A 121896-nucleotide genomic window follows, 5' to 3' on the forward strand; every position below is an offset into this window, starting at 1 on the left:
TAAGGTCCAAGGTGTTCTGGTGGGCTCTTGGCACCCCAGTCCAACACTGGATACAGGGTGTAAGGCAATTTGTGTGGGCAATTTGGTTACCAGGTGGCCACATGCTGCTAGTGCTGTGGTTGTTAAGTGTTTGGGACAACTCAAGGAGATCCAGCGAACAGCGCCGGATTTCAAATCTGGCCGCCCCCCATTCTGGTGAGTGGTGAGTTCTGCTATCTGGCAAAGATTGCCCACGGTGGTTGTGCCCAGCTCCATACAGGCCCAGGGAGAGGGGTCTCAGGGGAAACTCAGCCATTATCACAGCAATTGGAGTCAGAATAGAGAACGTAAATGTAGTTAAATCATAAGGATTGAGACAACAAAAACACGGGAAAGTAAAGGATGGAGTAAACACAAGAAACAAAAAAATAATAATAGGGAACCACAAATGTCAGATAAAGGTAGCAAAGAAAATAGGGTATGTTGTTATCATACAGACTTAAAAAATAAATCAAGTACATACCTTTAAAAGAAGAGGGGCCATGCATTCAGCTATAGGAAGAATTCGTAAGATATAAAAGATCTTGAGTTAAAACAGAAATCCATTAAAGATATTTTGGATAAAGGAGAGAGAGAAGCTTTGAATAACTTAAAGTAAAATGAAAATATAACTGTTAAACCTGTTGATAAGGGTGGAGGGATAGTAATAATGGATACAAGTAAATATTTGGAGATGTGTCATCAATTACCAACAATCCTCACCACCTTCTATAGAGGAACTATTGAGAGCAATCTGTGCAGCTGCATCACTGTCTGGTTTGGGAATTATGCCATATCAGACCGAAAGACTTTACAGCGGATAGTGAGGACAGCTGAGAAGATTATCGGGGTCTCTCTCCTCTCTATCTAAGACATCTACACTGCTCTTGCAATTATTTGCACAATATTTTTAATTTATGTCATTAAATTTATGTTGTATTGTTAATTCATGTGTTGCATGTATGTAGCATCTTGGTCCTGGAGGAACGCTGTTTTGTTTCACTGTGTACTGTACTGTATATGGTTGGAATGACAATAAAAACCTACTTGACTTGACTAGTAGAGAGGGCCTATGATGAGGGTATATTGAATAAAAAAGAGAGGCTAGTATTTAATTCAAGATGATCCAATAATTCCAGTATTCTATGTGAAAAAGTTAAGCAAGGTGGGGGCAAGGGGGCCCACATCACCCTGGCCTCAGACAGCCAGGACCCGTGAGGCGGCGCTGGCCACTCAGTTATTGGGTACTGTACCTTACAATTAGGGCAGCTTAGCGAATGTATACTGTGTATAGCGCTACAGGTCTTTTTGCACTTTGGGCCATTCAACAGTTGTGAACTGTGCATATCACTGCCTGCTCTTTACATCATAGACATTTAGTAAAAAAACTGGGCATAACTTGGCTGGCTTTAAGAGTGGGTTGGTCTTGCTGGATCTAAAGCCAATAGAGCATACTGATACCAGTACCAGGGCAGCTGGCTATGAGTGATCCTTGATGTTTTATTCAATTCAGTGTACCACTGCATATGGTCAATGTCAGCCTTTTTGTAGGCCATTTGATATGTTAAAGCTGGATTTTCAGTGTTAGTCTTTTAGTTCTAATGCTATTAGTAAAGGTGGCCATACATGGGCCGATTCTAGCTGCCGATATCGGTCCATTAGACCAATTCGGCAGCTTATCGACCCATGTGTGGGCACTAATGGCGGGCCTATCTGACTGTCAGCTGGCCTGAAATCGGGCAGGTCTGACTTTTCACCAGATCAGGGACCACATTGGCTCGTTGATGCAGCCCCCGAACTGACGGGTGCCTATACAATGCCGTCCTAATTCGCCCGAATAACCAAAATAGCCTGATATCGCCCACCCGTAGGTAGGGATATTGGGAGAAGATATGCTCACTTGGCAACCTCACCAAGTGAGCGGATCTTACCGTGTATGGCCACCTTAATTTATGTGCATTGTTAAGGTATTTACAGTTAGGTTACCATTTAGCTTACTAAATTCTGTGCCTTAGGCAAATCCCCCCCGTCTATTAGGCCATTTATTATAATGTGAGTACCACTGCAATGGGCATCATTCACCCATTTAGCTTTCAGGCTAATAAGTAAACACATTTGAGAGGGTTCTGGGCAGACCTTTTGGGTCTAATATCATTTAGCATTCTGTATGTATAATTTAGCACTGGGGTTTCAAGGCTCCTTTTGGTTTTAGGCCATTCACTATTTTAAGATGTTTTTATTACTACAAGGCTCAAACCATTCACTGTAGTGCTTTGTGTATTTTTGGAGGGAATACTGGTCCTTTGTGTTGTAGATCAGTTTTTATTCTAGGCTGTATAAAAGGGGAGGTTCATGTTAAGTTAACTTTTAGTATGTTATAGACAAGCCAAATTCTAAACAATTTTTCATTTAGTCTTCATTATTTGTTTTTCATAGTTTTTGAATTATTTGCCTTCCTCTTCTAACTCTTTACAGTTTTCAAATTGGGGCCACTGACCCCTAAGCCAAAATCCTCTCCTATTCATATATCAGTCTTTCATTCAAACCACACCCTGGTTGTTAAAGTAATTTGGATCCTACCAACCACATAGCAGCTGAAACCTCAAGCTGGAGAGCAGCCAAACAAAAAGTGAAGTAATTAAAAAATTCAAAATAAAAAATGAATGTGAAAAAAGAGAATGGTTGCACCTCCCACACAGAAATATTAGGTCCAATGAGGATACATGGGTAATGTGCACATGGAGTTTTCAACACATATATACAAAAAGATAATAAGATCACAACTAATGTGACAATAACAGATATCGGCACCATTCCCACAAACATCAAATAGGTGAATAAGTGCCTGGATATAATTAAGACTTAATTTATTAATAAAACTGAATCCAATATAAATATAAAAGATTATTAATCCATTAGGGGAACTCAAAGGAGATCACAAAGTGAGAAAATAATTTTATCCCTGCCTATCCTGCACTCAGTGTGCTACTTTCTCTTGAAAATAGCACATATAAATAAAAAAAAAAGACCAATTGCAAATTATCTCAGAATATTACTCTTTACATCATACTAAAGGTTAACTCAAAGGTGGACAACCACATTAAGGCTGCTGCTTATTCTGGTTATAATTAATTATAACAAGAAAAATGTGAATGTGGAACATTTATATGAGGTTGTGCTGTTTAGTATAATACTGGTTGTACCGCAAGCACTGATATGTCAATATGTCTATTACATTTTTCTGTACTCAGATACAGGTAATTCAGTCCAGTTTTAGTGCTGGGTTTGTTCTGATCTAGATCAGTATTACGGCAGTTGGTCAGTGGTATGGTATTGCAGATTAGTATTTTGGTATTATATCAGTACAGGTATGGGATCCCTTATCCGGAAACCCATTATCCAGAAAGCTCCGAATTACGGAAAGCCTGTCTCCCACAGACTCCATTTTAATCAAATAATTACGATTTTTAAAATTGATTTCCTTTTTCTCTGTAATAAGTACCTTGTAATTGATCCCAACTAACATATAATTGATCCTTATTGGAGGCAAAACAATCCTATTGGGTTTAATTAATGTTTTATTGATTTTTTAGTAGACTTAAGGTATGAAGATCTAAATTACGGAAAGACCCCTTATCCGGAAAACCCTTGGTCCCGAGCATTCTGGATAACGGGTCCTATACCTGTATTACTGCATCAGGACCATTTTATCTTTGGTTTATGGCTGTTTGGAGTATTTATACTGTGACAGTGCAGTATATTCATAAGGGGTTTATTCTGCAATTGATTATAAGTAGGATACTGCAGGCTGCAATTCTCTTCAGTGATTCTGGTGTGTTTCTACAACTAATCATTGGTATGATGCTTCTTAACTACACTGACATTGGTGACTGTTTCAGCAGTTCTGCACAATGGATATACTCCCTATTACACATTTGGTGTAGATGGCTGTTGTTGAACTGCTCAGCACTACATTATTTCATTCGGGGTTGGACTGGGGGGTGCAGGGCCCATCGGGGCTTCTGCCTCAGGGGCCCCTGCACCCCCCAATGGCCTGCCGCGGCCTTCACACACCTCCTCACAGAACCCCTGCCCACACCCGTCTGACCCCGGGAGACAGGAGGATAGGTGGAGGGCCCTGCGGGGACCGAGTCTGGGCTGCCGGGGCCCACTGGGTTTTTTCCGGGGGTACCGGCGGCCCAGTCCGACCCTGCTTTCACTGGGTTTTTAATCCAGGGCATGTCACTATCACAGTTGGTGTTACTATGACTTTGTGCCTCTCAGTTTTATACCTATTGATACAGATGATGGACATCTACTGCTTCTGGGAGCACTAAGATTGCTGGGATGCAGATTTCTATAAGATATGTTCAAAACATAGGGTAGAATAAATATTTACACAGTCCTTTCTTGCTGCGTTTCTAAAATACTAGGTTACAGTAGACATTTCCAATGTAGGACTATTCTGAATATTTTAGATATGACTTCCTTGCAGCAGTGATTCACTATTTCGGTACTAGGCTACAACGGGGTCCTGTATCCTAAGGATAAATGTGTGGTTTTTACAGTTCATCCGGCCCGGATTTGTGGCAAGGCCACTAAGGATCAGGCCTAGGGCAGCACAAATTTAGGGACGGCATGCCGCCCCGCTGCAACAAAATTTTGACATTTTGCTCCCATACGGAGCAATGGGGACTTCTCCCCACTGTCCGTATGGGAGTTTAAATGCCCACGCATGCACGCTTGTGGCAGCAGGGAAAGATGTTTGTCCAGCTTTAGATATATGTAGTTAGCAAAGTGCATTGATAAACTGTCTGATAAACTGTGATCAGCTAATTACAGTTTATCTGTACATCAACCAGTCAGGGTTGGTCTGGAGTGTGGAAGCCCCACCGGGGCTGCTACCCAGGGGCCCCTTCCTGCTCACCCACCGCCAACCTCTTCCCCCCGTGTGCATACATGCACAGTGGGGGAGCGATGGCAGTGGGGAGTAACAGATGGGCCTGGGTCAGCGGGACCCACCAGGTTTTTACCGGGTGTCCCTCCAGCCCAGTGGAAAAGTTAAATAAATTATATTGTTTTGTTATTCATTTTAGTGTGTAGTGGCTATTAAACCTTTTACTGCTCAGTTCTCAGGCTGGTTTGTAACAATTAATTGCAAATTGAACTGGATTTGCAATTCACAGGAGCCAGAACATTAACATGTAAATTGGTCTCCCAGTCATCAGTCGTTTGGAAAATTCTTTCTCACAGGTACATCTGTGTTACTGACATATACATCTTTGGCTCTTTGTGTAACTTGCTAACACACAGGTGTCATATAGACACCAATAATGGCAACACAACAGGAATACATTAGACCAACCCACAATAGTTATGTGATACTGATGTTCCAGGTCAGTGACAATGACACAATGACAATTTACGTTCCTCATAAATACCAGCCTTTAGCCACTTACCATTGATGAGAATAGAATTTTTTTCAGAACTGTCAGTCTTCACACTTTAAGCTAGCTAATTGTGTTCTTTAAGCAGGCAATTTGATCACATTTTGTCTCAGAGAAACTAGAGGCTTCTTGGAGAAACTAGGGGCCATCGAAAGCTATGGTCTGGACCAACACTAGTCTGGATAATGAAAATCTGAAAATCTAATCTTTAAATGTTCCCCTCAAATCAGGCACTTTGGATAACAGCAAACATTTTACAACAGATAAGAATAGATACAGTGACTGCTACCTGAGTGAGGTATTGGGCAGTGTCTGTGAAAACTTTATCAGTATATTTTACCAGCATGGCCTGATCTTGGTATACTCCAAATAGCACAGTTCTCCTACTACAGCAGTTCTTAAAGGGGACCTCTCACCCACACATAAAAAGCTGGATAATAAAAGTACTTTAAAAATTAAACATGAAAACCAAAAACATTTTTTTAAATTAAATCATTCAATCTGTTATAAATAAATTTAAAAATCTGAGCTGTCAATCATATATTGCCTGCCTCGAGCATAGAGGTGGGGCAAGCATTATATGATTGACAGCTCAGATTACAATTACTTTAACTTTCCTTTCAGCATTTCCTAGATATCACCTAGATGGCAAATGCACAAGATTTTGGGGTGATAAAAAGCTTGAATTAATAACAGTGTTCACAAAATGGCAGCTGCCTGCTTGCTGTGACTGTCAAATCCAAGACTTATGCGGCAAAAAATTAAATAATTAATATAATGTAAGTAAAGTTTATTTTGCTAAACTAACATGATAGAAAAGGATTTGGAATTATTTCTTAGGGTGACAAGTCCCCTTTAAGAAAATGCAGTGGGAAACATAAACTGTTGCGTTAAAAAAATGTCAGCATCCCAGCTTTCTTGTCTTACTTTAGCAGATAAAAGATTGTTATGGTATATTCTTAGGCAGAAACCTGAAAAGTTGTAAATTAATTAACCATATTGACCTTTTTTTTTTTTTACTTTAAAGGGTTTTAATAAACTGCCATTAAATTTGATGCACGCACTGCATTCCACAATTCTCTTGTAGGTTAGCAATACCTAAAAAAATAAACTGTATTTAATAAACTGTATAAAATGTCTGTACGTGGACATTCCTCTGCTAAAATCTTCTGCTCACATCTTCTCTCTTTTTCCTACAATTGTTGGCTGCAGGGGATGTCTCTCCAAACCTTGGGCCCTGCTCCATACCTACTTCTACTCATTCTCGTCCTTCTGCACCGATGATTAAAGCCTTTCGTTCCTCTGCCGTTTCTAACCTTATTCAGGTTCCCACACTTCCCTCCTCTTGTCTTCCATTTTCTTGTGCCCTTCTTACTGTCCGTTCCTTAACTAACAAAGCTATGTTTATACATGGTCTGTTCTGCTCTAAATCATTTCATCTCCTCACACTAACAGAAACCTGGCTTTTGCAGAAAGATACCGCCACTGAAGCTGCGCTCTCTCATGCATCACTATAGGGCCAACACATACTTGAATAAATCACACTGCAAAGTCCATATTGTGTTGCCAAAAGCTCATGAACTGTACTTTTCTATAATTACCGCCTGCCCCAAGTAGGTGTTAATGTTCGCAAAGACTAATGCGATATTTAGCGCGTCCGAGTGTTTGTGAATCATGCGTATTATTTCTGCGCGAGAATTAACGCATTCGGTTGCACGCTATTTAACGCACGCAATATGCGACTTAACGCATGTGATACTTTAGCGAATCGCGCCTTTTTTGCGTCAATTTTAAAGCAAAAAGCATGCAATAACGCTTATCGACCTTTAGTGAATCAACCCTTTTGTATTTGTACACAAATAGTGACTAACTGGGTTCTCAGAAGCAAACAATTCTAAGGCTGCAGGACTACTCTTGCACATCCATTTTTTGCAATTAAATATTATTGCTCTAAAATAAAACAGATGATTTATCACTGAGATTAACCTTTTTAAGATGACCATACATTAGATTACATTCTGGCCAATCCTGACCAAATCGGCAGTTGCTAACCTACATAACAATATAGCCCTTTACAAAAGATGGAGGAAAGCTGAGGCATCACATTGCATGGAGGAGGGGCCAGGGATTACGTTACATTGAGGCGGAACGAATGATGACATCACATGGAGGAGGCGGAATGGGGAATGTTGTGACCTCTCAGGAAAAAGTAAGAATAGTTAGCATAACTGACATAGCGAAGAGAGGGGAAAGGGGTGAATAGGTAAACTGGGACCTGTTAGCACAAAGTAAGAGGAGTTTGCAGAATTGTTACCAGCACGGGGAAAGTGCTTTAAGGAGTTATTAAAGAGACAAAGATCTTAGAGGGGAGAGAGAGCAGGACACACTTTAGATTTTCAGACAGATGAAAAATGGACACTGTACACTTGCCCCCCGTGCTAGAAGATGCTGCGCATGTGCTCTGCAAGAGAATTCCTCTAGGGACATCATTTTCCCGGAGCTGCCAATAATACGTCAAGAAAAGAAACTTGGGAAATGCCAGCGGAGTTCAGGGCAAACTGATACCTTCGACTGTTGCACCCTGAGCCAGTCCTTTCACACAAAGTGATACTTTTGCAGAACCAGGGATGCTGAAATCAATGCGTTGGGAATCGATGGAGTGCACCATTCCTGCTCAGTGCCAGTTGCTCTTCCGAGCCTGTGAGGACGGAGATTATGAGAGTGCCAAGAGGCTGCTGGAACCTAGCTCCGAGACCTTCGGGGGTTCCGTTTCTTCCCAGTTAGCTATTGGTGCCCGCAGCAGCTTGTCTTGTGTTGGGGTCCGGCAGGGGGATGGCCCGGGAACTGTGGATTTGCCGGGGAGCGGAGGAGGGGGGCCCGAGCCGCCCCAGGTGCCAGTAGACTGTACGGACGAGGATGGAAACACCGCACTACAGCTGGCGGCCGGGGGAGGCCACGAACCTATCGTCAGATTTTTACTTAGAAAAGGAGCCTCTGTGGACAGCAGGAACCACTATGGCTGGACCCCACTCATGCAGGCTGCCAGGTATATTACCAGCTGGGGTGCAAATGACAGACATTTGGTTCTATGGGAACACTGGTTAGGGCAAGAGGGAAAATATGAAATTACATTAATTTTTAAAAATATAATTAACTGGAGGGTAGCAGTTACAAAATTATTTCCAAATCTATCTATTTTTTTTAGGACAGGGCCAGGGCCATGGTCAGAAACTTTGGGGCCCTGTACAAGTTATTCACATGAACACAAGCACGCACTGCCAAAATTTTGGCCACTATGATGTTGCTCCGCAATAAGCAGTTTAAATAAAAAAAACAGTTAATTAATGTGCTAATAAGTACTTCCTACTAGTCAGTAATAGTTCATAAAAATCATAAAAAGTTTGTGCTAATAAGTTAGTCTTTTAATTGAGGGTCAGTGGAGCTTATACATAAAGCTGGCCACACACACGCCGATTTTCAAACCATGTGGGGTCAGAATTATAAACCCCGATAATTTTCATACCATAGAGATCGGTCATTTACTCGATCGGACAGGTTGGACAATTTTGGTCAGATAACCATAAAATCTATGCATGTATTGCATATCTGGCGATACATAATGCATCCTTGGGGTATCTACGATGCATTTCCAGGAAGTCACTTTCATACGACTGTGTCTGCCAACTATTTCATGTTCAGAACATCCTCCGATTTGTTATTTTTAGGGCTTTATCCTACAATTTCAGTCTGAATGTTAGTTTTAGTTTTACATTGTTGCATTTAATTATGATAATTAATTATGATAATTATGATCAATATTCAAATGTTCGTCAGAAGAAGACTAAAATTTGAACGTGGATGGCCACCTTAAGTTTTTTTTTCAAATAATTTGTCTTTTGTGTATGTTCTGAGGGGGGGTAGACTCTCAGCAGGCCTACTACCTCCTGCTGTTTTATGTTTTTTTCTGCAAGCAGTCCTTCAGAGGTTGCCCCAGCAACCACTGTAAATAAAAATTGTGTTTACACATTTAGTGGTTTCTGGGGCAGTTGCCTTTTAGAAAGAGCCAGCGCTACACATTAGAACTGCTTTCAAGTAAACTATTGTTTCTCTTACTCCCATGTAACTGGAGGAGTCTCAAGCCAGACTTGGATTTCTTACTATTGAGTGCTATTCTTCTATTCTGGGAGCTGCTATCTTGCTACCTTCCCATTGTTCAGCTGATCAGTTGCTGTGAGGGGGTGATATTACTCCAACTTGCAGCTGAGCAATAAAGTGTGACTAAAGTTTATCAGAGCACAGGGTCACATGGTTGTGGCACCCTGGGAAATGAAGAATATGGCTAGCCCCATGTGAAATTTCAAAATTTAAAAACAGATTTCAATGCAGAATTATGCTGGCGAAGCTCTGTTAACTGATGCATTCTGAAAAACAGATGTTGCCCCATGACAAGTATTCCTTTAAGTCAGTGCTGTCCAACTTCTGTTGTGCCGAGGGCCGGAATTCCTCTAGCATACATAGTGGAGGGCAGCTAATGGAAGCCGGTTTTGACCACTCCCCTTTTTTAAACTGCACCCACTTCAAACCACACCCACACAAGCTTTTAAGACCATGCCCACATTAATGTAGCGCAGCTAAAACCCAAATGCTTGGTGCTCATTGCGGGGATATCAACCATCATTCATATGTGAAAGAATTATATTATGTCATATTAAGACACACTCTTAAATCTATATGCCCCCTCCTCCTCCCCTGTGGATAGCACAGCAACCCACAGTACATAATTACACACCTTAGGGACCATTTAATGGCTATTTCCAACTGCTAACAAACCCCTGCCAGGTTCACCTCAGGCAGCATAGGGCAGGCAGAGTATGGCACACACAGGCAGAATAGGGCAGGCAGTGTATGGCACATACAGGCAGCATAGGGCAGGCAGCATATGGCACATACAGGCAGTATTCTGCCTGCCCTATGCTGCTTGTGTGTGCCATACTCTGCCTCCCCTACCCTGCCTGTGTGTGCCATACTCTGCCTGCCCTACCCTGCCTGTGTGTGCCATACTCTGCCTGCCCCACCCTGCCTGTGTGTGCCATACTTTACCTGACCCACCCTGCCTGTGTGCCAGTGCACACTGTACTGTGCAGGCAGTACATGCAGTGGAACAGTGCTGGTGTGACTGGTCTGAGGTGTAAAGAGGTGAACAATGTGGATTCTTACAGTCTGAGCCTGAGGTTTGAACGCTGCAGGGGGTGAACAATGCAGAGATTAAAAGGTGTGAACACTACAGGGGATTTCATGTTTTAACAATACAGGGTCTTACAGCCTGAATCTGAAGTGTGAACCATGCAGGGGGCCAGTAAATCTCAGTACTGATGCCATTTAAAGCTTGCACAAAAGCAGCCAGACAGGTGGGGGGCCACCCAGAAGGGGGTCGCGGGCCGTATGTTTCCATTGCTTTAAGTGTTTGGGGCAACTCAGAGAGATCCAGTGAAGCGCTATCTGTGGGTCAGAAAGCCTGGGTGCATTCAGGCTGGTTTTAAGTTGTGTCTGTGGCAGATATAAGGTTAAATTAGGCTTCTGTGGAATAGCTTGGAATTATAGGAAAAGTAAAACCTAAGTAATTTTTATCAGAAAGGCCTATGTAAATACAGCCATAAGCACTCACAGAAAAGCTGCACTGGGTCATCTATCAAAAGAAAAACAGGATTTCTTGTCTCCTTTTTTGTTAACATGTTCTTTGATATCTGACTTCCTCTCAGAAAAATCCCTCATTCCCGGGGCCAGAACCTGCACAGCTTTCTTCTCTCTCCCTTCTCCTTCTCTCCCCCCAAACTCACTTTCCCCTCCCTTAGAAATGTGTAATTTTAGCTACCATTCGCTAGAGCTGCAGCAGCAAGCTAGGAAGACTAAACTTAAATGGCAGCTGCAATCTTGAACAAATGGAGGGAGCTTCTAGGGCTCGGGTATAGTAAAGCTTTCAGCAGAATAAATATAGCATTCTATGTGGCACTAATGTGGCAAATCTGTTGGCAGTAAAATGCCTTCCTTCTCCTTTACTTTAACTGGTGGACCAAACCATCTCACAGTTTTGTCACAGATAGGTTGTGACAAATATATTTTATTCAAATCACCACATTCATGATGTTGCATAGTATACTGATTTATAAAGGATAACCCAGCACAACATTTGTACTAATATTTTAATCCTTCGAATAGCCAGTTTGTCATAAGATAATCTTTCTATTTACTATGTTTGCAAAAACAGTTGGTTCTGTATAATCAACTCCAGATAGATTTATACGAAATTGCTTGCTTGCTTGTCCAGAATGGTGACTTTCATTAATTGCTGTTTTTGATCCAATATACGCCAGTGTAATAATAATGCTGCCATCACATGGGCAAAAGTCAGGATATGCATTAATAATCTGCTGCAATTACAAATTTGTCCACATATCTTGATGGCCATATTGCACTGATCCAATATGTTCAATCACTCTTATCACTAAGCAGAACTGCCTAGGTACAATGAGGCTAGGAACTTTTAATACAGTTACACCAGTTTGGTCCTTCATTATTAAAGCTCATTGAAAGCCAGATTCATTGGGGGTTCCAACATGTTAGGTACCCCCAGTGGATACATCTACTACATGTTTTCCTCAGCCACATTCTCCTTTTAAGAAAAAATGCACCAGCACTGGGAAAAATTTAGTGCCACGCTGCCATTTTACTTACCTTTCCCAGGCATCCTTAGCACTGACTTACACTCATAGTAACATAGTAAGTTAGGTTGAAAAAAGACGTACGTCCATCACCCTCAACCATAATGCCTATGTATAACCTGCCTAACTTCTAGTTGATCCAGAGGAAGGCAAAAAACCCCATCTGAAGCCTCACTAATTTGCCGCAGAGGGGAAAAAAATTCCTTCCTGACTCCAAGATGGCAATGGGACCAGTCCCTGGATCAACTAGTACCAAGAGCTATCTCCCATAACCCTCATGCATGTGCAGTTGAAAAATGTTATTCTACTGTGGGTGCACAAGACCAGGGATGCCTGGGTGGTAAGTTAAATGAAAAGAGCACAGGCCTCAGGAAAAAAAAATAATGATTTTAAATTAGTTGCTGTAAATTACTACCCAGTGCAAGCTGGAGCATATATTAATAAATTAATGGATGACAGTAAGAATCAGAGCTGATTGGCAAGTGCCACGAGGCCATTACCAAGGGGCCCGTACCTGTTCACCAGTTGCCAGCCCCTTCCCTCTTTTGTGAATACCTTGACCACAATCAGGGGAGGGGAGTGGTAGGTGGGGATCGGGCTTGGGGCAGACCCTTTAACCAGTCAAGTTAACATTTTAGTGCTTAGTGACTTCTTAACCTTTTACTGCTCAGTTCTCAGGCTAGTTTGTTCTCATATATTGTGTTTTTAACCAGCTGTAACAATTAATTGCAAATTGAACTGGATTTGCAATTCACAGGAGCCAGAACATTAACATGTAAATTGGCCCCCAGGTCATCAGTCGTTTGGAAAATTCTCTCTCACTTGTTCAGTACCTAAGGCTAATGCCACACCATCCGTATGGTGTATATTTACAGCAAGCTGAAAAACGCCGAAAATATGTGCCATATGCTCCTACCTGTGTCTGCACCCGAATGAATTGAATACACTCGGGTGCAGGCACATGTAGCCGGTATCCGCCAAAAAACTTTATATTTTCGGCGGATATCGCTACATGTGCCTGCACCGAGCGTATTCCATTCATTCGGGTGCAGGCACAAAGTAGGCCGAATTGACAGTAGCGGGACATATCCTCGGCAAGCATTTTTCAGCTTGCTGAGAATACGCCTGTGTGCCATTAGCCTAAGGCTAATGTTCATGGTGCGGCATTAGCCTTAGAGTTCCAAACAGCTGATATTAATCTATAAAAAGTAATTTATATAAATAGTTAAAATAAATAATGTACTAATAAGTCAGTCAGTTTATTAGGGGTAGTAAAACTTACCTTAAGTTTTATAATTTATTGGTGGTCAGTGAAGTTTTCCCTTTTTGCCCCTGTCATCTCTGCATTGCCTTGTGCTTGATCCACAAGTTAAAGGGGAATTATCATGAATGGGAATCTGCTTAAAGGAAAAGTAACACTAAAATTTTATAAGTAAAAAATCTATTTGATTGATCGATCCTAGCCTGACTCCTTCCTATACAGAAGGAAGGCTAGGATCGATTAATCGAATAGATTTTTTACTTATAAAATGCTTCCCCTGCATCGCCGTATCGCCTTTGTTCAAATGACTGAAAGCCAAGTTTTAACAGGTATTTTGTAATAAAGCATTCAAAATACTAAATGGTTTGCAGGATAGGGCAATTATTGGGGCAGGGTAGAATAGATTTTTTACTTAAAAATTATTAGTGTTACTTTTTCTTTAATCTGGCTCAGTACTGACAGGCAGCTTGTGTTCTGAGCAGAGAGGAGTGGGAGTGGTCCAACCATTCTTGACTGACATCTAAAATTCAACCCCCACCTGCCCATGTTTCCTATCTGTTAGAAAACCTGAAAAAATTAACCCAATTCACCTTTGCATTGTTTAACACTTTCCCTCTCACTCAACAACAAACACATAGAACTTTATTTCTTGGTTTATAAGAAAACATGAAAGAGGCCACACATCTCTTTCTTTTTCTTTTCTGAGCAGCAGCAATAGAATTATTTGGCACGAAGGCCCAGCAAATTGAAACATACATGTCAAGTGAGCTGGCAAGTGGTGCTGAGAGTTGTAGTTAAACAATAAATGCTGATTGCTATATCTGTAGCAAAGTAATGGCAGACGCTTTTCCGCTTGCCGTAAATATCCGCCCTACGCCTCGTCTGCCATCAGCCTAAATGTTACAGACTGACCAGGTGGGCCTGATGAGCCTCAGCTGGCTAATCAAGAACTCTGAAAGCCTGGCTAGTCAGTCTATAAACTATAGTCAGGATATAAACAATAAGCTGCTCTACTGTTAAATGTACAAATGCAGCTTCACCAGCCTGGCTCCATTTCTTTACTTTCCCTTTGCACATGTATGCTGTTGAGGGGGTGTGGCCTCATAACATGGCACAGCAAATCAGCTTTCACTCTGCTCTGTCACAAATTTCTGCATCACTGACGCAGACTAGGGATCCAGAGATTCTGGAGGGGGTGGGGGGATGGGAGCTTGCTTCAGTAATTAGCCATAACTTTGTAACAGTTCAAAAAATTTTAAAGCTATACATTTTCTAAAGGTTTGTCTAGACTTTATATTTTCAGTCATATAAAAACATTTTTTCATGATTATTCCCCTTTAAGTAGGCTTCTAGGCAGTTTTTGTGGAATTTAGGTAAATTGCGTAGGTTGGGCCCCTTTTCTGAAGAAAATTTCACGGAATCCGGCACAACAGTAACGCCCACCCCCCGATTGCAACCCTGGGTGTATTTTGTATAATTTACCACAATGATGATACTGGATAGCTCATTGAATTATAAAGGATAACACTACACATCTGTGCTAATGTTCTGATCCTTTGACTGTATTTGCAAAACAGTTCTGTATAATTGACTATTTACTGGACAGCTTTGTATGAAATTGGCAACTTTCATTTTATGTTCTGTCTTTGATCCAATATATGTCAGTGTAATAATGCTGTCACACCTGGGCAAAAGTTAGGAACTTTAGTAATAACCTCACACATCAATCAGCTGCTGCAAGTACAATTTGACCACGCATGTGGAAAGTCATAATCCACTTATATAATATGGCCAGTCACTGTGATCACTAAGTAGAACTGCCTGTGCCATTCCAGGCCAGCTAATGGCCCTGTGCATGTGACAAATTAGGTCCTTGGTTAGCCCATTTAGCACCTTAACATTTGCACGGTTGCACTAATTTGATCCTCAATTATTTATGGACATGGAAAGCTGGATTCATTTGAGGGTTCCAACATGTTGGGTACCCCTAAGTGGATTCAGTTTCCCTCAGTTCCATGCTCCTTTTAGGACAAAACTCATCAGCCATGGGGAAAAAACAGAGAGCCATGCTGCCATGTTACTTGCCTTTACCAGGCATCTTTAAAGTGATACTGACAGCCACTTAAACATTTATATACCTGCTGTTGTGTTGTATCAGCTTTAAATTCCTTATAAAATAAATCTGCAAAGTTTTTTTGCTTCATAATTATGGTAGCACGACTTACAGACCCATGGAGCAGCCATGCTTGTTTCCCTCTTCTGGGTTTTAATTTAAATGCCTCCCAAGTGAATAAATATGCCCAATCACAAAACTGCAACGCCCCTTCTGCTTTCAGCCGGTGTGTGACATAAGCTCAGCTCCGTTGTCTATGTGTAATGGGGAGGGGGGAGGGCGAGCCCTTAGAAGCAGGCAGGCAGGCATGGGAAAGCTTAAGCTGGCTTGCTATTTAATTCTTCATGGGAAGAGCAGAGAGGGGGCACAGCCCTTTGAAGTAGACAGGCAATGGAAAGATCAAGCCTGCCTGCTATGTAGTTCACAACGCCATGCGATGCTATGCGAGAGAGGGAGGGAGGGGGAGGTCCTTGAAGCAAACGGCTGAATCCTCCCAGTTTATGACATAGTCCTTTTGACAGATTGAGAAGCTACAGACGGGTTGCCAGACAGTCGGGTTCAGGATCTTCAGTAGGATTTATGTAAAGAAACAAGACTTTTAGGAAAAAACAGTCAACATGACCTATAGGTAGGTTTGGAAGTAGGTTCATATTTTTATAAGAATTTTTTTGGTGCCAGTATCACTTTAAAGGAGACATATTGGATAAATGGGAAAACCCCTAATTTTGTAGGCAATTATGAATAATATATGGTGCTGGTTTCACTTTGTGCTAAAAATTAATCCTATCTGTAAAAATAGCCACTTAATTGGAGCTCCCTATAGATCCCATCAGTTCTCTGGCTGTATTTGAAATGAGGGGTGAGTGTGTCATAAAGGTCCCAGCCACAAGCACAGTAGGAGGGGGAGAGCCAATCACAGCCTTGCACTCACACAAGCAAAGACAGGCTTCTGTTCCCTATGAAGACAATCTAGCTGCTGATTGTACAATGTAGTGTACGGAGACCCGCCGGTTCCTCTTCACATCCAGAGAATTCAGCCAGCAGGAAGTGGAACAGGTGGGAGGGACTAGTGGGGTTTTGGTGGAATTTCTCAATAAATCAGTCTGAAACACAACCTTTTAAAGCACAATCCTTCTATATCTAGAGGAGTATAATTCACTGGTACATTCATAATTTTTATAGGTTATGTCTCCTTTAACACTAACTTGGCTAATTTTTGGTTGCTGTGAATTACTGCCTCCCAGTTATCAATTGTTTGGAAAAATCTATTCACACATGTTGGGTATCTTAGGGTTCTAAAGTGTTATCACACATCTGTGTTACTGACATATACATACTTGTCTCTTTGTGTAACATGCTAACACACAGGCGTCATATGGGCACTAATATAGACATCACAACAATTTGGGATGTAACAGGAACACATTAAATTAACCTACAATACTGATGTAAAATTGATGTTCCAGGTAACTGGCAAATGCCATTAAAGTTAGAGCTGGGCGGTATGAGCAAAAATTTATATCACGGTATTTTTCAAAATTATATCGGTATCACGGTATTTGACGGTATATAAATAAAAAATAAATAATAAATATTGGTGGCCCCCCCCAACCCCCCCCCCCCACACCCCCACACCCCCAATTCAATTTCTGGTTTTCCAATGACACCGAAAGGAATAAATGGCACTTGAACTGCACACGCGTGATAGCTTTTCCTTACTTGTGAAATAGATTGGGCATAGCGGGAGCTTGCAGTAATACAACATTTGCGCAACTGAAGATTAAATGAAAATAGATTCATGTTCTGTTCCCTGATGCTTTATGGCAGGTTAGTGATAGGCGTGGGTGCATTATGCAGGATGCACTGGTTTCTAAGCAGCCATTCAGCATGCAAATGCCCAGATGACCAAGAGGCATAAAGATTTAAAACCAGCCAGCTCAATCCTTTTAAATAGGGAACCATGATGTGAATGCTGCAGTACTTCTACTACCACTGTGGCCCCCCCCAAACACAACCCCCCCCCCACACAACCCCAACCCCCCCCCAAAACCCCCCCACAACCCCAACCCCCCAGCAGAACTTACCCAACTTGTGGTTCCTCCAGCGATGCGTCCTAGCGACGTCGCGTGCGCGCTGACGTCACATGCGCGCTGACGTCACGTACGCACAGGCGCAACCCGAATATAATTGGAAAAAAATAGCAGGAGGCGCGCATACCGGTACAGCGGTATGTTGAAAATTCATATAGTTTTTTTTAAAAAAACCGGTATACCGGTTAAACCGGTATACCGCCCAGCACTAATTAAAGTTTACATTGCGTATAAACTTGTAAGAATACACCAAAGGTACTTCCAATTTGCAAGAGGTGTAAACAGAAAATAATGTCAATTATATATGTTCTTAGCACTGTTTCTATATATTTTCTGTTTTAGGACTAGCCGTTTTATACTGCTTAATGGGAACTACACATAGTTGGTCTCTCTGAAGGCTGCTGGGCTATTTGTCAGAGGGTAAATGGCATGTGTTATCTCCAATGAGATATTGCTTTGGTTGTTGCAGAGCCCAGCACTGTCTGAGGGCCAGATTGGATTCATAAGATACCAAATTACAAAACTGATATGCCAGGAGAGTTCTGCTTCTGGAACTTATTCTAACAATAAGGCCAAACAGTATGAATTCTTGGTGTGCAGATAAACATGGGCTGAGTCTGCACCCAGAGCCATTGCGTAAAAGATAACCTATACCACAGCAACATATACCAATAACATTTCAATGAAGGCCACTGGGTGCATATCATATCACTGACAGGATTCAATAGCAGTGCTGAAATGCACCACTTGGAACGGTGGGTCTGGGTGCACATGCCCCAGACCTTTAGCTAAGGGGAATAATCACAACTTCTTCTTGACAAATGGGTAGGCAACAAAACCGGACTGACATAGATATGCTAATTCAAAATATGCTATTTATTTAAGATTTTAATACAGCATAGTACATCATAATACATCATAAGTAGCTTTTAAATGAGGTGTTTACCCCTGGTTTTACCCAGCATCTTTTGGTGTCTGCCCAGCTCTGTGCACCTTGAAGCTTTTCCAGTCTCGCTGGCCACAACAGAAAACTTTTCAGAAGTGCCAGTGGGACTGCACTTGTGCATATACACTGTGCACTGTATTTGCAGAATCTTAGAATCCGCCTGGGTGCAGGCCGGTGGATTAAATGCTTCCAGGTGCAGGCATAACTTAAAGAAATCTTCACACAGACTAATGCGATATTTAGTGCGTTTAACGCTTCATATGTGTTTGCAAATAATGCGTTAGTATTATCAATATTAGTAGTTAGTTATTAGTATTATTAGTATTTATTGCATGCGTTAAAATTAACGCATTGCAGTAGCGCGCGATTTAACGCATGCAAACTTACTTTGACTAATTGGTCGTTGTTTACCGCGTCAAATTTGAAAGCAAAAAACCATGCGATAACGCTTATCAACCTTTAGTGAATCAACCCCTATGGGCGATAGCCTTCCCGTAATTTGGAACTTTCTGGATAACAGGTTTCTGGATAACAGATCACACGCCTGTATCTGCCTTAAATTGTTCTTGATTGAAGCAGGAGACAAGCTTGAGGCATTTTTACAATAAAATGAAGCTGTAATTTAAGAAAAAAGAATCAAAACAAACACAAAAAAAACAGGGAACAGCTTTGCTGCATGCAGCCTTTGTCCCCATTCTTTTAGTTAAAACTTATATCAAATGAGACTAATTTATACATGTAGTACCATGTAGTGCAATTGAAGAACTAAACCCTAAAAATGAATATGACTAAAAATGCCGTATTTTCTATACAGGTATGGGACCTGTTATCCAGAATGCTTGGGACCTGGGGTTTTAAGGATAAGGGATCTTTCTGTAGTTTGGATCTCCATACCTTACGTCTACTAAAAAATCATTTAAACATCATTGAAACGCAGTAAGATTGTTTTGCCTCCAATAAGGATTAATTATATCTTAGTTGGGATCAAGTACAAAGTACTGTTTTATTATTACAGAGAAAAAGGAAATCATTTTCTAAAATTTAAATTTTTTGGTTATAATGGAGTTTATGGGAGATGGCCTTTCCGTAATTTGGAACTTTATGGATAAAGGATTTCCGGATAAGGGATCCCATGCCTGTACTGAACTTATTGCACCAGTCTAAAGTTTCAGCAGCACTATAAGTTGCAATGATCCAGGCCTTCAAACTTGTCATGGGAGCTCCCTCTCTTGGATTTTGTTAGAAGTGTCTGCAATACTCACATGCTCAGTGTGCTCTAGGCAGCTGTGGAGAAGCTAAACTTAGGGGTGGACGCAAATTATCAGAAAAGGCTGTCTTGTAATATAAGCTGATGCTACAGGGCTGAGTTTTACATTTTGATGCTGGGTGAACCTTATTCTGTCTATATAGTAGTTCAGTAACTTAAAAAAAAAAAATTAATAAGATGGGGCTACTGCAAAGATCTAAAGAGGGATAGATTTTCTCTGCTAAAGGGCTGCGGTTGCTTTGGGCTGATACAAAATCATAAAAAATTATATTCAACATTTCAGCTATATGTATGGAATTCTACAGGTTCTGTAATTCATAATATATCAACTTTCTTGATAACAAATGCAGTACAGGTACTATATTTATGTTGCTTTTGTTTGTATTTTTAGGACAGGTCACCTAAATGTTGCAATGATACTTTTAGAAAATGGTGCAGATGTGAATGCACAGAACCGTCTGGGAGCCAGCGTCCTCACAGTAGCTTCAAGAGGAGGTCATGTGAATGTTGTCAAGGAACTTCTAGACCATGGAGCTTTTGTAGATAACTATGACCATTTTGATGTTAATATGGTTAGTAGAAATGGAGAAATTGAGGATATGCCTGATATAACAGCACTGATGACTGCCACACAACATGCCCATGAAGCTGTGGTACGTCTACTGCTGGACTGGGGAGCAGATGTAAACTATCGAGTGAAGACCACAGGCTGGAATCCACTGATGCTGGCAGCACTTCATGGACGTGTGAGTGTGGCACAGCAGCTTGTAGATAGGGGAGCTGATCCTGACCAAGTAAACATTTTGGACAAAACACCGTTTGAAATTGCACTTAACTTTAAGCATAAAGATATGAAGGATTATTTGGATTCTATCACAAAGATTAGGCCAAAAACTGGTAAGTATTTTTTAGACAAAACTCACCTCCATTAATAGCAGTTTATGCAATTACTCAGCTCACTATATCCATATATTGAAATAATGAAGAAGTTGGGGTGTCTGTGGAAAATTTCAACTAAAATTGTTAATTTACTTTCTACTTTTTATCGTATACATGCTGTTCATTCCACAATATCAAGTTATTATTTAAAAAAATATGAAAATATGTGCAAGTGAGTCTAATGCAAACCATATATGAGGTTGATCCGATAAAGAGGATATGCATAACTGGGGAAAAAACACTGACAGATATACAAATACAGTGGTGTGAAAAACTATTTGCCCCCTTCCTGATTTCTTATTCTTTTGCATAACACAAGTAAACACAAAATGCAGTTTTTAAATGAGGGTTTTTATTATTTAGGGAGAAAAAAAATCCAAACCTACATGGCCCTGTGTGAAAAAGTAATTGCCCCCTGAACCTAATAACTGGTTGGGCCACCCTTAGCAGCAATAACTGCAATCAAGCGTTTGCGATAACTTGCAACAAGTCTTTTACAGCGCTCTGGAGGAATTTTGGCCCACTCATCTTTGCAGAATTGTTGTAATTCAGCTTTATTTGAGGGTTTTCTAGCATGAACCGCCTTTTTAAGGTCATGCCACAACATCTCAATAGGATTCAGGTCAGGACTTTGACTAGGCCACTCCAAAGTCTTCATTTTGTTTTTCTTCAGCCATTCAGAGGTGGATTTGCTGGTGTGTTTTGGGTCATTGTCCTGCTGCAGCACCCAAGATCGCTTCAGCTTGAGTTGACGAACAGATGGCCGGACATTCTCCTTCAGGATTTTTTGGTAGACAGTAGAATTCATGGTTCCATCTATCACAGCAAGCCTTCCAGGTCCTGAAGCAGCAAAACAACCCCAGCCCATCACACTACCACCACCATATTTTACTGTTGGTATGATGTTTTTTTTCTGAAATGCTGTGTTACTTTTACGCCAGATGTAACGGGACACGCACCTTCCAAAAAGTTCAACTTTTGTCTCGTTGGTCCACAAGGTATTTTCCCAAAAGTCTTGCCAATCATTGAGATGTTTTTTAGCAAAATTGAGACGAGCCTTAATGTTCTTTTTGCTTAAAAGTGGTTTGCGCCTTGGAAATCTGCCATGCAGGCCGTTTTTGCCCAGTCTCTTTCTTATGGTGGAGTCGTGAAAACTGACCTTAATTGAGGCAAGTGAGGCCTGCAGTTCTTTAGATGTTGTCCTGGGGTCTTTTGTGGCCTCTCGGATGAGTTGTCTCTGCGCTCTTGGGGTAATTTTGGTCGGCCGGCCACTCCTGGGAAGGTTCACCACTGTTCCATGTTTTTGCCATTTGTGGATAATGGCTCTCACTGTGGTTCGCTGGAGTCCCAAAGCTTTAGAAATGGCTTTATAACCTTTACCAGACTGATAGATCTCAATTACTTTTGTTCTCATTTGTTACTGAATTTCTTTGGCTCTTGGCATGATGTCTAGCTTTTGAGGTGCTTTTGGTCTACTTCTCTGTGTCAGGTAGCTCCTATTTAAGTGATTTCTTGATTGAAACAGGTGTGGCAGTAATCAGGCCTGGGGGTGACTACAGAAATTGAACTCAGGTGTGATAAACCACAGTTAAGTTATTTTTTAACGAGGGGGGCAATCACTTTTTCACACAGGGCCATGTAGATTTGGAGTTTTTTTCCTCCCTTAATAACGTAAACCTTCATTTAAAAACTGCATTTTGTGTTCAATTATGTTATCTTTGACTAATAGTTAATGGTTTTTGATGAGCAGAAACATTTAAGTGTGACAAACATGCAAAAGAATAAGAAATCAGGAAGGGGGAAAATAGTTTTTCACACCACTGTAGTACTCACCCCCTAACATCTCGCACAGACATAGTAAAGTCTTAAGTTGAGCAGATTTATTTAACTACCAAACAGCAGACCTTTGCTGTAAGATTTTAGCATAGATCATTAAATCACAGGGGATTTATTTTTTGGCACTGATCAGCAGAAACTCTTTCATGACAAAGTAAAAACAGATCAAAGTGAAATTGCACACCAGTTTACACCACATGCATGTGCATAATAAGCTAGCTGGGGAACTTTCTCATTATGTGCATTTGTGTGCCCCAACATGGTCACCAGCAGATCACCCATCCACTGCTGGCAGCAAAGTGCTCATGAGAGCCTTTTCATGTAACAATAGCATTGTTTTCCTTCAATGTATATTACTACAGTCATTGTACCCTCAAAAGCCTCCCAAGGCCTGCTGTATAGTGGCATGCCATCTTTGCTTTGCAATGGTTATGGTGTGTATGGTGACGTACAGTGTTTGGTAATGGTTTAAGCTAAGAATGTTGCTTATTCTAATCAAACTATAGTCTTGTCCAACTATTGCAGCTATCTGGTTGATTGGGTCCAAATTACCTAGCAGCCAGGGAGTGGTTTGAATCAGAGACAGGAATATGAATAGGAGAGAACCTGAAAAGAATAATAAGTCATAAATAGTAACAAGAAAACTGAAGCCTTCCAAGCCTGCCAAGGTCGGTGACCCCCTGTTCAAAAGCTACAAGGAGTTAGAAGAAGATGGCAAATTATTAAAAAAAAACTATACAATGAAAACTGGTTGAAAAGTTGCTTATAATTGGCCATTCTATAATATACTAAAAGTTAACTTAAAGGTGAACTACCCCTTTAACAGTGACTATTTTTTTTTTTTTTGCATCTCTCCAGTTGCATGTATAGTCTCTATATCAGTCGCTGGGAGTTGTCATAAGTCTCTTGGTGGCCTTTCGCACTAGTATGCTTTTGCAAATTTTTCTTAAAGGTGTTGCAGAGCTTGATATTTTGAGAAAATTCCAGTTTCTCATTAAACCACTGCTTGGTTGATAGGATAATTTGAACCCCAGCAACTAGATAGTAAGAAATTCCAAACTGGAGAGCTGCTGAACAAAAGGCTAAAAAAAAATCAAAAACCACAGAAAATAAAAGGTGAAGACCAATAGCAAATTTTCTCAAAATATCAAGCAGAGCTTGGTATGGGATCCGTTATCCAGAAAGTTCAGAATTACGGAAAGGCCGACTCCAATAGACTCCTTTATAAGCAAATAATTAATAATATAATAATAAACAAATAATAAATAACAGTACCTTGTACTTGATCCCAACTAAGATACAGTCATGGCCGAAATTGTTGGCACCCCAGAAATTTTTCCAGAAAATCAAGTATTTCTCACAGAAAAGTATTGCAGTAACACATGTTTTGCGATACACATGTTTATTCCCTTTGTGTGTATTGGAACAGAACAAAAAAAGGGAGGGAAAAAAGCAAATTGGACATAATGTCACACAAAACTCCAAAAATGGGCTGGACAAAATTATTGGCACCCTTAACTTAATATTTGGTTGCACACACTTTGGAAAAAATAACTGAAATCAGTCGCTTCCTATAACCATCAATAAGCTTCTTATACCTCTCACTGGGAATTTTGGACCTCTCTTCCTTTGCAAACTGCTCCAGGTCTCCCTTATTGGAAGGGTGCCTTTTCGCAACAGCAATTTTAAGATCTCTCCACAGATGTTCAATGGGATTTAGATCTGGACTCATTGCTGGCCACTTCAGAACTCTCCAGCACTTTGTTGCCATCCATTTCTGGGTGCTTTTTGATGTATGTTTGGGATCGTTGTCCTGTTGGAAGACCCAAGATCTTGGACGCAGACCCAGCTTTCTGACACTGGGCTCTACGGTGCGACCCAAAATCCTTTGGTAATCCTCAGATTTCATGATGCCTTGCACACATTCAAGGCCCCCAGTGCCAGAGGCAGCAAAACAACCCCAAAACATCATCGAACCTCCACCATAATTCACTGTAGGTACTGTGTCCTTTTCTTTGTAGGCCACATTCCGTTTTCGGTAAATGGTAGAATGATGTGCTTTACCAAAAAGCTCTATCTTGGTCTCATCTGTCCACAAGACGTTTTCCCAGAAGAATTGTGGCTTACTCAAGTACATTTTGGCAAACTGTAGTCTTGCTTTTTTATGTCTCTGTGTCAGCAGTGGGGTCTTCCTGGGTCTCCTGCCATAGCGTTTCATTTCATTTAAATGTCAACAGATAGTTGGCGCTGACACTGATGCTCCCTGAGCCTGCAGGACAGCTTGAATTTCTTTGGAACTTGTTTGGGGCTGCTTATCCACTATCCGGACTATCCTGCGTTTCAATCTTTCATCAATTTCTCTCTTCCGTCTAGACCAGGAAGATTAGCTACAGTGCCATGGGTTGCAAACTTCTTAATAATGTTGCGCACTGTGGACAAAGGCAAATCTAGATCTCTGGAGATGGACTTGTAACCTTGAGATTGTTGATATTTTTCCACAATTTTGGTTGACAGTTCTCTTCTCCTCTTTCTGTTGCCCATGCTTAGTGTGGCACACACAGACACACAATGCAAAGACTAAGTGAACTTCTCTCCTTTTTATCTGCTTTCAGGTGTGATTTTTATAATTGCCCACACCTGTTACTTGCCCCAGGTGAGTTTAAAGGAGCATCACATGTTTGAAACAATATTATTTATCCACAATTTTGATAGGGTGCCAATAATTTTGTCCAGCCCATTTTTGAAGTTTTGTTTTGTTCCAATACACAGAAAGGGAATAAACATGTGTATAGCAAAACATGTGTTACTGTACTACTTTTTTGTGAGAAATACTTGATTTTCTGGAAAAATTTCTGGGGTGCCAACAATTTTGGCCATGACTGTATAATTAATCCTTATTGCAGGCAAAAAAATCCTATTGGGTTTATTCAGTATTTAAATGATTTTTAGCAGACTTAAGATAGGAAGATCCAAAGCTACAAAGTAGCAATTACAATGACGTAGCCTTACAGAACAATAGTTTTTCACTGATGGGGTCAGTGACCCCCTTTTCAAAGCTAGAAAGAGTCAGAAGAAAAAGGCAAATATTTCCACTAAAAGTAATACAAATGAAAGAAAAAAAAAGAATTGACCATTCTACTACTAACATACTAAGAATTAACTTAAAGGTGTTGGTTTGTCTTCATAATATAGGTTATAGCACTATTCCCATAGTGTCCTTTTTACAAATGTTTAAAAATAGTTAATTTTTTTTCTCTGTAATAAGACAATAACTTGTACTTGATCCTAACTAAGCTGCATAAATCCTTATTAGCAGCACAACAATCCTATTCAGTTTAATGATTGTTTAAATTCTTTTTAGCAGACTTAGGGGCACATTTACTAACCCACGAATCCAAATCCGAATTGGAAAAATTCCGATTGGAAAACGAACATTTTGCGACTTTTTCGTATTTTTTGCGATTTTTTCGTCGCCTTTACGACTTTTTGGAAATTGTCGCGACTTTTTCGTAACCATTACGACTTGCGCGAAAAAACGTGAGTTTTTCATAGCCATTACGATTCGCTCGTATATTGTTGCGACTTTTTCGCATTGAGCGCTCGTAAGCGGCGACCGAAACTTTCAGACTTAGCATGATTTTGGAAGCCTCCCATAGGACTCAATGGCACCCTGCAGCTCCAACCTGGCCCAAGAAAAGTCACCATACTGAAGCTTGAATGAATCCGAATCTTTCGTACCAGGTGTGAAAGCTGCGAAAAAGTCGCGACTTTTCGCGCAAGTTTTAACACTACGAAAAAATCGCGACATTTTGCACAACTTTCGGAATGGCTACGAAAAAGTCGCGTCAATTTTCCAAAAAAAATCGCAAAATACCGATCATTACGAAAAAACGCAATCGGACGTATTCGGCCCGTTCGTGGGTTAGTAAATGGGCCCCTTAGGGTTATATTTATCATGCTGTGTAAAAAGTGGAGAAAACATCACCGGTGATGTTGCTCATAGCAGCCAATCAGATGCGTTGCTTTTGCTGATTGGTTGCCCTGGGCAACATCACCGGTAATGCTTCACTCACTTTACACAGCATGATAACTATAGCCCTTAAGGTACAGATATCTAAATTATGGAAAGATCACTTATAGATAAAACCCCAAGTCCCAAGAATTCTGGAGAAAAGCTTCTATACCTGTATTCGCTTAAGGGTTTTCATTCAGGTGACAACCATAATCTTGTATGCCCTTTGGCTGGGCCAATGGCTGTATTGCATTGATCTGATATTTAGTTTGCAGGATGAACAATCAATCTGAAATGGAAGCATTGGGTTTTGCACGCTCAGGTTGTCTAATACAGCTTTCTTCTAGTGATGGAGTTTATCGGTCAAGTGGATTCAATGAAGGAGATGAAATGCCACGTGTTTCCTTTCTTTTAAGACCTAAGCCTTTCTTTTATTTGAGATCTTTAAATTTTTTTTACAGATGAAGAAAAGAGAAGACCTGACATATTTCATGCTGTGAAGATGGGTATGTTGTTTCTTAATTCTCACTTGCTCTGCTTTGAAAAGAAAAAGGTGTGCATAGTAACATAGTAAAAAGATTTTTTACTTCTGGGGGGTTTTGATTAAATATTGTAGGAATGTTTAAAAACGTCTTTTTTAGGATTTTACATCAGCTGAAAGTGCCTATGTTCTTATATTGCCAAGGAAATGTACAGTTGGTTAAATTGATTATTGATGAAGATCCCAGCCAAGTGAATGCTGTAAATGCAGATGGAGCATCTCCTCTGATGATAGCTGCAGTGACTGGAAAACTGGAACTGGTACAACTTCTGGTTGACAAAAATGCAGATATCAACAAGCAGGACAGTGTTCATGCTTGGACAGCACTAATGCAGGCCACATACCATGGGTAAGTGCACGTGTACTGCAAGAGACCATACAAATATATCACTGATATTTTGCATTGTATAGATTTTTTCACTGAAAACTACCAAAGAAAGTTAAAAGTTTATAAACAGTTTATTTTTTGTTTTAGAAACAAAGAAGTGGTGATATTTTTGTTAAATCAAGGTGCGGATGTCACTCTACGTGCAAAAAATGGATACACTGCGTTCGACCTAGTGATGCTGCTAAATGATCCAGGTTTGGATAGATTAATATTATATATAATATATTAGATTTATTTTTCCCTCTTTATATATAGTTTGAAAATAAATACTTGTATTTATACTTTTTATATATTAAAACAAAAAGTTCTGAATAATACCAGGTTTGTGGGATTTCCTTATATATTAGATTTGTTGACTGTAAATGTCAAAGAGGCAGAAGGCACAGTGCAGAGAGGCCTGTGATCTACACATGCTATACACCAGTTTTGCAAATGAGGGTTGTGGAGCTATATAACACATTCTGGAAGGAGCACTATACACTTGAATTAAATATTTTGCGTACCCAAATTGCCTATCTGCATTTACAGTGGAATTCCTAGAAAATGTGCAGCCTGATGAGGTTGCTGAAACTGCACATGTATTATAAGTACATTAAAGTTAAAAATGGATTCTGAGTGACCAATATATAAATCTGTTAATTTGGCACCAAATTTGACCTGTTTGATTAATATTTGCCATTTCAAGGGCTCTGTTTTTCATGCTGTGTAAAAAAACAGCCGAATACACATACACATGTATACATTTTTGGTGGAAAAGTTTTGTGAGTAAAAAAACAGCATCTGCTTGAAAATGAAGTGATTTAGTGACAAAAAATTGCAGTTTTTATTGCGAAAATTTACTTGCTAAAATGTTCCCCATTGACTTGAATGGGTTATTCTATAAATATAACACCATTAAAGAACTGTGTAAAATATGGCCTATTGCTGGAAAAAAAAATACATAGCTTTATAAATTCTCCATTCACCCACTTAGATTGTAAGCTTTACATGGCAGTGACCTTCTTCTTCTTGTCTCTTAGGCACTTAGCTGTTAATATTTACTGCAAATGTGCTTTGTATTTATTATTGTTATAATCCCTGTTCTAGTAGTTTATTGTTCTGCTGTACAGTGCTGTGTACATATGTAGAGCTTTTTAGATAAATAAATACATACATTATTTTACACGCTGTTTTTCCGGTGTAAATAATCACAGCACGATAAATAGGCCCCTAAGTTTAGATAGTGGTCAGGTAATACTAAATTCTTAAATAAAAAAGATTGCTGGTTATGTTATCCATATTTTAAGTAATGACACACTGAAATTTAATGGTGGGTGCACTGCTGAACAGCTGTGCTCAGTCACCACCATACGCCCTGCATTAGAATTGTTCTTTCAAAAGCTGGTAGGACTGCATGCTTTCTTTGCAGAACTGCACATTTCTACCAGCTTCTGCAAAAACAATTCCATTAGTGCAGGAGAGGTGGGGGAAGCACGTAAATGTTTTTTTTCTCCATGGCTCACTTTTCCCCACACATGCCACTTTATTTTTCTGCGGAGAACGATGCTTGTGTTCCATTATATTTATATAAATACTTTTTACTTTTATTTTTATGGCTCTTTTGGAATCCTTGAGTGCTTGAGTTATTTTACCCTTAGTAAAAGAATACACATACTTTTAGAAATTACTTACAAGTAAAATGTTATATTTAAAGGTGAAAGAAAGGTAAAAACTAAGTAAGCTTAGAAAGGTCTATGTAAATACAGCCAAAAGCACAGAACTGCTTTTCTCAGTCCTCAGTGAAAAGAAATGCCACATTTATTTCATTTTATTCTGTATACATGATCTTCTGTGTCAGACTTCCTGCTCTCAGAAAAATCCTTCAGGGCAAGGCACGAGTCTGCTCAATTTGCTTCTCTCCCCTCTCTCCCCCTGCCATTTTCTCCTCCCCCTCCCACCTCTGCTGTGTGATCTGAGCTGAGAGCTGTTCCAGGAGCAGTGTGCAGGCAGGGAAGTAAACTGAGACCGAGCTATCTTAAACAAAACAGAGGGGGCTTCTGTGACTGTTTACTCGGGTATGATAATACCATAAAGGGTGACCTGTCAAAAGTTAGTACCTACATTTATGCAGATATACAAGGGAAAATCATGTAACTTAAAAAAAACGAAAATCCTTAAATGGTAAAGACTTTCAGCATATCGACGAACACCTTCTTAAATAAATGTCAGCCACCTTTTGACAACAAAGTGGCAGTAATGAGCAGTAATTTTCCTGACATCATCATCCATGACATCATGATATCTTTGCTAATAGACTATCCTGTTAGGGCTCTGGCACACGGGGAGATTAGTCGCCCGCAACAAATCTCCCTTGTCACGGGCGACTAATCTCCCCGAACTACCATCCCACCGGCGAAAATGTAAGTCGCCGGTGGGATGGCACACGCTGCGCAGGTGATTTCGGCAAATCGCCGAAGTTGCCTCGTGAGGCGACTAATCTCCCTGTGTGCCAGAGCCCTTTAATGGAAAAACTTTTTATCATGGTAATCAATCAGCTCAATGATTAAATCACAATGAAAAGTGATGGACTTATTGATTTTACTGATACCTTCTGAACTTTGACCTTTCAGCAACTGAAATATCCTTGTTTAACTTAATGGGGGAAAAGCCCTGCAAAATGTGTATTGTTTTCTACGTATACAACTGGGAATCATAGCTTTCCCTCATGGTATAACTTGCTTATCATTTTACTGATTTCTGCTCTCTGATGTTCCTTCCAGACACTGAACTTGTGCGACTGCTGGCATCTTTTTGTTTGCAGATGGACAAGGAAAAGTCCAAGCAGAAGAGTAAATCTCAGTTGCTCAGCACTATGAGCAAACAATCTTTTACCATTCCACCACCAACTGAAGACAAGGCTGGATTAAAGGTTATATATATATATATATATCATATTTTTAAAATTATGAAAAATAAGCAGTCTGATCTATTGCTTGCAAATCAGTCCAGCTCACTGGAAAGCTTTGGGTAGATTCTATACAAAAAGTGATTATATGACAAAAATGAAGGGTCCCTGCTTGAATTCCCAACCCACCAAACATGCGGGCCCCATAGGTTTCAGTTCAACCTGCTTATCTCTACTATGAACTTGCTCAAAGATCAGCTGACAGATATAAAGATAAAAAAATGGGTTCTAACTGTAACAAGCAGTGAAAGACATGCCTCATTCTATTTACTAACTGATATAAGCTAGCAGAATTTAATTCTGGGATAACCCAATGGCATGTTATTAGAAAACGATAAATCTCACAGAAAGTACGCATAGGCTATTTATTATATATGGACATGAAGAAAACTAAGGCCTTATTTATCAATTCTTGTAATGTAATTAAAAAAAAATAAAATAATGCAGCCTTAAATTATAGCGTGATCATTACAACCTTAGGGATAAAAGTACCACTTTTTCATTAAATATCTTTACATTTTACTTAAAGGATGACTACATATTGCTACATATTTGTGTATTGTGGTTCTGTACCATTCAAGGCAAATCTACCCTTTAGCACTTAAAATTTGTGCCTCTGAAAATACCCCATCTTCTTTTTCCCTGATTTACAATTTATAATCTAGGCTGCTGTCAGGTTACCTAAGCTTAGAGACCGACTCACAATATACTACATACAGTTGCAAGAAAAAGTATGTGAACCCTTTGAAATAATATGGATTTCTGCACAAATTGGCCTAGTCAGAGTCCTGACCTCAACCCGATTGAGATGCTGTGGCATGACCTCAAGAAAGTGATTTACACCAGACATCCAAAGAATATTGCTGAACTGAAACAGTTCTGTAAAGAGGAATGGTCAAGAATTACTCCTGACCGTTGTGCACGTCTGATCTGCAACTACAGGAAACGTTTGGTTGAATTTATTGCTACTAAAGGAGGTTCAACCAGTTATTAAATCCAAGGGGTCACATACTTTTTCCACCTGCACTGTGAATGTTTACATGGTGTGTTCAATAAAAACATTTAATTATTTGTGTGGTATTAGTTTAAGCAGACTGCGATTGTCTATTGTTGTGACTTAGATGAAGATCAGATCACATTTTATTTTGTGCAGTAATCCATATAATTCCAAAGGGTTCACATACTTTTTCTTGCAACTGTATGTAGAATATAAAAGTCATGATAGTAGCATAGTAAGTTAGGTTGAAAAAAGACATACGTCCATCACGTTCAACCATAATGCCTATATATAACCTGCTCCAAAACCAGTGCAATTAGCATCAAAATGTAATCAGCCTTGTAACATCAGCTTCTATGACAGGTGCTCCTCATTTTTTTGCTTGATGACAATTGATGACCCCTAAACTTAGCTTCGCAATGGCTGTCCAGAGCACACTGAGCATGTTCAATGTCACTAACACTCTTAACAAAATAAAAGATTGTGAGCTCCTGTGTACAAATCTGACAGCTTGGATTATAACTGTTATAGACATTCTGAGCTTTTAGGGCTGATGCAGTAATTTTTTTTTATATATAAAATATAGCACCATATTCATTTTAATTTCCTCATCTGTGTTCCCTACAGTCATGGTGGAACAGAATGTCTAATCGTTTTAGAAAGCTGAAACTTACACAAACTCTGAGACATGGATTCTCAACGAACCGTCTAGTGCCTTTAACAGAAAATGCAAGTGCATCTTTAGACTCCATGCTAAGATTCACTTCACAGCCAGATGCATCTAGCCCCAGAAGACCTGACTCAACTACAGCGTGGACTGCTACCAGAAAGGACAGTGGTAAGCAGTCTTACTATAATTATAATAATGGAATTGTAAGTTTTTGTGACAATGTTCTAATGGTTTGTGTAATTGTATTATTGTAGATTATTCAAGTCAAAGAAGAGAATACTTTTATTGTAGATTGTAAACTTTTTTGGGCATGACCCTCTTTACCTCTTGTATCGGTTATTGGTTGCTTTATTTGTTACTCTGCATGTCTATTGTATGAAACCCACTTATTGTACAGCTCTGGGGAATATGTTGGCGCTTTCTAAATAAATGTTAATAATAATAGTAATAATAATAATGTTCAAGTTTGAGGAACCTCAATGTAACAATCAACCGGGGGGGAGGTTGTCTGGGTGTGAATTGAGAAACCTAGTGAAAATTCTCTAGATCATTAAAGGGATGGTTCACCTTTACATTAAGTTTTAGTATATTATAAAATGTCCTATTCCTAGCAGCTTTGCAATTGGTCTTCATTATTTATTTTTTATAGTTTAATAATTTTATTATTGTTGATACTATTTTATTACTTGTCTTTCTATTCAGTCTCTCATTTAACCCATTGCCTGGTTGCTAAGGTAAACAAGACCATAGCAACCAGATAGCTGCAAATCCAAATTGATAAGCACATAAAAAAAAACTTATTAACTGAATAAAAATGAAAAACAATTGCAAATTGTCTCTGAACATCAGTGTCTACATACTAAAAGTTCATTTTACGGCGAACAACCCCTTTTAACCAATAGCTAGCAGCAGTTACTATTGCTGAGTAAAATTTAAACATCTTTTGTGAATTTCTCTGTGGTTCTTATGTTTACATGCATCAGTAGGAATAGCAGAGCCAGCAGGAGCTGTCTACAGTACAAGTTGAGTATAATTATAAAACTGACATTACTAATATAGTTAGTCAGAAGCCCACCACTGAGCTATTATTGCATATACTTTTTCTACTTATTCGTCCACTCCCACATTTTTTAATGAATTCTTATAACTTTTATAGTATCGCTTGCCTTGGCTTTATCCTGAAAAAAATCCTCAAAAAACAAAAAGAACACCATAGTTGACAACAGTCTCTAGTTTCCAGGTCTAACTTTCTATTGCTAGAATTGTTTTTCCCATCAGATTTCCCTGTTTTCTAAAATTGTCAAACTTCAGTATTTCAGTCATCCTGAGCAAGTTTACTTGTTTTTTTTCGCTTACAGTCAATTTTAATAGCTTCTAAATGTATACTTTGTATGAGATACTTTGTAACCTTGTGGTTACGCAAACTGTCTGTGCTAGATAGCCTACCTGGCTCTCGTTCCTTAATTGAGCTAGTCAAACTCCTACCCTCTCTGTCTACCCTAGCAGTGGTTGGGTGGCTTCCCTGATCTTATTCAGAACCTTAAAAGAGGAATTGCACAGCTCATGCACAGCTCATGCATGTCTTATATAGACTTTCAGGTGACTTTGGTGCCACCTACTGGCTGGCCCTGCAAACAAATGTTTTGTTTTACCACTTTACAAGTTAATTAATTCAAATGTTTATTCATGTTACAGGGCTGGGTAGTACAAAGATTGAGAATGATGACATACTGTTAACTACTATGGTAAGTATTTGTGAGATCTGTAAGAGAATAAAAATAGTTTTTCATTTTATGTGTACATTTATTTTAACAATACTTGCCTGACAAGTGCCTGTAGGGGTAGGTACCCAGGCCTTCAATGGATTGAAGACTAGAGGCTTAAAATGGCATGTTGGAATTTGGGTGAGAAGCACCAATGTAAGTAATACAGTTGGCAGGCTAAGTAGTAAAAGTAGAAGTGAGGGAGGGCTAGTCCCCCTTGGGTAATGGCAGAGGACAGTCTAACCAAGGGGATATGGGGGGTCTTGTTTGCCCATATAAATGGGATTATAAATTTCTTAAAGAAGGAACGGAAGATGGTGAATTGGGTGTTGTGAAAGATGTCAAGAAGTTTGGGTAAGTACATCATCTTCATAATGTTCGTCTGCCCCCATCAGGACAGTGGTAGTTTAGCCCAGTTCTTAAAACTTCTTGGGACATTAGCCCAAGAGTCAGAGAGAGAGTTAATTATTGGGTCTAAATTGAGCTGCATGAAGGAGTGTGGGTATGGGTGGACACCCAAGTATTTTAATGATGTGACCCACTTCAGCTGTAGGCCTTGTGGAAGCTGTATGGCAGGTTTGATGTCAATTAATTTTAAGTCGGGAGTACCTGTCCTGTCAAAATTCTGGATGGTATTCAGGAGGATGGAGAGGGAGTCAGCTGGGTCTACAAGGTATATCATTATGTCATCGAAGAAAAGGGACACCTTCTTTGTGATGTTAGCATATTGAAGCCCTTTTATATCTGGGTAGTCCCATATCATGATAGCCAGGGGTTCAGTTGTTAATGCGAAAAGGACTGGGGAAAGGGGACATCCATGCCTGGTTTCCTTATGTAAACTAAAGGGGGAAAAATAGTGTTGTTTACCCTGACCTTGGCCACCGGGAACTTGTTAAGTAATTTGACCCATTGAATAAATCGGTCACCTAAGCCAAATCTCGGAAGCACTTCCCAGAGATAGTCCCATTCCGCAGTGTCAAAGGCCTTCACCAAATAGAGAGAGACCACCACTCTGGCACAACTATTAGGGTGGAAAATTTGAAGGTTGGTGATTGAAGTCTGTTGCTCTACCTGGCATGAAGCCTGATTGGTCTGGGTGTACTAAGTTTTCCACCACCCAGGTAAGCCTAGTGGCTAGTGCTTTTGCCAATATTTTGGTGTCTGTGTTCTTGAGGGATATTTGGCGGTATGAGCTGCAGAGAGTAGGGTCATACCAGCCTTAGGGATAACTGCAGTAAGTGCTTCAGCAAACGAGGGCAATGCCAGGCTGCCTCAAATGTGTTTAGGATAGGTAAAGGATAACCAACTCATCCAGGGATTTTTACTATTCTAGGGGAAGCCCATCCAGCTTAATGGAAAACTCACCAGCACTCCTTGGTCCTTTCAAAGTGTATTCCACCTAGTGCACAGTGTCCACTGAAGGACAGCACCCTCCAATCTTAACTGAAATGTACATAAACACTGGCACAGCAAAGCGATTAAAAGCAGGGTAAAACCTGCATGTTTATTAAGTGCAAGACTTGTAATGTATAGGTGCAAGACATGTAATGTATAGGTGCAAGCCCCTTTGTCAGACATACTGGATAGTGAGGCTAAACAACATTTAAAAGGTTACAGGTGTGACATCACCAAGTTAATTTGCATAATAAATTGCTAATGATCTGGTACAAAAAGTCCAGTACAAAGTCCATTGTGTGAAAAAGCCTGTAACCAAAATGTTACTGAAGCAAGACTGTACAATGATAGAATCTTTCAACTTTTATAGAAACAAATTAATATATGCATATACAGTTTTAGAACCATTGCAATACAAAAAGCATACTACATTACCCTACTAAACCTGAAGTGCAGAATCTGAGGTTTGCCAGTCATAGAAGCTAAAAGTCTAGAAGTCTAAAAATGTATATTATGTTGGGGTGTTGTGCTGGGAGTAGTGGAGCTATATAGGTTTTCACAGTATGTGGCAAATATCTCAGCTATCAAGTGTGGGTCGTGTACCATAGTGCCACCCTCAGTTTGAATTTGTGGCACTGTTGTAGAGGCCTGTTGTTGTTTGGCTAATACAGGTAGTATTTTGCTGTTTTTATCCCCTTGGTTTAAGATATGCTGTGAGGTATATAGCTGGGCTTTTTTAACAATGGACGTGGATTCCCTGGCAAGAACTGCTTCAGCCCTCCAGACCTCTTTATATGTATCTACAGATGGATCGTTGAAATGGTGCTGTTGGGCCTCCAGTACATGTGCCTCTGCTTTTGTGACAGATTCTTTAGCAACATTCCTAACTTGGGCAATAAGAGTAATCATAGAGCTCCGAATATTCACTTTTGAGGTGGAATTAAGCTCACAGTATTCCTGGTATGCTTTCCTATATGACTCTTGCTATCTCAGGGTGTTGAGCCAGAGAGGACTTGTCTGAGGGTGAGGGGAGCCATCGAATTGACATAAGAAAGGGGGGAGTCGTCTGATAGGGGGTAAGTAAGATATTCCACCAATGGGAGTATATCAGGTGTGGCTAGGGCCATGTCTATTCTGGAGAAGATTTTGTGTGGTAGGGAGTGGCAAGAGTATGTTCTGACCTCAGGGTGGCTCCAGTGCCACACATCTGAGAGGCCCAAGGAATTTGCACAGTGTGTAAGGCTGGTGGGACTAGTAGAAGTAGGGTTTAACCTGTTCTAATACAGAAGTGGCAAACGGGGGGTGGAACATAAACATTAGCCATTAGCCATAAACAAACCACAGTGGTTTGTTAGCAACAAAACAGGCTAGTATTACATACCTGCCGTAGTGATCTGTGACTAGTTTGAGTAGCTCAAAGGGAAGATTCTTCCTGACTTATTTAGAAACACCCCTTGAGTGAGAGGAGAATGAGGCGTGGAAGGTCCAGCCTACCCATGGTTTTCTGAGTGCAAGATTTTTTTGCTCCACCGAGTGGGTCTCCTGTTGAAGCAGAATTGAGGGGGAGTACTTCTCGAAATAGGCCCACGTGAGGCTCTGCTTATACTTGGAATTTAGTCCCCAAATGTTCCAGGACATAATACTATAGGAAGTGACATGCTGTCTGTCTGTACACATAAGTTTTGGTGGAAATTAGCTATTGTAGGCAGGTAAGCAGAGGATCTGGAGCATAGAGACAGGGACACCACTTCTTCAGGCAAAAACACTGGTTTATTTAGGGCAAATTCTTTGCAACAGAAAGCTCACAGGAACATAGTTCATCAAACTTGTTCAAAACTTGTCCCCCTCTGGGACTTCCAGGGTAACTTCCAGACTCTGGAACCTTTTCGGGGTTTCTCACCATCCCCAATGACTTTCCCACATCAATGGTGACTCTCACAGTCGGGCTTCACCTTAAGTGTTGCTGGCTCTTCTCAGCTCTCATACACCTGGACACACGCTCCTGTTCAGCGCAGTGACAGGTGGAACCCCCAGCCCCTCTGGGAGTTCCTAACACAGACAGGCCACCTTCCTGCCCTGTGAGTGAACCCATTGCTGTGTATTCCCACAGCTCTTTTATTTGCCACTTCACCTGCAGCCTAAACAGGCAGCTTAACAGAGAAAAGAGACCAAAACATAGTATGCCTACTAGAGCAGATTGCACAAGGTGTTTGCCACCCTTATTCAGTCCTAAGCCAGTAACATTAAAACAGCATTACCTGCTGCAAAAACAGACATTGGTGCCTGGTGCTAACAGTATACCACCTTTAACACAGACCTTAGTTTAGTGGCACTCTATCAAAAGCTTTGGCTGAAACCAAATAGATCACATCTACTGCAACCCCACTGTGGAAGTTTCTTTTTACCTCATCATAAAACACAATCAAATTTGTCTGACATGATTAGTCCTTCATAAAGCCTTGCTGATTACTACTTGTAGTACTGTTCTTCAGAACACAATCTTAAAGGAGAAGGAAAGGTAAAAACTAAGTAAGCTTTATCAGAAAGGTCTATGTAAATACAGCCATAAGCACTTACAAAACTGCTGCTCTGATAGTCTGCTCCTCTCTCCCCCTCCCATCTCAATTCTCTCCCCATGCTGTTTAATCAGAGCTTAGAGCTGTTCCAGGAGCATTGTGCAGGCACAGAAGTGAAGTAAGAACAAGCTAAAATGTCAGCTGCTATCTTAAACCAACAGATTGTATCTTTTGCAAATGTGTGATACTCTGTCTCTACTGTGTATGCGTCATTTGCAAAATATAATTAAAATATATATTAAAGAACCAAAATATAATAAAATAAATAAAAAAAACTCACAGCATACTAAAAAATGTAAGCGAAGAGGAGGAGGCCCAGCTCCTGTTGCAAATAGAAAAGGCTGCTAGTTTGGGGCAAGTGATGATAATGGGGGATTTTAATTATCCTGATATTGACTGGAGCCATAGTACTGCCAGGACAGTAAATGGAAACAAGTTTATAAACTTGCTGCATGACAACTTTATGTCACAGGTTGTTGAGGAGCCAACCAGGAACCATGCTATATTGGATCTAGTGATGTCTAATGACCCAGAAGATATAGCAAATGTGCAAGTGGTTGAACCCCTGGGTAATAGTGAGCATAGTGTTATTTCATTTGATGTTTGGTGCAGGAAACAAATTTACACTGGGGCAACAAAGACACTGAATTTTAGAAAAGCAAATTTTAGCTCCTTAAAGGAGAAGGAAAGGCTAATAAAGAGTTAATCTCAAGGTGCAGGCATACCTTCAGTTGTCTCAATAGTGCCCTTAAGTCTCCCCATACTTCACCCGTTCAGAAGATCAGAAGCCAAACAGAGAGAAAAAAATGCTGAGCTGGGTAGAGAAGATTCCCATAATGTCTCGCTTTTTCCAGGACTTGAGGACTCGTTTCTACAGGCAGCGCATGGGCAGAGAGCAGAAGCGTCCGGTTGCCATGGCAACGCAGCGGTGCCGAGTTCTCTCACAAGCAGGAGGGAAGGGGGGGTTCCGGCTGGTGCTGTGAGCGCCCGATTGTTTATGGCAGGAGCGGGGGTTTGTGGAGCTTGAGGGGGGGGTTTGTGGCGGGGGGGGGGGGGTTTGTGGAGCTGCAGAAACTTTGTGACAGGAGCAGGGAGCCGGCTTATGCTTTTCAGCCCATAGAGACACGCTGGATAAGATGGCGGCGCCGTTCACTGAAACAAGCATGTAAGTTCTAGTATGTGTATCTCTGTAAATCTTTCATTAGGCAAGCCAGGAATATAGCGATTTTACACAGCAATAGTAGTACTATTTAATAGTGTGCCTAATAGATTTTGCCTTTCCTTCTCCTTTAAGGGCAAGTGCTTCAGGGCATAGATTGGGGCATTATGTTTTCAGATAAAAACAGAGCAGAAATGGTTGTCATTTAAAATTATATTAAATCATTACTGTTCTCAGTTTATTCCATTAATAAGAAAAAGTAGAAGTGTTAAGAATCACCCTATGTGGCTTAACAGTAGCTGCGCTTAATGAATTTAAACACTATAACAAGTGTTGTAAAACAGCAATCCGGAAGGCAAAGATAGAAAATGAGGAGCGCATTGCGGCAGAGGCCAAGACTAACCCCAAAAAGTTTTTTAAGTACTGTATATTAATAGTAAAAAGATGCAGGTTGAGGGTGTGGCCCCATTGAGTTATAGTAAAAATATGGTTACAGCGGATACAGAAAAGGCAGATGTGCTTAACCAATTCTTTTCTTCTGTGTATACAGTAGAGGAGCCAGTGGGCCAAGTCCCACCCAATAGCTGCACTGTTGCCTCAGCTCCAACTACACAGTGGTTGACACAGGATATGGTGCTTAAAGGGTAACACAAGATAAATGTAAACAAGGCACCTGGGCCAGATGGAATACACCCTCGGGTACTGAGAGAGCTAGGGTCAGAATTACAGTGGCCCTTGTTTCTGATATTCTCAGACTCGCTTTCATCAGGTATGGTACCTAGGGATTGGAAGAAGGCGAATGTCATTCCTATATTTAAAAAGGGAGTAAGATCTCAGCCTGGCAATTATAGGCCTGAAAGTTTGACATCCGTGGTGGGCAAGTTATTTGAAGGCTTGTTAAGGAGCCACTTATACCCTTAATGGGACTGCACTAGGCAAATCCATAATGGAGAAGGACCTTGGAGTCCTTGTAGATAATAAACTTGGCTGTAGCAAGCAATGCCAGGCAGCAGCTGCAAGGGCAAACAAGGTTTTGAGCTGTATTAAAAGGGGTATAGATTCACGGGAGGAGGGGGTTATTCTTCCCCTTTACAGAGCGCTAAGGCCCCATCTAGAATATGCTGTTCAGTTTTGGTCTCCAGTGCTCAAACGGGACATTATTGAGTTAGAGAGGGTCCAGAGAAGGGCAACTAAGCTGGTAAAGGGTATGGAAAGGCTCAATTATGAAGAAAGACTGGCCAAGTTGGGTCTGTTTACACTGGAGAGGCGCTTAAGAGGTGACATGATAACTATGTATAAATATATAAGGGGAACATATAATAACCTTTCTAATGTTTTATTTACTAGTAGGTCCTTCCAACGGACACGAGGGCACCCACTCCGTTTAGAAGAAGGGAGGTTCTATTTAAATATTCAGAAAGGATTTTTTACTGTGAGAGCTGTGAAGTTGGGGAATTCCCTCCTCGAATCAGTCGTGCTGGCTGATACATTATATAACTTTAAGAAGGGGCTGGATGGATTCTTAGCAAGTGAAGGAATACAGGGTTATGGGAGATAGCTCTTAGTACAAGTTGATCCAGGGACTGGTCCGATTGCCATCTTGGAGTCAGGAAGGAATTTTTTCCCCTCTGCGGCAAATTAGAGAGGCTTCGGATGGGGTTTTTTGCCTTCCTCTGGATCAACTAGAAGTTAGGCAGGTTGTATATAGCCCAACTTACTATGTTACTATGTAAAAGGAGAACTAAATCTTAACAAAGAAGTAGGGTAGAAATGATGCACAATATGTTTTAAAGTTCTTGATTATCAGAATGTAATAATCAGCCCTGCAGCATCAGCTTCTATGACTGGCAAACCTCATTTTCTGCTTGAGGTTTTATGACAACCTAAGTTGTGTTTAGCTACTCAACAGCTGCCCAAATATCCAATGAGCTTGTGCAGTGTTACTGACACTCATAATATTATCCATTATGTCGAGATTCTGTGCACAACTTTGAAATCCTGTTTCATTATTGATTATAGAGATGCTGAACCTTTTGTCTGATGCAATAAGTTCAGTATTTAAAATACAGAATATATACCTTTTTAAGGTTTAGTTCTTATTTAAATCATAAAATCATCCTAACATTAAATCAATAGGTAGAAATAAAGATTTTGTTGTTGGTGCACAGTGCAGAGTAATGGAAATGTGATTAGAACTAGTATTAATTGCTTCATGTAAATATGATTCTACGATTGTGATTTTGCTGTTTATTAAGTACAGTACAGTATAATGTATATATTATATTATTTGTTCTATAGTTATAGTATATTTTACTTGCTAGATTAATGTCACATAATGTAAATAAGAGATTTGTTACATACGTGTGGAGACCACATGAGCATAAATGAATTTTCTAATGGAAACCAGTTAAATGAATTGAGAAATGTGACAATTACTTTCTAGATAAAGCAGATAAACATTGCAGTGAAATATGTATAGTATAGAAAGGGAATTTTACATCCTCATATATATATATATATATATGCTATTGCTCTAAATATGTAATTAAAAATTTGTTTTATGAAAATGTTCAAATTAGTTTTTGGAACTTTGTCCTTATAGCTAAATAATGGGGCTCCGTTTGCCAAACTTCCCAATGACAAGCTGAAAGCTGTGATTCCACCATTCTTGCCTCCTTCAAATTTTGATCTCTGGAATTCTGATCGGTCTAGGATCAGCAGGGATGGGAAAATGGAACAGACCAGAGCTTCTATGACACCAAGACACTCAAAACCTAGTTTTAATAGCAGTGGGAACTCTGATATTGTAAGTTATTATCCTGCTGCAAAAGACTGCAATTGAATCGTAATTACTATGTAACTATAAATTAACTGTGCCTAGCTCGAAATAGTAATTGTCAGTAAAGATTATTCTGGTTACCTGTGGGCAGAGCTGCTATCAGAGAGGCAGCCAGATTTCCTGTCAGGCTCCCAATCTCAGTAGGTGCCCACACTGCTGTAAAGGGGAAGGGACTTGCCCATAAGTGCTGTAGCATTCATGGTTAAGTATCAGGGGCTGAAGTCACTGCACAAACTAAGCTTTATTATGGAGAGATGGTGAGAAAAGGAGTAGAGATAAAGAAGCAAAAAAACAGGCCGAGGAGTATACACTTTATCAGAGCTTTAAAGTTGACATGTCATAACCACCCAGTGCTTGCAAATTAGAACAAAAACAGTTTACTTACTGAGCTACCAGATACCACAAATTATTTGGAAGTCTACAATTCAAGAATTTATTAGTAACAACACTCTTAAATATAAATCACTTCCACAGGGTTTGAAAGGTTTTTTTCTCTTTTATTAAATCATTTTTTCATTCACTTGATTTTACATACAATTTCAGCAGTGCATAAAAGACATTCTTCTAATGAATAAATGGTAACATATAAATTCAGCAATAAAAGGCATTTTCTGCAAAATAAAGGATAACATCTTACAGAGTTTTCACTTAATCTTTATAAAAAAAGTGATAGTATATCCAATGGTTTAAAGTAGATCTCCATATATAAAAATTATAACATGGTATAAGCCCCAAACATTTAAAAACACTTTGATATAACACTTAGGGGCACATTTACTTACCCACGAACGGGCCGAATGCGTCCGATTGCGGTTTTTTCGTAATGATCGGTATTTGTCGATTTTTCGGAAAATTATCGCGACTTTTTCGTTGCCATTCCGAATGTTGCGCAAAATCTGGCGATTTTTTCGTAGCGTTAAAACTTGCGCGAAAAGTCGCGCCTTTTTCGTAGCCATTCCGAAAGTTGCGCAAAATGTTGCAATTTTTTCGTAGCGTTCAGATTCATTCAAGCTTCAGTATAGTGACTTTTCTTGGGCCAGGTTGGAGCTGCAGGGTGCCATTGAGTCCTATGGGAGGCTTCCAAAATCATGCTAAGTCTGAAAGTTTCGCCCGCCGCTTACGAGCGCTCAATACGAAAAAGTCGCGACAAGATACGAGCGAATCGTAATGTCTACGAAAAACTCACGTTTTTTCGCGAAAATCGTATTGGTAACGAAAAAGTCGCGACAATTTCCGAAAAGTCGTAAAGGCGCCGAAAAAATCGCAAAAAATATGAAAAAGTCGCAAAATGTTCGTTTTCCAATCGGAATTTTTCCAATTCGGATTCGAATTTGTGTCTTAGTAAATCAGCCCCTTAGTATATGCATATTAGGGGATTAAGTTCCCCTTTGAATCTGAGTAAAACTGAAAACAATGAGGGGATTAAGTTCCCCGTTGAAGCTGAGTGAAACTTTGAGTTCTCGTGAAAACCCACTTGTAAATATCGACATTTTCTAGAAGTAAGAAAAAATCCAACTTTATCTCATAATTGCTTAGTAAATGTGCCCCTAAGTGTAAACTCTGGAATATGTTATCCTTTATTCTGTAGAAAAATACCTTTTATATATTGCTGAATTTGTATGTTATCCTTTATTCTGTAGAACAGGGCTCCCCAACCTTTCTTACTCATGAGCTACAGTCAAATGTAAAAAGACTTGGGGAGCAACAAAAGCATCATAAAGGTTCATGGAGGAGCCAAATAAGGGCTGTGATTGGCTATTAGGCAGCCTCTATGCACACTATCAGCTTACAGGGGCTTTATTTGGTAGGAAATCTTGTTTTTATTCAACCAAAACTTGCCCCCAAGTCAGGAATTCAAAAATAACTACCTGGTTTGGGGCCACTGGGAGCAACATCCAAAGGGTTGGGGAGCAACATGTTGCCCCTGAGCCACTGGTTGGGGATCATTGCTGTAGAAGAATGTCTTATACACTGCTGAATTTGTATGTATAATCAAGTGAGTTCATACAAGGTGAGCAGTTTTTATTGTAAAAAAAAAAATTAATAAAATTCAGAAACTGACTGTTAGCAGTGTTGCATTTATTCTTTTAATAGTAAAATAGAATTACACTTTGGATATATATGTGCTTTAAACAAAACCTCAGAAGGAGCATTCCGAAAACACCCTCCTCTCTAACCATGGATTAGTGGCTCAATCTGTTTTTATGTGATAAGACATATATCCACATGTTGTCCAGCTGAGGGTACCCTTGCCTGTTTAATTAGAGTTGGACAGCATGGCAGTAACCATGATTAGCATTCAGAGGAGCTGTGTGGGAGACTGTAAATCATTCCATACTTTCATATTCATATCCATTTGTGATCCTTGTATTTTGTGAGAATTAAAAATTTAATTAAAATTAAATATAGCTGGATGACCTGTTCATCAACCTACATAATTTCTCTTCTCTTGTTCAGATGGAATGGCTTGTTAATCTCTTTTCACCTTCCTTTACTATTTCCACACTGAGAATGGAACTTCTTATTTATTACTGACTTATTCGTATTTCATTTTTAAGATTAGATATGTTTTGGGCTACTGGGCTACTCCATATTCTGGAGGATACATGAATATGCATGTTTAATTTTTTAACTTACAGAATATTTGTTTTTTAATAGTAAGGCTTGAAAACATTATTGTAGTGCTGCTTGGAAAAAGTTTTATTCCATTTGCTCTTTTTCCTGATAAAATATTAGTTAGTTTTCTCCAATAATGTTTGTATGTCTTTTCTTAATATGACCAGACTTCTGTCAGCCGGACACCAAGAAATGTTAAATTTCCAAGCTTGTCAAGAAGCCCCACTTCTCCTTCAAACTCTGGAAGTTTTAACCATTCTCCTCATTCTTCTGGTGGAGCCAATAGTGTTTCAGGTATTTATTAATACTGATCATCCATGACTGGATGCCTCAGTCCAGATATAAACTAGATCAGTGATCAGTGTAAACTAAGGACCAGTGTTTGCTGGGAACAAGCACAGAAATGCAGTAGCTAAAAAAATATCATGGGTGTAGTTTAGCACCTATATTAAAAAAAAAAATAGCCCCCTATTTTTTTCACTTGACCATGTACACTAGCAGAAAACACAATATGAGTCAAGTACAAAGGTAAAAAACTTCTAAAAACTGCTCTGATGTTGCAGTGTTGCCTGGATTGCCAAAGATATTTTAGCATGCTAATAGTGTGAGCATGATATAGGTAGGCCACAAGTTTAGCATGTGCTATCTGCCTCTCCTGTCCTAAGTGACATTCAGTGTGGAAAAAAGGTGCTCCAAAGAAAGTTCTGAGATGCATAAAAAATACTAATATTATGTATAGTTTAACACTGGGACACAAGCCAGAATACATCACAAAAAGTTCCTGTGTGGGACTTAAACGTTGGTCAAAATTAACCTCTTATTATTTTTTCTGCAAAAACCTTGCGACTGAGTGTGAAAATCCTGTGTGTGCCGTCATATATATAAAAATTGCGAAAAAGGCCAGCACTCACAGGGCTTTTAGTAAACCAAACAAGAAAATAAAGGTTTTAAAGCAAAAATTAAAGCATGGTTTTTTATTTGTCCGACGTTTCAGTTCAAACAGGAACTTTCATCTCCCTGATGAAAGTTCCTGTTTGAACTGAAACGTCGGACAAATAAAAAACCATGCTTTAATTTTTGCTTTAAAACCTTTATTTTCTTGTTTGGTTTACTAAAAGCCCTGTGAGTGCTGGCCTTTTTCGCAATTTTTGTATTTACTTTTTGCAGTAGCACCCAGGCATTCAACCCTCTGTAAGTGGTGTGCTACCTTTTGTCTGGACTTTATATATATATATATACATTATACATACACAGTATATAAATCTCAACCCAGGGGTGGCACTCAACTTCAATCCTTATCTCAGGTACAAGGTAAATAGTTTAAATATCAAAAAAAGGCCAAAAGGCAAAAAAATCTATTTTTTTTATTTCTTTAAAAAAATGAAACATACTCAATGTATCTAATTTCTTGGTTCTTGCTGGGTAGCATTGCACCCCTTAATAATAGACTTTTGTAAGCCAAAACAGGCACATCAAAGGGATGTTTCATCAAGAAAATATGATTTTTTTAAAAGAAAAGAATACTCAAATTCATATTCAGCAAAAGTTCCAATTATTGTGCTAATGTTGAGTAAAAGTGTTTATAGGTTTATACTGCCTCAATGAACAGTACCTCTCTATTAGAGCCTGTCTATTTTGAGTTCAGTGTGCCTTCTTGTATAATTAACTTGCTGTAACATAATAAATATCTTTTGTATTTTTCTGAGTAGGAAGTGCAGAAAATGTCCTGTCACAAATAGCAGCTCAAAGGAAGAAAGCAGCCAATTTGTCTGAACAGAAAAAAGCTCAACTACACAGTCCAAATATTACAGCTGCTGCTACCATTGTGCTTGATCAACAAAGTTCTAACCCAATCATCAATGGACATTTACCAAAGGTAATGTACATGTTGTTAAAGTTGACCATGGCAATGTCCAGATAACAAAACTCACGTATAAAATTCATTCCAGTCTATTCACTCCAGCATCAAAGACGAAGTAGGACATGAAGCACTCCGGACTGCCAGGGTCTGCTAAAACATGGTCTTTATTAGCATATTGTGATAAAGTTCATTATTTTCTGTAATGTACTGATAAACATTAGACTTTCATATATTTTAGAAGTAGTTCAAGCCTTTTATTGTTTTAATATTGATGATTGTGGCATACAGCTCATGAAAACCCAAAATTCCTATCTCAAAAAATTAGCATATCATGAAAAGGTTCTCTAAACGAGCTATTAACCTAATCATCTGAATCAACTAATTAACTCTAAACACCTGCAAAAGATTTCTGAGGCTTTAAAAAACTCCCAGCCTGGTTCATTACTCAAAACCGCAATCATGGGTAAGACTGCCGACCCGACTGCTGTCCAGAAGGCCATCATTGACACCCTCAAGCAAGAGGGTAAGACACAGAAAGAAATTTCTGAACGAATAGGCTGTTCCCAGAGTGCTGTATCAAGGCACCTCAGTGGGAAGTCTGTGGGAAGGAAAAAGTGTGGCAGAAAACGCTGCACAATGAGAAGAGGTGACCGGGCCCTGAGGAAGATTGTGGAGAAGGACCGATTCCAGACCTTGGGGGACCTGCGGAAGAAGTGGACTGAGTCTGGAGTAGAAACATCCAGAGCCACCGTGTACAGGCGTGTGCAGGAAATGGGCTACAGGTGCCGCATTCCCCAGGTCAAGCCACTTTTGAACCAGAAACAGCGGCAGAAGCGCCTGACCTGGGCTACAGAGAAGCAGCACTGGACTGTTGCTCAGTGGTCCAAAGTACTTTTTTCGGATGAAAGCATATTTTGCATGTCATTCGGAAATCAAGGTGCCAGAGTCTGGAGGAAGACTGGGGAGAGGGAAATGCCAAAATGCCTGAAGTCCAGTGTGAAGTACCCACAGTCAGTGATGGTCTGGGGTGCCATGTCAGCTGCTGGTGTTGGTCCAGTGTGTTTTATCAAGGGCAGGGTCAATGCAGCTAGCTATCAGGAGATTTTGGAGCACTTCATGCTTCCATCTGCTGAAAAGCTTTATGGAGATGAAGATTTCATTTTTCAGCACGACCTGGCACCTGCTCACAGTGCCAAAACCACTGGTAAATGGTTTACTGACCATGGTATTACTGTGCTCAATTGGCCTGCCAACTCTCCTGACCTGAACCCCATAGAGAATCTTGTATTGTGGATATTGTGAAGAGAAAGTTGAGAGACACAAGACCCAACACTCTGGATGAGCTTAAGGCCGCTATTGAAGCATCCTGGGCCTCCATAACACCTCAGCAGTGCCACAGGCTGATTGCCTCCATGCCACGCCGCATTGAAGCAGTCATTTCTGCAAAAGGATTCCCAACCAAGTATTGAGTGCATAACTGAACATAATTATTTGAAGGTTGATTTTTTTTGTATTAAAAACACTTTTCTTTTATTGGTCGGATGAAATATGCTAATTTTTTGAGATAGGAATTTTGGGTTTTCATGAGCTGTATGCCACAATCATCAATATTAAAACAATAAAAGGCTTGAACTACTTCAGTTGTGTGTAATGAATCTAAAATATATGAAAGTCTAATGTTTATCAGTACATTACAGAAAATAATGAACTTTATCACAATATGCTAATTTTTTGAGAAGGACCTGTAAAGACCATGTTTTAGCAGACCCTGGCAGTCCGGAGTGCTTCATGTCCTACTTCGTCTTTGATGATATATGCCCTCCAGCTACGGGTTCGGGGCCTTGAGCACCCGGACCACTACTGGATATTGGTGAGCACACTCCTTTCCCTGCTTTAATGAAAATTGAATGAGAAATACTGACCTTCTGATTTTGAGCGTCAGGCTCGGGGTTTCTGACACCAGAGCTTCCATTATAGACTAGGTATTTGTCCTGCCTATTTATCATTTCTTTAGCCGGGAGGAGTTAAGTAGTTTTGCCCTTGGGGCATTCTCTTCTCGTTTCTTTGATTATTCACTCCAGCAGCCTCACCGCCAGCCAACAGTTCTGAATAGTGTGATGAAAGAGATCAAACCTTAAAGGAGACATATTGGATAAATGGGAAAAACCCTAATTTTGTAGGCAATTATGAATAATATACAGTGCTGGTTTCCCTTTGGGCTAAACATTTAATCCTATCTGTAACAATGGCCCCTTTATTGGAGCTCCCTATAGATCCTATCACTTCTCTGTCCGAGTTGAAATGAAGAGTGGGCGTGTCCTAACGGTCCCTGCCAGAAGCACAGTAGGAGGGGGTGAGCCAATCACAGCCCTGCAGTCACAAAAGCACAGACAGGCTTCAGTTCCCTATTGTTAATCTACATAAATGAATTAGCATTTTGTTAAAATACCTAGTAACATCGTTATAACATTGGTTACACATAGAGTACATCAAGTTTACCCTTTGCCTGGTTGTTAGTTGACCCAGAGAAATTAAAAAAAACCCTGCCTCAAATTTGAAAAAAATGTTGTTACTACATTCAACTACTTATAGAAATGTAATGCTTATGCAATCATCAAGTGCTACTTCGCAGACACAATAGTATTGTAAAGGTAAAAGGTTGTGAAGGCAGAGTCAACAAGCAGTAATTTTTAACAGCAATCCTTTATTGGATTTAAAATTACTACTTTTTGACTCTGCTTTCACAACTTTTTTACCTCTCCTAAACTTGCCTCAGAAGGGGGGGGAATGTCTTCCTGACTCCAAGATGGCAATCAGACCTCTCCCTGGATCAATTTTGTGCTTAGAACTATTTTCAATAGCCCTGTATTTACTTGCTTTCTAAAAAGGTATCCAACCCCTTCTTTAAAACTATCTAATGTGCCAGTACAACCACTTTAGGGAGAGAATTCCACAACTTCCTGTAAAAAACCCCTTTCAAATATTAAGATGGAACCTCCTCTGTTTTAATCTCTGTGAATTCTGGAAAGAGTTCTGGTAAATAAAGCATCAAAGAGTTTATTATATAGCCCCCCTATATTTATACATAGTTATCATATTTCCGCTTAAAGGAGACATATTGTATAAATGGGAAAAACCCTAATATTGTAGGCAATTATGAATAATATATGGTGATGGTTTCACTTTGTGCTAAAAATTAATCCTATCTGTAACAATGGCCCCTTTATTGGAGCTCCCTATAGATCCTTTCACTTCTCTGACCATGTTTGAAATGAAGGCTGGGCGTGTCGTAACGGTCCCTGCCAGAAGCATAGTAAGCAGGGAAGAGCCAATCACAGCCCTGCACTCACACAAGCACAGACAGACTTCAGTTCCCTATCAGGTCACCCTAGCTGCTGATTGGTTCCTATCCTACAATGCAGTGTACTGAGAGCCGCTGGCTCCCCTGCACATCCAGAGAATTCAGCCAGCAGAAAGTGGGACAGATAGGCGGGAATAGTGAGGTTTTGGTAGAATTTCTCAATAAATCAGTCTGAAACACAACTTTTTTAAGCTCAATCCTTCTATATTTAAAGGAGTATAATTCACTGGTACATTCTTAATTTTTATAGGATATGTCTCCTTTAAGCACCTCATTTCACGGATTTTAATCAGAAGAGAGAAAGCGTACCTGCTCTAATTCCAATCAGTGGCTTCCAGTATTTGCACTGAAAAGTACAGCTTTGGCCTGCGTGTGGCTACACATAGCAAAGTGGAGATGGACCTGAAAATGCCTGTTTTCATGTTTTTAGGCCGAACTCCGCTCTGCGTAGCTACACACAGGCAGAGGTTGTACTTTTTAGTTAGGATTCAGAAAGCAGCTGATTTCTATACTGTACACTTCTCTTTGCTGGATCAAATCCTCAGACGAAGAGAACAGTAGGATGCACTATGTCTGCCCTTGCCCTTAGTGTTATCTGCAAACACTGATGCATTACTTACAGTGCTTTCCTCAAAGTCATAAATTAACAAAATAATTAAAAGTGGACCCAATACAAAGCACTACAGGACCCCAATAAGAACCCTACTCCATGTAGAGAATGTACCATTGACAACCACCCTATGTACATGATTTTTTATCCACGTGCAAACATTACAAAGGCCAACAGACCTTAATTCATAGTGCGGCACTGTGTCAAAAACTTTGGCAAAATCCAAATAGATCACTACTTCAACCCCACTGTCCAAGTTCCAACTTCTTTAGCAAAAAAAGCAATTCCATTTTTCTGACAGGACTTATAAAGCTATGATGATTTTTACTAGTAATGCCATGGTCCAAAATACAATTTTATAGGTGAATAAATCTTCAAATAACCACCACAGACAAACTTGCAGGCCTACAACTGCCAGGCTGAGATTATAAGCCCTTTTTAAATAATTAAATTGCAATAGCTTTCCTCCAATTCATAGGTACCATACCAGAGAAAAGTGAGTCTAAAAAGAATCAGAAAAAGTGACCTTTTCCTTTTTGCACCAAACATTAAATGAGGTGACATTATTACCCAGGAGGGTTTGTTCTTGCATAATTTCTATATGTTCTGGATTATTAGAGATCACTAGATCCAGTTTTGGATACTCAACAATCTGTAACATAAAATCGTCATGTAAAAATGGGAACAACTAAAAACCATTTTCACATTAACTGTCCTGGCAGTACTTTTGGTCCAATATATGGGTAATAAATATCTCCCATGATAGAGACTTGCCCAAAACTAGCAGCCTTTTCTACATGCAGGTAGGAGTGTATGTTAATGGGGGCCATATGGAGTTGCACATGGGTATGGTCTCTTGGTGCTGGCTAGACTGCATTTAAACATAGAACAGTGTAGTGTTGAGAGTTTCCCCAAGAAATGTAGCGCTAATGAAATGCTTATATTCACCATTATGCTTTTAGTTGCTACAATGTGTTGTTACCTTAGTACCTTACAGTCTACCATGATTTGGGGTGATAAATTCAGGCTATGGTCTATTTCCTCTACTTTACATTGTAGTTAATGGTAGCAACAGCATTTCCCCCTTACTGTTTTTGGTAAGTGTAACCTTATACCAAAGTCTAAAGTTTACAAATAAAAGGCTGCTTTATAAGCTGGCAGAAAATGATAAAAATTATTTGGACTTAAAAAAAGCACAGTGTATTTATACACTGTTTGCCATCCCTCTAGAAATCTGGAAAAATCACCCAATTGATTAATGCTTATAGGGTTTAAAGAATAATTTAAAAATCTACTGCTCTTAGATTATATATTTAACAGCAATTGGCTCAATGCAGCTTTTATGTAGACTCCTTTGACAGAGGTTTTAGGCACAACTATTTTTAATAAATCTCTACCTTCCTGCTTAACAGAAAATTGAAATACTAAAAAGACCTCCGTCTGGGGCTTCTTCTACCTCTAAGAGTACATCTCCAACCCTGACTCCATCCCCCTCGCCTACACCTAAGGGTCGTCTTGCAGACTCCTCAATGTCTTCATCTTCTTCTCATAAGCAGTCCAAAAGCAGTGGGGGTTCCAGCAGTGGAACCATAACCGATGAAGGTATGAGTTTAATTTTCAACAAAATGCATTCAGTTGCTGAAATAACTAATTATTGCAACCCTGAAAAATAAAGAGAGCAAAGGAACATGGAGGATAAAAAGTTGTAAACACCTCCTAAATTCTGTATAAATGTAAGGAGAAGTTTGCTTTCCACCTTTCATTCCTTTACTAAAGCTAAATAATTGATGCTCAGCACGCACACACACACTATGTCCAAAATATGTTGGAACATTGGTGTTGGGATTTGCATCCATTCATATGTGTGATGTTGGGCATTGCTGTTGGAAAATCAGACCTGGCTCGCATTGGCACTTCAATTCATGCCACAGGTATACAAATGGATTGAGGTCAGGGCTCTATGCAAGCCAGTCAAGTTTTTTTTACTACCAACCCTGCAGGCCAATTCTGTCTGGACCTTGCTTTATGCATTTGTAAACGTTGCCACACTAGGAAGCATGGAATTGTCCATGATACCATTGTATGAGATAGTGACACCTGTCTCTGTCTCCTTGTACCAAATTTAAAGGACAATGAAAGGTAAATATAAATTAAAAGTAAGTCTAAAGGCATTTTCTTTAATTACTTACTGCATATCTAAATTCCCAGATCCTTGCTTGCTTCTCTGAGATATGGTGCTGGCAGCCTACAGCAGTGTGAAGACTACAGTGACATCACTGAAATCTCTCTGTCCTTCCTGTAGGCTGCCAGCAGCTGCCTTCCTATTCTCTGAGCATGTGTGTAACTTGATCCTGTCTCCTGTTCTGAGCTACACATGCCCACCAGCCAATCAGAAGTGGATCAGGCAGAGGGGAAGGGGGGAGGGAATGAAACACATGTGCAGTATGAAGCAAGGAGGAAAAGGAAGGGAGAATACATTTTTAGAGATGGCTGCCTGTTAAAGAAAATGTGAAGTAAGTGTGACTGAGTAAATATTTGATTAGGTGAGCCAAAAGTGTGGCGTTTTTACTAAACAATAGGAGGACTATTGGGCAGTATGCTTTTTAAATTTTGACTTGCATTCTCCTTTAAGTAGTAATGTAGTCTAAGGCATTCCCTATAGAAATCTCCCACTTGCTTTGTGTGGCATAAAATTTCTAACAAGCCTGTGCTAAATATTCACATCTGTATTTAATAAAATACACTATGTTTGCCAACGTGCAGTAGGTACATGGTTTCAGTTCACACTGCAAAATCAAATCATCGTGTCTTTCTTGCCATATTGTGACATTACTGATAGCTGGAACAAAGATTAAGGTTGAATTTCCCCCCTGCATATGTTTGAAAGTGTATACTGTTAATTTCTGTGTATTGGAAGCTTAGAATTAAGTGTGACCTGATGTATTTATTTATATTTTCTTTGCAGATGAGCTGTCTGCTATTCTTAAAAAATTATCTTTGGAAAAGTACCAGCCTATTTTTGAAGAACAAGAGGTAATTATCCCCATTCTTTACTATGTTGGTATTCCTATCTAAAAAATGTTCACATTTGTATGTGTTTGTCTTTTTCTCCTTATTCTTTGCACTTCCTCTACCAAACTTGAATCACATAGTCATGGGGTCAGCCTGAATGAAAATATGATATTTGTTGGATGCCCAAAAGTGGGTGGAGCTACAAACAGTCAATCAGATTTTACTTTCAATGGAGGAAATTAAACCTGCTGCTATTCTCACAGTAATAACGCTGGGGTCCCCAAACGTTGCAGAGTTAGGCACCAGGTTACTGCGGTTCAAGGTTAGAAAAAGTGGGTGGAGCCACCAAGTCAGATTTTATTTATTGACTTTCAATGGGGAAATTCACCCTGCTGCCATTCTCACAGTATTAAAGGACATGTAAACCCCACACACAAAAATGTAATCAGTGAACAGCCTCTTTGTAATCTTTCAATACCTGCCACACTGGTTGTCCAGAGGTTAATAGTAAGGCTGCAACATCCCCTTATTCACTTAGATTTGCTTCTCCTCCTGTACCCCACTCAGCCCCCACCCTCAGGAATTTGCTTTGGCTGTTGGCTTGTGAGCATGCTCAGTTGTTCTGAGCTCAGATTACTAAACATGACCCCCCAGTCTAGAAGCCAGTAAAGAGATGGCATTGCTGGTTCCCATAGAAACTCAGCTCTAGCTGGCTGCTTCAATTTTTTTCTCCCAACCATCTCTCTTGAGCTCAGATCAAACAAATCAGAACTTTTATCAAAGACAGTTGTGCCTGTGTGAGCCTGTATTCTTGATGAAATGTATGCTGAATAAGGGTCTGTGTGCGTGTATGCTGTTTGCAGATTTAAATGTATCCAATTATGTATCAGAGGAAAAATGGCCACCGGGTGAAAGCTGCTATTTGGTTTAGGAAAATGTGATGGTGATAGCAAACAGAGGGGATATATGCAGTACAAATGATGCCATTTAGGTGGGGGAGACATGCCCAACTGATATACATTGTAAGCAAATGTAGGCTTTACATGTACTTTAACACCAGGGTCTCCAAACTCTTCACAGTTGGTCACTAGGGGAGTGCATTTTTAGGTTTGAAAAAGTATAAAAAAAAGTATAGATTTCATCTTTTGATTTTTTCTTGGTTTAAATTTAAAATGCTGCCATTCTTATACTATTTGCGCCAGGGTCCACAAACTGGCGTAAATAGTAGTCACTGGGTGACAACAATTCTAGATTTGAAAAAAGTGGGTGGATCCACAGACAATCAGATTTATTTCATTGATTTTAACATGAGAAATTTAAAGTGCCGCCATTCGCACACGTTTAACGCCACTGTCCCCAAAGTTTTTACAGTTGGCCACTGGGGGACTCGGGGTTAAAAGCTAGAAAAAGTTGGTAGAGCCACAAACAGCCAATCACATTTCTCTTATTTACTTAAAATAGTAAAATGCTGTCAGTCCCACAATTTTTACGCTTGAGTCCCCAAACTTTGCAGAGTTGGTCACTGGGGGACTGCAGTTTAAAATGCTTTCATTGTCACACTGTTTATGCCAGGGTGCCCAAACTTTGCAGTTTGTCATTGGGTGACTTCAAAATTAGAAAAAGGGGGCACACCCACCAACCACAATTCACCTATTGACTTTTTTGGTTTAAATTTAAATTGCTGCTATTCTTTAACTATTAATCCAAGGGTCCTAGTTAGTCACTGGGTAACTGCAGTTCCAGGTTAGAAAAAGTGGGTGGAGCCACTAATCAGATGTCACTCATTGACTTTCAGTGGGGACAGTTAAATTGCTGTCATTCAGACACTGTTAAACCCAGGGTCCCCAGACTTTGCACAGTTTTTTTTTTTTACTATAAAACTGGTCCAAGGTTAGAAAAACTGGGTGGAGCCAACTACAGCCAATCAGATTTCATTCAGTGACTTAACGTTTTTCAAACCAACATGATTTTTGTTCTCAAACTTCCCAACTAGTTGCATATTGTTTTGTTGTCTAAAACATTATAGCGTTGCCCATGATGACCCATGTCCCCAACCTGTCGTACACAACAATCATGATCTGCCTTAGACTTAGATTATCTGATCCTCTTGTCTTGTACAATAAGAAAATTGAGTAATTGCAAATCTAATGTGACCTTTTTTATTTTTATCACAGGTTGACATGGAAGCTTTTCTTACTCTCACTGATGGAGATTTAAAGGAGTTAGGAATAAAGACAGATGGGTCCAGGCAGCAGATTTTAGCTGCTATTTCTGAGCTCAATGCTGGAAAGGTATCTGCAAACAATAACCAACATTCAGTATATGTTTATTTTAGGTTTAAAAACAGCCACATTAGGTGCATGATTAATGAGTTCTTTCATCTAACACTACAGGAAGGGTCCATTACCAAAGTTAAGTTAGCTGACTTACTAAACCAAACACACACACATATCAGGAACTGTGAGGGAAATCCACATTAAATCATGATTTACCTTTTTGCTTATTGGTCCATGTATCATTCCAGCCGATGGGCCTGTCTGACCCTCAGCCAGATTTGATTTTGCTGTTGGATCTGAGCAGTGATGCTGTCATTGCCCCGGCTTGCATAACGGCAATTATGATCTGATCGCTGGCCTAAGAGCCAGGGTATCGCATCAACCAAATATTGTTCACCTTAAGATAGCCATATCGGTGGAGAACCTTGCCAAATGAGGGTAGATAGTTGAGCCCATTATATTATTTTCCATGTAGGTTGTACTGATGGGGCTGAACTGCCAAACATAGGTGAGACACTCCATGTTGCATCTTACCCTCATTTGGTGGAGTGTGGCCATATCTGTGCAATCTACGTACAGATATTGGATCTTTATCGCAATTTCTGTATTGAAAGAGCACCCTGAAGCCTTTAGAACGAAGGTTATAGCTGTCTATGGGTCTGGGACATGATTAATAAAAATAGCAGAAGATTATCTACAAGTATGAAGATGAGAAGAGTTCAAACAGCTGCCAACTTGGTTAGGCCAGCAACAAACAGCAAAAAATCCAGTAGCACACTGAATTTGCAAGCCTTGAAAAAAGTGTTTTATTTGCCCAAGTACATACAAAAAACAAGAGCAACGTTTCGGGCTCCTCCGGACCCTTTCTCAAGCTAATGGTGTACTATTTAGTGTTCAAGTTATAAAGGTTGTGAAATGGGTGGGGATAGAGAAAACTTCCCCTACTCCAGTGATAGCATGGTTAATTACAACAATTTAATCCCGTATGTGCATACTGACAACCAGTCCTTGAAAATTCTTATATATAGAAGTGTTAACAAATATACATTTAGTCCACATATGTGCATAATTCAAATAATTGTGTCAGATATTAACATAGTGTATAGCTGGAACACTCATCTCTGAGACGTATAGAGGACTAGTTCAGCATATCATACTCAGTACCTCCCTGAGACTCATTGTAGTATGCTGGAATTATCTCCCACTCTCAGTGTATCCAGTGTTATCCAGTTAGTAACTTTAAAAAAGAAAAAGATATATATATTGATACAACACATAAAAAAATAACAAATATAAAGATACACATCAATATATGTACATTCACAGGTATCGAAGTTACTCACTTAAAGATAAACATTGCAAGCGTATATGCTCTATTCAGACCTCAGGGCCAAATTGTATCCAATTTGTTAATCCAAAATATTTCTGTGTGTTTTAATTGCAACAATCTATCACCCCCTCTTCTGGGAACTTGGTTAGGCCAGACCTTCCCAACAAACATTGGGAGTGGAACACTGTGTGGTGGCTCAGATAGTCTGCCTCCCAATTGAGAATTCCTGGGATATAGTCCAATGAAAGTGTGAGTACGTTTTGTTCCACCCAGTGAAGCAGCCACACCTTCCACAGTGCTATATATATTATATATATTTAAATATTTTACTTTTTTCAAATTATCTTAGCAACCAATAAAAGGTTTGAATAAAAAAACTGGTATATAAATGGTAACCTCACAGATCATTAGTTTTTTGACTGGTGGGGTCAGTGACACCCATTTGAAAGTTCTAAAGAGTTAGAAATCAGCAAATAAAAAACTAGAAAAAATAATGAAAAGTTGGCCATTCTAAAAGTTAACATAAAAGTAACCCACCTTAACATGAAAACAAAGAAAACACTTAACATGAGGTGTATGACACAATTATATAGTACAAATGATGGTTGATTCTTAAATATATAAAGTGAGGATAAAGGCGGGTGATCAGTTTTTTCTTTGATTGATATTTGGTCACACCCTCAATTGCACCTTACATTACCTTGTGCTGTACTGGCTCCACCTGACATCAGAAGCTGAAGAAGATATGTTTAAATCCACATTAGTTTGAATTTTGATTTGTACATGTCCGGAATAGGTTGTTTATATGTTGCTTCATGCAAATTCTCATGTTGAATCTCTGTTCTTTACAGGGTCGTGAGAGACAGATCCTACAAGAAACCATACACAATTTCCATTCTTCTTTTGAAAGCAGTGCTAGCAACACCCAACCTATGGGAGCTCATCAGTGTAAGTGACAGACTGGGGCAATACTGGGGTATTAATATAAGTGGGTCATCCGTTAGTTGCCATAACAGCCACTCTTCTCCTGGTATGACTTTTCACTACTTGTTGGATTATTGGTGGGCTTCTCTTTTATTTGGCCACAAGAGCATTGGTTAGATTGATCAGGCTGGCTTGCAATTGGTGTTCCAATTTGTCCCTAATTATATATTTGTTTTGTTTGGTTCAGGCAGGGGTGTTTGCTGCCCAGTCTTTCCACTCCCATTTCAGCAACCCAATTTTATTCAGACCTAAAAGGGTAATTTTCATTAGTGATTTGTGGGTTGGGCCGACCCACACAAGATATGCAGGTTGTGGGTGGGTTCAGGCCGATGTCTTCCTCCCACACTCCCTGCCCATTGTCAAGAATGTTGTATTCTTTAGCATTAAAGGAACAGTTCAGTGTAAAAATGAACCTGGCTAAAATAGATAGACTGCACAAAATAAAAAAAAATGCAATAAAAATAGTTAGTTAGGCAAAAATGTAATCTATAAAGGCTGGAGTGAGGAGATATCTAACATAATAGCCAGAACTTTACTTCCTGCTTTCACCTCTCTAACCTCTTAGTTAGTCAGTGACTTTAGGGGGTGCCATATGGGACATACCGTGGATATAAAAAGTCTACACACCCCCTGATAAAATGTCAGGTTCCTGTGCTGTGCAAAAATGAATAATGACAAAGATAAATAATTTCAGAACTTTTTCCACCTTTAATGTGATCTATAAACTGTACCACTCAATTGAAAAACAAACTGAAATCTTTTGGGTGGAGGGAAAGCACCTTTTGATTTTATTACAGCACTCAGTCTTTTTGGGTATGAGTCTATCAGCATGGCACATTTTGACTTTGCAAGATTTGCCCACTCTTCTTTGCAGAAACACTCCAAATCTGTCAGATTGCGAGGGCATCTCCTGTGCACAGCCCTCTTCAGATCACCCCACAGATTGTCAATCGGATTCAGGTCTGGGCTCTGGCTGGGCCATTCCAAAACATTAATCTTCTTCCGGTGAAGCCATTCCTCATGTTCAGCTTTCTAACAGAAGCCTGAAGGTTTTGTGCCAATATTGACTGGTATTTGGAACTGTTCATAATTCCCTCTATCTTAACTAAGGCCCCAGTTCCAACTGAAGAAAGACAGCCCCAAAGCAAGATGCTGCCACCACCATGCTTCACTGTGGGTATGGTGTTCTTTTGGTGATGTGCAGTATTGTTTTTGCGACAAACATATTTTTTGGAATTGTGGCCAAAAAGTTCAACCTTGGTTTCATCAGACAATAACACCTTTTCCCACATGCTTTTGGGAGACTTCAGATGTGTTTTTGCAAAATGTAGCCTGGCTTGGATGTTTTTCTTTGTAAGAAAAGGCTTTCGTCTTGCCACTCTACCCCATAGCCCAGACATATGAAGAGTATGTGAGATTGTTGTCACAAGTACCACACAGCTAGTACTTGCCAGATATTCCTGCAGCTCCTTAATGTTGCTGTAGGCCTCTTGGTAGCCTCCCTGACCAGTTTTCTGCTCGTCTTTTCAGCAATTTTGGAGGGACGTCCAGTTCTTGGTAATGTTACTGTTGTGCCATATTTTCTCCACTTGATGATGACTGTCTTCACTGTGTTCCATGGTATATCTAATGCCTTGGAAATTCTTTTGTACCCTTCTCCTGACTGATATCTTTTAACAATGAGATCCCCCTGATGCTTTGGAAGCTCTCTGTGGACCATGGCTTTTGCTGTGGGATGCGACTAAAAAAAACGTCAGGAAAGACCAACTAGAGCAGCTGAACTTTATTTGAGGTTAATCAGAGGCACTTTAAATGATGGCAGGTGTATGCTGACTCCTATTTAACATGATTTTGAATGTGATTGCTTAATTCTGAACACAGCTACATCCCCAGTTAGAAGAGGGTGTGCACACTAATGCAACCACATTTTTTTTAGTTTTTTTTTGGTTTTCTTCCCTCCACCTATAAGATTTCCGTTTGTTTTTCAATTGAGTGGTACAATTTACAGGTCACATTAAAAGGTGGAAAAAGTTCTGAAATGATTTATCTTTGTCTTTTGTACAGCACAGGAACCTGACATTTTATCAGGGGTGTGTAACTGTTCAGTTAGTTTGTGAGCACGCATATGCCCCCCCAACTTAAGTCACTGGTTAGTTGTTGACTGCTAACAGCTTAGAGAGCTGTAAGGGCAGTGGCACACGGGGAGAGCAGATTAGACTAATGTTAGCTTATTTTTACACTAAATGTCAGGAAAGGGTATTAATTAACATTTGCAAGTTGAAGCTTTATAGTTTTTAGGGGCCCATTTACTAAACAATTTTGAGATAATTTGGTATTTTTTCTAACTTATAGAACATTTCGGAATGTATGTGAAAAGTTCGTTAAAATTCCATGAGTTTTTTGGTAAATTTCCACAAAAAAAATCGGACTTTGCACAAAGAATATGAACATTTTGTTACACTTTCCCCTGGACTATTTTTTCGCCAGGTTTGATCTGTCGAGTGCCATTGAGTCCTATGGAAGGCTTCCAAAGCCAGATATGGCATTGCGCAATTGCGATATTTTTATATGAACTATAAAAGCATTGTCAAGACATTTTAGAACTTCAAAAATTATCGTGACTACTCTGAATCATGTTTTAAGCCCAGAAAAAATTAGAATTTTAGTAAATGTGCCCCTTGTGTTTTCAAAATCAATAATTTATTATGTCCCATTAACAGTATATTGTGTTGTATTAAAATTCAGTTGTTTAACCCTGTCATGGGGCTGTTATATGCTTTTCTGTGTACATCAGCACATTTATCCTGGCTTGCCACAAGCTCTGTATAGGTACCTTTAGTCAATATGTATCCAGTTAAGTAGCATCTCCATTAAAACTACCTCAGTACTAAAACCACTATGTTGTACATAGCTTTCCTTCTGGCTGGCTTGCAAAGCTGGCCTTACATTAACCAAGATGTCTACCAATTTTACTATAGAATGGTAAGCTGGAATTCTGAATTTTAATGATAGTACATAAGCTTGCTTACAAACCATTAAAAAAAACACTGAGAAAAAAAAATGATGGCCAGATAAAGTGTCAAAACATGTGTTGCTGGTTCTGTTTAAAGGTAGGGTGTATATACAGTAAAGTTTCCAGTATTCACTACGTTTTCTAAAATCTTATCTTTTCCCCCTACTTTTCTCAGCGCCTTCAGTCAGCACAAAGCCGAAAGTTCCAGTTTCCAATAAGAGGTAGCACAGTGCCAGTTACAGGTGGTGGATGAAAACATACAAAGCTTTGTATCCAGATGACCAGAAGCTGGTTTGAAACCTGCTGACCCCAGCGTCTTGTCTCAAGTGGGGCACAAAGACCCTGAAGCAAGTTTTACTTAACGTTGAAGCTGCGCAGGAAGCGAGTTAGTATGCGGCATGATGGTACAATATGCAACATTAAAAGCCAAGCACCGATGCTAAAAGGGACACAGCAGTGTTGATTACTGGGGCTAAGTATGGCTTCACAAAAAGTCCTGAACTAGAAAGAAAAATTAAGAAAAAGAAACCTCTATTGTATGTAATATGAAATTAAGACACACAGTTTGAGGAATGTATTAACATAATGGCAAGATACTTTGCACACATTGTATATTTAGATCTTGGGCGAGGAAGCAGTGATTAGTAAGTAAAAACTATGCATATCCCAGAAACCAATCAATGTTTCACACCAGCAGTTTAGGCGCCAATTGCACTTCTCACATCCATTCATCCCCTCTTGCAAGTAACACCTGTCTCTATTAGTTGCATGATACTTTGTAATCCTATCACAGTAACACAACAGCATTCACAACTGTGAGTTTCAGGTATCACCTCTCTGAAGAGTTACAATGTTATTGGATCAATGGAAGAGTTTCTATTGAACTGAAGAAGCTGCTCAGAGTGAAATGTCAATGATTACTCAGCAAGTCCAGTTGCTCTAGATTTATTTATACTAGACCAGCGGTTCTCTACCTGTGGGTCAGGACCCCTTTGGGGGTCTAACAGCCCTTTCACAGGGGTCGCCTAAGACCATCGGAATACACATATTTGTTGCGGCATTAATAAGGTTGAGAACCACTGTAACTAGACAAACCCATGGCTGTTACCATCCTTGACGCGCAGATGTGCCAAAGTGTCATTATGTTGGCAGAGGAACTGTGAATTCTTAGATATTTGTTTGACTTGATTTAGGCCACAGGCTCCCTTTACCTGTTTTACAGAATAAAGATGCAATAAAAGTGAAGAATTATATTTAATTGATTACATTTTTCATCAATTATGTTGTGAGAGGATATAATTAAAAGTCATTTAATTTCAGTGTGTCCTTAACCTTTTTTTTGTGAGATAAAAAAAAAAAAAATAATCTTTTTTTTCTCTACCAAATCTTACAGATATGTTTGAGTGAACCTGTAATGTTTGAAAATGCCAAATTGAAGATATAAATGGGGCATCAACACTAAGGCTCATACCAGACGAGGCGTAGGGCGGATATTTTCGGCAAGAGGAAAAGCGCTTGCTGAAAATTCCTCCCTACGTCTCCTAAATGTGTCTGCACCGAATGAATGAGACGCTCGGGTGAAGGCACATGTAGCCAAAATATGCATAAAAACGTGAGAGAATGCAATCCGAAAATATCAGCCCTACGCCTCATCTGGCATTAGCCTAAACAAAAAATGATGAGTGCATGCTGGTGTGCATGATCAAAAAACTTGGTCTGAGTCTACAAACTAATACAGCTGTGGGTGGTGCAGTGTTTTGATCTTCTTTCTTTCTTCCTTAATTGAATGTTTGAAAATGTTTTTTACCTGTCCTACATGAATACATAGCATCTGAAATGGGCAGCAATTCAGAATGCAGAAAAAATAACCTTTTCTATGTTGAGTTGCTGGTAATTTCAGTTGGTACAGACCTTGTGTTAAGCATATGCATAATGAGAACCAAACTATTTTGAGAATCCATTATTGCATTCATATTTAGGAGGGTTTTGCCTCTACCCAAGATTATGTGGATGAAAAAATATTTTGACTTGCCAGGACACTGCGGCTCTGTATTTTGAAGCTTTTTGAATAACAGGTTTCTGGATATATTCCATACCTGTCTCTGAGAAGATGACGGGGACCTTGCTCTAACAAGTACACATTAACTGGACAGAGATTTTTTTCTTTTTTTACAAATATTTATTTAGCTTCATTGTACCTTAGATAAGATGTAATATTTGGTTCTAAAACATCACAGTTTAAGTAAGAACATTGTTTGTTAAGACATTTCACATGCGGATACCAGATACCCATGCTGCTGAGTGTTGCAAATGTTTATTTAAATAAACTTCTATAGAATGTCCCATGGCCATTCCCTGTTAAGACTAAACATTTTGTTTTTGCAGAAAGTACAGATGTGTGTAAGGAATTCTGTAGCTAACAAGGCAATAGCCAAGCCAGTTTAGTTACCTAAAGCAGTTAGCCCTTACACAATATTACCATTTGCACTAATGCAACTCTGAGCAAGGAATGTAGCTTTATTAAAGTATCAGGTTCATGTTAGATTGGCAACAATGGATTATACAAGCAGTCCCAGCAGGTGAACTGTTTTTCTAAAGTGCTCTGTACCTGCTGTAACCTGCAAAATGCAGTCCATTTCAGGGGAAGTAACATGCTGTGGAGCCTTCTGATGGGGAAGCTTTATGTGTGCCAAATTGCCTGAGTAGAAGTTCATGCCTTTTTGTTTTTCTAGCCTGCAACAATAGCTAACCTCCTTATGTACCAGAAGATTTGGAATGTGTCAGGGTGATTACCTGAATAATGAACTGCTTTTAGGTGAAGCTTGAAAAACAAGATATTACTTTTATATATCACTAATACAAAACCTTCTGAATGGTCACAAGAATAAAGTAAAGCTGGCCATAAATGTAAAGATTCCACTCATTAGGCAAAGTCTCGAAACAAGTGGATCTTTTACCCATATGCCCACCTTGAGGTCGGCAATATTGGGCTGAGTTATTTATCTGTCAGGGCGAAGGCTGCATTAAATGAGCTGATGATTCCTCGCCATGGCAATTTGTAAACCTGCCTGATTTTTGGCCAAATATTGGTCAGGAAGACACATACACAGTCTGTCAGCAGCTTTTATCAGCCTGTATATAGCCACCTCAACACTGAGCATAAAGGTGGCCATACACAAAGCAATTATGATCTTTCCTGCGTCCATCATTTGTTTCCCCCGCTGACGTTCAGGGCTGAATCGTCAGATATGGAGGTAGAAACAATAGAAATTCAACCTCCACCTGCCAATTCAGCCCTAAATGTAGATTTTGCTCAGGTGCCTTCAGCAATGCCCAACCAAAATCTTTTAACCTGACTTGATGAACGGAAAGTCTGATGCGGTTGCGGTTGACTGTCAAACGCTCGCTAACCTCCAGCAGTAAAACCTTAAAATTTCTTCCATGATCCTTATAATTTTTGTAGAGTGAGTGTTATGAGACCAACATTGAAGAGTTGTGCAAGTCATTACATGAAGTATAAGTGTAATTACATCCCTTGTGTTACGGCTGCAGATTTCATTAATAGTTGTTACACATAGATGAATGTTTTTGTGTGTGTGTTTAGGTGCTTTGAGTGACCCTAAATGCATTAAGTTGATTCTATTTTTTATGCCTGGTTTACTCCATGATGATCAGATACGTGTTTTAGCACAGTCATATTCTACAGCAGTCATTCAAAAGCAAGATTCTACATTGTGTGCATTTTCTGAATATAAGAAAATAGGTATTTAATTTGTTCAGCACTGAACTGAATTGATGTGCTTTCAAATGCTTGCATGTTAAAGGGGTGGTTTACCTTTAAGTTAACTTTTAGTATGTTATAGAATGGCCAGTACTAAACAACTTTTCAATTGGTATTCATCAACAGATGAACAACCAATTTAACCTTTTGGTTGGGACCCAAAAAAGTTGAATTGTTTAAAGGTGAAGGAAAGGTAAAAACTAAGTAAGCTTTATCAGAAAGGCCTATGTAAATACAGCCATAAGCACTCACAGAAAATCTGCACTGAGTCCTCTATCAAACAAACACAGAATTTCTTCCTCTCTCTCTCTCTTCTCTTGCTCAAACCCCCTCCCATAAGAATTCACTTCCCCGTCCCATCAGAATGTGTGATCTGAGCTACCAAGGGCTAGAGCTGCAGCAGCAAGCTACTGTGGCTACAATTTCAGCTGCAGTCTTAAACAAATGGAAGGAGCTTCTAGGGCTCTTTACACAGGTATGGTAAAGCTTTCTGCAGAATACATTTAGCTTTCTAGGTGGCACTATGGGGCTAATATATTGGCAGAAAAATTACTTTCCTTCCCCTTTAAGATTGTTCATCGTGTTGCCTCTTAATACACCGGCATTTCTTTCTGCAGCAATATAGTAAATGTATAGCTAATCCAAAAATTGGGGTTAAAAGTAAATGCCTAGACATCTGTCCTCCTATGTAAAAAGGTAGAACAAAAGGAGCAAGTGTAAATACCTTTAAAAACTGGTTAGTACTTATTTTAGAAGAAGTTATAAATTGTCATAAGTTTGTTTTATTAGATAAAGTACAAAAACATAATGTGTTTTTTCTTGATACAGTGGATTATAAATCATTCCACTAGAACCTTTTTAATTTTTTAGACTTGTACCTATGAAGCATAAATTTTACTCTAAGGGGCTGATTTATGTTCAGCAATCCTAAATCTGCTCCTTAGGGTAAAAAACAATTGGCTGTGTTTCATATACAGCTGCATTCCACATATGCTACTGTTTCTATTCCATCTCGTAGTTTATTTACACTAAATACAGTACATGTGGAACCCCTTCTCTGGCCTTGCATACATGTCTATCAGAAAACCCTGCACTACACTGATAAGGGCAAAAGCAGTCTGTTATTGGGATCTCATGAGCTACTACTTTGGATGAGCTTTTATGCCCCGTCAGTGAGTTTTAGCCCCTAGGATATTTCAAGAAAATTGAAGTTCCCTTATTTTTCCCCTAAGTAGTTTGAGTTGGCGACAATCTAATGACTGCAGGTTGATTCTTCCACTGCTGAAGATGAACAAACAAAGAGTGCAAAAGAAAAGTAGATGTTTATATTCCAGTTAAACATAAAAGAAAACATTTGGTGGATGCATTAGTAAATGCCCTTTTGAGTCATTTTCCTAGCTAGTCAATCAGTGACATACTTTAGGCACTACAGACATTACTAGTTTACAAGGCCACCTTAGGAACCGGTTATCAGTATTGGCAAAATCTTATACTACTGGTTTGTGTACTGATCTAAAAACAACAATATGAAAGGTGCATTTTTGTGAGGGGAGGGGGGAATAGGGGAGGTAGCAGCTCTTTCATCTGTTTAAGCAAAATATCACAGGGACAAATGATCATATTAACTATACTGAGGAGCTGCTCTCTTACAAAGCCATGCTGTCATTAATACATGGTACTAAATTCTGGAAGACTACATTTTTTCCACATAATGAAAGCGAATGATGACAGTCTCGACAGTTCCAATAAAAGAAAATCAAAAGTATTGGACTATGTCACATATTGTTTGTAAACAACAATAAAGATGTTCCTGTTTCCAAAGCAAACCACTGAACCATATTGAGAGATGTGTGAAACTTTGCTTAGGCAAGCTTATCATAAAACACACCTCCAAGTACAATTGCAGCTTTCCTAAGTAAGCCATTGTTAGGACATACCTGGTTTAGCTTGTTTGGAAGACCTACCAAAAATATTTAAAAAAATAAATACATTTTTCCCAAAACAATTCAATTGGCTATCTGTAACTGTTTTTATTGTTTAGCTCCTGTTAAACTTTATACATTTTAGGGTAGCTAAATTATTGTGCAAATTTCAGTACAAGGGTAATATAATCATATCCAGCCTAGCTGAGATTAAGCATAAGGATTTACTGTATGGCACTTCATTCAGTTAAAAAAAGCTTAATAAAACTAAGTATACTGAGCTCCCTGGCACATTGAGAAAACATGTTATAAAATCAGGGACGCACAAATCCAGAATTAAGTTTGGGATTCGGCGAAAATTTTGTCTTTTTCAGCAGGATTCAGATGCATCCAAATCCAAGTGTCTGCCTGTACCGAATCCTTATAATCAAGTGACTTTTGGTTACGTCAACACAGAAGTAAAAAAAAATAAGCGCATACTTCTACTTAGCCCTTCAATTTCCTTATTTGCATATGAAAATTAGGATTTGGTTCAGTATTCGGCCGAATCTTTCACAAAGGATTCGGGGTTCGGCTGAACCCAAATATAATGGACTTGGTACATCCCTAGTTATAATAATGAGTGTCCAGTAAATAACAATATGGCATAATATAATGTTTCAGAAAGTAAGTAAAGCCATCCCTATATACAGTTTTGAATTGTCCAAAAATGTAGAGGGGGGTTGGTAATAGCAGATGATACCAGAAAAGTGTTGTACTGTAATACAAATTGGCAACTCCAGTCTTTACTGGAATGGGTCAGTGTTATTGTTGGCATCATACAACACTAAAGATCATTGTAAGATATTGCTCGTAAGATACTTGTATCCAGCCATCTTGGTCCGTGTCATACCTCCTGAAAACATCAGTCAGTCTCTATAGAGAAATAAAAATTAGAATTAATATCATTACTGCAGATGTCTCACAAAACAAGTCGTTATGGAACTCTTATTACAAAAAGTATGGCTTTATTCACTCATAATTTACATGTACCAATCAGTTCTTAAAGGAGAAGGAAAGGTAAAAACTAAGTAAGCTTTATCAAAAAGGTCTGTATCTCTCCTGGTCCCACCTCCCATAAGAATGCTAAGAATTACGCCCCCCTTAGGAATGTGTGATCTTGAGCCATACAGCTGAGAGCTTCCTCATAGTCTTGCAAATTGCACATGTGCAGGGGTCTTGGTCTTGGGTGCAGGAACATGGCATTATGGGAATTTTGTTTACAGCGCTCACCATTTTTTTTCCTACGAGGCTTTTGATCATCTAAAAAGGGGAAATATGGGGAGACTTAGAGGCACTATTGAGAGAACTAAAGGTATGTCTGTAGTTTGAGATTAACACTATATTAGCATTTCCTTCTCCTTTAAAAGAACATTACAGAAAAGCTGCACACCTACTGTGTACAGGAGATTCACCTGATGTTACACATCACATGATCTTTCACATCACATGAACTGCCCAAGACAAGAAGCACCTGTCCCAGAGTGCAGGCTGTCTAAGCTGGCACCACCGTGGAGGAGGGGGGGAGGAATCATGTTTAGATAGGTGTCCTTTAATACTAAAATAAATATTGCTGAAACACATGGAAGCAGTCCTGCCAAGTGCCAAAGCAATCATTACAAAAATTAGAATGTGTGTTGTAGCATTAAATTCTGAATTTAGATATTGAAGTCTTTCAATTTAGCTAAAATTGAACATTAATTTAATAGTAATATAGTACAGACCACTGCAGAAATGTACTTAGATACATAGTAGATTGTAAGCTCTCTTGTAGATTGTAAGCTCTTTTGGGCAGGGCCCTCTCCACCTCTTGTATCGGTTATTAATTGCTCTATATGTTACTCTGTATGTCCAATGTATGTAACCCACTTATTGTACAGCGCTGTGGAATATGTTGGCGCTTTATAAATAAATGTTAATGTAATGTAATATGAATTCTGTTCTTTCTTGCCTGACTTAAAAATGAAGACATAGCAGTTTTCTTTGCATTTCACTGCACAGGCCCTTGATTTCCTTGAGCAGCCACACTGGGACCTTACTTTGCCTAAACCATTGAGGATTGAAACTGTGGCTCTTATTTCAAGAAAAATCAAAACAGCTTAACAGGAAATACTTGGCTTTAACTACTCTCAATCAGCTCAGTCCTGCGACAGGATGGGCAGGACAGAATTACTACGTAACCCACAATGCAGTGGATGCAATTCTAAGCAAATGAACAGCTGGAAACTTCAATGCTCAGTTAGTACCTTATGTGTTTACTCGAGCCTTTCAGGCGCAAAGGATAACATGATATAAAACAACTTTGATATTTGTACCTGCAGGACAATGCAGCACTGAATGAAGTCATCAAAGGCAACTTGCCCTCTCCTTTGCCTATCGAATTTTCTTATGAGTACATCATAAAATTGATCTGAGAGACGATAACCTAAACAAATGAAACAGCTAATTATGGTGTTATATGCAATTTCAGTTGTAAGTGCTCGGGGGGACACACCAAGTCAGAAAGGAAGATGAAATTACTTTTTAAGGACCCACGTTTGTGTTTAAGAGCCATTACGAAGTTATACACTAAGCCAGTAGTAATCAGGATCATGCACAGAGGAAATCTGCCACCTATACTGGTTAAAAGTACAGCACACTGGCAAGTAAAAATTTTTATGTTGTAACAGTAATTGTGTGGAATTATATTTTCTTTTAACCCACTAAGCCTGGTTAATTCAGAAAGGTAATCTCACAGTACATACAAATTGAACTTTAAAAGTAGAGAGAGAGTAAAAAAATTACCAAAACCTGACAGAGCTTGCTTTAGTTCATTTTTATCGATCAACCCAGAATTGTCTCGGTCATATGTTCGGAATATGTTCTGCCAGTCTGTTATGTACTTCCAGACGCCAGAAAATTCATTAAAGTTCACGCCGCCCTTGTGGTCCCTGTCAAACATGGCTGAAATAACGACAAACACAAATTAAAAATAAAACTGCAGTGGATTTACAATCAGATAATTATCTGCATCATATAATTATCTGTCATGATATTAACTATTAATCCTTTCACTGCCAACAACATTGGCGTACGTTGTTGCAGTAAAAGGCTTTATCTGCCAACAACGTGTGCCGTACGTTGTTTGGCAGATAAAGGTACTCTCTGCAGAAGCGGCACATTTTTTTTGCGATGACAACCCCCTGGGCAACGAGCCAGGGGGGCTGTCACACCGGCCCTGCAACGCGATCGTCGCAGGGCCGACCTCCAAGCAGCAGACGCGATCGCATCGCCTCTGCTGCTTAGTCTTCACTTCTTCCTGTTCGCCCCCCCAAGCACTGACCCGGATGAAGACTGCAGCAGGAGGACTGTGATCCCTGCTTCAGGACAGGTAAGGTGGGTTTTTTTGCACTAACACACACTCACACACACTTACAGCAGAAAATTTTGCAGTTTTTTTGTTTGTTTTTTTTTCATTTTACACACTTATATACACTAATGTACACACTTACACACTGTCACACAACTTTTACACATGTACAAACACTTTTTTTTTTTTTTTTTAGTTTCTTTTCCCTAAAAACTGTATATTTTCATTTTGGGGTCAGTACATACAGCAGACTTTGGTATATCTATACATATTGGGCATCAAACTTTTCAGTAGACCTTAGGTGTTCCTAATTGGGGTGACTTGCCTTAGTACGCAAGAAATTGTGTGCGATACATGCAGCAAATTGCAACATTTTTAGGCGATTTTCTGAAATGTCATAAAAACCAATAACTTTAGGAAAGCTTTGCAGATTGGTACTTTGGTGTAGAAAGGATTCTTTACCCATGTTGGATTTGTCAGAATGTGTACTTTCAAAAACTATATGGTTTTCTGGGTTTTTCTGTATAGTTATGTGTTACGGCACATAATATGCTGTCAGGGGGCTCTGTATGCAAAAGCTGAGTTGGCCGGCAAGAAATCCTTATGCGCTATTTTCATTTTGGGGTCAGTACATACCACAGACTTTGGTATATCTATACATATTGGGCATCAAACTGTTCAGTAGACCTTAGGTTCCTATTTGGGGTGATTTTCCTCTGTATGCAAGAAATTGTGTGAGATAAATGCAAATTGCAACATTTTTAGGCAATTTCTGAAATGTCAAAAAAATCGGCAAACAGGAAAGCTTTACGGCTTGGTACTTTGGAGTTAAAAGAAATGTGTACCCATTAGAGATTCAGGGGAATGTGTAATTTCCAAAAATATATGGCTTTCTGGGGTGAGTGTACTTTTTTGTACCAATATCCCATATGAAGGATGTAAATGTGTTGATTTTGCAGGAGCTGAAATGACAGATCATATGGGGGTATGTTCCCATTGGGGCCCCTACATGCCACATACTTTGATGAACCTATACATATTGTGCATCACAATCCACTGTTCAGTGGACCCCTGGCGTTCATATTTAGGGTGTTTTATTTGGTTACTTTATGACCTGTAGGAGATAAGATACTATAGACTGGAAGCTTTGAAGTGATTTTTTTTAAATTTCACAAATTTTGATAAAAACCAATAAATTTAGGAAAGCATTGCCACTTGATAGTTTGCAGTAGACAGACAATTGTGCCTATTCTGGATTCCCCAGAATAGGTTCTTTCCAGAAATGTGTAATTTTCTGGGATAAACCTTCTGTTAGTGGATTTTTTGGCCTTGAAATCTAAAGTATGCAGCTTTCTGAAGCAGTGCTTTGGAAATAGTGTACTGCAGGGAGTTTTTGACCTATACAAGTGAGAAATCTTCATAAAACTATATATATTTGGTATTGGCACGTTCAGGAGACATGGGACTTTCCAAATCAGTTGTATTTTTGTGCATAAAATAATTTTTGTTTCTGGTATGTGTGTTTATATTATGGAAAATGTGATTTTTTTAAAAAATTTTTAGACATTTAGAAGCCTATATCTTGTTACAGATTTGGAATTACACCAAAATTTTACCATATTTTAAAAGCTTAGGTTGTCCTGAAAAAAACAATACATTGTTTTCCTGGGCAACAGTGCAAAATGTTCAAAAACGGTCTGGCAGTAGAACTTCCACTTTGGTCTAAAATGGCTGGCAGTGAAAGGGTTAAACAATCAGTGCACTAGATAAATTACTTTTTGTTATTCAGAATGTGAATTCAGGAACAGGTGGTTCAGTACTTGGGTAAGGAATTTGATCCTGCACTGCTGTGTTGGTGTCCTGAGACAATACCCATTACCCAGTTTGGACACCAGTGCTACAAGGTGACAATTATACAGAAGGCGAGTAACAAGGTTCTTAAAAAACAAACAAACACAAACTATCCTATGGAGAACACTGGGTCTAGTTGCCAGGAAACATGTTGTTGTGCCTCCAAGGCTTTACTGCAAATAGGCAACAGTTCCAATAAACAGAACTTACATATGATAGAATTCACGGTTGCCGGATTAAAAGGTGTCCATGTTCCTGAAATAAAACAAAGTGTCATTAATAGTTTGACTTTATAATGGACAAGTGCCAAGTTATGTTCAAGAAAGCTAATAATCAATATTACTCTGTAAGATGCAACAAGAAGTAAATTCATTTAGTAGTTTTTTTGCAGTACATGTTTGGGATCCTGTATTAGAAGTCCATTTTAAGCAAATACAATTTTTTTAAATGTTTTCCTTTATCTCTGTAATAAAACAGTACCCTTATTAAGTATTAATCCTTATTTGAGGCAAAACCTATTGGGTTTAGTTAATGTTTAAATGATTTTTTAGCAGACGTAAGGTATGGTGATCCAAATTATGAAAATAACCCCAGAAAAGCCTAGGTTCTAAGCATTCCAGATAAAAGATCCTATACCTAATAAACCTGATAAACAGTAATATGTTTTGGGTTCCGTTGCAACTTGCACAAACCACAAGAGTTTCTGACACCCCACCTAAACCAGTTTTACCATAAATATAAATGCAATATTAGCATTCACTTATGTCAAATGACAATGATTATGCAACCACTTTGATTCACTTCTTATGCAAGGAAAAAGAGCGGAGAAAACATGTTGGTGCTATATACATTTTCTTTTCAATAATTTTTATTTGTGTTTTTATTTTTATACAGCGGATTTTAAAATATCAGTCAAGTATCGGTTAGCATTTATCCGAAAATAGAAGGAAAGGAGATAGAAAAGAGCCACAGGAGAAAAGTGCAACAACAAACTAAAGGATTAAATTTGACAGATACCAGAATATTAATCAGTAAAGTTTGAATATGATAGATTAATGCCTATGAGGTCTCAGGTTCATAATTATACATACATTAGTTGTCCCACAGTAGGGGGGAGGGGAGGGAAAGTAAGTAGCACAAGGCCTCATAATGTTCTTTTCTATAATGGAATGTCATGGCCCCTTATTTTGAAATAAAATTAAGATAATATCGACAGATTCCCAGCATTTGGAAAGGATTAAATATACCAAGGTTCCCAGACTTTAATAAACTTCTCATAGTTATCTGTAAGTATGTAACTTAGTTTTTCATTGCCCACACTTGCCTTACTGATTTGGGGATTTACTTTGTGTAGGCAAGATGGGACCATATACCACATCATTAGAACTTTATAGGAGGTTTCTAATAGAGAAACATTTCAGGAGCATGAAGATGTTGAAGTCTAAATTTGGAACCAAGTTTCAGCTGTGATGGTGGTATTTAGGTCCTTATTCCATGCTGAGATATATGGTAACATTGTACATGGATAAACTTCCAAAAGGAGGCGAGAAAGATTGGAAATTTGGCCTTTGGAATAAGGGTATTTTATACAAGCATGTTCAAAATAAGTTGGGGATGCTGCAGACTTATCTCTATTGTATTTATTAACAAAATGAGATAACTGTTGATAGTGAAAGGCTTCAACTATGGGAGGGTTACTAATTTCTAGAATTTGTGGCCAAGTTTTAGGGCCCGATCATAAGTAAAGGTGATAAATAAACCTGAAGCCCTTACTTGTCCACAATTGAAAAGTCTGGTAAGAAAGACCTGGGGCAAAAAGGGGGGTTACCAAGGATTGGGACTGTTGGAAAGGTTGATGAGACCAGTTTAGCCGAAGATTTATAGTTGTCCCAAACTGACAATACATAAATTAAAAAGGGATCTAGCTTCTTGTGGCGAAGAAAAGCTACAATCCAAAGTAATGCACAGGGATCAATCAGATACAGTATAATTGGGATTTCAATATGTTTACCCACTTGGTGGTATGGTAGCTTGCTTATGTATTAGTGGGGCTAACTGTGCGGCAATATAATAATTTCGTAAGTTTGGAACTCCTAGGCCCCCTTAATGTTTAGCCCTATACATAATATGTTGAGCAATTTGAGTATGTTTCTCTGCCCAGCTAAACTGGAATACCTTTCTCTGTATGACTGTTAGGTCTGAGTCTGGGATATGAACAGGCAACGTTCTAAAAAGAAATAACATCTTGGGTACAAGGGTCACTTTAAAGGCAAGAATCCGGCCGAACCAGGATAACTCCATCTTTGTGTCCAAGATTGTAGCTCTCTCATCATTTTCCATAGTTGAGGATAATTATTTCTAATCAGGCTTCAACTTCTACCCTGTATAAACATGTTGGGGCACATTTATCAAAGTACGATTGATTGCGTATTTTCTGTGATTTTTTCGTTAATTTGCGCAACTTTTTCGTACTCTGCAATAAATTTTATGCGACAAAATTGTATTTGTCACAACGAGTATGAAAGTTTCTGATTCATTAAAGCTTCGTTATCGTGACTTTCCTTGGGCCAAGCTGAAGCTGCAGAGTGCCACGGTGTTCTATGGGAGGCTTCAAAAACATGCACAGAAGGATCAAAGTCAGGTTTTCCCACCTTTTAAGATTGTTCTGATACGGAAATTTTATGACTTTCAGAACGCCATTACTATATTATCCTGACTATTGCGATTGTTTGGGAAGCATTTTTGTGACATTTCCAATCATCAAAAATTATTGTATTTAATTCGAATTTTAACCATTTCAGGATTCGAACTCGTACTTTAATGAATGTGCCCCATTGACTCCTAAATAGTGAATAGTATGGTCCTGCCATTTGAAATCAAATTTCAAAACCATTTGTTAACTCTTGTTAACTCATTAACTCTTCTGATTTAATATGATTAATGGTTAATCCAGAAACTTTTCTGAAGTGGTCTAGCAAATGAATTAGGGTCTGGTTATAGTCATGAGAATGTTGCCTGCAGTTCTATAGACATTTTATGTAGTTTCGGATTATGTGACCCTTGGATCCTAGGATATGAATTTGGTATTTACTTTTACAGTAATATTGTTTGTCCTTTCATATTAAATACCTCCCAGATGCCCTTCAAGGGAAAGCAAAGGCACATACAAGATTGATTCCATTAGCTGTACATTGGTATATCTACAGTAGAACTACTCACTATAACACATTGGTATGTGCTGGACCAGGGACCTCTAACCTTTTTTTACCCGTGAGCCACGCTCAAATGTAAAAAGAGTTGGGGAGCAACACAAGCATGTAAAATGTTCATGAGTGATTGGGGGGTGGCTGTGATTGGCTATTTTGTAGCCCTTATGTGGACTGGCTCTGTTTGGCACTACAATTGGGTTTTATGCAACCAAAATTTGCCTCCAATCCAGGAATTTAAAAATATGCACCTGCTTTGAGGCCACTGGGAGCAACATGTTGCTCACAAATGATTTATTTGGGGATCACTGTACAGGAAATTAGCTACATGGTTTTTTTTTTTACATGTTTCAACATAAAAACAACATGTATATTTGCCATGTACTTTTTAACTCAAGTGTCTACATTTAAATTACTATAAAACATTCACATTCATATTTGTAAAATTAAGTATTTACAGTATATGCCACTGATTTTCTGCACCCTTAATAAGCAGAGGCAAGTGAGCTGTTTAAACAATCTCCTGCTTGTCCATGAGCTTGCAGGCAGCAGTGCCCCACACACAACCAACCATTGTCTGGCTGCCTGGGTGTGTTTGTGTTGCTTTGGTTTCTAACAGTGACTATTTGTGGATGGAGAACTGGAAGCCAGTGGAAATACAGAATAACTTTCAATAAAAAAGTTTTTAAAAAAAAAATACACCTTGTGAAGTTGAAACAACAAGTACTCTGGAATTTAGCAGATATATACTTAAAAACATATATACTTTAAAAAATTTCTAAAAACTTTCTAAAAATTAGATTATTGATATTGGTTATTTTAAAAAGTAATTTCAATATAAGGCTAGTTTTGGAGGATATATCTTAAACTCTTTTCAGTTTATTCTACTATTTACTATTACCAGCACAATAAACAATAATTATTGAATGGCTTTTTAAAATTGCTGAGCGGGAAAAAATAAATAAATACGTGCATCTGAAACCCCTCCTGGTTTTTATACGCACCAATAGGACTGTGCACTTTAGCAAACACAGCACACAGTCCCTACTGGGAACAGTAAAATCAGAATTGACAAGAGAAAAGAGCAACGTTTAGTCTGATAAGCATTCACACAGCCCCAGGATGCAGCACAGATCCTAAGAATTGGAAGAAGATTGCAGCACAGTAGTCACTGAGATAGTACCCCTGGCTAGTACATTTTTCTGCAAGGTGGAGTGCCAGCCTAGGACCTAAGGTCTGTGACACACAGGGAGATTAGTCGCCATGCGACAAATCTTCTTTATTGTGGGCAACTAATCTCCCCGAAATGCCATCCCACCCGCTAGAATGTAAATTGCCAGCAACTCAAGGCATCTTCGGCAAATTGCGCCGCCGTGTATGCCATCGCACCAGTGATTTACGCGCGGCGACTAATCTCCCCATGTGTCACAGCCCTAAGGGAAGAGATTATAATTTCTGTGAGTAGAAAAAATACACACAAACTTAAATCCCTATATGCATTCAAATTGTTGGGTATTATTATTTAATAAACCTTACAGATAAAAATGGCAATAACACCAATAAGTAAATATGCTCTATACTATTTTACACGTGTGGTTCCTTTAGGCCAGTGCTGTCCAACTTCTACGGTGCCGAGGGCCGGAATTTCTCTAGCATACATGGTGGAGGGCCGCTAATTGAAGCCAGTTTTGACCACTCCCCTTTTTGAAACCACACCCACTTCAAACCACACCTATTTTATCACAATGGTGGTAGCACAGCAAAATCCCAAATGCTTGGTCCTTACTGTGGGGATATCAACTGTCATTCATATGTGAAAGAATTATGTCATATTAAGATATACCCTTAAATTCCATATGCCTCCTCCTCCCCTGTGGATAGCAGAGCAACCCCCAGTACATAATTACACACCTTAGGGACCATTTAATGGCTATTTCCAACTGCTAACAAACTCCCACAACAAACCCCTGCCAGGTTCACCTCCCACAAGCAGCATAGGGCAAGCAGAGTATGGCACACACAGGCAGCACTCTGCCTGTCCTATGCTGTCTGTGTGTGCCATGCTCTGCCTTCCCTATGCTGCCTCTGTGTGCCATACTCTGCCTGCCCTACCCTGCCTGTGTGTGCCATACTCTGCCTGCCCTACCCTGACTGTGTGTGCCATACTCTGCCTGCCCTACCCTGCCTGTGTGTGCCATACTCTGCCTGCCCTACCCTGCCTGTGTGTGCCATACCCTCCCTGACCTATGCTGCCCGTGTGTGCCATACTCTACCTGCCCTATGCTGGCTGTATGTGCCATACTCTGCCTACAGTACCTGTGGTGTGAAGAAGTGAACAATGGGAGTGATTACAGCCTGAGCCTGAGGTGTGAACACTGCAGGGGGTGGACAATACAGAGATTAAAAGGTGTGAAAAACACAGGGGATTACATTTTTAAACAATACAGAGGGATTACAGCCTGAATCTGAGGTGAGAACCATGCAGGGGGCCAGTTAATCACAGTACTGATACCATTTAATGCTTGCTCAAAGGTAAGCCATCAAAGCAGCCAGACAGGTGGGGGGCCACACAGAGGGGGGTCGCGGGCCGCATGCGGCCCGCGGGCCGCAAGTTGGACAGCACTGCTTTAGGCCATTGCTACAGAGGGCTTATACTCACCCTGCAGATAAACGCAGGCCAGGTATCTGTCCATACACTCACCCGGAGTCAACAACAATAGGTTTTTTGTTTTTTTTGAGGGCAGGGGCATATTTTCACCCTGCGTTTACCCACAGGCCAAGAATAGGCCCCATCTGGAATTGGCCTTAGTCTGCACTTTAAAGCAACTGGCATAATTGTAATTTCTGACAAACACTGTTTTATCACTTTGTAGTACAGGTATAGGACCCATTATCCAGAATCCTCGGGACCAAGGGTATTCCAGATAAGGGGTCTTTCCGTAATTTGGATCTCCATACCTTAAGTCTACTAAAAAATCAATAAAACATCAATTAAACCCAATAGGATTGTTTTGCATCCAATAAGGATTAATTATACCTTAGTTGGTATCAAATACAATGCACAGTTTTATTATTGCAGAGAAAAAGGTAATACAGGTATAGGACCCGTTTTCCAGAATGCTCGGGACCAAGGGTATTCCGTATAAGGGATCTTTCTGTAATTTGGATCTCCATACCTTAAGTCTACTAAAGAATCAATAAAACATTAATTAAAACCTATGGGATTGTTGTGCACCCAATAAGGATTATTTATATCTTAGTTGGGATCAATTACAAGGTACTGTTTTATTACTACAGAGAAAAAGGAAATCAGTTTTAAAATTCTGAATTATTTTATTAAAATGGAGTCTATGGAAGATGGGCATTCTGTAATTCGGAGCTTTCTGGATAACGGGTTTCCAGATAAGGGATCCCATACCTGTACATTTTAAAAATCTGAATTATTTTATTAAAATGGAGTCTATGGGAGACGGGCTTTCTGTAATTCAGAGCTTTCTGGATAACGAGTTTCCGGTAATGGATCCCAAACCTGTACTTTCCTGCCTTATCAGGAATATCTGTAATCTGATTTTAGATTGAATGGGAAGGGCTCTGTTTAATGGAAGATTTACAAATGCATGCAGGCATATATGCAAACATGTTGCACGAAGAACAAACATAATATTGTTTACTGTAGAAATATGGCTGGTATGTTAGTTAATACTTCAATATTTTCTTTAAAGAATGTGAATCAGCATAATAAATATGTATTTAAACATCTATATTATGTAAATGTAGAGGAGTCAGGGCCTTGTCTTAGTAAAGTTCTGGTTATAAATACACAAAATTTAATTTAAATGTGATTTTTCCATAAAATGTAAATTGGCAAAACTCTGCAGTTCAGTATTACCTCATGGGTCCTTAACAGATGTGTGATTCTGTATACTGAACCAGTACTGTATGATTTATATGAGCTGTCAGAGTGGTGCAGTTTAAGGTGGGGAATCTAGCATAGTAACACAGGCCTGCTTTTGTCCTTTTTCAAACAAACTGCATGAGGTAGAGGAAAAGTTTATTCCATGTCACAGGCAAGTACAGTGCTGTACTGTAGAAGGCTGCAGCTTGTTTCCTAAACCAACAAGACTGACAATCAAATGCTGAAAGGCACAATAACGTACATGGTTTGAAACTCAAAATAAATGTGTAGGATTTGGGAATCCCAACTGCTTGGCCTAGGTGTAGTGTACAAACCTAAATGGCATCCCAGGAGTGGAGTTTGTGCTCTTTAATCAGCCATAAGAGGTCAAGAGCCAGAAAGGACTTATTTACACTTAAAAGGGGCTTTAAATGTAATCAACACAATTATATATTTAGCACATTTACAGTAATGTGCCAAGCAATAACAGACAGCTAACATAAAAGCAGGGCTGCCTTTGTGACTGAAGGAAAAGCATTTACAGTAATGATAAATTCTCTCCTTCACACCTCCCTACAGGCAGAATTAAAATGACAGTAGCATGGCAAATACAGTAGCACACAGTACAAATATACAGAAAACATACATACAATTAATATACTAAAACCAGCATCACAGTAGCAAACTACTACAGAAATACACAGTTAAACATGTTTACTAGTATCAAACAAAATGCATAACGGTTATCTGCACCAATACAAACTATATTATTATAGTAAAATTCCAGCAAGCTAGCATATGATTATGATATATAGATATGTAGATAAAAAAAACCTCCATATTAGTATTCTGTTTAGCAGCCAAATAGCACAATAATAATGAGCTCTATAGACCTGTACACCATCTTATGAATAAGTTAGCATCAATGTTAAAATATACTGAGGTTATACTGAACATGCAGCATTAATTCGCTGCTAAAACTGCTAGTGTAATGCCAAAATAACAGTAACAGTAGCTACAAACTACAGCGGCATACATACTACATACCTCCCAGCATTTGAAAAATGCAGAGGGACAAAAAGTAATGCAGTGCGTAGCAAAATTTTTTGGGCATGACCATTTGTGTGATCACCCCCCCAAATACCACTCACATTTTACAATATATAGCAGGTTAAATTTGAAGTCTGGGGGTTTGGGGGGTTGTTTTATGTGTTTTTAAAGTTTTGCTAATGAACGTGAAATTGCCCTTTAAAGGAGCAGGTCAGTGTAAAAATGAAACTAGGTAAAACAGATAGGCTGTGCCAAATAAAAAATGTTTTCAATATAGTAAGTTAGCCTAAAATGTAATATATAAGGGCTGGAGTGGGCAGATGTCTAACATAATGGCCAGAACTCTACTTCCTCCTTAGTTTGCATTTGAATCTGACCTGCATGCTCACAAACTAACTGAACAAGTTATGTCCCATGTGGCCCCTCCTAAAGTCACTGACTAATTAAGAGGTTAGAGAGCTAAAAGCAGGAGGTAGAGATCTGGCTATTAAGTTAGACATCCGCCCACTCCAGCCTTTATAGATTACATTTTTGCCTAACTAACTATATTGGAAATATTTTTTATTTTGTGCATCCATTTTCCCCAGTGTCATTTTTACACAGAACTGTCCCTTATTAGTTACAATTGTATCTAAGTGCAGGTGTTGACAATTGAGTATTCTGTCAAAAGCCTACTAATCTAATTAAATTTGGAAAACTTTGTATCTTTTTTGGCATTCAGTGCAGGAGATCAAAGGGAAAACGAGGGACTTTTAAATAAGAATCCAGGACTGCAAGCTGAGCTGTCAAAATCGGCACTGTCCTGCAAAAATCGGGACAGCTGGGAGGTATGACACAAAAATATACAGGATAGTGCAAGGCTCACTGAATTTGGACTGGTTTCATCTGCCCCCCTGCCCCAAATACATAAGTCAACCCCTTCTCTGACCCAAGAAATTTGAAGGTCCTACCGTGGTTTCCAGTTTTACTCAGTGAGTACTCCTCAACAGGTAGCAGCCCTCGTGCTGGCTGTGTAGCTTACAAATATAGTTCAAAGAACCCGGAGAGTACCATTATATGCAGTGAAACAGTGTAGTTTTATTGAGACATCTTGTAGCACAACATGTTTCGGCTCACCAGCCTTCCTCAGGTGCATAAAAAAGTGACCATAGCAACATACATATATACCCTATCCCACACCAACAAGTGTCACCAGCTCCACAGTGTGGCCAGGTGCATAGGTATTCAAGACAAGGATTTGTACAAATCCTTGTCTTAAATACCTATGCACCTGGCCACACTGTGGAGCTGGTGACACTTGTTGGTGTGGGATAGGGTATATATGTATGTTGCTATGGTCACTTTTTTATGCACCTGAGGAAGGCTGGTGAGCCGAAACATGTTGTGCTACAAGATGTCTCAATAAAACTACACTGTTTCACTGCATATAATGGTACTCTCCGGGTTCCCTTCTCTGACCCACCCTCACCTCTTATGTCACCGGTTGGTACATGCCAGAAGACAAGGCAACTCTCAGAGCACCCTGGGAGCCGGCACCTCTAATACAGGTGGGGGGAGTAGTGCTAGGAAGGGAAGGCAGGCTATAGTTATAGGGGATTCAATTATTAGAAAGGTGGATAGGGTAATTTGTCGTGAAGACCCTACATGCCGAACTGTGTGTTGCTTGCCTGGTGCTAGGGTTCGGGATGTGGTGGAACGAGTGGACAAATTGTTGGGAGGGGCTGGAGAAGACCCGGCGGTCTTGGTGCACATAGCTACCAATGACAGAGTTAGAGGAGGGGGGGGGGGGGAAGTCCTCAAGAACGATTTTAAAAAGCTAGGCAAGAAGTTGAGGGTGAGGACTTCCAAGGTAATTTTCTCAGAGATATTACCTGTGCCACGAGCAATGTTAAGAAGGCAGCGGGAGCTTAGGGAGATTAATGCGTGGCTGAGAGATTGGTGCAGGGAGGAGGGCTTTGGGTTTCTCAAGAACTGGGCTGATTTCTCAATTGGCTACAGGCTCTTTGCCAGGGATGGGCTGCACCTCAATGATGATGGGGCAGCTGCTTTGGGGGAAAAGATGGCTAGAGGGTGGGAGGAGATTTTAAACTAGGAGTGGGGGGGGGGGAAGGTGCAGCAGGTAATTCTGTGGTAGACAGGATAGATGAGGTAGTGGGCATAGTAAGGAAAAATGGGGGAGGAGACTTGCTTCGGGATACTGATAATGGCAGGGAGGCCTATAAGTTGTTTACACATCATTCTCACGCCAGTACAAGTATTAAATGTATGTTTACCAATGCAAGGAGTCTGACTGGTAAAATGGGAGAGCTGGAGGATGCGTTGCTGAAACTTGGTTGAACGAGTCGCATGACTGGGCAGTTAATATTGGGGGTTATACATTGTTTCGGAGGGACAGGGGCAATAGAAAAGTAGGAGGAGTGTGTCTGTTTGTTAAGCAGGGATTAAAAGCAAATATTAGAATAATAGAAAATAAGAGGAAGTGATGGGGGTAACAGAGGGAGCTGAATCTTATGGGTTGAGCTTCTCACTGATAGTAAAGAATCTACCAAATTAATTGTAGGGTTATGCTATAGACCCCCTAATGTAAGTGAGGAGAAGGAGGTTCAACTCCTGTTGCAAATAGAAAAGGCTGCTAGTTTGGGGCAAGTGATAATAATGGGGGATTTTAATTATCCTGATATTGACTGGAGCCATAGTACTACCAGGACAGTAAATGGGAACAAGTTTATAAACTTGCTGCATGACAACTTTATGTCACAGGTTGTTGAGGAGCCAACCAGGAACCATGCTATATTGGATCTAGTGATCTCTAATGACCCAGAACGTATAGCAAATGTGCAAGTGGTTGAACCCCTGGGTAATAGTGACCATAATGTTATTTCATTTGATGTTTGGTGTAGGAAACAAATTTACACTGGGGCAACAAAGACAATGAATTTTAGGAAGGCAAATTTTAGCTCCTTAAGGGCAGCGCTTCAGGGCATAGATTGGGGCATTTTGTTTTCTGATAAAAACACAGAGCAGAAATGGTTGTCATTTAAAATGATATTAAATCATTACTGTTCTCAATTTATTCCATTAATAAGAACAAGTAGAAGTGTTTAGAATCACCCTATGTGGCTTAACACTGAGGTAAAGAAGTTAATAGGGAAAAAAAGGAAAGCTTTTAAGAAATATAAGTCAGAGGGGACAGTAGCTGCATTTAATGAATATACCAGTAAACACTATAACAAGTGTTGTAAAACAGCAAGATAGAAAATGAGGAGCGCATTGCGGCAGAGGCCAAGACTAACCCCAAAAAGTTTTTTAAGTATATTAATAGTAAAAAGATGCAGGTTGAGGGTGTGGCCCAATTGAGTTATAGCGGATACAGAAAAAGCAGATGTGCTTAACCAGTTCTTTTCTTCTGTGTATACAGTAGAGGAGCCAGTGGGCCAAGTCCCACCCAATAGCTGTACTGTTGCCTCAGCTCCAACTACACAGTGGTTGACACAGGATATGGTGCTTAAAGGGTTACACAAGATAAATGTAAACAAGGCACCTGGGCCAGATGGAATACACCCTCGGGTACTGAGAGAGCTAGGGTCAGAATTACAGTAGCCCTTGTTTCTGATATTCTTAGACTCGCTTTCATCAGGTATGGTACCTAGGGATTGGAAGAAGGCGAATGTCATTCCTATATTTAAAAAGAGTAAGATCTCAGCCTGGCAATTATAGGCCTGTAAGTTTGACATCCGTGGTGGGCAAGTTATTTGAAGGCTTGTTAAGGGATCACACACAAAATTATGTACTGGAGAATGCCATTATGAGCAGTAATCAGCATGGCTTTATGAAGGACCGGTCATGTCAGACCAATTTAATTGCTTTTTATGATGAGGTAAGTAAGAAGCTGGACAGTGGGGATGCAGTAGATATAATCTATTTGGATTTTGCCAAAGCATTTGATACCGTTCCCCACAAACGACTGCTTTCTAAACTAAGGTCTATCTTAGTGAAGTTGTTTTCACATGGATAGAAAACTGGCTACAGGATCGGGTACAGAGGGTGGTTGTTAAAGCGGACCTGTCACCCTAAGAAATAAGTCCAAATTATTTTCTATATTGTTAGTTGAGCAAAATAAACTTTACTTACTCTATGTAAATAATATAAACCTTGTTTCCTTCCGTCTTGGAATTACTCAATCAAAGCAAGCAGGCAGGCACCATTTTGTGGACACTGTTATTAAGGCAAGCTTTGTATCATGCCAAAATCTTGTTTATGTGCCAGAATGGGGGACCAGATGCCCATGTCCATGCTCTGGCTACACAATTAGAGGGTGAGGAGGGAGGTGAGAAGTGAGATGTGCAGTGACATCTAGGAAGTGCTGAATGGAAAGGTAAAGTTATTGTCTGCCCCGCCTCTATGCCTAAGGCATAGAGGTGGGGCAAGCAATATATGATTGACAGCTGTGATTTTTAAATGCCTTTATAATGGGTTTGGATGTGTTAATATAAAAATGAATTTGGGTTTCATGTTTAATTTGAACAGGACTTTTATTATACAGATTTTCATGTCTGGGTGACAGGTCCACTTTAATGGTACATTCTCTACTTGGAATAAGGTTCTCAATGGGGTCCCTCAAGGTTGTGTACTGGGTCCACTTTTGTTTAACTTGTTCATAAATGACTTAGGGGTGGGTATTACAAGCACTGTTTCAGTGTTTGCAGATGACACAAAACTTTGCAGACCAGTCAATTCTATCCAGGATGTGGTATCCTTGCAGCAGGATCTTGACCAACTGGCAATCTGGGCGGCTAAGTGGCAGATGAGAATTAATGTGGATAAATGTAAGGTCATGCACCTGGGATGTAAAAATATGCAAGCCACTTATACCCTTAATGGGACTGCACTCATTATTGAGTTAGAGAGGGTCCAGAGAAGGGCAACTAAGCTGGTAAAGGGTATGGAAAGTCTCAGTTATGAAGAAAGACTGGCCAAGTTGGGTCTGTTTACACTGGAGAAGAGGCGTTTAAGAGGTGACATGATAACTATGTATAAATATAAAGGGGAACATATAATAACCTTTCTAATGTTTTATTTACCAGTAGGTCCTTCCAACGGACACGAGGGCGCCCACTCCGTTTAGAAGAAGGGAGGTTCCATTTAAATATTCGGAAAGCATTTTTTACTGTGAGAGCTGTGAAGTTGTGGAATTCCCTCCCCGAATCAGTCGTGCTGGCTGATACATTATATAACTTTAAGAAGGGGCTGGATGGATTCTTAGCAAGTGAGGGAATATGGGGTTATGGGAGATAGCTCTTAGTACAAGTTGATCTAGGGACTGGTCCGATTGCCATCTTGAAGTCAGGAAGGAATTTTTTCCCCTCTGCGGCAAATTAGAGAGGCTTCAGATGGGGTTTTTTGCTTTTCTCTTGATCAACTAGCAGTTAGGCAGGTTATATATATATATATATATATATATATATATAGTCATTATGGTTGAACGTGATGGACTTATGTTTTTTTTCAACCCAACTTACTAGGTTACTATGTTACAAGGTGGCAACCCTAAGAGATACACACAAAATTGTGTATACTAAATAGCAGTCAGACACCCCTTCCAAATATCCCCTTAACTGACATTTTTAATATATGAATATTATTTAATATTATAATATTTTTATAAACTCGCAATTTGTAGTAATTAAGTTCATTTTCAGATTGTCACTCCGTTGCTTAGCAGAGGCCATGTTTGTTGAGCGACAGCCCAAAGTTTGAGTGTCAGAGATTTTTAGTTTTGCAACTGTCAACAGGTGACATGTCCTAGTGGTTATTAAGACCTAAGACTGAATGATTAAGGTCAGGAACCCTGTGAACTGTTGAACATACCACCTTTTTTGTTGTTCCTATGTTTTAAAATTTAAATGTAACTGCAACTTTCTGCAACATTTGCAGATGTTGTTTTTTAAAACACTGATTCATGCAGCACTGACAGACATTTGGCCAGGGGTGCCCAAACCTTTGCATTCAACTGTAGTATGGATGATGTTAAACTGCAGCTTACATTCATAGAAACAGCTAATGTGGATGTCTCAATAAAGAAACCCTTAACTGCAGTGTAATAAAATATATACCAAATTAAGCTCTTTTGTGCAGGGCCCTCATAAAAGCTTGCATATTTTTTGTATGTAACCTGTATGTTTATTGTATACACTTATTTATTGTGTAGTGATATGTTGGTTCTTCATGAATATGTGTCAATATAAATAGTGAGGATGCTTTAATGCGCCTTCGACACTGCATTATTGTAGTGAAAGACAATTTACAGTATGCTGATATACTACATTCTGTGTACAGTATTACTGCTTGGATCACACAGGACAGCCACCAAGAAGTAGCTTTAGGGGGTCAATTCTTGGCAGAGCCCCCCAGACCTATGATAAGTAAGTCACTAGACCCGCTTCTACATGACTCAAGAGAAAAAAAGTGGGTTTCAGACAGCAGCACTTAGGGTATCCTTTGGATAACTTTCCCCAGACATTCCAGGTTATCAGTAAAGGAAAGGTGCAGATACATGCTGGTGGATGATTTGTGACATATGTAATATTTTAAAATATTAGTAAAACAAAAAAGGAGAAACAAAAATATTTTCTCACCATTTGACAGGGCTTGCTGAAGTTCTGTGTCAGATATAACACCACTTCTGTCTCTGTCCACTCTGTGGGAAAAAAAAAGCTATTTAAATATTTAAACATTTTATTAATGATAAGTATATGTTAATATTTAAATAATGTAGCACATGTGTGTAGACAGTAACATTAATACATGTGGGCCGCTCTTTATATAAATATATACCTTTCAAGGAACAGTAACATCAAAAAATAAAACTGTATTAATGTAATGCAAATATGATGTACTACACAGTGCCTTTTACACTGGTAAAAGTTGTGTGTTTGCATCAGAAACACTACAACAGTTTATATAAACAAAGCTCCTGTGCAGAACTAAAATAGGGCTAAATAGAACAGGTTACAAGGCAGGTAACAGATAAAGTCTGTAAAACACAATTGTATTCTACAGAGCTTATCTCTGTAGATATTAGCCCAGTGTACCTGCAAGCGAGTAATCCTCTTACTTCTTCTGTCTTTGCGCTGCTTGCACATGTGCAGTAGAGTGAAAAGCCAAACTTTTCCAAAAAAGCCGGCTTTTTCACTGAACTGTGCATGCCCAGGCCCTGGGATTGTAAAGAAGACACTAGGAGAAAAAGCCAGTGCAGTTTTCTTCTGACAGGAACACCCCCTGTGATTGTACCTCTTCTTCTCCTTTAACTTTTATGATTATGTTACATGGGCAACTTTTAAAGGGCAATTAAATGCAAAGGGAACCAACTCAGATATCGGGATCCCTCATTTTTAAAGATAATACACAAGTAATACACAAATTAAGACAAGAAAACAAAGAAATCATTTTTTATGATAGATTAACAATCAAAAGCTGTTAATTTCTGCTTCTTGGTTTTAGAAGAATTTGACAGGGAATAAAAGACATAAAGCAGCCACAGAGTTGCCAGTAGAACACAGTGCATAAAACTAACTGTTTGAAAACATACAACCAGGCTTATCTGTTTTAGAAAAACGAAAGACCCATTGGTGAGCTAAAAACAGATTGGATGACATCCTTGCCTAAAGGTTTAGCGGTTTTGTACAATATTTGGTACGTGTGGGTTGACAAGGCGATCAATATCAGCAAAAGCCTTGGATATTGGTTGTGTCGTTGAATGGCCAGGGTGGAAATTTTGATGGCTCCCGAACATCAGCAGTAAAACATAAGACAGGGGTAGAATTCTAGTGTTTCTACCTGCATATCTGATTCAGCTCCGAACGATAGTTGAGTTAGGGCTCTGGCACACGGGGAGATTAGTCGCCCGCGGCAAAACTCCCTGTTCGCGGGCGACTAATCTCCCCGAGTTGCCTACCCCTGCCATCCCACCAGCGAACATGTAAGTCGCCCGCGGGATGGCAGACGCGGCGGCGCGATTTCGCCTGTGGGATGGCAGGGGTAGGCAACTCGGGGAGATTAGTCGCCCGCGAACAGGGAGTTTTGCTGCGGGCGACTAATCTCCCCGTGTGCCAGAGCCCTTAATGAACAAGCTTTCCAGCAACTGCAATCAGTGGTCGCAGTAAAGATTATTATTGTAATGTGTATGGCCACCTTAAAGGAGAAGGAAAGGCTAAGTCACTGGGGGGGGTGCAAAATAGAGTACTTTGCTAAAGTATTCACTTTATCAAGTATGGCATTTTTCATGTTTTGTTAAATTCCAAAGAAAAATATATATAAAAAAACATTAAAAAAAAAAGTAATAAACTGAAAATTGGCATATGTATTCACTGCCTTTACCATGAAGCCCTTAAAAAGTCCTGGTTCAACCAAAACCCTTCAAATGTCACATAATTAGTGAAATAAAGTCCACTTGTATGCAATCTAAGTGTCACATGATCTGTCAGTATAAACACATCCTTTCTGAAAGGCTCCAGAGGCTTCAAAACCACTAAGTAAGAGGCATCACACCATGAAGACAAAGAAGCCCTCCAAAGAAGTCAGGGACAAAGTTGTTGATTAGTAAAAGTCAGGGTTGGGTTATAAAAGAATATCCAAATCTTTGAGGCTTTATGGAAGAGTGGCCAGAAAAAAGCCATTACTAAACATTAAAAATAAGAAGGCATGTTTTGATTTTGCCAAAAGGCATGTGGGTGACTCCCCAAATGTATGGAGGAAAAGTGCTCTGGTCAGGTGAGACTAAAGTTGAACTTTTCGGCCACCAAGGAAGATGCTATGTATGACGCAAACCCAACACATACCATCACCCCAAGAACACCATCGCTACAGTGGAACATGGTGGTGGCAGCATCATGCTGTGGGGATGTTTTTTAGCAGCAGATTGGACTGGGAAAGTGGTCCGAATCAAAGGAAAGATGGTGCTAAATACAGGGATATTCTTGAGCAAAACCTGTGTCAGTCTGCCTGTGATTTGAGACTGGGACAGAGGTTCACCTTCCAGCAGGACAATGACCCAACGCATACTGCTAAAGCAACACTCAAGTGGTTTAGGGGGAAACATTTAAATGTGTTGGAATGGCCTAGTCAAAGTCCAGACCTCAATCCAATTGAGAATCTGTGGTCAGAATTGAAGATTGCTGTTCACAAGCAAAAACCATCCAACATGAAGGAGCTGGGGCAGTTTTGCATTGAGGAATGGGCAAAAATCACAGTGGCAAGCTAAGACACTTATCCAAAGCAACTTGCAGCTGTAATTGCCGCAAAAGGTAGCTCTACAAAGTATTGACTTTAGCTACAGTGGCTTGCACATTTTGTCACATTACAGCCACAAACATGAATCAATTTTATTAGAATTTTACGTGAAAGACCAATACAAAGTGGTGTACACGTGAGAAGTAGAACGAAAATCATACATGATTCCAAACATTTTTTACAAATAAATAACTGCAAAAAGTGGGGAGGAGTGGAATAGGATGGGCAAAGTGTGCCATTTCCCCATGGATTTTATACTGATAAACACAATACCAACTGCTGATATATTGACATAAACATTTTGGGTACTACACATAACCTAGTATCCAGCATTCCTGCTGTAATACACACAGAACCAATACCAATTCCAAGTGACAACTAAAAGCTGATGCATTTTACTACTAACAACAGTATTGTATACCACTTGGAGGGACAACTACAATTCACGTTAGCTGATACATTTGCCTATTCATATGAAGAGCTATCACTTCCAGCTGTAACATTCTCCACCTTATAGTTACAAACTTTTATACGGAGATCAGACTACGATGTACGATCATTTATATTCCTGCTACAATAGGGGTTACAACTTGGACACCTATCACTGGCTCCAATGGATTGGGGCAATTGTCTCAACAAAATACCCAGGCTCAAATGCACATGTACACCAGTTTAATTTTTAGAATATAGGATGAGAGTTAACCGACATACAAATAATTTAGTGGGTTTCTCACAGTGTGCTATGAGATTGTTACAGGAGTATGTGAATGATAGATTAAGATTATAGGAAGCCATTGCACAAGTATTGTGAAATGTTAATAAATATATATATAACAAGCATTGGATAACTGCTGATGGGATTCATTTGCAATAACTATTCAAGAGTTTATCATATATATCTCCGCTGGAAAGTAGTGAGCCGTTATGTAGTTAATTAGATTAACAGTATACAAGTAGCGATGTGCGGGCTGGTTAGAAACCCATGGGTTTACCCGTGGGCCATGTAGGTTCATGCTGCCATTTGCACAGGATTCTGGGTTGTGGGCAGGTTCAGGCTGAGCTTTCCATTCTACCCTCCCTGCTTACAAACCCACTGCCTCTGGCAGCTTCTATTTATAAGCATGCACCTGAACTGCCCTGTCTCCCTCATGACATCAGAGATGTGGTGGGGTAGGCAAGGGTTTATAAATAGAGGTGCCTTGGCAGGTCCGGAGCAGGTAGACCCACACATCACTACTCACTACTCCAAATATAGGCAAAAAGTATGTTAAGTGCTAGCTTAAGGGGAAGTATACACACACACACACAAGAAACACCAACGAACAATCAAAATTTAAAGCATAGTACTAGATATGAAGGAGGTTTATGGCACAATAAAGTCTCTGCAGTTCAAATAAAAGATCTTATTTCAGTTTTACACCAGTGCATTACACAGTAAATTATTGTTTAGTGACATACCAATGCAATATGGCAATAGCAGTATTGGGGAGCTCAACTCTCTGTTAACTTACTCAAACGGGTATCAGGTGCAAATACTGGAAGAACCTCCCCTTGCATGGGGGTCAATATCCAACAGCAAAAAAAATCCAGTAGCACACTGAAGTTGCAAGCCGTGTTAAAAAAAGTGTTTTATTTGCCCAAGTACATACAAAAAACAAGAGCAATGTTTCGGGCCCCTCTGGACCCTTTCTCAAACTTGAGAAAGGGTCCGGAGGGGCCCGAAACGTTGCTCTTGTTTTTTGTATGTACTTGGGCAAATAAAACACTTTTTTACACGACTTGCAACTTCAGTGTCATACTAATGGAATATGGACAAACCTGCAATAGCAAGTTGCAAAGTTAGTCTACCTTTAGTGTGTAACAAAAAAACAATACATACTATAAGCTTAGCAATGACCTTGGGAAGAAAACTGCCACAAACTGACAATGTGCCAGGTTCCCACAGATCAATATCCAGGGCAAATGTACTATGTTACTAAAAAATATGCAATCTGAACTCTAAGCCTGGGTTATGGAAGATCATATTTTTTTCATTACAGAATTAACAATGTTTTATTCTTATTCCTATAAATGTCAACTAATCAGGGCTGCACTCAATGAACAACTTTTAAGTAGAGACTCACTGGCACTTAAAGCCTATTTTTTTTTGTTTGTTTGTTTGTTTATTACCCTTTGTTGATCAGCCCCTTATCTTGTTCTGGGAAGTGTACCATACTGATGAAGGTACAGGTATGGGATCCTTTATCTGAAAACCAATTATCCAGAAAGCTCACAATTTCGGAAATTCTTTCTCCCATAGACTCCAATTTTAAAAATCTGAATTATTTGATTTAAAATGATTTCCTTTTTCTCTGTAGTAATAAAACGGTGCCTTTTGTTTGGTCCCAACTAAGATATAATTAATCCTTATTGGAGGCAAAACAAACCTATTGGGTTTAATTAATGTTTTATTGATTTTGTAGTATCAATAAGGTATGGGGATCCAAATTACGAGAATCCTTTATCTGGAATACCCTTGGTCCCAAGCATTCTGAATAATGGGTCCTATACCTGTACAGTAAAATAATCGCCGGGCTCTATTGATCAGTTAGCTCCTTTCTTCTTAAAATATGCAGGATGCAGTAGATATAATCTATTTGGATTTTGCCAAAGCATTTGATACCGTTCCCCACAAACAACTGCTTTCTAAGCTAAGGCATATTGGTCTTAGTGAAGTCATTTGCACATGGATAGAAAACTGGCTACAGGATCGGGTACAGAGGGTGGTTGTTAATGGCACATTCTCTACTTGGAATAAGGTCCTCAGTGGGGTCCCTCAGGGTTCTGTACTGGGTCCACTTTTGTTTAATTTGTTCATAAATGACTTAGGGGAGGGTATTATGAGTAATGTATCAGTGTTTGCAGATGACACAAAACTCTGCAGACCAGTCAATTCTATCCAGGATGTGACATCCCTGCAGCAGGATCTTGACAAACTGGCAATCTGGGCAGCTAAGTGGCAGATGAGATTTAATGTGGATAAATGTAAGGTCATGCACCTGGGATGTAAAAATATGCTATACCCTTAATGGGACTGCACTAGGCAAATCCATAATGGAGAAGGACCTTGGAGTCCTTGTAGATAATAAACTTGGCTGTAGCAAGCAATGCCAGGCAGCAGCTGCAAGGGCAAACAAGGTTTTGAGCTGTATTAAAAGGGGTATAGATTCACGGGAGGAGGGGGTTATTCTTCCCCTTTACAGAGCGCTGGTAAGGCCCCATCTAGAATATGCTGTTCAGTTTTGGTCTCCAGTGCTCAAACGGGACATTATTGAGTTAGAGAGGGTCCAGAGAAGGGCAACTAAGCTGGTAAAGGGTATGGAAAGTCTCAGTTATGAAGAAAGACTGGCCAAGTTGGGTCTGTTTACACTGGAGAAGAGGCGCTTAAGAGGTGACATGATAACTATGTATAAATATATAAAGGGATCATAATGTTTTATTTACCAGTAGGTAATAGTAGGTAAAAATAATAGGACACGAGGGCACCTACTTCGTTTAGAAGAAGGGAGGTTCCATTTAAACATTCGGAAAGCATTTTTTACAGTGAGAGCTGTGAAGTTCTGGAATTCCCTCCCCGAATCAGTTGTGCTGGCTGATACATTATATAACTTTAAGAAGGGGCTGAATGGATTCTTAGCAAGTGAGGGAATACAGGGTTATGGGAGATAGCTCTTAGTACTAGTTGATCCAGGGACTGGTCCGATTGCCATCTTGGAGTCAGGAAGGAATTTTTTCCCCTCTGCGGCAAATTAGAGAGGCTTCAGATGGGGTTTTTTGCCTTCCTCTGGATCAACTAGTAGTTAGGCAGGTTATATATAGGCATTATGGTTGAACTTGATGGACGTATGTCTTTTTTCAACCCAACTTACTATGTTACTATGTAAAATATGTAAAATTGTAAATATGGTTAAAACTTCAGAAAACAAATACTTCTCCATTTATTCAGTATTTTTTAAGACAGGTAGTGCTCTATCAAAATTATTTGGTGAGATGCCTAGTGTTAAAAATGTGACCAAACAGACACAAAATGTATTGATGTTTTCTTTTATCATATATAAGATTTTATTGAAATTGAGAAATTGTGTGGTGGAAAACAGATCCTGCGGATGCATAGAAGAGGTTGTACGCTAACAAACTGTGACAATCCAATTACTCCTGTTCGTACAATCATTTAAATCTAGAAAGGTTACTAGTAAAAAGGTAATACATAATTGCAGTGCCCCACTTTTTCAAGGATCAAGCAAGTGAGAGAAAGATCATCAAAACCGAAAATTGATTATTCAATTATTTCAGTTGAAATCAAGGATAGCTGCCACCGACTTTTAGATGGAGTATTTTTACTTTTGGATTTCATATATTGCAGCTTTGATGCTTAAAGCGGACCTGTCACCTTAAGAAATAATTTCATATTGTTTTCTATTGTGTTTGGCAAGCAAAATAAACTTTACTTACACTATATAAATTATTTTAATCTTATTTTCTTCAGCCTTGGAATTCACAATTGCAGCAAGCAGGCAGGGGCCATTTTGTGGACACTGTTATAAAAGCAGGCATTGCATTCTGCCAATATCTTGTTTCTGTGATAGTATGTGGGGACCTGATACCCATGTCCATGCACTGGTTACAAAATGACATGGTGAGGAGGGAGGGGGAATGTGAGAAGTGCAACAACATCTAAGTAGTTCTGAGTTGAAAGTGAAAGTAACTGACTGCCACACCTCTATGCCTAAGGCATAGAGGCGGGGCAGGCATTATATGACTGACAGCTTGGATTTTAAAATGCTGTTATAATGGGTCTGGATGTGGTAATAAAAAAATTATTTTGGGTTTCATGTTTAATTTGAAAAGGGCTTTTATTATCCAGCTTGGGTGACAGGTCCACTTTAAAGGAGAAGGAAAGGCTAATAAAGAGTTAATCTTAAGCTGCAGGCATACCTTCAGTTGTCGCAATAGTGCCCTTAAGTCTCCCCAAATGTCACCTGTTCAGAAGCCAAACAGGAAGAAAAAATGCTGAGCTGTGTAAAGAAAGTTCCCATAATGCCTCGCTCCTGCACAGACACCGAGACCAAGTGAACATGCTCAGTTAGTTAGACTATGGGGCACATTTAATAACCCACGAACACTCAGAGCGTTCGATCGGCTTATTTTCGGCGACTTTTTCGTATTTTTCTCAACTTTTTCGTACTTTGCGACAAAATTTGAGCGACAAAATCGTATTGTTGTGCCGAGTACGAAAGTTTCGGATTCATTCAAGCTTCGGTATCGTGACTTTCCTTGGGCCAGGTTGGAGCTGCACAGTGCTATTGATTCCTATGGGAGGCTTCCAAAATCATGCACAGAAGGATCAAAGTCGGAAAGGTTTTCCAGCATTTTACGATCGTTCGGATACAAAAATTTTGTGACTTTCAGATCGCCAATACAATATTATCGTGACAAATGCGATTTTTTCGTAAGTATATTCGTGATATTTGCGATCTTAAGAAATAATCGTATCCAATCCAAATGTATCCCCCATTCGAGATTCGAACTCGCGTTTTCATCAATGTGTCCCTATGTTGATTTGCTCAGATCCACATTCCTAAGGAGGGGGAGCGAGTGCTTAGCATTCTTAAGGGAGGGGGGAGCAGGAGAGAGCAGAGAGCTGCATGTCTCTGACACATGAATTACAGACACAAGAAATCTTTTGACAGAAGTCAGTGCAGCATTTCTGTGAGTGCTTATGGCTTTATTTATATAGACCTTTCTGATAAAGCTTACTTAGTTTTTACCTTTCTTTCTCCTTTAATAAATGGCAAAAAATAGTGGGGGGTTTTATACATGAAAAGTTGGAGTTTTCGCACAAAAAAAACCTACAAATCATGAAAAAAAAAATACAAACTTTAGTAAATGCCCCCCTCAGTCTTTTTGCATAGGCAAAAAGAAGATTATACAGTGCACATCAGTGTACAACCTTGCAGTCTCTAAGGTAGAGCCACCAAATGTCTCCCGAGAGCCTTAAATGTGGAAATATGCAGGCAAAAGCAGTTTGATAACTTGGAGGCTCCTGGTTGCCCAATATAAATGGCACAAAGAACTGTAGTTACAATGGTACTTCATGCTAACACACATCAAACAATGGCAGTCAGATTCTTGGTATCCAGAAGAAGAGTTACTGAGCACAAATGTGAACATATAAGTTAAAATTTGGATATGTTTCCTTATTCTGACAGACTATCTATAAAACTGGTTCTTTTAAAGGGGTAGTTCACCTTTAAGTTAACTTTTATTATGGTATAGACATGGCAATTGTAATCAATTAGTCTTCATTATTTATTTTGTATACTTTTTGAAATATTTGCCTTCTTTTAACTCTTTGCAGCTTTTAAATTGGGGTCACTGACCCAAGTAGTCAACAAACTATTGCTCTGTGAAGCTACAGTTTACTTGCTATTGTTACTTTATATTATTTATTTTTCTATTCAGGTCCTCCTCTATTCATATATCAGTCTTTTATTCAAACCACACCCTGACTGCTAAGGTAATTTGGATCCTAGCAAACCAAATAATAAAATTAAATACAACTACAAATAAAAAAAAAGAAGACCAATTGCAAATTGTCATAGAATATTACTCTCTACATCATACTAAAAGTTAACTGAAAGATGAACAACCCCTAAAAAAAAATAACTTCCTAAAAAGTAAAATTGCAAAATATATCACCATTTACATTAAATACAGACATATAACTTTTATACTGACCAGCCATATCCTTTTCTCAATAGTTTTATACTGAATGGTTATGTTCTGTTGCCTTTCAATTTTGTAATTTGGGGGGAAAAAAAAAAACAGTAAAAAGAAACACATATTTGTATTTTCTACACTGGGGAAAACAAATTCCCTGGCACCAACTTTTAGTCCTCTGACCATGAAAGAAGAAGGGCACTGTCTCCTGACAAACTGTTTTTTTTTTTAAAAAAAAAAAAAAGGAGAGCAAGAGTCATACTAAACATGTCATGTGGAGTATAAAGCCTAATAAAGCCATAATGTGTTCCTACCTTAGCAGACTCTTTCCCACCCTGAAATCCTTTTTTGTAAATCTTGAATGTAAGCCCAGGCTCATGTCCCTAATTACACACCTTTCCACTAATTGGCTGGCAAGAGAGCAGTTCATAGCATTTTACTGGCTTTTTAGTGCACATGAACAGTTCGCTCAGAAACAAATTCTGTGCACTTGATGATGCCCATAGGATCCGTATACAACAAATGTAGCAGTTTGAGTTGGGCATTGAAAGGCAATTAAACATTCAAAACCTTGTCTGGAGAAAAGGCACGTAGATATATGTCTAAATAAATACAGGTATCGCATTCCATAGAGCCTAGTTTCCCCTCACACATTGAAGCAAAAATGAACTCTTACTAGTTCTTTTGACATCATCAGCATAACCACCTTGCTAACTTCTGATTTCCTAATAGCGCATCATTAGACTCATTAAACATAACTTTAGGGCAACAACCTCTGAAACTTCTGATTTTATATTAGTGCATTTGCAGTTCCAGTGCCAATTTTTGCAGTTCCAGTTATGTTTGCCGACACATACACTGTACTTTTATGACTCTAAACCAGGGATGCCCAGACTTTTTCCCCGGCGATCGACTTTTGACTCCTCCCCGCGTACGTATGCAACGCAGCATATGAACGCATACCCAATAAACGCGCGTCACTTCCGCATTTCCCAACTTTGACGCGGTCCACGGGGGATCGACTGGTGGACTGCGATCAACGTTTTGCCCACCCCTGCTCTAAACCTTTACCATAGCGCAGATTATTGTATCTTTAAACATTATTTCTAATATATATGATCCCTGTGAGAACTGATCTTGTGGACATTTTGTAACGTTAGTATCTTTATAATTTTTTTATCACACTTTTTTGGGGCAATATATGTGTACACAATGATTCATGTCTTGTCTAACTGAAGTGACACCTTAATGACATCACTCCCCTTTCTTTCCTGCCACTTTGGGTTTATCTGGCTTTGTCACTTTGAGAGGCAAGAATGCTAGCCAAAACTTTAGTCCATTTTTTGAAAAAAACACATTTTTATTTGTATAAGACCTGTAAATGTGGTTCCTTTGTATTTGTGTATTATTTAACTTTGATACTGCACCCAGTATATATATATATATCGATTAATTTCAAAGCACTCACGGGGCAAACATACACAATATTTATTGTTCCATTAAGTCGCCATGAACAATTAAGCGTTTCAATCCCATCTATATAAGGCATGGAGATAAGATAGATGTTAGACTCCATCTTAAATTTTTTTTTTTTTTTTTTTTACAGTGACAACTGAGAAAATATAGGATTCTATGAAGCAGATGTATTGGCAGATTCATTATGTACCCTTAAGAACAGTTTTGACAACTGTTTAGCAACTGACAAAATAGAGGGTTACTAAAATTGGCAGAAAGTTTATCCAAGGATTGCTCTGATTGCCATCTTAAAGTCAGGAAGGATTTTAAAAAGGATTTTTAAGGGCTGTGACACACGGGGAGATTAGTTGCCGAACGACAAACCTTCCTTGTCGCGGGCAACTAATTTCCCCGAATTGCCATCCCATCAGCTAGAGTGTAAATCATGCGATTTGCCTAAGTCGTCGAAAGCGCTGCCGCGTATGCCATCCCACTGGTGATCTACATTCTAATGCTAATTTTTGGTTCAGCCAGGACTGTGGATTCAGCCAAACCCTGCCGAAAAAGGCTGAATCCTGCCCTGCATTAAATTTCTTTTACTTTCTATTCTGTACTTCCCAGATACCATTGCACTCCTCTTATTCCCCCCTCCTCCTTAGGGCTCTGGCACACAGGGAGATTAGTCGCCCGCGACAAAACTCCCTGTTCGCGGGCGACTAATCTCCCCGAGTTGCCGTGACCTGCTATCCCACCGGCGAAAATGTAAGTCGCCGGTGGGATGGCACACGCGGCGGCGCGATTTCGGGAAATCGCCAAAAAAGCCTCGCAAGGCAACTTCAGCGATTTGTCGAAATCACGCCGCCGCGTGTGCCATCGCCGGTGGGATGGCAGGTGATGGCAACTCGGGGACATTAGTCGCCCGCGAACAGGGAGTTTTGTCGCGGGCGACTAATCTCCCCGTGTGCCAGAGCCCTTAGGGTCTATAATTGTGTTGCCTGTGCATAAGGTAGCCAATTCTAGTGCATACACAATTATTTGTGATACAAAACTTAACTTAAAAGGGTTGTTTACTTTACATTAACACAGATAATCCCCTTCATAATGGACTCCTACTAATAACTCCTGTGCTAGTAATGTTCTACCTCACAAGTACCAAACATTGAGGAGCTTCAATTTCCATTTTTAGCTCAACAAATAATAAAACCATAGATTTTTTTAGTAGTTAAAGGAGAACTGTCACCATAGGAAATTACAAATTATTTTCTGTTTTTTGTGGGGTTGTTCACCTTTAAATTAACTTTTAATATGAAGCAGACATTGATATTCTGATGCCATTTGCAATTGGTTTTCATTTTTTTTTCTTTTGTGGTTTTCAGTTATTTAGCTCTTTGTTCAGCAGCTCTCCAGTTTGGAATTTCAGTAGCTATCTGGTTGCAATGGTCTTGTTTATCTTAGCAACCAAACAGTAGGTTAAATGAAGAACTGGAATATGAATAGGAGAGGGTCTGAATAGTAAGATAAGTAAAAGAAGGTAACAATATTAATACATTTGTAAGCACACATAGCAATAGTTTTTGGCTGTGGAGGTCAGTGATCCCCATTTGAAAGCTGGGAAAATGTAGTGGGAAGTGGAAGGCAAATAGTTTGAAAACTATAAAAAAAATAAATAATTGAAGACCAATTTGCGAGGAATAGGAGATTCTATAAAAAGTTAAATGTCACTGACCTTATATAATCCATATAGCAGGACTGCCAATTTTCAGCACTCAGCACTGGTGTAAGCAAACCAAAGTAACTAGTTTACATGGTTAACATTTGTAAAAACAGTTCACACACAATCCCAACTAATAACCACAGTGTTTGGTCAGAACTTATTTGGTTCTGTAATAAATGTCACAAAATAATTTATTTCAGGACAATCTTTTCTCTTTGTTCCTTTTGGGGTTTTAGGAGTGGATACCTGGAAGGAGTGATGGCAAAATGTCATGTATGCCACTAAAAGATAACCGACTGGAAAATGAACACACCATGAACTATGAAGCACAAATCACTAACATGTATGTTATGATTTCAGACAAAAATGCTTCATTTCATAGGTGTGACCACTCCGATACTTCAGCAATGTCCCAAGATGGCATGAAAAGAAATGAAAGTGGATTTTCATTTTTTTCTAAAACAGATCCCGTAAGTGAAGTATAATATAATTAGAACCTCTAAACTGACAAGCAATGTATTGTACATGTAAGCATAAATATAGTAAACACTTCTTTCAAGTTATGTTAAGTAAGGTAACATAAAATTATAAATGCAATAAGGGTAATTTGACCTAAACGCAGGTGAACACCAACAGAAAATAGTAAAGTAGCTGGAATAGCAAAGTTGGCAGGCCTTTGGCCCTCTCCCTCCAGATGTTGGGGAACTACAGTTTACAGGATGTTTGCTGATCGACAACTGTCAGACCTTTCCCAGTAACAGGCAACTCTTACCTCTGGAAGACGTTCCATAAAAAGGACTGGTCAGGCATGGTGTTGCCTGGGGGACGGTTCTGCTGTTGATAGTAAGCCATTGCGCCAGCCGTCTGTGTGGGTTACTGGGTAGGAGACGCTCCTGCTGTTCTTACAATTCCACAAATGGGGGAAGACACGCACACGTACAGCGACTGCTCCCCTCACTGACTCACCGAGATGACTTGCTGACACCTTCCTCTCCCCACTATCACTCTGATCCTCCTCTTCCTCCCTGCCCTACACTGGGGCTCGTCCACTTCCCACCTTTCACGTTCTGCTTCTTTTCTTGTAGCACCCACACCGAACCCGTGCTCCTGGTCTGTCACCCCGGAAAGCGTCACGCCCTTTGCCTCCTGCAGTGTACGGTGAGCATTTTAGGACATCTGTCTGAAAAGGTAAAGTGCGTCCTGCTCTCTCCTCTCGCTAAAATCTCAGGATTGCTAAGAAATCCTTATAGCGCCTTCCCAATGCTGGTAACAGTTATGCGATATTCTCTTGCTTTGTGCTGACATGTCCCACTTGCCCCATTCGTTCGCCTTCTTACTTTTGCCTGGCAGGTCTCATCTTCCCCATTGAGCCGCCTACCAGTGATGTCATCATTCGGCCTTCCTCATTGCTACGTCATCACTGGCCCCTCTAGCTATGTCATGCCTCGGCTGCCCTCCATCTTTATTATGGGCTGTAGAATGAGGAATCTGGTTTATCTGTCAGGAAAAAAGTAGTAAGAGGAGATCGCATAACTAAAATGTCTGGGAGGAGGATGAAAGAGGAAGTTGGGACCTGTTAGCACAAAGTAAGAGGAGATCGTATAACTGTTACTAGTAGTGGGAAGGTGCTATAAGGATTTCTAAACAATACGGGGAGAGAGAAGGATGCCGCACTTTGGTATACGGATGTCTTAAATGGACGTTGTACACCGTAAACTCGTTTCAGGCTTCACTAGAAATGCAAGTGCGCCATTCAAACTCTTGGTACTCAGTCCTGCGACGTTGTAGCGCACTGGTTTATTCATTCGCAGAAAATGCTCGTTGTACTTCCGCTCTCCCTTACATTCAAAGTCTATTGCCGTAGGAAAATACGCTCGCACTTTCGTCCTTCTCCCTCAGTTCTCCCACATCTCCCTTCAGTCAACCCGTATACTTTCTCATTCATTCTCGCTCATTTATCTCCCCTCAATCTTCAGCCTCCTCAGTTATCCACTTTCCTCCTTCATTCCTTCTTTGTCTGCAATGTGTTAGCGTTTCCATAAAATCTTGATTTTAACAGTTGAAATGTAATTAGGGCTTTCTCCTTTATTAAAATAAAGCCCCCACGCGAAATGCATTTAGTCCCATGCAATTAAATGCAAATAAATTAATTTGGTCATACTTGTTAATGTTTATTTGCATATATAGGAAGTTTCATTTGGCACATATAGGAAATGATATTCGGAAGCACATAATGACAAACTGCGCCAAATAAAAGATAAATGACTCTTAAGAAACGTGAATAAAATAAAAAAGGGACCGGGACATTTAATATTGTTGTTGCTTTAAATAAGGTTTAATTATATTCTGAGGTTGCATTCGCTTGTTTTAGGGCAAGGACCTGCAAAGTGGTTAAGACTAACCGCTGGCAATGATAAAAGTCGCAGGCCCTTCACATTGCTTCTGTATTCTGAAGTTGCGCAAAGTTTCCTCCTGCAGCAACTTGTGTTATTGCCAGTGAAAAGCCATTTCAGAGCGATTAGCTGCCCACGATAGCAGAGATTCTTGCGGGCAACTGAACCGCTCCGTGGGTCCTTTCCCTAACAGGAATTTTACCGAAAACAGGTACAACAGAGGACAGCTGATCACTGAGAGAGGATGTCAGATGACTGAGGGAGGAGGGCGAAGGTGTGAGTGAAGATTAGTGTAATACTGGACTTTAAAATTGAGGCAGAACCGAGGTACAACCTATGTTATTTTGCAGGACACATTTGTCCAAAAATGGCCACCATATCCAAGATCTGGTAACTGCCTGCCTGACACTGGCTTGCTATTAATAAGTCACTTGTGTGACTAACTTTAGACCCTAAAAAGTCCCGTGTTAGTAAAGGAGCCCTAAATTGTCTTAACATCTAATGGTTTTCATAAACATAGCGATTAAATATTCCAGTTCCATCCTTCTAGACTGAATTAGACTGTCTACAGCTTTACACTATATTTTGGTTATCCACTTCTTGATCATTCAACTCATCATAATTCCTTTTTCCCAGAAAATCCGTCTCTGGATAGGAGATGTCATACTCAATAGGGCTTTTTTACGGTGACACGCAGAGTACAAAGTGATCAGCCAGGAGCGCAGATTGCATAAGGCCATGGTCAAGTCATATGGAGTGGGCAGGGGGTGACACATAGGCATTCCCCCCTCTCACCTCTTACTTGCCCCTACCTTGCACATCATACAAGATAGGAGTGTAAGATCACGTAGCCCACATCTGTGACTTTCTTTACCATCTGCCCTCATCACAGCATGCAGGGAAACACAAGTGCCTTCTCAAATAAGCACCAAGGGACCCACTCTAGCAACTTGTACTTGTGCAAGAGGTGAAAAATAACCCTTAAGATCTCCAATAAAACATTGAACCCTTGTCATTGATATCATAAAACTTTGTGCAGTCAGGGAGATTATGATCCAGTAATGACAGTAATTTTAAAGATGTTACCATTCGCTTTTTTCACATGTGGTCATTCATTTCGAAAACTGGTTATTATCTTCCTAATTCCACAAACTAGTTATAACCCTGCATCATTTAAATTACCATGATTATATGATGTAAACAAGCTTATGTATTGGTTACGTGACACACAATTACAGATTCCAGTTTGTAAACCCAGGATGCAAAAATCTTGGTAATGATTATTATTAATAAGTTATGCCTGTTTTGGTTTTTGGATAATGTAATCCACTGCATTAATAAGTAAACCATTGTTAAAAAAAAAATGAGCCACATTTTACACACATGGACTGTTAGTACAGCATAGGTGAACCTGTGATGTGACAATCATCACTAATGTGCAAACTGGTGTTTAATAGGTCTTATTTAATATAAACTTAGGCGGCAAATAACTGTGCAGGTGATTTCACCGCTGAATCACATGGACACTACTAATTAATGTGAGACTGCTCTAAACATTGGTTTCGCTTTGTCTTTGAGTAAGCATTTATGTATGAAACCCAGCAAGCTGTCCTTTCATATGTAGCACTTCACCAGATTACTGATTATAACATATAGTCTGGTTATTGACTCATAATAAATAATTTTTGCTGCAAAATTACCCAGAATGCAAGTTCCTAGTGTCATATGAGAAGCCTAACTTACATACTTTATTATGCTACCTGAAACTTCCTAGAGACACTAATCAGTAACTACAGATATGCAGGTACCACACTCATTTTGCGGTATAACAATATTTGATGGGCTATCACTTCACCCTTTGATAAGTACTATATAGCCCCAAATAGATTTTCTGACACACCAGATCAGTAACTGACTAAGTTATTGCTTGAAAAACTGTTGTACTGGGATGTTTAATATAGGTCAGTTAGTTGCTGACTTGGTCATGAGTTGCCAAAATGTCAGCTATGGTCATCTTAAAAAAGGCTTATCTCAGTGATAAATCATGGCAAAATTGTTTTTTTTTTCTTTACCCATTCTTTGGGTAGAAATCACATCTGTAGAAATGGTCATCTTTTACTGGCTCCAATATTTTGTATTTTAAATAATTTGTACTGTGAATATGTGTAGCATGTGTAGCACAAATTTTCTAGTAATGTGCCATGTATGGCTATATGTATTGAAAATCAAACAAATAATATTGTATTTTAAAGAGATAGTTACTCAATGTTTTTACTCTAAACATTTTTTTTTTTTTACAATTTTTGGAAACGTAGACCCCCCCCACCCCCAGAAGTTGGTTTACTGCCCTCCCTTGTTTGTACAAGTGGGCGCAAACTCAGCTTCGTTAGGCCCTGAAGTTCAAACCACTAAAATTGTTTGGAAAATGGTCCCTTTACCCCTTTAAATAAGGAGTGATTTTACCCCCTACATGCCCAAAGAACATAAAATCTATGGTGCTGACATACATGTCAGTGGTGCAGGTTTTACTTTTTATTGTTAACTGTAAGCTACAGTATATTTGGCAACATGCTGCTAGGAAAGGTCAAAGTGGCAAAGCAAGCAATGCATTAAAGATATTTTTCTAAATTATGCCAATATTCAATAAAAACACTGAAATATTTAATTGGTTGTTTGACTGTGTTTTTTATAGGCATCGCTTATTTTCAGAAGACTTGTGGACCAATGAAACTGAATACAGTTTGTGAATCAAATTTAATGGCAGTTTAGTCAAAAAGGCTGGTCAATATGCTGCTCAAATGAATTTACAACTTTCCATGTTTCTACCTAAGAATATACCAGAACGATCTGTTATCTGCTAAAGTAAGATGATGAAGCAAGCTGGCATATTAAAGATTTTTTTACAGCATCAGTTTATGTTTCCCACTGCGTTCTTCTTAAGAAGTGCTCTTGTGCTATTTGGAGTATACCAAGATCAGACTATGCTGGTGAAATATACTGATGTTGACTATCATGTTTTCACAGATGCAGCCGAATACCTCACTCAGGTAACAGTTACTGTATATATTCATCATTGAGTCCTATTCTAAAACATGTGTTTTTATCCAAAATGCCTGATATGAGTGGGAACATTTACAAACTAAATTTTCAGTTGCAAGTGACAATTGCCATTATTGCAGTTTTAGGTAATTATTTATTTATGCAGATTAAAGTTGGTTACTACCATAGCTTTTGATAACCCCATATTCTCCAAGAATTTCATACTTTGTCACAATTTCAGTGTGATCAAATCTTCTGGTTATAAAGCATTATTGGCCAGCGCTAAGACAGTGTGATGACGCACAGTCGTTTTGTTCTTGTGTTGTGTTATATGCATGATTATTATCTTGTAACTGCAATAGTAATTAAATTGAATAAAAGTATGGCTGAAATACAACCATGTCTGCAAATTTGATGATAAAATACCTGAAAATCACCCAGAGATTGCAACATTCCTTCTTTTTTTTCTTAGGGGGTCTCACCATATAAGAGAGCGACATATCGTTACACTCCATTGTTGGCCTGGATCCTTACACCAAACATCTATGTCACAGAGCTCTATGGCAAGATGTTATTTGTTTGCTGTGACCTTTTAGCAGCATACCTGATCCACAGAATCCTTGTGGATAGGGGAATTAAAGACTCTGCTAGCCTATACTGTGCAATTTGGCTCTTTAACCCTCTGCCTATGGTTGTATCCAGTAGAGGAAATGCTGAATCAGTTTTAGCTGTGCTTGTGCTTTCTGTATTGTATTATGTGCAAAAGCGAAGGCTTATAAAAGGAGCTTTGATCTATGGACTCTCTGTTCATATGAAGATTTACCCAATAACATACATCCTCCCTATTGCTTTGTTCTTCCAAAAAGAAGATTTTTATGGGAGCCAAGAAGGAAAAAGAGTTGTCTCAAATTTAAAATATATCAGAATATTTAGGAATCTATTGCAGAGACTACTTTCTCGTGACATTCTACTATTTGTAACTGTGTCAGGTGTGACTTTTGCTTTGCTGACACTTTTTTTTTACTACAGGTAGGTTGCTCTGGCATTATAACTTTCACACTTCAGTACATTTACTATATGAAAAATGTACTGGGAATTATATATATATATATATATATATATATATATATATATAACTTTGGGGCCCCGCACAAGTTATTTATATAGGGCCCCCATCAACACAAGAGCGCAGTACAGGTATCGGACCCCTTATCCGGAAACCCATTATCCAGAAAGTTCCGAATTACTGAAAGGCCATCTCCCATAGACTCCATTTTAATCAAATAATTCCCATTTTTTCTCTGTAATTATAAAACAGTACCTTGTACTTGATTCCAACTAAGATATAATTAATCCTTATTGGAGGCAAAACAATCCTATTGGGTTAAAATTACTGTTTAAATAATGTTTTTAGCAGACTTTAAGTAGGAGATCCGAATTATGGAAAGATCCCTTATCTGGAAAACCCCAGGTCCCGTGCATTCTGGATAATGGGTCCCATACCTGTACCAAAATATTGGCCATGCCCCCTGTGTCTGCAATATAAACAGCTGATGTTACTCTTTAATAAGCAGCTCATATAAAGAGTTCTGTTGATTAATGTGCTAATAATTCAGTCAGTTTATTGGGGGTCAGTGGGGTTTGCCCTAATTTTAACCCCTTCTCACCTAACTGCCCCTGCTCTGTGCCCTGGTGGCCCTGCATACCATTATTAGTACAACTCAAGGAATAACGTTTTTTACATCCTAAGTACATCAAGTACTTTTTAGTATATAGCATCCTTCATGGAGCTAATAGAAGAACCCATAGTATTTAGTATGTAATTTACCCAGTTTGTATAATTCCTATGTGCAGCACAGGTTCAGAGTTCAGCTTATAGCATCCTCAGTAATGGTCATAAAAATGATTTAGTATGTAATTTACCCAGTAAACAGTAAATGGATGAGAGTTTTGTATATTAAATCCTTTGCACTGCTCATGTATGTTGGGCTTGGTGCCCTAGGCAACCCAGTCGACCACCTTGTCCCTGTACCCTCCCCCCAACATATGTGCACGGGGGGGGGGGGGGAATTGTCTCTGTTATGCAATGACAAGTGTTGGGGGCAAGGGAGCATGGACTAGAGGTAGGCAGGATTGGTACCTGCCTGGCACCCCCCCATCCTTGCACCCTAGGCAGGTGCCCCTTCTGCCTAGTCCTAGTTTAAAGCCATTTAAAATTAATTGTACAATGCAGTGACCATTACCTTTTTCCCCATACAGATATGGTTGGGAATTTCTTGAAAACACCTACCTCTACCATCTGACTAGGAGGGATATACGGCACAATTTCTCTCCATATTTCTACATGCTTTATTTGACTGCTGAGAATAATAACAGCTTTATCTTGGGCCTTGCAGCATTTTTTCCTCAACTTGTCTTACTTTTTGTGGTGTCTCTAGCCTACTTCAAAGACCTCCCTTTCTGCTGCTTCCTCCACACTGCAATTTTTGTAAGCTTCAACAAAGTATGCACCTCTCAGGTAAGTGAGTTGTCTGTGCCTTCATTTTATATTTTGCCTGAAATGTTACAAGCTGAATAAGTATTTATTTTCCATTTTCTTTTTACAAAGACCAGAAAAAGGGCATGACATGTTATCTAGCTTAATTAGGTTGTAATTAACACTCATGCTAGGGCCAACTGCTTGGGTCTTCTTAAAACCTGCAAAACCCACATTGAAGCACAGGTATTCCCTAGACCAGTGCTGACCAACTGGCGGCCCGCAACCCCCCTCTGTATGGCCCCCCCCCACCTGGCTGCTTTGATGGTTTACCTTTGTGTAAGCTTTAAATGGTATCAGTACTGTGATTACCTGGCCACCTACATGGTTCTCACCTCAGATTCAGGCTGTAATCCCCCTGTGTAGTTCACACTTTTTAATCCCTACAGTGTTCACCCTCTGCATTGTTCAGACTCAGACTGTAATCACCCACATTGTTCACCTGTTCACACCTCAGAAACCCACAAATAAACCCTGCACACTACAAAAAGAACATATACTGAGGTGGTACTGCAATTAAATTTTTTTTTAATATATAGTTATTGTGCAGACTGTAGGAGCAGTTCCAGCACACAGCCAGCATAGGGCAGGCAGAGTGTGGCCCACAGAGGCAGCATAGGGCAGGCAGAGTATGCAACACACAGGCAGGGTATGGCAGGCTGAGTATGGCACACACAGGCAACATAGAGCAGGCAGAGTATGGCAGGTTTTTGCTGTACTACCACCATTAATATGGGTATGGTCATGTGATAACACGGGTGTGGTTTCAAGTGGGTGTGGTTTAAAAAAGGGGAGTGGTTAAAACTGTCTTCCATTATCGGCCCTCCACCACAGAAGCTGGACAGCACTGCCCTAAACAAACCACAATGCTTCCTGATAATTTATGGGGAAAATGGGCCCTTTAACCCTTTTTCTACCAGTGATAATGCGATTTGGGAAGATGTGTTGCTTGGCAATGTGTTTGTTTTTTGTAGTATAACCATAAACCTGTAAACGCAGATACTGCATAGTTAACAATATATCAAGCAGTGTGGGGAAAGAAGAAGGTGAAATAGGGCTGCATCCTACAATGATCTTAAACTGAATTAAGTAGTGATGTACAGGTTGACAAATTTGGGAATACTGGAAAAAAAAAGATTTGGGAATCAACCAACGTAATATGTTTCAGAAAATGGAAGTGAATTCAGGAAGTCACTTGCCTTTTCCTCTATAAATTTGCCAAACAACAAATATCATAAATCTTCCCCATAGTGTTTTAAGTAAAGTATCAGGACATAGATTATTATGTACACAGAACATTACTTTTTCTGATGCTTTATAATTGTCCATTCTCTTGTAGTATTTTCTCTGGTATCTCTGTCTGCTACCTCTGGTGATGCCTGGGCTGAAGATGTCCATGACCAATGGGATATGCCTTATAATATTGTGGTTCTTCAGCCAGGTAAAATTATGTTACATTAATATTTTGCTTAACATAGGTTCTTGCAAAAATGTTATGTGTCTTACAACACTATTGTTCTAGGCCAGTCATCCCCAAACACTGGCTCGTGAGCAACATGTTACTCACCACCCCTTTGACGTTGCTCTCGGTGGCCTTTAAAGTAGGTGCCAATTTTTAGATTTTTGGCTTGGAGGCAAGTTTTGGAAGCACAGAGACACAGTTGTACTCCAAGCAGAGTCTCCAATAGGCTTGCAGTCCACATGGGACTACCTAATAACCAATCACAGTCCTTATTGGCATCCCCAAAGACCTTTTGTAATGCTCGCGTTGCTCACTAACACTTTTTACATCTCAATGTGGCTCATGTGTAAAAATGTTTGGTGCCTAGTGGACAGCCCAGATTCATTCACTTGTAGAAAAAAAACTTTTTATGTATTTTTGTGTATGTTTTAAAGTAATAATGAATGTTTGTTTTTATTCTTAAACCATTTGTGTACCAGGTGCTGCCACAGAATTTTCTGAAAGACTTAATGGCATTTCCCTGAATTATCCCTGTATGCCATTGTGTTAAGGATTGAAGTATTTATCTGAAAATTTTCATTACAGTGGAAGTTAGAAATCATAGGCCATCATTAAACGGGTGACTTTTTAGTGGATTTTAAGTACGGTATGAAAGTTAAAAAGATGCCCTGTATCACCTTCCAAATAAGTTCAGTTGCAGTTGAGCATATCATATGCCCTCTTAACTGCTTTAGTTGTGGAGACATTATGGGAAGTGAACTGTATACTAATTGGTTAAAGGTTATTGAACTTGTGGCCCTCTACATTTTTGTTAAAACACAACCTGTTAAGTGAATCTGGGAGCAGTGGGTCAACAGCTTGAGATAGCAAGGCACAACTTACTATAGGGATATTCAACCCTTTCCAGCCATTGTTGTTAATCTCCCATCATCTCACAACCATAGTCAGTGGGGCCTCCATTCTACCCCACTTGCCCATTTTCCTGCTTCTGAGTGAAATGAAAATATGTCTGCACATGAACCTTAACCTTTTTTTTTTTTAACCGAAACCTTCACTGTTTGTGTCTGTTCAAAATAGTGCAAACTCTGTATTATAAGCCACATGTAGCCTTTAAGTTAAGGTGGAGGAACGGAGGTGGGGGCCTTCAACACCATCTGCTTGCTACATACAGTGCTGTTTTAACATCTGTACCTCTGCAGTTTTAAAACTTTTCACACATCCATTCATGCAACTCTCGCAAGTAACACCTGTATCTATGAGTTTCATGATATTTTGGTAATCCACCAAAGTGACCCCACAGCATTCACACCTTTGTGAGTTTCAGGTGTCACCTCTCTGAAGAGTTACAATGTGCCATTGTGATTGGATTAGTGGAAGAGTTTATATGCTGAGGACTTCCCATACCAGTCAGTTGAACTGCTCAGATGAGTAATGAAAGTTCTCAATGATTACTTAGCAAGTCCAGTTGCTTTATACTTAAATAAAGTTCAATAAAATACTCCAAAGTGCCCTCTTCTGCTTTAGACTTAGCGATGAGGTCTTATGAGGAAAAAAAAAATATATATAGTGTTAAACTGTTATTGCTTCACAATGTGCACTCTTGTGTGCTTTTTAACAGCAGTAATGACTTTTACTTATATCACCATTTTGTGCCCAGTTGTGATATCCCTTTCCGATTGCCAATCTACTTACAGACCCCTTGGGTTTATATGGCATCCAATTAGTTTGCTTGTAGCTCACGACTCTCTGCTTTCCCACCTCTTAATTTCAGGCAGTGTTAGGAACCACTTCACATAGGTAAATTTCCAACTTTAGCAACTTTAGGTTAATTCCACGATTTTCAGTTTCCCTTCTCCTTCTGTGCACTTAAAACAGAGTATAGGATGCGCGTGTCAGGAGTCATTGGTATGGATCAGGTGGCTGCTTCTTTTTATTTCCCTGTTCACGACCTGCAGTGTTGTTCCTGGGTTCAGCAGTCCTGCCCTGTATAGTGCTCCTCTCCGCGTCCTCTCTCACCGCTGATGCGTTTCACCACTTCCGGCTTCCTCCTGAGTATGGCACACAGAGGCAGCATAGGGCAGGCAGAGTATTGCACACACAGGCAGCATATGACAGGCAGAGTATGGCACACACAGGCAGCATAGCATATTTACAAATATAAATAAGTGCAATTTTCAGTGTATGCCCCTCACTTCAGATACCTCGTGTCCAAGGCCAAATACAGTTCAATAAAATACTCCAAAGTGCCCTCTTCTGCTTTAGACTTAGTGATGAGGTCTTATGAGGAAAAAAAAAAAATATATAGTGTAAAACTGTTATTGCTTCACAATGTGCACTCTCATGTGCTTTTTAACACCAGTGATGACTTTTACTTATATCACCCTTTTGTGCCCAGTTGTGATATCCCTTTCCAATTACCAATCTACTTACAGACCCCCTTGGGTTTATATGACATCCAATTGGTTCGCTTGTAGTTCACGACCCTCTGCTTTCATTAATTTCAGGCAGTATTAGGAACCACTTCACATAGGTAAATTTCCAACTTTAGCAACTTTAGGTTAATTCCACGACTTTTCAGTTTCCCTTCCCCTTCTGTGCACTTAAAACAGAGTATAGGATGCGCGTGTCAGGAGTCACTGGTATGGATCAGGTGGCTGCTCCTTTTTCTTTCCCTGTTCACGACCTGCAGTGTCGTTCCTGGGTTCAGCAGTCCTGCCCTGTATAGTGCTCCTCACCGCTGACGCGTTTCACCACTTCCGGCTTCCTCCTGAGTATGGCACACGCAGGCAGAGTATTGCACATACAGGCAGCATATGACAGGCAGAGTATGGCACACACAGGCAGAGTATTGCACATAGGCAGCATAGGGCAGGCAGAGTATGGCACACACAGGCAGCATATGACAGGCAGAGTATGGAACATACAGGCGGCATATGACAGGCAGAGTATGGCACACACAGGCAGGGTAGGGAAGGCAGAGTATAGTACACATAGGCAGCATAGGGCATGCAGAGTATGGCACACAGGCAGCATATGACAGGCAGAGTATGGCACACACAGGCAGCATAGGGCAGGCAGAGTATGGCACACACAGGCAGCATAGGGCAGGCAGAGTATGGCACACACAGGCAGCATATGACAGGCAGAGTATGGCACACACAGGCAGCATAGCATATTTACAAATATAAATAAATGCAATTTTCAGTGTATTCCCCTCACTTCAGATACCTTGTGTCCAAGGCCAAATACAGTTCAATAAAATACTCCAAAGTGCCCTCTTTTGCTTTAGACTTAGCAATGAGGTCTTATGAAGAAAAAAAAAAAAATATATAGTCTAAAACTGTTATTGCTTCACAATGTGCACTCTCATGTGCTTTTTAACACCAGTGATGACTTTTACTTATATCACCCTTTTGTGCCCAGTTGTGATATCCCTTTCCGATTGCCAATCTACTTACAGACCCCCTTGGGTTTATATGGCATCCAATTGGTTTGCTTGTAGCTCACGACTCTCTGCTTTCCCACCTTAATTTCAGGCAGTGTTAGGAACCACTTCACATAGGTAAATTTCCAACTTTAGCAACTTTAGGTTAATTCCACGACTTTTCAGTTTCCCTTCCCCTTCTGTTCACTTAAAACAGAGTATTGGATGCTCATGTCAGGAGTCACTGGTATGGATCAGGTGGCTGCTATTTTTTTTCCCCTGTTCACGACCTGCAGTGTTGTTCCTGGGTTCAGCAGTCCTGCCCTGTATAGTGCTCCTCTCCGCATCCTCTCTCACCGCTGATGCGTTTCACCACTTCTGGCTTCCTCCTGAGTATGGCACACATAGGCAGCATAGGGCAGGCAGAGCATGGAACATACAGGCAGCATATGACAGGCAGAGTATGGTACATACATGCAGCATATGACATGCAGAGTATGGCACACACAGGCAGCATAGGGCAGGCAGAGTATGGCACACACAGGCAGCATATGACAGGCACAGTATGGCACACACAGGCATGGTAGGGAAGGCAGAGTATAGTACACATAGGCAGCATAGGGCAGGCAGAGTATGGCACACACAGGCAGCATATGACAGGCAGAGTATGGCACACACAAGCAGCATAGGACAGGCAGAGCATGGCACACACAGGCAGCATAGGGCAGGCAGAGTAAAGCACACACAGGCAGTACAATGCCTGCCCTATGCTGCCTATGTGTGCCATACTCTGCCTGTCCTATGCTGTCTGTGTGTGCCTTGCTCAGCCTGCCCTACCCTGCCTGTGTGCCATACTCTGCTTGCCCTATGCTGCCTGTGTGCCATACTCTGCCTGCCTATGTGTGCCATGTGCTGCCAGTGTGTGCCATATTCTGCCTGCTCTGCCCTGTATGTGTGTGCCTTACTCTGGCTGCCCTACCCTGCCTTTGTATGGCATACTCTGCCTGTCCTACGCTGCCTGTTGGAGGTGAACCTGGCAGGGGTTTGTTCTGGGAGTTTGTTAGCATTTGGAATTAATCATTATACAGTCCCTAAGTGTGTAATTATTTAAAGTGCTATAAAGCATACTAAACTAGGGTGCTTCCTTATTTTATACAGAACTGTATTTTCTCCATAAGCTTTTAATCGATTGTACACAGGGCAGCAGATTTTGGTGGGGGTGCTGCCCGATGAAAAATGTTTCCACCAAAATAGTAACCTTTGCCCACCTCCAGATTCTACAGTCTGGTGGGGCTGTACGCAGAACACCTGTGCTGTTGGATTGGTACATTTGCAATACAGTGTCAGGGGCATGGGCCAGTCTGGTAGCAGAGAAGGGGCATAATCATCAAGTGATAAAATTTACCCTTGATTATATACTTGACTAAATTATCTTGAGTGAGTAAAATAAATCCATGGCAAGAGAGATACTGTGAGAATGTCATAGTACATGATATGCATGTTCTATTTATTGGATTCAAGGTGGGCATTTATATTTATAAATATATTTAAGAATAGGCTTCTGACTGCTGCACATACCTCAAAAGAGGAAACAGCCCTCGCCAACAGAAAATATAAAAAAAAAAAATATCAAAAAAGAACTGTTGCACTCAAGGGAGTTTGCAAAAAAAATAAAAAACTTTATTTAGATCAATGAAAGGTTGATCTAAATCAGTGCCCCCCTCTGTGTGGCCCCCCCACCTGTCTGGCTGCTTTGATGGCTTACCTTTGAGTAAGCATTAAATGGTATCAGTACTGAGATTAACTGGCCCCCTGCATGGTTCTCACCTCAGATTCAGGCTGTAATACCTCTGTATTGTTTAAAAATGTAATCCCCTGTGTTTTTCACACCTTTTAATACCTGCATTGTTCACCCCCTGCAGTGTTCACACCTCAGGCTCAGACTGTAATCACTCCCATTGTTCACTTCTTCACACCTCAGATATAGGTACTGTAGGCAGAGTATGGCACATACAGCCAGCATAGGGCAGGTAGAGTATGGCACACACAGGCAGCATAGGGCAGGGAGGGTATGGCACACACAGGAAGGGTAGGGCAGGCAGAGTATGGCATACACAGGCAGCATAAGTCAGGGAGGGTATGGCACACACAGGCAGCATAGGGCAGGTAGAGTATGGCACACACAGGCAGCATAGGTCAGGGAGGGTATGGCACACACAGGAAGGGTAGGGCAGGCAGGGTATGGCACACAGTCAGGGTAGGGCAGGCAGAGTATGGCACACACAGGCAGGGTAGGGCAGGCAGAGTATGGCACACAGAAGCAGCATAGGGAAGGCAGAGTATGGCACACACAGGCAGGGTAGGACAGGCAGAGTATGGCACAGACAGACAGCATAGGACAGGCAGAGTGCTGCCTGTGTGTGCCATACTCTGCTTGCCCTATGCTGCTTGTGGGAGGTGAACCTGGCAGGGGTTTGTTGTGGGAGTTTGTTAGCAGTTGGAAATAGCCATTAAATGGCCCCTAAGGTGTGTAATTATATGCTGGGGGTTGCTCTGCTATCCACAGGGGAGGAGGAGGCAGCATATGGAATTTAAGGGTATATCTTAATATGACATAATTCTTTCACATATGAATGATGGTTGATATCCCCACAGTAAGGACCAAGCATTTGGGATTTTGCTGTGCTACCACCATTGTGATAAAATAGGTGTGGTTTGAAGTGGGTGTGGTTTCAAAAAGGGGAGTGGTCAAAACTGGCTTCCATTAGCGGCCCTCCACCATGTATGCTAGAGAAATACCGGCCCTCGGCACCGTAGAAGTTGGACAGCACTGATCTAAATAAAGGTTTTTTTTAAAAGTCCCCTGAGTGCAACAGTTCTTTTTTGAAAATTTTTATAAACATGTATTTTTTTTCCGCTTTAGCCCAAATTAAATTGCCATATATTGAGCTGTCTCTTCTGACATATGTTTAGATTGATTTTTATTTATTTAATTATTTTTACTTTCCTTTTCCTTCAGGCAATATGGTTGGTTCCTGCTTACTTTCTGGAATTTGAAGGCCAAAATACATTTTTATACATCTGGTGTGCTGGATTGTTATTTTTGCTTATTAACACTGTCATTATTGTTCAGATCATCTCAAATTATCAGTTACAGAGTAAAAAGACCAAGAAAACATAGATGGAACTAGTCTCTGATATTGATCCTTTTGCAATGTATATTTGACTGAGAATAGAGTCCAGATGGCTCAGAAAACAGCAAGTATTTCTACAGTAGAATGCACAAGTCCTTTTTAAAAAAGGGCAAATTAATTCTTTAACATTTTCTTGGGAAATTCTGCTGTGACTCTATAAAATAAAACACAGTGCAATGAAACAGAATCTGTCTTATATGTTAGTTTACCTCCATTGTTCATAATAACCAGGCCAGCTGAGGCTGCCTGCTAGATTTAAAACTGGGTTTGTTACTGTAAGAGATTATTATTTTACTTACATTTTACATTTATTGAAGACAATTTTTGTAAAATCTCTTTGCTTACATAAATGTATAACATAGCAGTATGGGAATTAATGGGATTAGTCCAGAGTTAATAATTGCATGCTGAGTTAATAAAAGCTTCATTAAAGCAGGTTACTTTTTCACATGAGGCAAGATTACACAAAAGAGAAAAATACCAAAACTTTAAAGGTTTTCCTAACAGTATATACTTTTCTCATTGGCATGTATTGTCAGTGTAGTAACTTGCCTGGCACACTGAATTAAAAAAACTTCCTTCGCTCTCAGTTTTGTACCAAGCCTGTTGTGGAGACAGAAGGCATGGACAAAATCTGACAGTCCTATATTTACTTACGCTCTGAGTATAAGGGGTGTGGTTTTTTTTCTTGATACACATGTAACTGTCTATAATTACTTTCTGGTACAAAAAAAGACCAGATGCTAGTTACTAGTCACTAGTAGGTTTAGATAAATAAAAAAGCTGAGAAAACACAAGCAATGCATCCAAAGTTTGGAAATAAATGTATACCATTAGAATCAAGGTTTGCATTAAACTATTAAAATGGGATTTGAAAAATGTGAGTTAGCTGCAGTTGTTGATTACACTTATAAATTCTGCATTATGAAAATAGTATTTAATGAGTCCCTGTTAACTAGGGATGCACCAAATCTATACTTTTAGCCAAATACCAGGATAATTCGGAACTTTGTTATTTTAATATTAATTTTTGAACAAAATCCTTCCTTCTTTGTTGTTTATTGATGTAAAGGTTTCCAGCTAGATACTAAGGCTGCAGTCACATGGTGTTCTGTCCTCTTCTCTCAATCTGAGTTTTATAGGCTTGCAGAGAAAAGCAGATCCATTCTCATTTGCAGCTCCGTGTAGCTGCACCAACAGGCACTGTTGTCAAAAAAATCTTTTCTATTTAATTAGTTTCTGAAATGGAGAAAACCATATCTGAAAGTCTCCAAAGAATCAAAAGGCATATCTTAAGAGATGTATAGATCTAGTTTTAAGTGAGAGAAAAATACACTTACAAATAAATGGTGTTATCTTTTGTAATCTAATAGTAAAATTATTAGATATCCACCACTTTTGATCAGCATAAAACTGCTAGAATGCCAAAGGGAAAATGGTGCTTTGGCAACAGTATCACAAGCTTTTACTTTTTATAGAACCAATTAAAGGAACAGTTTAGTGTAAAAATAACCCTACACCAGTGCTGTCCAACTGGCGACCCGCCTCTGTGTGGCCCCCCACCTGTCTGGCTGCTTTGAAGGGCTTACCTTTGAGTAAGCATTAAATGGTATCAGTACTGAGATTAACTGGCCCCCTGCATGGTTCTCACCTCAGATTCAGGCTGTAATACCTCTGTATTGTTTAAAAATGTAATCCCCTGTGTTTTTCACACCTTTTAATACCTGCATTGTTCACCCCCTGCAGTGTTCACACCTCAGGCTCAGACTGTAATCACTCCCATTGTTCACTTCTTCACACCTCAGATATAGGTACTGTAGGCAGAGTATGGCACATACAGCCAGCATAGGGCAGGTAGAGTATGGCACACACAGGCAGCATAGGGCAGGGAGGGTATGGCACACACAGGAAGGGTAGGGCAGGCAGAGTATGGCATACACAGGCAGCATAAGTCAGGGAGGGTATGGCACACACAGGCAGCATAGGGCAGGTAGAGTATGGCACACACAGGCAGCATAGGACAGGCAGAGTGCTGCCTGTGTGTGCCATACTCTGCTTGCCCTATGCTGCTTGTGGGAGGTGAACCTGGCAGGGGTTTGTTGTGGGATTTTGTTAGCAGTTGGAAATAGCCATTAAATGGTCCCTAAGGTGTGTAACTATGTACTGGGGGTTGCTCTACTATCCACAGGGGAGGAGGAGGCATATGGAATTTAAGGGTATATCTTAATATGACATAATTCTTTCACATATGAATGATGGTTGATATCCCCACAGTAAGGACCAAGCATTTGGGATTTTGCTGTGCTACCACCATTGTGATAAAATAGGTGTGGTTTGAAGTGGGTGTGGTTTCAAAAAGGGGAGTGGTCAAAACTGGCTTCCATTAGCGGCCCTCCACCATGTATGCTAGAGAAATTCCGGCCCTCGGCACCGTAGAAGTTGGACAGCACTGCCCTACACTATCACCTCTGACAGGAGTTTTTATCTTCTCTATATGCTGAATAGACAGGCAATTAATATACTATCTCTAAAGTACCGCTACTCTGCTTTCCCAGTTTACTGTTATTGATGAATTTCCTTATCTACATTTGCGGGTCCTGGTGGTACAACCAACATTTTGTATAGACCAACCCCTGCACATCAATAAATAAACTACATGGTGGGAGTAACAGTGCACACAGGGACAGCAAAAGATGTTTTTGGTTGGGGGGGACAGGGGAGGTAGGATTTGCAGAGCACCAACATTTTTGCCCACTTTTTGTGGCCAAAGAGAGCCCTCCTGAAGCCCACCCCCGTGTAATTCCACTTCTGTAACAAGATTTAATGATCTAAATACCTAATACAAAAATACAATTTCTATTTTGCATAATATGCATATATAAATCACAAACATATTTTATTTATACTTGGGAATACACTTGATTTAGAAATCTGTATGTTTCATTATTGAAACACAGATTTCTGACTTGTATGTGTCAAAAACTCAGTATACTACCAGCATTTCAAAGCACCACCACCTAAATCAGCATTGGGGTCTCTAAATGCCAGCATGAATTTCAACTGAGCATGCACACAGTGTCAGACTGGTGTATTTGGGGTCTCATGGGAAGAAGTGCCTCAAGGCCCCACCCCCTGCACTACTCTTCAGCTGCACTACATCTCTAATGCCAACAAGAGCAGGACCCACCAGGTTTTTTCCCAATGCCCTGTTGGGCCAGTCCAGCCTTGAATTCACAGTACCCCAATACCTAGCTTAGGTTCCAGTGTGTATGTGCTGCTTGCTGATAACTAAGATGGCTGTTGGAAACAGAAGTGACACAGCTAAAGGTAGTGGCCAATGCCATCAAGCATCTCTGTATTGGGGCACAAAAAAGTTGGGGCAAGTTCCAGTGAAGTCATTAAAGAGAGGGCACTGCTGCTAAAACTAAAGATTTACCAGGGGCTTTACTTTTTTTTAAACAAAGATTTATACATTATATTCACTTATTATTGCCTCATTCATTAAGCTAAAGCTAGCATAATAATGCAAATGTGAGGTAGAAACTTTTATATATGGGTGTATAAACTACAGTTTTTGTTTAATCAGTGTTTTACTTGTTTATAAAAGTGTTAATGGGGCTTTTTGCACATTTCCTAAGGTTAGGGCTCATACTCACGAGCTTTTTTTATGCATACCTAAACGCATTAAAAAAATTGAATAGCAGTATAAATTAGAACTTGGACAGTTATAAACCAGCCCTTTCGCCAATTTCCATCTCTATTTTATCTGGCTTATCATGAAGACTCAGTGACAAATACACAAAAAGTAAAGACAAAAAGTAAGATATCATCCAGCAAGCAGTTGCGTGCCATTGGGTTACTACAAGACATGTTTTTAGTTGGGCTTATTTATATACACTGGGCAAATTTCCACCTGTTCAGTAAGCCATAGCAACCAATCAGTGGTTAGATTTTTGTCAGCCAGCTGCAACTTTTAGACTAAATGCGACAAAGTAGCTGCTATGGGTTCATATATAAATCTCTGCGACCAATCACTCCTTTTATAGTGGGCCAATTAGTCAGCGCCAGGAGGGCTGCTACCATGCGGCAAGTTGAGAAACTTGCCAGGGGTGGCAAAAAGCTACTCCTGGTAATTTTAAGAGCCAAATTTCCAGTTTTGAAAAAATAAATTTGGCTCTACTAGTTCGTAGGAACGCAATTGCGCTCTCTACACTAGTGATTTAGCCCCCCTGGACCCCATTTGATGCTGTAAAGGTAAGTGTGGGGGGGTGGCATCGGAGGAGCAGCCTCGGGCGGCTCAGGGGCCAAAAATGCCCCTGGTTGGCACGTCTTTTAAATAAGTTGCGGCAACTAATTGTCCCATGTGTCTTTACCCTCAATGGTCAACTAGGCTTAGGTATGTTTCCTAACATACATAGGGGTTGATTCACTAAAGGTCGTTAAAACGAGCAATATTTATAGCATGTGTTAAAAATGTTATCGCTTCTTATTTTTCGCGACAACGCACGATTCACTAAAAGGATACTTGCATTAATTTAGACGCAATGTTGTTTGCGTTATTTAAGTCGAGATGAGGTAAGGCATTTATACACACTTATACACATTTACACACACTTACATACACTTACATATATTTACACACACATACACCACACAATTTTGCATTTTTTTTTTCATTTTGCACACTTATCTACACCTATATACACTCATATACACACTGTCACACAACTTTTACACATGTGCAAACATGTATACACAAACACTTTTTTTTTTTTAAAATTTTTTTACCACTTTGTTTTTAGTTTCTTTTCCCTAAAAACTGTTTATTTTGACAGCGTGACTATTGGCTTAGATATTCTGACCACTGTGTGACTTATTTTGTCGTTTCACTAATTTGCACAATTTTTGTGGTTTTATTGCATTTTTATCCCTGTATTAGTGTTCCTGATCTGTTTTTAGCATAGCTTTGCCATGTGTAACTTTGGTATAGAAAAATTACTTTACCTATTTTGAATTCATCAGAATGTGTACTTTCCAAAAATATATGGTTTTCCGGGGGTCTCTGTATAGTTAGGGGGTGTTATGGCACATAATACGCTGTCAGGGGGCTCTGTATGCAACAGCTGAGTTGGCAGGTGAGAAATCCATATGCGCTATTTTCATTTTGGGTTCAGTACACACCACAGACTTTGGTAAATCTTTGCATATTGGGCATCAAACTGTTCAGTAGACCTCTGGTGTTCCCAGGGTTGGACTGGCCCACTGGGATACCGGGGCCCTGTGCTGCGCACATCCTTCCCCTGCCAGCCCCATTAACCTGCTCCCAGGCCACCCACACAAATATCCTTTACTCTGCTAGCTCTCCCCGCACGTTTTCCGCCAGACTGCTGGCCTCCGGGCACCCTCCCCACCGGACTGCTGGGCCCCCCGCCTCCCTCCCCACCGGACTGCTGCCCTCCCCACCGCACTGCTGGGCCCCCCACCGAACTGCTGGGCCCCCGCCTCCCTCCCCACCGCACTGCTGCCCCCCCCGCTGCCCTCCCCACCGGACTGCTGGGCCCCCCGCCTCCCTCCCCACCGAACTGCTGCCCCCCCGCCACCCTCCCCACCGGACTGCTGCACCCCCGCCACCCTCCCCACCGGACTGCTGCCCCCCCGCCACCCTCCCCACCGGACTGCTGCCCCCCCGCCACCCTCCCCACCGGACTGCTGCCCCCCAAGCCGGTGATAAAGAAGTTTAAAGATGGCAGTGCATTCCACTGTGGAACCCACAGCCATCTTTATTTTTTTTGCAGAGCAGGGCAAGGAGCTTGGGAGGCGCACTGAGAAATAAAAGATGATAATGGAATTCTGTGTACAAGTAAGCAATGCTTTTAATCTTAATTATTTTCGGCACTTATCTTACTGGCATATCTGGGGTTAATTTATTTTTTGTCCATTTTCTGCACTGATGTTAGCCAGCATGTCTAGAGTTAATGTGTTTATTTTTTCCATTTTTTGCTGCGACTGGCATATCTACGGTTAATATGCTCATATTTTGTTGAGACAGCCCTGCTTGTGGATATACATAGCATAGGGTTTGTGGAGTTGCGTACGCTTGGGGGTCGTGGGGGCTGCAACAGCTGGCGAGCCCATATATTTTGTGGGCCCCTGGGGTGAGATTCTCTGGTGGGCCCCAGGTACCCCAGTCCGACACTGGGTGTTCCTATTTGTGGTGATTTGCCTTTTTATGCAAGAAATTGTGTGAGATAAATGCGGCAAACTGCAACTTTTTTTGCGATTTTCTGAAATGTCATAAAAACCACTAACTTTAGGAAAGCTTTGCAGATTGGTACTTTGATGTAGAAAGGACTCTTTACCCATGTTGGATTTGTCAAAATGTGTACTTTTTGGAAATGTTATCAAAATTGCCAAATTTAGGAAAGCTGTGCGGCTTGGTACTTTGAAGTAGAAAGACATGATATTCCAAAAATATATGACTTTCTGGGGTGAATGTACTTTTTACTAGCGTTATCCCACATATAATTATGTAATCAAACTGTTCAGTGGAACCCTG

The 121896-nt window shown here is 39.8% G+C and overlaps 3 protein-coding genes across 6 annotated transcripts; 2 read left to right on the top strand and 1 right to left on the bottom strand.

The window, feature by feature from the left end:
• Positions 1–7700: 7700 nt before the first annotated feature.
• anks6 (ankyrin repeat and sterile alpha motif domain containing 6) lies at positions 7701–62302 on the top strand. Its single transcript, NM_001130367.1, is given in 16 exon segments — positions 7701–8511; positions 20253–20758; positions 27110–27154; positions 27334–27538; positions 27665–27771; positions 30337–30485; positions 32146–32356; positions 33884–33933; positions 41684–41887; positions 44704–44830; positions 46246–46412; positions 51781–51970; positions 53334–53401; positions 55555–55671; positions 57838–57934; positions 61159–62302. Coding segments are annotated over 16 exon segments (2712 nt in total). The 5' UTR covers positions 7701–8092; the 3' UTR covers positions 61209–62302.
• A 3274-nt stretch (positions 62303–65576) lies between these two features.
• Positions 65577–100597, bottom strand: pdcd6 (programmed cell death 6). 2 transcript variants are annotated; one of them, XM_012964564.3, is made up of 6 exons: positions 100065–100597; positions 86712–86773; positions 72136–72180; positions 69516–69668; positions 69041–69150; positions 65577–67601 (listed from the first exon to the last, which is right to left on the bottom strand). In XM_012964564.3, exons 1-6 carry the CDS (start codon positions 100142–100144, stop codon positions 67503–67505), a joined length of 549 nt encoding a protein of 182 aa, XP_012820018.1. In that variant the 5' UTR covers positions 100145–100597; the 3' UTR covers positions 65577–67502. The 2 variants fall into 2 exon arrangements, with proteins under 2 accessions (XP_012820018.1, NP_001008004.1); NM_001008003.1 differs by having other exon boundaries at positions 66770–67601; positions 69510–69668; positions 100065–100194.
• Positions 100336–115527, top strand: pigm (phosphatidylinositol glycan anchor biosynthesis class M). Of its 3 annotated transcripts, none has more exons than NM_001008119.1 (6): positions 100336–100450; positions 104378–104732; positions 105197–105753; positions 106984–107242; positions 108600–108701; positions 115166–115522. In NM_001008119.1, exons 2-6 carry the CDS (start codon positions 104553–104555, stop codon positions 115325–115327), a joined length of 1260 nt encoding a protein of 419 aa, NP_001008120.1. In that variant the 5' UTR covers positions 100336–100450; positions 104378–104552; the 3' UTR covers positions 115328–115522. The 3 variants fall into 3 exon arrangements, with proteins under 3 accessions (NP_001008120.1, XP_031759185.1, XP_031759186.1); XM_031903325.1 differs by having other exon boundaries at positions 100382–100878; positions 115166–115527; XM_031903326.1 differs by lacking the exon at positions 100336–100450 and adding an exon at positions 100701–100878 and having other exon boundaries at positions 107163–107242; positions 115166–115527.
• The last annotated feature ends 6369 nt before the right edge of the window (positions 115528–121896 follow it).

This window comes from Xenopus tropicalis, chromosome 6, assembly GCF_000004195.4.
Source record: "Xenopus tropicalis strain Nigerian chromosome 6, UCB_Xtro_10.0, whole genome shotgun sequence".
NCBI lineage: Eukaryota > Metazoa > Chordata > Amphibia > Anura > Pipidae > Xenopus > Xenopus tropicalis.

Excerpts from the sequence above, each read along its gene's own strand:
- pigm (NM_001008119.1), top strand. The coding sequence starts at position 104,553 with ATGATGAAGCAAGCTGGCATATTAAAGATTTTTTTACAGCATCAGTTT. Across the intron at positions 104,733-105,196 it reads CAGCCGAATACCTCACTCAG|GGGGTCTCACCATATAAGAG; the intron begins GTAACAGTTACT and ends TTTTTTTCTTAG. Across the intron at positions 108,702-115,165 it reads TATTGTGGTTCTTCAGCCAG|GCAATATGGTTGGTTCCTGC; the intron begins GTAAAATTATGT and ends CTTTTCCTTCAG.
- pdcd6 (NM_001008003.1), bottom strand. The coding sequence starts at position 100,144 with ATGGCTTACTATCAACAGCAGAACCGTCCCCCAGGCAACACCATGCCT. Across the intron at positions 86,774-100,064 it reads TTATGGAACGTCTTCCAGAG|AGTGGACAGAGACAGAAGTG; the intron begins GTAAGAGTTGCC and ends TTTTTCCCACAG. Across the intron at positions 69,669-72,135 it reads AACCGTGAATTCTATCATAT|CCATGTTTGACAGGGACCAC; the intron begins GTAAGTTCTGTT and ends TCGTTATTTCAG.